This window comes from Melanostigma gelatinosum (genome assembly GCF_949748355.1).
Source record: "Melanostigma gelatinosum genome assembly, chromosome: 20".
Classification (NCBI taxonomy): Eukaryota; Metazoa; Chordata; class Actinopteri; order Perciformes; family Zoarcidae; genus Melanostigma; species Melanostigma gelatinosum.
The window spans coordinates 2416400-2553658 of NC_136653.1; the positions used below are offsets into that span (position 1 = coordinate 2416400).

Here is a 137259-nt window from a genome sequence, read left to right on the forward strand (position 1 = left end):
CTTAGTCCTTCCAGGGATGCATGGAGGAAACCATGCGAGGAGCGAGGAAACTACAATTAAGAGACTTGGGATGTACCCTTAGTCGGGTAGTCCAATCACATCACGTGATGCAGCGCAGCCAATCAAATATGGGCATTCTGACCCGAGTGAGATGTACCACACACCATGACACAGGGGACTGAGACGAGGAAAGACACTGCAGAGCAGTACGTTCAATGTTCGAGTTGTGAAAGTAAAATCCCAAGACAATCTCTGTGGGTCGCGGCTTGTCATTAAGGAATGATGGCGGATCCCACAGCCAGACGAGCTGAGAACTACTGTCCTACATGAGTGCAGAAAACATTATATTTTCCTGAATTTAAGCTTCTACATTATCCAAATGCTCCAGCATTATTCAAACGTATTGTAAGTCTCGTACCGAGCGGTTTAATACGAAGACGTACATAGTTACAGCCTTAAAAACGAATAATAGCTGTGGCGCCATCATGTGGTTATAAGGTGCTATTTCAGCTGCAGGACAACAGTGAAGGCCCAGGTATAAAATGCACGGCCCGCCACTGATCTATTGTATTTTTGGATTTCATCATAGCATTTTCTTGTATGAATATTGTGTGGCCTCACCAAAATGTTAGTACAGTTTAATTAACAAATACGAGGCCTCCTCAGCTGCGTCTATGTTGAACTCTCCGGGTCTCTATTCCCTCACAGGTCAGCATTGTCAAGACAGTTAGGTATTTGTCAACAGGGCAAATGGATAAAGTGAATCCTTTTACAATATACAATTGATATGGATGACGATCAGTCTGAAAGTTAAATAAATGTCCCCATATACAATCCCAAAGAAAAACAGTGTGAGGAGTCATAGTCTTACTAACCTGAGACCTATAGCTCTGACGTCGCACATAATGAAATGTTTTTGAAAGGGTTGTCCTGGGTCACCTGAGTACACAGGTCTCAGTCTTCCAAGATCCTTTGCAGTTTGCATACAGGAAGGGTGTAGGGGTAGATGATGCACTACTTTTTATGCTCCACACTATTTATAGTCATCTTGCAACAACTGCCAGCTCTGTTAGGATCATGTTCTTTGACTTTTCCAGTGTTTTTAATACAATCCAACCGCACCTTTTAGGTAAAAAAACGTATGACTTTTAAACTGCACAATACAACTGTTGCTTGGGTTTTGGATTACCTTCTGTCTCGACCACAGTTTGACAGGCTTGATAACAAACTGTCTGACACCATCTTAACTAAAACTGGAGCACCACAGGGAACAGTTTTATCCCCCTTTTTATTCTCACTCTATACAGCTGACTACAGGCAGAGCCATGTGTCCTGTAACATCCAGAAGTTTTCAGATGACACTGCTCTGGTCTACTTACCCGAGGCAATGACCTGGCCTACAAATGGGAGGTTGAATCATTTGCCAGCTGGTGTGATGAAAACTTTTTAAAACTAAATATTGGAAAGACCAAAGAGTTGGTCATTGATTTTATAAGGAAGAAGGAGGAGGTCTCCCCAGTGACTATTGCAGGTCAGCAGATAGAGATAGTCCAGTCGTATAAATATCTCGGGGTCTATCTGGACAGTAAATTAAACTGGAAGAAGAACACTGATGCTGTTCTTAAAAAGGCTCAGTCAAGACTCTTCTTCCTGAGGAAGCTTAGATCCTTTGACATCAGCAGGAAGCTTCTTCATGTTTTCTATCAGGGGATCATAGTGTTCTTTTTTATGCTGTGCTCTGCTGGGGGGGGGCGGCATCACTGTGGATAATAAAAACAGGATCAATAAGATGATCAAAAGGCTGGCTCAGTGATTGGTCTTACCCCAGACTCACTAGAAATCACTGTTGAAAAGCGAACAAGGGCCAAGTTAAAAACAATTGTCTTGTATGAAGGCCATCCACTACCACACGGTGTCTTCATGGGACTCCGAAGCTCATTTAGTGAGAGACTTAGGATGCCTCAGTGTTCTACTGAACGACTAAGAAGGTCTTTCGTTCCAGCAGCAGTCCGATTTTTTAATGAACACCTTTAGAGGTTTTTATCTTTCTGATGTCGATCATGTTTTATATGGCATTGTCTGGTGTTATTTATCCTTTGTAATATGTTTTTGTCTGCTGTGTACTGTGTTGTTGTGTACTGTGGACTGTGTCGTCTGTATGAGTTTTTGGGTGGCAAAAGAGTTTCCCCACTGGGGATTAATAAAGTTTTCTAATCTAATCTAATACTGATCTGTTCCATTTTTTGACAAGACAACTCCCATGTCTTGAACCTCTGGTCAGAATTGTATCTGCCATATATTGATTTAAGGATATGTGAAGCCGCTACATTTTAGTTGCTTATCAAGTTTCCTGAGGCGCAAGCCTTTTTCACCTAAATGGGCTTTAAGGCATTCCTGTGTGAGCTTTTTGGTGTGTTTCTGTTTGACAAGTTCCAGTGGAGGCTAAGACGCTGTGGCTGGCACAGATTAGAGGTCTTAACATGAGCAGGCAAAGCTTTAAGCCTGTGTTGTGTTATTTGTGAGCCTGTTAGTTTCTCATAAAGAAATTAAAAGAAACACTTAGTTCTAACACCCATGATACCCAATGATAAAAACAGCCGGACAGCCGACGTGATCTCAACTTGCCATATTTTGCTTCTTGGTCAGAAGCCCCTGGCATCACGATAATAACAACAACAAAAAAGGGTCACATCGGTACAGGAACAACTCCCCCAAAAAACCCTTTAACCTGCGGGAGCGAGACAGAGGAGGATCCCTCTATCAGGATGGACAGAAGTGTGATAGATGTCATCTGTACAGAATGAACATAATAGACTCACAACACATTCAATGCATATGACCTGACATTTTTATTAATTCAGCAGTTGTTTGATAAATCATTTTAATTTGATTTTTTGGTATAGCCTTTTTACAATTCATTTGTTTTGTCTAGGGATATTGTTTATCTTAAACCCCTTTGTTGACTGCAGTGGTGTATAAAGTACTCAAAAGCCATACTTGAGTAAAAGTAAAGATACCTTACTGGAAAACTACTCCATTAAAAGTAAAAAGTCACCTATTAGAATACTACTTGAGTAAGTCTTAAAGTATCTGATATTTATTGTACTTAAGTACAAAAGTACTTAAGTATCAAAAGTAATTTTCTGATATTAAATGTACATCACAACCTGAACATTAAATGAACATCATAACCTGTTCATTGAAAGTAAAAGTACAAGTAAATGCTGTTAATAAAAAATCTAATTGTCAGAATTTTGAGAATGATGAAGTTTATTCTTTTAAGTGCTGTGGCACCATGACCAAGGACATGGAGCTGTGTTGAACATAATTGGGTTGGCTGTGATCCATTCAGGAGCAACAATGTTCAACATAATATATTGTACATAAGTATACTTTTGCATCTACTATGAACTTATCATCATAATTCTCCGAAAAGCAATACGACACTATGAAGGAGTTGTAACAGTGCGTTTATAAGTCTGCTCATTAGACTAGAGGATGTAGAGGGCAAATGCATAATATTATGTTCAGCAAAACATATCCACTTGATGCATCAGGTCAGTGTTTAGAGAAAGGACGCCTGCCTTGTAAACTCCTATGGGCCTGATTTGAACACAATGGGCAAAGGTTTTGCTCAAGCTGAATCTGCAATTGGGCGACTGCTCCCATCATAACTCCATCTGATCATCCACAAAATGACTCAGATATCAAAACATGATCAATACTAAAGTAACAACCCAGTCATTACTTGAAACTGAAAAATGTCCTGTTCATCTTCAAAAAAAGTTGTTTTTCAAAATTGCGAGAATTCAGTCTCGCTCTTCTTGGGCTGAAGACTAGTCCTGCGATGCTAAATACCTTTCACAGGCCGCTGAGGCAGGTAGAAGTGTGTTCAGCGTCACAGACAGCTTGCACACAGCTGCGAAGGATTTCCCTAATGCTAACGCTAATGCTGCGCTCTCTCGGCTCCCGTCAATCCTATGCTGTGGTGGCTAGCTAACATTAAGTTAGCTAACGTTAGCCAACTAGTGCTGCACAACTGTCAACACTTCCTCAGCTCACTAACTCGCTAGCGATCCACTGGTGTTGGTCTTCGTCACCACCGTCGTTTGTTTCGGGAGTAGCTGTTATGTGGGAGTTCGCAGGTAGGACCCAAACGCAAGACCACAGGAGACAGAAGTTACTATGAACAGGTTTTATTTTGAAGGTGTGGAGCCCGTGGTCCGACACCAGAGTGGCAGAGCGACGGTGTGAGGCCCGTGGCTCGACACCGGAGGGCTGGCAGCTTGACGGCGAGAGTAGTCCGTGTCACACAAGGAGGGCAGAGCGGCGGAGTGTAATCCATACACACAAGGAGGGCAGAGGACGCCACAGGGTTGACGCGGGTGAAAAAGAGTACGACCTGACACCCCCAGACTGCCGGGCCAGAGCTTATGTAGTGCCAGCAGACTCATTAGTGGGCCCTGAGTCTGGTGTGTCAGGCAGCAGGAGGTGATCAGCTGGAGTGTCGTCAGCTGTGCATACTCAAGGGTGTGGCCATGGGAGGCATCAGATCAGACAGGGATCCTGGATCCTGACAGTAGCAGGTGCTTCCATTTCTGCTTCCATCATGAAATCAGTCATCGTAGAGTGGAATTCTACTCAGGTAGTCGCCCACTAGCTTATAGCATGTAGCAACCTGGGGATCACTGGGAATCAAAACACCGCGGCTTTGAGAGCCCTTGTTTGCAATTGTGCATTAATGTGATTAACCAATGATTTAACTTGCTGCTAGGACCACTGATTCACCAAACCTGCTTGCTTGCAGTCTGTGTTCCAGCACAGTCCCCGACGCTGCTCTCATGATTAATTTTGTTTCTAAAGATAGATTTGATTTTGTAGCGAGTAACGAAGGTTTCAGGGGAAATGTATCGGAGTAAAAGTATCAGTTTTCTTTGCAAAATGTAGTGAAGTAAAAGTAAAAGTCAACAGAAATATAAGTAGTAAAGTAAAGTACAGACACCCAAAACAACTACTTAAGTACAGTAACGAAGTATTTCTACTTTGTTACTATACACCACTGGTTGACTGTTACAGGCCCACTTTAACAATATATTTTTAGGTATTCAAATATTTAGCATATTCTCACTGAACTCGATACATTAAATCTACAAAATGTTTAAGTTGCTCATGTTTAAAAGTCAGGGAAGCTGCTGAGAAAGGAGAGTGAACCAGGTCACATCACACTGCTGTGGTGAGTTCACACACTTTGGAAATGTAGGTTCCATCTCTGCATCATCAGTCACTGGGTGTCTCGTTAATGCACTGGTTTTGGCAGTGAGAGTGGGGTCAGGAGGGCAGGGCACTCTCAGGCTGATGGACAGATCACTTGTTGAGAGTGATTTTCTTGCAGGATATGCTGCTCACACAGCATTATTAAAACTTCCCTTCAGTGTAAGTGTCAGGGAGTGTGTAATGAAACCATCAGCAGTCTGGAGATCACACCGTCCCCGTTGTTAACATGTCATGTTGGCATAGTGTATCATCTGAATACAATTCATATCGCACATTCACATTTTTGAGGCGAAAAACCAACTGTGTAGATTTTAAATATTGGCAGTTTTATGAAAATTGATGCCAAAACGAAAATGTTCCCCAATTTCTTTAGAGTTGAGAAACTCCAAAAACGGGTGTGACAGGAAGTGCCTGATCGCTGATCTTCTGATTGAAGAACGACCCGCTCTGACCCTCTGCTAGTGAACATATCGTAGTGTTAGCCATCCACTGTTGTTGCATCATTGCATTCCTATTTGCTTGTCCCTCCTCCCAATAAGAGATAAATCCCAATAACATGTCAGTCCTCCAGCACTCAGAGCAGGGTTTACATTGGTCCTAACTCTAGACAGCACATACTTCCATCAGATCAGATATATTGTTTAATTAGGAAGAATTTACAGAGTAATCCATGTAATTGTTTTTTAGTGTGATTAGGTTCATGATCTATTCAACATCCACTTCATACAGTAGCATTTAGCAGGAGTCTAACTTAACCATGAGTAGCTCTGCTTGGACACACATGCTCTGTGACCCCTGATCTATGACGCATGATGACGTAGAATTGTATTACTTAGATTACACCACGCAGAACACGGGTAGAAGATGAGAAGTGAGAAAGGAAGAGAAATATGAGTAGATTACAAAGACAAGATGGAGATTAGTTACAGGTATGCAAGGAAATCGTAAATTTAGGCTGGCGGCTTGAGAGTGAAGCCACAGAATAAGGGAGGGGGGTAGTGATGTGATGGGGGAAGCAGTAGTAGATTGAGGTGACTGAAGGTGAGAGGGGACGAGTAGTTCTCGGTCTACCAACACTAACGCTACACCCTCTGCTAGACACTGCTCTGCATGTGTGTGTGGCTGGCTTATAAGCATTGTAAAGTATCAGCATGAATAATTGATGCTGCCCAGATGTCAGGCACTTACTATTCTGTCTGTTACACAAAGAACATCAGATCAGTTTGAGATGTTATTTTGTGAACGGGTGGAGTCGAAGTCAGGTTCAGTACCGGGTGTGGTGAGAGAAAGACTTGGTCACAGCCGATGCAGCAGAACGAGGAACATTGTGTCTCTAAGAAGAAAAAGATTAGCCTTGTTGGTGTGCATGTGTGTGTGTGTTCATCCAAACTGTATGTATGTGTGAACTCAGTGGAGCCCTACTGGCACAATAGCCAGCTGTCCTCAGGGCCCCGACACATCAGTGTGCCTGCAGCACCCACGTCCACATTCCCTCCATGCTGGGTGTGGGTGGTGTCATCAGGAGGAAACACTGGCTCTGTGGAGCCACAGGACACCGGGGCTACAGTTGATAGACGGGAGAGAAATGAGAGAGACAAGGGAGAGAAAGATGAAAACCCAGACTCATCTAAAGACAGGTATCGTGTGTTTGTGTTATTTATAGAAAGTTTTGTTTCTGATAGGAGAAAACTCAATTTGCATTTGTTGTGCAAGTAAGGAAGTTCTCCCTGGATCTACTTTCTGATGTGAACAAACATTGTTTTATGTTTTTGGGTTGTCCGACCGTCTTCCAGATGTCTCAGGAGGGTATTGACGGAAATTCTTCAAATTTGGCACAAACATCCACCTGGACTCAAGGATAAACTGATGATAATTTGGTGATCATAGGTCACTGCATCCTCACCATGAACCAAGAATTGACATGCTCTTTTTAAGTCTTATCATCACAGTGACATAGTGAAGTTGCCAGATATGGTACAATTGCGCTATAATAACAACAGCACAGAAGTGCTGGGTGGATGGATTAACTCGTTTGTCAAGAAATAGTGAAGTCAAGAAATGCCTTTGTGGATGATCAGAGCGGCTGAACAGATCTGATAATGTGACATGTCTTACTATTTATTTAATGTGTTACACACACCTGGTTGTCCTGCCAACCAGGATACCATATCACAGTAGCTACGGAGTCTTCTTCTGATGACATCAAGAGTAATCAATAGTTTATGTTTGTTTGTCTACTGTTGCATTAGTTGTTAAAGAGAGAGCATATACAGCTCAGTATGTAAATGATACCTGTTGAGGTAGCACAGGTAACAAATCTTCTCTAATACTGTTGTCACTCACTATTCAGAAAGTATTAAGAGTTGCAAAAAAATCGGAATTTTAAAAGTAATACAATTGACCACAAACAAAACATTGTTTCTCAGAGTCATGATTTAGTCAAACTGAAACACACAGACATCATTTTGAACATGGAATCCTAGTGAGCGATTCTCAAAACCTTCATTATGGAGGCGGCTTCAGGGAGTTGTGTCCGGAAGGTTGTTGGAAGGTTGTTGGTGATGTGGGACGAAGTTCAGAGTCCTTCTCTGTATCCTCTGTATAAAAATGCATGAAGTTCAGCTAAAGCTGATATGAGGTTCCATTCTACTCATCTTCCTTGGCGACAATATGGTTGATGTTTTTTCAAATTTCCTTCTTTTGTTTCCGCAGACAATGCTTCCTTGCTGAACAGCAGTAGAGGAAAAGTAACACAAAGCAGGCTTTATATAAGCCATTACCGATCCATGAAAATATGCTGGGTTTGACCCCTATATGATCCTTAGAAATGACTCTCTAGTTTTCAGACACAAGAGACACAGAACAGAATTTCAAATCATTAAACAATATAAGAAAATGCAGTGACGAGTAAAAAATACCCCTTTTTTAGTTTTTATTTTACCTTTTTTTAAGGCAAGGCAAGGCAAGTTTATTTGTATAGCACATTTCAACAACAACGCAATTCAAAGTGCTTCACATAAAACCATTAAAAGCATCAAAACATAAGGCAAAAGAAAAGGAGATTTAAAAACAATTAAGAACATTCATTAAAACATTAAAAAAACAGTGCAAGAAATAAAATGCAGCAGTAAAATGCAGAAATGCAGGAAATTGATTAATATATGAATTGAATGTGGCTCAATTAAAGGCAGCAGCAAACAGAAAAGTCTTCAATCTTGATTTAAATGAGCTGAGGGTCTCAGCAGACCTGCAGCTTTCTGGGACTTTGTTCCAGATATGTGGAGCAGAACAACTGAACGCTGCTTCTCCATGTTTAGTTCTGACTCTGGGAACAGAAAGTAGACCGGTCCCAGACGACCTGAGGGGTCGGGATGGTTCATAAGGTAGCAGCAGATCAGAGATGTATTTTGGCCCTAAACCATTCAGTGCTTTGTAAACCAACAGCAGGATTTTAAAGTCAATTCTTTGTTGGACAGGAAGCCAGTGCAAAGACCTCAGAACTGGAGTGATGTGGTCCACCCTCCTGGTCTTAGTGAGGACTCGAGCTGCAGCGTTCTGATTGTGTCCTATCAGGACAGGAATTGAGAAGGCTGGCTGTATACAGGGCACCGACTTTTCCTGGAGAGAATCATAGGTGTCATTAGCCTTGTAGCCTGGACCCAGAAGATATCAATTGTTGCCTTTATCAGGTAGGGGAGACTTAGTGGAGGTGGGGGATGGGCAGGGCGTTTTAACTTTACCGATTTTGTCAAAACTGGCTGGTGGGGCTGTACGTCGAGGAGTGTGGCGAGGAGTGAGTTTGGTTCCAGCAGTGGCCAGCTCTTTCATGTAGTCAGTGAACTCCAGGTGGGGGGAGGATGGGGAGAGTGTGAGTAAAGAGGAGGGGGACCTGGATGGAGTCTGGGGGTTGGAGGTAGGTGCTGGTGAGGGAGGTAAAGACTCCTCATCTCGGAAGTGTGAAGAAAGTGGGAGATCAGAGGCGGCCCCTGATGATGAGGTTGGAGACTCCTCCTCTTGGCTCTCCTTAGGCGGGGGAATACTTCCCGTAAGGTCTCTATGACGATGCTGTGTGGTTATCTCTTGTTTAGACTCCTCTTGTCTCTTGTACTTGGCAGTAGGAACAGACGAATGACGCAGGAAGAAAAATATGTTAGAGGTAAACAGTTTTAAACTCCATGTGCCTTAAAAAGATGTCTGCGCTCCCAGAAAAGGTAGAAATTGTTGATAAAATGTACTGACTGGTCAGTACATGCAGTTGACAGCCATTTGTTCAGTGCAGCCTGCTGAATCCTTCATCTCCTCCTCTGACTGGTGGAAGAGGGCCACTGATAAACAACTCAGCCTAACCAGGCGAGTCATTAAGAACAAATTCTACAATGGCCCACTCTTCAGTTTACATGTCAGTTTATACAGGCAGTAAAATGAGAGCTTCTATTTTCCAGTTCAGTGAGTCCTATAGAGTTGTTGGTTCTATAGAGAGGGTCTCTCAGTTATTGTGCTCAGTCAGAAGTGCAGGCTCTGCCTGCTACAGGGATAATACCATGGACCACGTATGCTTGGATTACTGTGCTGAAGAGTCATAGGGTTGTGTCGTAATCAGCCACCCCACTATCTGCTAGAAAGGGAGCTCTGCTAAGCCTTGAAGCTTATTTAAGACACTCAACTCCAATTAATTAGCAGAAAACAGCAGCAGCCACTTTGTGAATGGAGCATATGATCCCTTCAGGCTGATGGGGGTCAGGGTTGGGTATGTTGATGTATCACTTTATAACTGCTGCATCTCTCATCAAAGTGGATCATTACTTATGTGTACACTATAATGAACAGTACATCACTGCCGCTAACTAAGACTAACATGTCTGCCAAGCAATATAGAGTCCTCTGCTATTGATTGTAAAATATTGGTTGAATGAACCAATAAGCATTGTGAACTATGACAAAATATTCTTCTTCAAGCAAACATAGATCATTTATAGGAAGAAATAGTCGTTGAATACCTCTGTCATCTTAACAAAAGGTCAGAGAGTGAATAAAATAGAATAGAACCTAGTCAGCATCGATGCATCAGTTTCAGTGGTTAGCCGGATACATTTTCAATCCTTATTTTCCGGTCGTTTATTTCCTAAAGCCAGCAGTGCTGCTTTTCTGTCAATCTGCCTGCGAGAAACATCTCAGATGGTCCCATAGTAAATATATGAGGACAAAAACCATCCAACTCATTCACATCTACAAGGTGAGGCAATAACCCCAAGCTGGTAAAAGAGAAAAACGTACAGTTTATTCTTGACCTTGACCAACAGCACTTGACAAAACATTCTTAACTCAAGGTCCAATGTGCTCCAACAAATAAGTAAGTAGAGATGAGTGGCGATTGTTTTTAACTAATTCTGCTATCATCAGTGGAAATGGATTTCTCCAGATGTTTAATATGTGGCCTACTGTTAGAAAGATAATGACACTACTTTTACTGGTTTACTTTGAGCTCTAGTAATGTCATTTTTTTTTAAATTACAAATACATTGTAGAATTATAGAACTGTTTATCTTAAGAACTATAAATGGAATCTTTACTGTAATGGGTTATTGCTCATATTCCATATATAGTTTACAGTTTAGACATAATGACAATTCATTTAGACCACAGGGAGAAAATACATAGGAGAGCTAGTGTATAGTGATTAAATGCTATTCGAAACACTATGATCAAGTGAGGCAGTTTTATCAAAAACTTAGTTTGATAAGGTCTTGTGCAGACCATGCTACTGTTTAAATATACAACCCATGGTGCTATTTTTTCCTAATGTGATTTGAGTTAGCTTGCATTAAGGTTAATTGTCCTTGAGTTAAGTTGTCATGCACCCTACACTGCCACAAGTTGCAGCTCTGTATTTATAGCAGGGCTTCTTAAAGTCTTTCCTCGTTATTGAGACACAGCGTTCACTGTGTACCTGCTGTCTTGAGGTTGGATTAATCCTGTCTACTGTAGAAGGACCATATGTTAGACATGCAGTGGAAAGGGAAGATCTGCTTCTGCCTGTGTGTACAGTTATCTGGCTCTAAGGCATTATGTTAAGGCCAGTCACTGCAGGTAGATAGAGAAAGGGGTGAATCTGTACTGGAAGATTGGGCTCAAGCACGATTGATGATCAAGGAAGATGAACACAAATACAAAAGAGGACGAGTGCAGAGGGAAGCTACAGGCATGTAGTATCAGAAAACAGGAGACCCTGCGACTGTGTGTATGACCTGTGTGGTCATGTGTGTGAGCGTATGTGTGTGGGACGCCCTGGGAGCAGTGCTGAGATGGTTTTCTGCTCGCCTATGTGCTCGGGTGCTGGATAGAGCTGATGCATTGAAGCACTGGAGAGTAAGTAAAACATTGACATTTATATAAATATATACATATATATTTACTGTATGTATGTATATATATATATATATAGAGAGAGAGAGAGAGAGAGAACAACTTGTATGGAGAACATTTGTGATTGTTTCAGAAACAGATTTGTTGCAATAATTTTGTGGTTCCAACTGACTCTATTTCTATAATTTGACCGGTGCAATATCTGTGTGGGTGGGCAGTATAATGGTTAATATTATGCTTAATTTCAACTAAACAAGCAGTTATTAAGCTAGGAGGCCAATGTTGCTCCCCTTCTGCTTTCTTAGAAGTGCCACCATAGGATAATGCATGGAGTCATGCTCCATGCATTATCCTATGGTTTTAGTGAAAGATAAACATACCGAGTTACGTACAGTACAAGTGTTGAAATAGCAAGCACAGAGTAAAGTCTAGCGGTTAAAGTCAATACTTTACATATTGCCTTCTAAATGATGGCTCATCAGTGGCTGTATGAGGATCAGCTTTGAGATTCTTACTAGCGTTGTGCTCGACCCACTTGATCTCAAACTCTTTTTCTTTACTGTGTCCACAGCCCCAGGAAGCTCTTGAACACTCCCCCCACCTCTCTGACGGATTAGGCTTAGAGGAAGGGGATTTGGGAGCTGACCCCCTGGAATGGCGTGAGAGAGGAAAAGGAAAGGGTAACACTTCTGCTAAGTATTTTGACTCCAACTCTTGGCACAGCGACACTCTGTCCGATTTTAGTCTGGACGGGGAAGACTCTCTGGATGCTTTGCTAGGTCTTGAGGGGACCTGCCTTGGTCGGCGAGCGACAGGCCGCACCTTCCACACAGGGCAGAGAAAAAACAGATGGAGAGAGTCAGCGACGGCCAAGGACGACCACAGAGATGCCACAGAGACATATATTGGACGATTTAGATGTAGCAGGAGGAAAAGCCCAGAGAGCTATGTGAACCCTAATATTCCCTCCAAGCTCAGCACTAGAGACCTGTGCTCAGTTCAACTTCGACCCTGTCCAAGAACAGAGGAACTAAAACAAGACTTGCATCATGAACAGCCCAGTTTAAAGGCTGTTTGCAAAGAAATTCAAGTCAAGGTTAGCACGGATTCATACAGTTTACATGTACAAAGCCAACATAACACAGACACCTTTGACAAGAAGGAAAATAATCCACTCGACACTCTGGAAGAGAAATTGCATTTACAACCTGAAAAAAGCAATCCCATCAGACTGAATGAATCTACAGACTCAGAAACATGCATAATACATCTAGATACCACACAGGACAAGATTGTGGAGACACAACAGCAAATCAGACACAAGCAGAGCACAAGCTTACAGACAGGAAACAAAGAAAGTAAAAACCTAGAGAAGACAGATGGAGAAAGATTAGAAATCTGTAAAGTTCAGAATGTAGACTTAGAGAATCTTGATTTCCTCAGAACATACTCTGTAAAGAAAAATACAAGCTTGAATAGATGCAATAGCGACAATAATGATAGACATTACAGACAGAGAGACCATTTAGAACACCGGCATATAATCAATGAAGACAAAGACATACAGGCTCTAAAAGTGGACAAGGACAAAAGGGACTTGTGTCCGAGTGTGGGGACATATTGTAATGGAAATCATCACAAAATAGTGAGCAACTGTAAAGACAACACATGCATAGCTGATACACATTTCACCGACCTATTAAATGCACAAATACCCGACAGATTTAGAGCGTGCTCTCGTACATATACTGAGACAAAATACACAGACCCTCAGTTAATGACAGATATTGTTGTAGCAAGTCCAAACATCACAGAAGCACAAAGTGCAAATACAAATAGTGTGTCACATAACACAAAGTCAGCAAAGCTCAGAGACACACTCAATACAGTCAGTATATTGGCAGACAAGTTGGATATTTGCCATTCACAAACTCTGTGTGAAGAGAGCGCCAACAGAGGACTGTCAGAGATCCACCCTCAGGTTTGTACTATAGCTACAAAGCCCCAGGATAAGGCAAGGTTGTTGGATGTCTGCTTCCAGGAGGAGCAGTTTGGGTGTGTTTGTACTACAACAGAGGGGACAAAGCCACCTGGGACAGTAAATGAAATATGTTCCTCCATTACATTTTCCACAGAGACCACAACCTCTTTTTCATTGGATACCTATTTTACTGAGCTGACTGTGGCTCCAAAGGTTTCTACACTATCCTCACCTGTCCTGATGGCAGACTCAGATAGGAAGGAGCTCACTGACAGGCAACCAGATCAAAAACAACCTCAGGGAGCAAGGTTACAACCATGGCAAGTCCCAGCTCCAACCCATGGTTTAATACCCAATCACTTTGATCAGGGGGGTGCTATGATGGCAATACCCACTCATATGCAACTCCATTCTGTGGACAAGCTTTTGGAGAGGGCACCAGTAACTGATTCAACTCAAATCCAATCTGACACTGGTAAGGATTCTGAGGAATTTCTGTCTCATCACCCATTCTCGAACCAAGAAGCAGAGCATACATCCATTCTATTATCAGAGAACTGTGGAGGAGAGAGGAGGAGGGAAGGATCACCCTGCTCTCTTATTTTGCAAAACAAGCAGCAGGAGGTGGAGAGTAGTCATGTTTATCATGACCAGGAGTCCATTCAGGACAGTAGTAGAGAACACCCAGACATAGCTCAAAAGGCCATTTCCAAGACAAACATACAAACTACTGTCAGCAAAATTTCTAGTCATTGTAAGCAAGTTCAGCTGGTAATAAAGATCCCTGAACCTCCCTGTGGCCTGAATGTCTCTTTGTCTCTGCTCTCAGACTCCAACAATAACACCAAGGCCAGTATAAATGGAGTGGGGAGAGGTGAGGGCCTCGGCTACGAAAGTAATGAGAGAATAATTTGTCCCGTGGTTGAACCACCAACAAATGTGACCACTGACTCCTTGGAAGATATAGATAAGTCCCAGGAAGATTTAGAGGTGTTCCTGTCTTCACTTGACCAAGGACCCAACTGGAGCAGTGAGGACACTGAATCTGTGCCAGGGAAAAACCTTGAAAGTCACATCCATTTAAGTCTCGCTCATGCAGATGAGCTCGAAAAACTAAAGAGAGAAAATGGTATTGAGGATAACACTGTCTTCAGTCTAAAGTGCAAGTGCTCTAACTCAGGAAGACCCTTAGTGTTATGTTTAGAGAGCAGAGGGCGATTAATGGAAAGTGAATTCAATGAGAGAGAGGGGCACTATTGTACCCAACCAAGGGGTCACAACTTACCTAACAGAAGAAGAGCCAGCCTATGCGAATCATTTGAAGAATATACAATGGCTGATGAGTGTAGAGACCACACACAGTTCAGATTGCCAGCTCCACAGCAAGAGGTGAGGGTAGTAAGGTACTCACACCCTGATGTCAGCATCAACCTGCTTGCTGTCAGTAGTTTAGAGCCAATTTTGGAGGCTGAGCGTTCACCAGAAAATTATGGTGTAACTGAGGATGATTTAAAAATAGAAACACAGAAAGAATATGCTGTCATAAGGCATGCTGAGGGAGTTGGCGATAATGCCAACCTTTCAGTGGACATATCCAGTCCCAAGAGTCTACACCACCTGCCTGAGCAGGAAGAGGTATCTTTCACTGCTGAGATAGAACCTGAGGTGAACCCAGCAACACCTGTTCTATGTGGTAGTGGCCAAGAGCACTGTAGACCTATGGCTGTTGCCTATGATGCTGTATCTTACACCTGCGATGAGTTGGAGGATCCTCACTTTGCTATTCCAGCCAGAAAGGCCAACCTTGACAAAATGACCAAGAGAAGCAAAACAAAAGACAACCAGACAGGAAATAAAGGCTCTAAGTTTTCTGTCTTTGCTAAAATGCCTTCTTTTAGGAAGGCAAATGGCTCAAAGGGTGCCAAAAGTGAGGAGGTACCCCAGGAGTCATCAGATGGGGGAGGTGAGTGCCTTCTGTCTGAGCAAGGGGCACAGAGGGACAACTCAGATGATGAGTTTTTTCACAAAGGTGACATCCTCAACCAAACAGTCCCCCAAACATTTTCCTCATTGCATTATGAGACAGAAGAAGAGGACTACAGCTTATCCCCCTCTACTCCCCACACTTGTCATGTCCGTCAGCTAGTCGGCCAAAGGAGTAGTGGTGAGGGTAATGAAGGACCAAGCCCAGACAACCCCTTCCTCCGGCAAGTCCAGTCACCTAATGGGCAGACCTACAAGAGGAGCAAGAGCAATGACAGTTTAAATATTCGCATGCACTTTGCACAAGCACACAAGTCCCTTTCCAGCCTGTTTGAGTCCCGTTCAATGGTTAAGGAGAATGAGGAGCAGGCTACTGTGGGCTTTGACATGGATTTTGGTATAGCCAAACAATCCTGGAGGAAGCCAAAGAAGACCAAGGAGGCTGAGCTGCTAAAAATAACTTGTTCAGTGCCAGATGGGGAATGTAGCAACACAGCTTCTAGGCGTGGCTATGGAGACATACCATCTTTTCCACTCCTGGACAGTCCAGGGTCACCGTCCTCCCCCAGAGCCCTTCCCCACACTGATCCCATCACCAAGTGGGGAGTTCCACAAGGGAGGGGAAAGGAAATCCCCCATGGGTGTAAATCTGAGGGCCAGAGAAGAAAATGTTCACCAAATGGTCTACCTACCCCACTGTGTATGTCTGGCCTATTAGATGACACTGCAGTCCCACAGCCAAATCACACCAGCCCTATTTCACCTTTAAGCTCCTACTCACTAGCCACCCATACTCATCCGTTTTCGCCATCCTGGGCCAGGTCGCACCCAGTGGCCAGCGAGGGCTTGTCTAAGAGCCCCCTTCGGCCAATGAGCCCTAAACCTAACAGTCCAAGGCCAGCGGCTCAGCGTAAACATTTTTGCTACCCCCTCTCGCCAAGGGCCAGTTCAGTCTGTCCTATCCCTCTGGGACAGTCGGTAAGCGTGGAGGGATTAACAGACCCCCCAGAGAGACCTAAGACCCTTAAACCATCAGCGAGCCCTCTGGGTCTTTGCCTCAGTCCTCTGGATACAGCTGAAGGCAGCCACTCACACATCAGCCTGTATGCCATTGGCTCTATCAACGAATTACAGGTAAGGAAAATTAATTTGTCATGCACAGAGCAGATTTTTGTAAAATTTAAATAGAAATGTGTAACATTTTGATACGTAAATTATAATCTTGATAATAAGTAAAAATGTTTTTTGTGTGTGTGTAAATGTTATAAATGCCCTTATTTTTTGTATGTTAGACATTAGGGGTGTCACGGATCACAAACCTCACGGTTCGGTTCGGATCACGGTTCAGGAGTCACGGTTCGGATAATTTTTCGGATCAACAAAGAAAAGGGGAGGAGACAAATATAACTTTGCTTTCCATTTATTAATTAAAGAACTTCAAGAACACTTAAAGCAAAGAACTTTGGGCGATAGTCTTACATGAAAAAAAAATATTGAAGATGTCCAATTTGAAACAAAATTAAATAAATAAATAAAAATAATACATTCAAGAATTCTGTTAAGTTTAAGTGCAACATGAGGTATGTTGATATCCTCGTCCTTTGATCAATACTGAAAGAAAGAAACAGCCAGTGAGCTAGCTTCCACCGTTTACACTGAACTGAACTGCTCAGCAACAACTTGGGTCTATGTTTACTTCCTGTCAGGTTATGCCATTCAAATACACAATAATGTTACATTACTGTGACATTATTTTCAAAAAGATGAGAATATCTCCATTCTCTGGGGAGAGGGTCGACCTTTCTGTGGTGACTGGAATATTATTGGGCCTGTCTAGCTTCACTCTGATACTTCTGTCAGCACCTGAACCAGGTGTGTGTCTGTGTGACTCTCACAGAGGGGGCGTGTCTACAGCACCTGCCCCAGGTGTGTGTGACTCTCACAGAGGGGGCGTGTCTACAGCACCTGCCCCAGGTGTGTGTCTGTGTGACTCTCACAGAGGGGGCGTGTCTACAGCACCGGACTAAGAATCACTCCGCGTGGTGAAAGCAGTCTCTATAGTCTTTTCCTTCTCATAGAGGTCTGGAACAGCTTCACACTGAAGTGGGTGCGTGAGTGGATTTTGTAGCGTGGCTCAAGCATTTTAACCAGATTTAGAAATCCTTTGTTTTCTACACCGGAGTGTTCCCCGTCGCTGACAGACCGGATGGTGGCTCTTCATATACATGCCCGATGTTTTGCCGTTGTCGCGTGTCTCTCTCTTTAAATAACGCCTACATACCGTAACGGTTTCGTCCGCCACCCTCATCCATCATTATACGTTACAGGGAAGACAAAATGTTCCCAAACTTGCGACTTAAATGACGCCGCGGCTTCTGACGTTCCTCCGCTCGCCATGACTTCACCATTAAATGCTTCTAAGCTGCTCCGTTCACGTGAACACACCACTGCTTTATATCTGTTCACTGACACTCTGCATTGATATTCGGGGACTTGCTACTTGAAAAAGAACAGCAGCAGTAGAACTTTACACACTATGATGATTACACTGTAAAAAAAAAAAAAAATACTCTATTGATCCGCGGTTCACGAGTGATCCGAACCGTGAGGGCTGATCCGTGACACCACTATTAGACATCCCTAAAAGGTTGTATAGATTAAACAGGCTTGTTCAGGCCTCGATTGAAATGTCAATGAGGTTCCAACTCCCTGGGAAAACTGTTTCTTCCCTGCCTACAACTCACACACACTAGCTCTGGCTTGGAATGAAAAGGCAAAAAAAGCCAACACCAGTTAATCTCTTGCTCTGCAGACGAGCGTGTTTGTGTGTGTAGGTGTCATGGTGGTTGCCAGTGTAGATCTGTCAGTATCTGAGTTGGGACAGAGAACAAGTCCCTCTTTCTTTTGGACCATCTGTAAACTAGATGAAGAGGAGGAGAAGAACAGGAGAGTCAACTCTTGCTCATTCTCAGACCCCAGCAGTTTGGTAGATTTCCATTCTCTGAGTGAGCTGGTTACCATAGTCCCACCTCCCTGGCAGTGCTGACAATGGTCTTGTGATACACAGCCAGAGCAGGCTCATTTGAGGATTAGCTCCCCCTTGTGGAATCCGGCCATTTGATGTTCAATCTGATAAAAAGATATTGCTTTGAAGTGTGATCTGGCAAAAAAATAACAATAATATGATTTTGACGTTAAGCAGTTCATTTTTTTTAGTTATCTTATCTAAATGATGTCTCATCAAAAAGGCAGGGATTGCTTTGTGTCCCTACATAAAGCTTAGATTCCCTCCAGCTAAAATAAACCACTACTTCTCCACTTAAAAAATACCTGTACAACTGTACAAACATACATTAAAAAATGCATGCATTTTCACTTTTGATTTATGCAGTGGCAAGATGAAATTGAAGTATAATTCAGGTAGTGGTTAAAAACACAAAATTGTTATATAGAGAGTTTAGCCCGCCTGATACTACTTCATCTCAGAATTTTGAACATAAACAGGCATTTAAAAAAGGAATTGTAGTTATTAAAGGAGTGTGATCACGACTTGTACTGAGCAGACATGTTACAGTGGAAAAATAGGCTTGTCAGTGATCTCTGGTGGAGAAACTTTTTTTATTTTTTTAAACCTTTATTTATACAGGGGGTAGCTTTGTGGAGAGCAATAATCACTCTTTCAGGAAGGCCAGGAAGGACCTCGATCAAGAATGTCCATAAAGGAGACTGTTTCTGAATGACGTCAACAGTATCTTTATTCTCTGCTGCCTTGTAATACACCATCACATCTGCAATATGCTTAGATCGGCCAATAATATCCGCCAGCGACTCTGTGTTAAAATTTTTTTAGCAGCACAGCTCCGGAAGTGCAGTGGCTGGCCAAATTATATTCACCAGGCTGACTAATATCACACATTTTGCTGGATAAAATTAGTTTTCCAGTAGGCTGTGAGGATTATACAGGAAGAAAACAGCCTTGGTTTTATTTGTTGATTCTGGTCTTCTTTCCAAACAATAAAATTGGAATGCTCATGACGCTTGGAATCTCCATCAATCTTTGCAGACGCCATTAATACTTTCAGAACACAGCAAGAGAAGTGCCGTCCAAGTATAAGATCCTGTAGTCATATAATGTCCATCCTCATGTCATATTATACAAATAAGTTCCTTTGATAATCTTGACTGTCCTTTATCCAAAGTTACAATCACAAACTAAAGTTAAAAGTATCCACAGTCCTGCACTGTACCTGGGGGACTAAACGGGATTGGAGTTGTTATAGAAAACGGTGACTGGGACTAACCAGTAAACTGTGCACTCAAAAGGGCACACAACGCGATGCCAGCCAGTCCAGATCAAGAAGGCTGTTGGAGCTGAAGGATGAAGGGAAGGCCTCTGTGGGTCTTGGTGGGATGAGGACTGGCTGCTGGATGGATGTGGGCTTTGACGGTGGCCAGCAGCAAAGACGAACATTTTCAGACGACATCTGGTTTGAAGAGCAAAAGAAAAACAAACGCAAACTGGCCAGAGCCATCAGGGGGAGCTTGGGACAACTCAACACACTGTTATCTGAGGACATGGACAAAGTAAGATGTGGCTCCAGCATCATGAGCTGCCAAAGCAAAGATCCAAACCTTAGAAGTCTTTGTAATACTCATCTTCTCCCTTCTCTGCCTTGCTTCTGAGTTTCCATTCCTCCTGCACAGTCTGTTTCTCTCTGGTGGTTTCTGACAGGTTATCTTTGATATGAAGCCTGTTATCACTAAACTTTCTGTTTCAGGCATGGCGTCCTAATTTCCACTCTTCTTTACATTCATTTCTTTATCACCATTCTTCTTCTATTCATTTATTTTTTACGATTGCATTTTACTCTGATGTATTGATTGAGTGATTGTTGTTCACAGGTTCATGTCGAGGTCATCATTAGCAGGCAGTCGGTGATAATATCCGTGACTTGAAGTAATCATCTTTCAATCCCACAGACTGATGCTGGAGTCATCTTGGGGCCCATTGAGGCCTTCCGGGGTATGCCCCTCAAAGCCCACTGCTTCTCTCAGAGCACCCCCATTGGTCTTGACTGCCTGGGCTGGAAAAGACACATCTCCTCCTCCTGTAAGTACCCACTCTGTTCAAATCTTTTTAGAATTTAAAAAAAGTTAAGATTAAACCAATTTGAACCTGTGACATTTTGGTAACTAGATCGTCAAAATCATGTTTTATGACTCCGCGTACACAATAGCCATTATGTTTTTGGGTTGTTCGTCTGTCCGTAGCATGTCTAATCCTAATGTCTAATAGGATAAAATTATGACAATTTGGTGAGACATGGATGCAAACCAGTGGCGGGCCGTGCATTTTATACCTGGGCCTTCACTGCTGTCCTGCATCTGAAACACAGCTACGGTTATTATTTGTTTCATGTAAAAATGAAGCCAACACCTGTAGATACACTATCTGCTGAGAGTGCACCCACTGTCATGTGGGTGTGAGTTATGTTCGTATGGTTTCTAATGTGTGTATTGCATGTACCAATGTGTCATGGTCAGATTTATCTTTCGAGTGGGAGTTGAAAGCCTTTTCCTGATGCCGCCCGGCATAACGTGAATCTTTTTTTATCACAGATCAGCTGTTCTTTCCCAGCCCAAATGGCCTTTGCTTGCCTTTTCCATGATCGTCTTACCACACACCTGCTATGCCTGTTTAGTAGTAAAGACAGCCTTACCACACACCTGCTATGCCTCTTTAGTAGTAAAGACAGCCTTACCACACACCTGCTATGCCTCTTTAGCAGTAAAGACAGCCTTACCACACACCTGCTAGGCCTCTTTAGTATTAAAGACAGGTGTGTGGTAAGACACCACACACCTGCTAGGCCTCTTTAGTAGTAAAGACAGTCTTACCACACACCTGCTATGCCTCTTTAGTAGTAAAGACAGCCTGACCACACACCTGCTATGAGTCTTTAGTATTAAAGACAGCCTTACCACACACCTGCTATGAGTCTTTAGTATTAAAGACAGCCTTACCACACACCTGCTATGCCTCTTTAGTATTAAAGACAGCCTTACCACACACCTGCTATGCCTCTTTAGCGGTAAAGACAGCCTTACCACACACCTGCTATGTCTCTTTAGTGGTAAAGACAGCCTTACCACGCGCCTGCTACGCCTCTTTAGGAGTAAAGACAGCCTTACCACACACCTGCTATGCCTCTTTAGCATTAAAGACAGCCTTACCACACACCTGCTATGCCTCTTTAGTGGTAAAGACAGCCTTATCACGCGCCTGCTACGCCTCTTTAGTAGTAAAGACAGCCTTACCACACACCTGCTATGCCTCTTTAGTAGTAAAGACAGCCTTACCACACACCTGCTATGACTCTTAAGTAGTAAAGACAGCCTTACCACACACCTGCTATGCCTCTTTAGTGGTAAAGACAGCCTTATCACGCGCCTGCTACGCCTCTTTAGTAGTAAAGACAGCCTTACCACACACCTGCTATGCCTCTTTAGTAGTAAAGACAGCCTTACCACACACCTGATATGACTCTTTAGTACTAAAGACAGCCTTACCACACACCTGCTATGACTCTTAAGTAGTAAAGACAGCCTTACCACACACCTGCTATGACTCTTTAGTGGTAAAGACAGCCTTACCACACACCTGCTATGCCTCTTTAGTAGTAAAGACAGCCTTACCACACACCTGCTATGACTCTTTAGTGGTAAAGACAGCCTTACCACACACCTGCTATGTCTCTTTAGTACTAAAGACAGCCTTACCACACACCTGCTATGACTCTTAAGTAGTAAAGACAGCCTTACCACACACCTGCTATGCCTCTTTAGTGGTAAAGACAGCCTTATCACGCGCCTGCTACGCCTCTTTAGTAGTAAAGACAGCCTTACCACACACCTGCTATGCCTCTTTAGTAGTAAAGACAGCCTTACCACACACCTGATATGACTCTTTAGTACTAAAGACAGCCTTACCACACACCTGCTATGACTCTTAAGTAGTAAAGACAGCCTTACCACACACCTGCTATGACTCTTTAGTGGTAAAGACAGCCTTACCACACACCTGCTATGCCTCTTTAGTAGTAAAGACAGCCTTACCACACACCTGCTATGTCTCTTTAGTAGTAAAGACAGCCTTACCACACACCTGCTATGTCTCTTTAGTAGTAAAGACAGCCTTACCACACACCTGCTATGTCTCTTTAGTAGTAAAGACAGCCTTACCACACACCTGCTATGCCTCTTTAGTAGTAAAGACAGCCTTACCACACACCTGCTATGTCTCTTTAGTAGTAAAGACAGCCTTATCACACACCTGCTATGCCTCTTTAGTAATAAAGACAGCCTTATCACATACCTGCTATGAGTCTTAAGTAGTAAAGACAGCCTTACCACACACCTGCTATCTCTCTTTAGTAGTAAAGACAGCCTTACCACACACCTGCTATGTCTCTTTAGTAGTAAAGACAGCCTTATCACACACCTGCTATGCCTCTTTAGTAATAAAGACAGCCTTATCACATACCTGCTATGAGTCTTAAGTAGTAAAGACAGCCTTACCACACACCTGCTATGTCTCTTTAGTAGTAAAGACAGCCTTACCACACACCTGCTATGCCTCTTTAGTAGTAAAGACAGCCTTATCACACACCTGCTATGACTCTTAAGTAGTAAAGACAGCCTTACCACACACCTGCTATGTCTCTTTAGTAGTAAAGACAGCCTTACCACACACCTGCTATGCCTCTTTAGTAGTAAAGACAGCCTTATCACACACCTGCTATGACTCTTAAGTAGTAAAGACAGCCTTACCACACACCTGCTATGTCTCTTTAGTAGTAAAGACAGCCTTACCACACACCTGCTATGTCTCTTTAGTAGTAAAGACAGCCTTACCACACACCTGCTATGCCTCTTTAGTAGTAAAGACAGCCTTACCACACACCTGCTATGTCTCTTTAGTAGTAAAGACAGCCTTATCACACACCTGCTATGCCTCTTTAGTAATAAAGACAGCCTTATCACATACCTGCTATGAGTCTTAAGTAGTAAAGACAGCCTTACCACACACCTGCTATGTCTCTTTAGTAGTAAAGACAGCCTTACCACACACCTGCTATGTCTCTTTAGTAGTAAAGACAGCCTTATCACACACCTGCTATGCCTCTTTAGTAATAAAGACAGCCTTATCACATACCTGCTATGAGTCTTAAGTAGTAAAGACAGCCTTACCACACACCTGCTATGTCTCTTTAGTAGTAAAGACAGCCTTACCACACACCTGCTATGCCTCTTTAGTAGTAAAGACAGCCTTATCACACACCTGCTATGACTCTTAAGTAGTAAAGACAGCCTTACCACACACCTGCTATGTCTCTTTAGTAGTAAAGACAGCCTTACCACACACCTGCTATGCCTCTTTAGTAGTAAAGACAGCCTTATCACACACCTGCTATGACTCTTAAGTAGTAAAGACAGCCTTACCACACACCTGCTATGTCTCTTTAGTAGTAAAGACAGCCTTACCACACACCTGCTATGCCTCTTTAGTAGTAAAGACAGCCTTATCACACACCTGCAATGACTCTTTAGCAGTAAAGACAGCCTTACCACACACCTGCTATGTCTCTTTAGTAGTAAAGACAGCCTTACCACACACCTGCTATGTCTCTTTAGTAGTAAAGACAGCCTTACCACACACCTGCTATGCGATTAAAAGCATCAAAACATAAGGCAAAAGATAGGGAGATTTAAAAATAGTTAAGAACATTGATTGAAACATTAAAAACAGTCAGTAAAACATTGAAAAGCTACAAATAGAATAAAAGTTGCAGTGCAGTTTAAGAAATAGAATACAGTAGTAAAATGCAGAAATGTATGAAATTGATTAATATCCTTGAATCTGGTTCAATTAAAGGCAGCAGGAAACAGAAAAGTCTTTAATCTTGATTTAAAGGAGCTGAGGGTCTCAGACTAATTAACAGACTAGCTATCATGTCTACATAGTATCATACTGCTGTAGTGACGTTAACCTCACCATCATTCTTTTTTTTTCTTCTTTTTTTAAAATAAAAAATAAAATAAAATACTGCTGTAGTGACGTTAACCTCACCATCATCATCATCATCATCATCATCATCATCATCATCATCATCATCATCATCATCCTCCTTTCAGTGACAGTACACACCTGGGTTGTGGTTCCTGAAAGCATCCCCTGTCTGGGACACATAGTTTTTTTTGCCATTTTTCTAAATATGCCTAACATTTGTCCTCGCTATGTGTCCATGCAGATGTGTTGTCTAGATTTGGAGATAATGCAGATCATGTTGTGAAGGATAGGTATTTCCAGAGAAAACAGCTGTTCTGTGGGTTATCCACACTAACAGGGGCACTGTCTGTACAAAGCTGAACCTCAATTGTATTGGGGTGGAGGCAGAAACAGCAACTTAACAGCAGCTGGAAATCAGTTTTTTGCTGACCTTAGGTGTCTTAACTTTGAAATGGCAGTGTTTAGGTGATTGATCAACACAAAATTATAAACTATTTTTACAGTTAATGGTTAGCATTAAATTACATGTCAATATTGCACTGGTTCCAGACTCTCAAATGTAAATGTTAGCTAATTGTCTGAGCCTTCTATCATAGTAAACATATATCTTCATGGGTTGCCACCAGTTTGGGGAAATGTGGTGTTTCACTATTTTCTTTGACATGCTTTGGAGCAATCTGTTAATCTGCTAATTAGTGAATAATTGGAAGACAATTAATAATGAAACACTCATCAGTTGCAGGTGTATATCTAACTTGGCCTGTCTCTCAGTACACAGTGACATCACTGTTCACTGTGGTCAGAAGTGCAAGACTCACTCAACCACAGAGGGCAGTAAACAGCCTATTGTAAAAAAATCTGATCTAGTTCAGCCACTATCATCCCCCTCCACTATGGCAATACAAGCTTTATTTATTTATTGTTTGATTTAATTATTCAATTATTGTTTTGATTGATTTGATTGATTTGAATTATTCAAATTCGGATTGTACTGGCTTAGTAGGCTACAATCCATTATATATAATCTATTATCTATTGGAACATAATGTATTACATAGATGTTGCATGTTGAACATTATCAACATAAAAACAGAGCCAGTACGTCAGAAGATTCTGGAGCCTGATCTAAATATCTGCTCTGTAATGGTGCGTTCACACCGGTCGCGTTGATTTTTTGACGCGCGTCGAGATTACATACAAAGTCTATGCACAGACGCGATGAGACTGGCGCGCCGCGATTTTGCGATGGCGCGGCGCGTTGGACGCGTTATTGCAGTGCGGTGGACGCGGTGGACGCGGTGGACGCCGCAAAATCGCCAACGCGCGAGTTGAAATTTTTCAACTTCAGCGACATAATCGCGTGACGCTGTGGCGCGATAGCCTATCAGCGTTGAGTTGCTCCCCCTGTCATCACTGGCTTCCTGCCGTTGTTGAATCAGGAAATAAATCCTGTAGCCGTCTGTGTTCACCCAGAGCTCTACGATACCTCATATCAACAGAGACCGGACCAAACTATGCGTATACATGTGTGTGTGTAAACCATACGATACAAACAATGAATAGACGCTGCCGTATTTACGTCTACGTGACGTTATTGAGTGCTGGTGGAGCTGCTACGATGTTAGCATAGCCTAGCACCGATCCATCAGAGCTCCATTGAGAAGACAAGTAACCTACAAATCGGCGGCATCATTACGTAGTTATTTCGGAGTCCCTTTTTGTCGGAGAAGACAAGTACAAATCGGCATCATTACGTAGTTATTTCGGAGTCCCTTTTTGTCGGTTTATTGCCGTAGAATCACAGCCAAATCAGTTTATTTTGTGTTCCTACAGCTGTAGTAAACAGCGACCGGTGGCTTGCTAGACACAGTGAATACAGCTCGATACAATCCACGGAGCTCCTCTGAACAATATTATGAACCAGACATGACGGCGTTTGGCATTCCGATGTTTGAGGGACTTCCACAACACGTACAAACACGTCCTTATTCCTTTCACGGTTGACAGCGGAAAGAAATGGCTGCCAGGTGAATGGCTTCCAGGACGATAAACCACGCCCCCTCTCCGGCGCTACGAGATTTTGCGGCGTTTGGTGTGAACACGACCGGCGGCGCGTTGGACGCGATTGTGCAGTGCGTTGGACGCTTTTTTGCAGTGCGTCAAAAAATCAACGCGACCGGTGTGAACGCAGCATAACTCGCTGTGGATTTGAAAACCAACAGAGAATGAGCACTGTGTGTGTTTGGGAGGCGGAAGAAGGTGGTGGGGGCTGTTTTCATCTCCTCTGCATGGATAGGCCACTGCAACATTCGTGAGCCGTCCATGCTGCAGAACCCCCTTGCAGGACCCCCACTGATGTCAGCTGAGAGAGCGAGAGCGAGAGAGAGAGAGACTGCTTCAAATCTGCTCTACTGTGAATGGAAGAAGGAAGCAGCAAGTTGACAGTTGGAGCTTACCTCAGCGAATTGGGCCGCAGATATCACCAAGGAGGCTTCCTCCTCCTCTTTTTACTCCTCCTCCTCCTCTGCGCTCTCGCCTTGGGAATAACCACCTGCTCAGCCGTCTCGCCTCCTCTTCATCTCCACTTATTTCCTCACTCCCCACCTCTATTTCCTCCCTTTTTGTGGTGCATTCAAATCGGGATGCGGACCCAGCAGGGCTTGGAGGGGGGCGTGTCCCTGCCTGGGGGCAGCTGTGGCAGCAGCGGCAGCTCGGGGCTGTCGCCTGGGTCCGACTCGGACGGAGGTAGCCCAACAGCCAGAAGGGTGGACAGCATGGTGGACGGAGGTCTCAGGGTGGGTGGATGTATGGGTGGAGGAGGCATAGGAGGAGGTAGCTTGGGCGGAACTCTGAGGGGGGTCTTGTCTCGCTATTGGAGCTTGGAGAGTCTGCATTCGACCACAGGTAAGTGCCTTCCACACATGATGCAGGTCTGTGCAGATCTCCCTCTAGATCACTGGATTGCTGAGGCCTATGTTATTAAAAAGTCACCTTTTCATGCACATGGGTAGGCCATGCTCTCTATGCTATATGTGACCACACCAGCAGACCGACACATTGCCATGACGTTTGTTTTTCAGGGTTGGATTGGATGTACAGTGTGTGTGCGTGCGTCACTCCAGCCAATGGGCTGACACTCGACAGGGTCTGTGCTGTGTTGATGTGTTTGGGTGGGCCGGCTGCCTCGCTTTCTAGTCACGCAGAAAGAGACAGAAAATACCAACAGCGTCGCCTTTTACAGTTTCTTTCAATCCCTATGTCTGCTACACACATGCTCGCATATGTGCTCTCTGTGTTTGTTGCACTCAAGGTCCTCAGGTAGCATGAAGAATCAGGAGTCAGAACTTGGGCTGGGTATCATTTGAAGTTATTCAAAGTCATTGCTGAGATGAAATGCATATTTTGGCACATTTGTCAGGTTATTTGAAAGTGACAGCACGTAGATGAAAGAGAGAGAGGAGAAAAGGAGGAATGACATGAGCAACAAAGTTTCCCAAGCGTAGTCAAACCAGCAACATCAAGCCGTGGCCACCAGGACGCCAATGTTAAAGGCTACTTTGCTCCATATCCTATTCTAAGAAATAAACATTTTTCAAAAAGGCTGTTTGAACAAATCTCTTTCGCAAACACAAAATATCTATAGTGTAAACTCAAATATAACATAAAATATTCTGAAACCAACAACATTTCCCAAAGGTTCCCAGACCCCACTCAATGACGACATCTTCATATTGATTGCTTTATTTGACTAACAGCCCAAAAGTCAAAGATATTACATTTTTATCAAATTAACAAAGACATCAAGCTTTCTGAGAAAATGGAAACACGTTTGACTTTTTCACTTGATACATAACTTCATGATTAATGAGGTTTGTAAACGAGCCCTCTTCACTCCTAGAGGCAAAAGGCAGAAAAAATAAACTGCTAAAGGTAAACGGACTGTAGTTGTTCAGTGATTTTCTAGTCTTCCGACCACTTAAAGCGCTTTCACACTTCATGTCATCATTCCCCCATTCACACCCATTCATACACTGATGGCAGGGGCTACCATGCCCAGCAGGACTAACATACATTCATACTCTTGGTGTCTTGCCCAAGGAGCCAGTAATCAAACCCTGAGCTTCTGTAGGGATGACCCGTTCTACCGTCGGCTCTACCTTCTGAGCCAACGTCGCCCTAAGCAGTACCTGCCTTCATGTGATTTGGTGCGGTTAAGCTACAGTACATGTAAATCACTTGAATTTATTAAGTTGCAAATGAATGTCTTATATTGATGTCAATATAGATAATAGAAGCCTACATATATAAACTCAAACACTTGATTCCCCCAATCTTCTTCTTCAACAAACCAGTTAGAATGGAGAAGATAGCTGAGAACACATTTTGTAGTTAAGCAGTTTCTCTGAGCATTGTATTAAGGTTAGGCAGAATGCAGTATCTATTATGTATTTTATTTCACTTTTATTCCAGGAAGTCCCTTGAAGTAGACCTGACCAGAAAGACAGCACAACAGTTACAGTTGAGATATAAATAAAACACAGACAGGAAATACAATCATCAGACACACAAGGAAGAGACTAATTCCAGCTCAAATAAAGCAGTTCAGTTTCTCAATTACATAGACTACTCTTAACATTTTATGTAGGGAGAATGCTGGAGGTCTGTGTCAGGAGATTACACATGAGGGGAGTTTCTCCAGCATGGCATAGTATACACAAATATACAAGTGAAGATGTCTCTGTAGACTTAGTGACAGCCAGTCTACCAAATTTAAAGTGCACAATGATGAGTAGAGGAACCAGTATTATGTATCATAAAGCACTGTGGTATGCACAATCTAAAAGGTATACAGGTTGTAACAGCCCCGGGGTGGTCAGGGGTGTTACTGGACAATATGCAATACTTATAAAGACACGGAGACGTAAAGACGTGGCAATGAAATACTTTACTGGGATATTGGGAACGACACAGCAGCCACACAGCCAATACAAGTCCGTTAAGCAAGAGAAGGGTCTAGGTGCAGTTCCGGGGTCTGATACACAAGGCGCAATTCTCGTACGGTCCAGGGATGGGGCAGGGGCGTCGTTCTCCTCCAAGCAGGGGTCAGTAGCCGGGGGCAATCCAGTGGGGGTAGTCTTCCGTTCCAGGGTCGTTGGCTAAGTAGTCTCACAATCTCTCACCGTCTTGAATGGTTTCACCTAAGTTACTTCCCCCGACTTCACATCTTCCTTCTCCTTTTATCTCCGCCCATGAAGCTCCCCTGGCCGGCTCTCTCAGGTGTGCCTGGTTGCGCTGATTGCCTGCTGGCACTAAGGGGGCGTGTGCAAAGTGCAATCCATTTCTCTCTGGTAGTCTGTAGTACCTTCCTGCCATCACTACTCCCTGGGCTCGCCCACCCCGGCTGCCACACACCCCCCCCCTTAAATCTGACCTGGGGGGAGGACTGCTCCAGGAACACCAGGCGTCCCTGCGGGACAAGGCATCGGCGTTTCCGTGAGCGGCACCGGATCTGTGGACGACAGAGAAGGCATAGGGCTGCAGAGACAGAAACCAGCGGGTGACCCGGGCGTTATTTTCTTTATTTCTTGACATCCATACCAATGGGGCATGGTCGGTGACCAGAGTGAACTTTCGTCCCAATAAGTAGTATTTGAGCTCGCCCAGGGCCCACTTGATGGCTAGGCATTCTTTTTCCACTGTGGAATATTTCTGTTCCCTGGGCAAGAGTTTTCTGCTGATGTATGTTATCGGGTGTTCCTCACCATTTTGTACTTGGGCCAGGACGGCGCCTACCCCGGTCTCTGATGCGTCGGTCTGGACCACCAACGGTTTCTCAAAGTCCGGGGTCACCAACACTGGTTCTGAACACAGCACCCTCTTGAGGTTCTCGAAGGCCTCCTCTGTCTCTGCTGTCCACTGGATCCGCTCTGGCAGCCGGTTTCCTGTTAGGTCCGTCAGGGGAGCTGCAAGGGAGGAAAAGTGGGGGACAAATCGCCTGTAATAGCTCGCCAGTCCAATAAATGCCCTTACTTGTTTCTTGGTGCGGGGGCGGGGCCATTCCCGGATCGCCTCGACCTTCCCCACCTGGGGCTTGACGCAACCTCGCCCAATGGTGTACCCCAGGTAATCCGCATCTCGGAGGCCGAGGCGACACTTTTTGGGGTTAGCTGTTAGCCCCGCTCCCCTCAGGGCTCGGAGCACGGCGTCGACCCGACGCAGGTGGGTCCCCCACTCCTCCCCATGTACGACGATGTCGTCTAGGTACGCCGCGGCATACTCTCGGTGGGGCCGAAGGACTTGGTCCATCAGCCTCTGGTAGGTAGGTGGGGCCCCGTGGAGACCGAAGGGGAGCCGTTTGTACTGGTACAGCCCCTCGGGGGTGGCGAAGGCTGTCTTCTCTCGGGCCTCGGGGGCCAAGGCCACTTGCCAGTAGCCCTTCGTGAGGTCCAGGGTGGTAATGAATCTGGCACTCCCTACCCGTTCGATCATCTCGTCCACTCGTGGCATCGGGTAGGCGTCGAATTTGGAGATCTGGTTGAGCTGGCGGAAGTCATTGCAGAACCTGACTGAGCCGTCAGGTTTGGGGACGAGGACGATGGGGCTACACCACTCGCTTCTGGAGGGCTCGATTATGTCCGCCTGCAACATTTTGCGTACCTCTGTCTCAATGGCGGTCCTCCTGGCTTCTGGCACCCGATACGGCCTGAGACGTACCTTCTTCCCAGGTTCGGTATGTATGTGATGGTGGATGAGGTCGGTGTACCCCGGCTCTGGGGAGAAGACGTCCCGGAATCGGTCCACTAGCTCGCGGAGGTCTTGCTTTTGGCTGGGGGTCAGCTGCTCTCCCATGGGGACCTCTACTGCCTCCGTCTTTCCTGTGGTGGGAGGGGAAGAGAGAGAGAGGGAAAATAGGGCCTCACGGGCCACCCATTTTTTTAGCAGGTTAATGTGATACACCTTTGTTGGATGTCGTCGCCCTGGTTGTCTTACCCTGTAGTTCACTTCTCCTATTTTTTCCATTATTTCATAGGGTCCATTCCACCGAGCCAGGAATTTGCACTCAGATGTGGGGACTAATACCAGGACTCGGTCCCCCGGGCTAAATTCTCTGGGCTGGGTTCCCCTATTGTAGACCCGGGCTTGGGCAGTCTGGGCCTCGGCCATGTGTTCTCGAACCATCGGCCAAATTGTTGCCATTCTCTCTCTTACCTCTTCCACGTGTTCCACCAGCGTACGGTGGGGTGATGGCTGGTGTTCCCAGGCCTCTTTGGCCAGGTCGAGGAGTCCCCGGGGCCGTCTTCCGTACAGCAGCTCGAAGGGGGAAAATCCCGTGGAGGCCTGGGGAACCTCACGAATGGAGAACATGAGGAAAGGGAGCAGCTGATCCCAATTACGTCCGTCTGCCTCCATGGCTTTCCGGAGCATCCGTTTCAGGGTCTGATTAAACCTCTCTACTAGGCCGTCTGTCTGCGGGTGGTATACCGACGTTCTTAACTGGTTTACCTTCATTAGCCCGCACAGGTCCCTCATGATTCTTGACATGAAGGGGGTCCCCTGATCAGTCAAGATCTCGTCCGGGATGCCTACACGAGAAAATAACATCATTAATTCCCTGGCAATACCTTTGGTGGCCATGGTCCGAAGGGGAATGGCCTCTGGGTAGCGAGTGGCGTAATCCAGCACCACCAAGATGTACTGGAATCCCTTACTGGACCTTGGGAGGGGTCCCACCAAATCCATCGCAATCCTACTGAAGGGGATTGAAATAATGGGTAAGGGGATCAGCGGATTGCGATGGTGCGGCTGGGGGGCGACCCGCTGGCAGTCCGGACAGCTCCGGCAGTAGTCCTCCACCGTTTTTTTCACCCCGGGCCAGTAAAACCGGGCCTTGATTCTGTCCAGGGTTTTCTCCACCCCCAGGTGGGCCCCCAACAGGTGGGTGTGGGCCATCTGGAGCACCACCGACACAAAAGGGCGGGGCACCAATAACAACTCAAGGGGTGCCCCGTCCTTCATTACCACTTGATACAACAGATTAGCTTTAATGGCAAAGTGAGGGTAAATTAGTTGTCTTACCCCATCCATGGGTTTGCCGTCCACCACGGACACCTGTCGCAGGGCATTTTGGAGGTTGGCGTCCTCCAGCTGGGCGGTCCCGAAGCGTCCCGCTAGAGGGGCAGGCAGGGGTTGGTCCTCGGGGTTTAGTGGGAACAAATCAGCCCAGGCGTCCTCACTGGCCTGGCTTGGATCCCTTTCTTCGGGGGCTGGAAGAGGGTCCTCCTCCCTGGCTGGACGGATGGCGGCTTCCGCGGCCCGGACGGCGGCGCTGGCGGCGCCTTCTGAGAGGGGGGACGTGGAGCTCAGGGGGTCGGCCCCCTGGAACCCACACAACTTTCCTGGTGTGCGGTGTGGTTTTCGTGGTGGGGCTTTCTTCCCGTTGGCCAGGCCTCTCCATAGCCCCGGGAAGACAGTGGAGTCCCTTCCGATCAGGAGGTCCACCGGTAGGTCGGGTACCACCCCTGCCGGTCCGGTGCTCTTCCCCTGGGTGGTGTGAAGCTCTAGGATCGCGGTGGGGTAGTCTCTGGTCTCCCCGTGAATACAGGTGACTGATACGGTACTTTTCAGATAGGGTAGCTCGACGAAGTCGGGGCGGACGAGGGTGACGGCGCTGCCGGAGTCGACCAGGGCGGTCGCGTCCTGCCCGTTCGCTCGTACTGGGGTGAGTGGGGCCAAATCGCCCTGTTGGGCCCAACAGGTGGTCAGTAGTCCACAGGGGTGACTAGTCTCGCTAGCTGTGGGCATGGGGGCGTCCCCCCGCTGTGGGCAGTTCCAGGCAATATGTCCCATCTCCCCACAGTCATAACACCTGCGGGTGTCGGGGTTTAACAGGGATCTGCGCTGGGGGGTTTCCACGGGAGGGGTCCTCATGGCCGGCTCTCGTGGGGAATCTCCATGTTTCAACAGTCGGGGCCGGGGGGATAGTCTTCCGTTCCAGGGTCGTTGGCTAAGTAGTCTCACAATCTCTCACCGTCTTGAATGGTTTCACCTAAGTTACTTCCCCCGACTTCACATCTTCCTTCTCCTTTTATCTCCGCCCATGAAGCTCCCCTGGCCGGCTCTCTCAGGTGTGCCTGGTTGCGCTGATTGCCTGCTGGCACTAAGGGGGCGTGTGCAAAGTGCAATCCATTTCTCTCTGGTAGTCTGTAGTACCTTCCTGCCATCACTACTCCCTGGGCTCGCCCACCCCGGCTGCCACAAGGTATAAAAGAGGCAGTATGTATTTAGACAACTTCCCCTGCAGTTCAAAACGCATCAAAATGCTGCAGCCTCCACCTTTTTTCTGGCTAACGTGGTAACTGCACTCTTTGCAGGGGAGGACTTTGGTCAGCCTTTAAATATTTCTGGACACATAATACACACAGAGAGAAGCCTTTAACTCCCAGCACTTTGTAAACTTATAGAACTTTAAACTACTCATGAGTTTAGCAACAATACATGGACCTAAAAATATCTCCAAATAAACAACATCATAAATTCCCACATCTTTTAATAACCAACCTCAGTTACCATGCCAATGGTGTCTGTGGTCTAAAGGCTAAAGTGTATACTAGTTCTTAATGGCCACCCTCTTTTCAAACACTGTTAGATGATCCAAAGAACACTTTATTTGATGACTCAGGCCCGTAGGTGTTATGATGTGGGGTGTTTCACGGACCCAAATGCAGACTCAGACAGCAAAGTTCTATTTCAAAACCAAGGTTCGTTCATTTCTCTCAGTCAAGGGAAAAAACAGGAAACGGACAAAGTCAATAGGAGGCATCTCCACGCCTCCGCCCGGTTCCAAGCCGGGAAGTGGCTAATCCTGCGGAGCGGCAGACGAAGCCGACAGGAAAACTGTCAAACGTCAATACGGAGGCTCGGATCTTAGCCGGGAAGTGGCCGGTACAAGTACAAACCCGAGGCTCGACACTGTACGGCAGGCAGGTCGGAAAAACGAGAGGCAACATTAGTAGCGGATCTTCAGAGAGTGAACAAATGGACTACTCACGGGTCGGAATACCAGGTAGGTAGGTGGACGGACTGACAACTGGGATGAGAGTGACAAGAGTATTTATGTCAGCTGGAGGCAATCACAGGAGATGAGGCACAGCTGTGCCTACGGAGAGAGGCGCGGCAGTGGGCGGGACTCTTAGGAGGACACTACTGAGGGAAATACAGCCGAGTTAGACATAAATCCTCACAGTAGGTGCCTGAACTCAACTAAAGCTTACTTATAGTGGTGGTGGAACAGAAAGCCCTCATATGAATCAATACTGCCAAATAATCCCGACGTGCTGATTGGAGCATTAGATAAGACTCGAAGACTTGTTGGTCGGAAAACATGTACAAGTATCTACCTAAGGCTCATTTTGTGTTGCGGAGGGAGTGAAGGGCAGTTTGGGGTGGATATTTCTATTGATGAGATCAGAAGAGAAGTTTAATGTGATTTATGTTGGAGGATGTTTTTTCTTCTTTTATTGGAAGCAGGGGGAACGTGAAATAGCCCTCCAGTTAGTGCTGGCAAAGTTACAGAAGGACTTCCTTCTCATGTACGGCTCACTCACATCAGAAAATGGCTTAGCAAAATTCATTTGCAACTCATGGAAGAGAGAAGCTCCACTGGTATCGCTGCTCTTTCAGCAGAGCAGGCTTGTATAGAATTGCAAAGTGCAAAACATCTTATATGTTGCTGTCAAAGGTACTGTAAACACTTTTGAAGGTTTGAATTCACTGTTCTAATTCTAGTCAAGCTCTTTGACAAAGTGCTCCGGAAATGCACCCTACCCCTGTGAGTGAATCCATCGATTTTATTCGTTGAAATGAATTCATTTTGACATGCAATGTTTCTGTTTTAGATTATGGTGCAGTGGGTCCCGAAAAGCAAGAATTAACCAAACTTATCCTGTTACTTAAGGGTCCCAAATTTGCAACACCTTATGAATGCAATTCTGCTCATCATCTGAATATGTTTCTCTCTCCGTAACCATATATAATGTTCACTGTGATGGGACATGTTATAAGGATTTTTAGAGTAGGAATGAAATGAATGGCTACTAGGAACAACTCAACAAAAGACTTTTCATCAGTTGTTGGAATCTGGCTGCAAAGATTTGTCCCCATTCAGAAACAAGAATATAACTGAGGTCCAACACTGATGTTGGTGATAAGGTCTGGCAGTCAAGTTCTTCCTCGCCAAACATTTCTTTGTGTAGCCTTTTTCAGCATGGCGCATAAGTCATGTGTTTCCTTTTTGGGGATTTATGGTGTATGCTTGTTTCTGCTTTCTGTCTTCGCACTGGAACTGAGCCAAGCTGTACCAAACAATTACCAACACCTTTGTAATAGTAATGGTTTTTGTATGTTGTAACAAAGGGACACACAAACTGTTGGCACAAAGTTGAAAGCACACAACTATCTTAAGTATCTTGGTTTATTTTCTCTTCATTGGAAGTGAAGGGCCTGTACCAAACCAGGAAAACACAAATCCAGAACAAATATATCTGGACAGGGGTTTCCATACATTTGACAAAATAGTTGTTGGGACTTCACCATGTGGCTGAAACTGAAAAGCCTGGACTGGTTTAACCACGCTATTCTTCATCAGGCGTTAAAATCTCACCAATGTGTGAGATTTCTTTCAAACCAGTTTACTGGTGCCTCATTGGACGAAGGCCACAGGAACCCTAAGGAGCTTCTGTGACATGGCCCTGACGTCACTGAGACTATAAACATCAGCGCATACCTTTTCTCTGCGCCATCCGACTCTGCTTGGCTGAAAGGAAGCAGAACCAACGTTGTTGCTTTTAAGAAAACCCAAAGAATAGTTCTCCATTGCTGGTCGAACAATAGACTGTTTTGGATCCCGAAGGAGGAGCGGATAACTTGCCCCATTCTCCTCAACTTTAACCTCAAGTTAGCTGTACTGTTATCGTGTTGTTGTGTATTTTTGCGGACTGCCGAGTTCGTTCAGTGCTGTGTAAAATTACTGTTTTTCAATACTGTTGTAAGAGTGCTGTTCCATGCAGCTGTAATAGTGTTGTGTTTAGATCAGTCACCACGAGTAAGGTTGGTAACTGTAACTTTATCAGTTGAAAAACCAGTGAGGCAGCGGCCGAATCTGAGTTCACCAGTCGGCTTTCTGTGTGATAGAGAAACAGTTGCTGTATTTTACTGCGGCGGTGAGGATCTGCCTTGCTTTGAGTGTTTCTTTCCTTTTCCTTGTTGTTTAAACTGACCCACTCACACATACACATACTCATACACAGATATAGTCTGTGCTGTTACAGACACACACACAGACACACACACACACACACACACACACACACACACACACACACACACACACACACACACACACACATAAACACACAGGTAGTATGCTTGTATTTTTATAGTAGTTGTTTGTTGGTTTATGATATTATTGACTTGATCAGTAATGTTAAGTAAATAAACTCTGGTAGTTTTCTGTGATTACTCTGTGCATGTGTGTTGTGACAATACCTGGTTGTTGTAGTCAGTGCTCGGATTCTAACCTCCACTGCTCACTCTGAATGTGGAATAGTACCTTAACTATTGATAATTTAAGTGAACACCAATTTTGAGGCTTAATTTATAGTTTGGTTATTGGTCCCTGATCCGTAGTGTAAGTATATTTTATTCCTGAACCCTGAGTCTATTCCCTCAACCCTTTTTAGAATGAATTCTCCTCCATTTACCATCATACACCATTGAGCTGCTGTCTCCCAGCAACGCTGCGTCCCATCCTCTACAGGGCTTTGTCAGGCTTGACCCCAAACCACCACTACCCATGTCTCTTCCTTGCACTCAGTGCTGTACGTCCCCATTGACAGTACAATTAGTCCTCATGATGTTGCAAGTGTGAGGTCATGTGTGTAAATATGGCTGTAACTGGCCCATTCTCGTTTTAACTCTTGCCTCTGTGTGGGCCTGTAAATCAAAGCAGGGCCAGCTGGCAACTGTACCACACACACACACACACGCACACACATACACAACTGCCAAATATCCTCATCTGTGGGGCAAGAAAGAGTGGGGGAGGAGGGTGGGATGTCTGAAAGCATCCATCACAAAAAATGGGAAGCACAGGGCTCTCTGGGAAATAAGTCGCTGTGGAACAGCCATTCAGCCTGAGGGGTCTTCGTGTTCTACCTCTGCTGAAGTTACTTCGTTGGGATGGGGGCAGGGGAAACAAAGAACAGTACTACTGCAATGACTTCCTAAGTTTTCTCTCATTGTGAACTCCTTGTCATTTAATCCATCACCTTAGCTGAACAGTCTGTGTTAATAGGGCATGACCAAAGAAAGGGATATTTCCTGGCCACAAGGCATTGTGTCAAGTTGAGGACATTAAAGTAAAATAGCCATCACAGCCACCTGCTGCCATCAAGTTTGCATTAGACACCAGGGGAAAGCGCTCGCAGTCTGAAAGCACTTTGTATGCTAGCATGCCAATGAAAGCCACATACGTGTAAACCAGACAAAACATTTGAGTTTTGCATGGCAGAGAGAATTATACCTTTTACCAAAACAAATCATTTGGCTTATACTTTCCACATATTTTGGGTTGTTTTTGTACGCAAATTACATGACAAGAATTAGAGATTGACTGATGAATCAGTTTGGATGATTGATTGGCGCATATAGGACGTTTTACAAACTATTGTTATAGGTGGAGCTGAGCTCCGATGGTTGGCGATGGCTGCACAGCCGGTACCACTCACTCCAGGACGTACAGTAGAGCTCTGTATGGAGGCTCCACACACAATGTAAACCATCACTTCAGGATGTTTTCTTCTGATTCAATTCTGAGTCACAAAAACCTGGTTAATTATAAACACTGTATGAAAAAGTGGCCAACTTGCTGCAGAGGTAAAGCTTGTCATAAACTCGGTGATGAAGAGGCAATTCATTTTCACTTTTCTCTTTCAAAAATGTAAAGTTCCTCCCACTTCGACTTTTTTATGGTTAGTTTGATGTTCAGTGATCCAGATGTATCTATTAATTTAGGTCAATATTACTTTGATGTTATATTCTTGGGGGGGGGATCAAGTAGATTGAGACAAACTGAAAAAATCAGAAGGATGTAGATGTTATTTCAGAATTATCTCGGAACAACTGTTCATACTGTTTGCCCATCTCATTTTCTGGTTTGAACTACAGGTTGTGAACATCAATCAGGCTGACACGCAACCTTTTCTGTCTTGTCAGCCAATAAAAGGTGATAACAGATTATTTAATTTTAAAAAAAGTCAGGTACTTGCAATTGTTGCAATTAACAAGATCAGATTTGATAAGGAATAAAAAAAAATCTGATTTGATACTGGATTTGAATGTGAAAACATGCTATTGAAACTCAACTCTTGAAGGGCATCACACAGAGAATCACCCTAAAGACCAATGATAATCCGTATTGCAAAACATTGTCCTTATCTCTGACAACGATCAATACAACGTTGTTGAACGTTTCCCTCCAGTGAACATGAGTGTCAAACCAGAAGCACCATCTGAAGTGCTGGGAGCAATTAACTCCGCTTAATGGCATTGTTGTCTCTAAACAGCCCATTACTTCATGGTGGTTCCATAAAGAGATGTCGTTTGGGGGGCACATGATGTCATGCAGCAGCTGAGAGGTTTTTCCTCAAATCAATAGTCTCCAGTGTTTTTCCTTCAATGATGATTGATCAAACAGTAAATTAGAACTGAAATATTGGTGTTTGTTTTTCCTCTCAGACTCATTCATAATCTTTTGAGAGCAGATCATAATGTCCTATTAATGATGTAATTCATGATGCCCATGATTTATGATAACTTATATTACCTCGTGTTCTGGTTCTGTGACCCTTCTCTATTTGTGTGGGGACAAATGTAAGTACATTCTGATGACACCTGTGCTTGGTAGTGGTTTATGTGATTGGCCTTGCTTTAGTACAAGTGGACCCAGTAGTCTAGTAGGGTCCAGCTGCTAGGGGGACACATGGAGGCCAACAATAATCATTTCCATCCTAAATATAATCCATCCAAACTTTTATTTTGAACCAGAATATTCACCGTTACTTATTAAACAAATAAACTTTGTATTTTTTCTGCTTTGTTGGAGCATTAAAATATGTAAAAGGTACGATGGTGACCATGGTAAACATTAAACATACCAAACATCAACATGTTAAAAGTTCTAAATTCAATATTCAGAACATTTATATCTCATCAAACAACTATCATCTATGTAAAGACATGGAGGAGTAAAGTCTACCTGAGCAGAGAAGGAAGTCTCTCTCTCCCTGTGTGTGCTGTTATCAGAGCTTCTCCTTGCTTTGTTGATACAGCCGGCCGGCTGCATGTGCATGTTAGTGTTGGTGCATGATGGTGCATGTGAGCGTGCACACCTTTGTACCAGATTAAACGTCAATTACTGAACAGCAGATGAAGTCTTTTGAATATTGTGTTTACACTTAATTGATTTTCTTTTCTCTCTTCATGTCCTTCGAGTCTCCTCCCTGTGAGGTGCATATAACAGACCTCTATAATGTGTGTTACGCACGGTGACCCCGCACAATTTAAAATTTTTTTATTTCATAATAAAAAAAATTTAAATGTATTTTAATTAAAAAATTTTATTCTTTTTATTTGATTTATTAAAATTGTATTCCCTGTCAAAATGTTTTAAATTTATCAGGAAATAATCAGTAATAAACAAATAGGAGGCCTTTTGTTTGAAACTAACAAAAGTGAAACAAGAGTAAATCCTCAGCTATTGATGCACGAACTGAAGGGAATCTTGCCGGCGACGGACAAACCTTTGCTGCCCGCCAGAGGGACCACGAATCCACGAGACTCTTGCCTCGAGGTTCGGTCACTCCCTGTAAGCACCCCTGATGCAATAAACGACTGCGAGAAGGGGGAGATAACTTTTTTCAGTTCGTTCTCTATATGATTTGCTCACCTGACCTTACTGGGAGAAGGGGGGAGGAAGGGTCCCCACATTCCTTTCCCTGCGTTGCCCCATGTACTTCCCTGCTTTAAGAGAGACTTCTACCGGTAGCTAAGTTTGCACTAAATAGTCTTAAATTGCCAACGCGAGCCAGGTCGATGGCTCGCTTGCTTTCCCCCCCGAATCGCCCCACAGTGACTCACATTGATAGTGTAATCGGTCGCTCGGAATAGCAGTCGTTATAAAAGTCCTGTATTAACTTTTGTTTCATTTAGGTTTTAATCTTTAAAATTGATTGGTCCCTGCTTTTAGAGCAGAAAAATGAAGAAACAGACTCGATCGAAGAAACTAATTCGTTACTTATTTATTTTTGTTCAAATCAAAGTATATTCTCTTGGTCCAAATACAGAGAAAAAATGGTTAACTGAAAAATATAAGAAAAATCAACAAGTGTTTAAAGCAGTTTACAGACAGAGTCCAATTGTGCGGAGAAAAAGTTTAAATATTAACCTAACGCAGCTTCACCTTGCGACCGTCTCTCCTCCACACAACTCTAAAACTCAACCAAGTATCTTTAAAAACTCTGACTCAGCCAGCAGACTGTCTCCCAATCTACGGAGGAAAAAGTTAAAGATTAAACGAGCGCAGGACTAGACCTGGTGGGCTTCTCTCCTGACTCAACTCAAAAAAATCAACAAAGTATTCTTAAAAACTCTGACTCTCAAAGTCCGGAGATCTGCAAGAAGTTAAAGCTTTACCCCCGCGCAGGCAGATACCCGCACGGGGGTCTCCCTCTCTAAGCTCTCTTCAACTCAGCTCTTCTTGACTCAGCTCCCCCGACTCAGCTCCTTTCTTCTCGAAAACCGAGAGTTTTCATACTCTTAACAACACCTGGGGCAAGTACCCCCTCCCTCCTTTCATGCTGACTCTGTGGTCATAAATGTCGTCATAACTCGTGAGTTCAGAGACATGGTGGCACCCGGCCGGGCCTGAGGCAGAACGCCATCAGAATGCAAACCTCAGCAAACCTCGGCCGATGTCCCCTGAGTGAACCTATGGGCAAAGCCCTGCTATCGTGTGTGTGTGTGTGTGACAACAGAAACATGTCTGTGCGACAGGTGAAATCTTATAAGAGACTCAGAGTCATATGCCTCTCTGTTTTAACTCCTGATAACCAGGACATTTACATGTAGAGGCATCACAATTTCGCAAACACCTCCAACATGTTTAACATGTGATGCAGCATTAAAAAACTTGATTTAGCATAACAATGTGTAATCAAGAGCCTCCCTGTGGCTAGCTGCACCTGAACCACACAGAAAGCTGAAATGATTTATCTTTGTTGGAGAAAGAGGAGAGGATGAAAACAAAGATTGCCTCCCTGTCTCTGCTCTCTCATTGGGAGGAGGATAGTGAGTACTCTTTCCCCTTAAAATAGATTTCATCTGATGGCAAAACATGACAACCCAGGCTGAGAAGAACTGAGGCCAAAACTCTTGTCCTTTGTCTTTCTGTGACTCTTCATCCCATCCATCGCTCTCTGGCTTTTCCTTGCTCTCACCTCGTTGCCTCTCTGTCCGTCACCTCTGGGAAGAGCAGAAAAGCGTGAGCAGGTTTTGCACGAGGTTTGATGGTACAGTGGCCTACATGCTGGCTGCTCACTTTAGTGTTGAATGACAGGTGTCTGTTAGAGAAAGTGCTCCGCTGTCCCTGCAGTAGGTGTTGGTGAGGGTGGTCCGGGTTATCCAATATGGATGATAGTTTCTTCAGTGTCCTCCTCTCCACCACCTTTTCCAGAGTGTCCAGTTTGCAGCCAATGATGGAGCCGGCCTTCTTAACCAGTTTGTTAAGTCTGTTGGTGCACCGGCTCCAATGCTGCTCCCCAAGCAGACTACGGAGAAGTACAGTGCACTGGCCACAACAGACCGGTAGAATATCTCCAACATCTTGCTGCACACGTTAAATGATCAACGTTTCCTCAAGAAAAAGAGTCGACTCATCTCCTTCTTGTACACAGCGTTGATGTTGGTTTTCAGTTGGTCTTCAGTCTTCAGTGTGTCAGAACCACAGTGGTTCAGAACAATCATAGTCCTATGAGGGGCTACATGCAGCGACAGGTGTGGTGTAGGTGTATGTGCCATGACGCGAAGTGGTGACTGTTCTTTCAATAGCATCAGTTATATCTGCGCTGGAGAGTATTTCTATATTGAAAGAAGTGCAAAGAACCGCACTCAAGGCTTTTCTCTTCTCCTGACTCACTTCTTCCTGCCACGTATTTTTTGAAAGTGCCTGCCCTTTTCCAAACAGTTTCCAATGACGGCTTCTCAGAGGGTTCTGTGTGACGAACCCTCAGGTGCGTCTGGTTAGAGATGTGTCATGACCATGTCAGGTTCTCTGTGATGCTAATTCCCAGGAACTTAAAACTAATGATAGCTGACAGCTGTTCTGACAGCGATTCAACACAATCATTACAATTTGCATTTCTTCTTCCACGAGCTTCTCATTGACAGCTCTATGAGTGCTGGTGCTGGCAAAAATATTGATATGCAAACAGATGTTAGAGGGCATATTCTATATGCCTTTGGGAGTGCCAATAAGGCTCCTGCACAGACGCCCAGTTCCACAGTGATTGAGATTTACCAAAAGCAGGCATACAGGTGTCTTTAAAAGTCTGAAGAAAATAACGCCGATGACTGTTCTTGTGCATACACTACATTTTTGTTGTGAATCTACACAGAGTTTTATGCAGAGTGCAGCGGTGAGAAAAAACAACAACGACTGGAAGTCTATTTTTCTGCATCACTGATGGATTTCAAACTTGTTTTGTTGTTGAAACCTTCATTAATGACTGTTGTTATTTTTTTAACTCTGTGGATCAGTGACAAGTCACATGGAATCCACTGATACATTTTCATATCAATTCATCATTTAACATTTTTGAAAAGTGAATTATGCTGCCCGTTTCATAAAGTAGAAGCAGGGCAAGTGTCAAAATGTCATTCATTAATCCATCATTGATGCAGCCTATGTGGGAACTGACAATACCGTCTTCATGACTTTCCAATTTGCCGCTTCATTTCCATATTGGTTTTGTGATGTGTTCGATCAATACAGAGCAGATACAGAGCGCTACAGTGTCAGTGGCATCACAGCAATGTCTACCTTTCCCTCCTCGTTTTGTCCTTCATCCGCCCATCCCCCCGTTCACTCCTCTTCTCCATCCTGGCCTTCCCCATTTCTCTAATAATGCAGGTGAAGCATAAATGATGGATTCCCCATTTGTAAATTAAGTATTATATATATATTAAAAACCAATTATTAAGGGGTTGTAGATGATTAATAAAATAATTTATAAAGTGTTAGTAAATGATTAAGAACTTATTTAGATGTACATTATTCATGCATTTATATATATATAATGATTTAGATATGCACTAATGGGTAGGGACTATGTTAATATATGCTTTATAAATGTGTAGTAATACTGCAATTCATGATTAATTCAGGTAGTTACTTAGTTAAGTATTTTGTGTTATTAATCATCTACAACTCCTTAATAATTATTTTTTAATATATACAATACTTCATTTACAAATGGGGAATCCATCATTTCTAAAGTATGAAAACACAATCAGGAAACACATAATAGACAAGCTAATAAGCTTGTCTATTATGTGTTTCCTGATTGTGTATTCTTGATTAATAAATCAAGAATAAAACATTTATAACTGTTGTTATACATTGTATACTAATGAACATTAATGTAGGAACAATACCTTACAAATGATGTATTAAGTGTTTCCTCATACTTTACTAATGCTTCATAGCGTGTAGTTGTTATATATAAGTGTTACCCAGACCTGTGTATGTGTGTGTGTGTGTGTGTGTGTCACATTCCATTCCTGTGGCAGTAGTGTGCGTGTGTCCTGGTACTGTTTACAGTCTTGGCTTTCATATACTGCCCATGTAAGGCAGAGAGCCAGAGGAAGAATTCAGCTCAGCCTGGCACTTCCTTGCACGCACTTTAAACACCCCCCCCCCCTTCCCCTCCTCCCTCCTCTCTCTATTATTCCCACACTTTCTCTCACTCTGTCATTTCTCTCCGCCTCACTTGGTCGGAGCCTGTGAGTCCTCATCCGAGAAGATCAGTTGTGAGTCCTCACTCCTCTGTCGCACAGTGATGCCGGGCTGTAAACGTTGCTGTCATTGTCTTTGTGACGATGTGTATATTAGACTGGTATATCAGAGGCCTTTTAACACTGACAAGATTTTATTTTATTTTTTAAAACTACTGCTCCCTCCGCATACTTGTCATCCATGCACTGTATTTATCTGGGATCCTGTGTGTATATTTTTTCCTTGTGTGGATAGAAATCAGATGTTTTTACTGAATGCGTGCTAAACTACTGCTGCACCTCAGCTCCAAACATCCTTCCGTTTGCAGTCACGTGTCAGATTTAAAACACAAATCTGCCAACTAGCTGGTTTTGAGGCTGAAGATTTTTTTACACAATACTAATTTACATTTGGACACCATATTGATTATATAACAAAGAAGAACATATTTTTTAGACTTGGACAATTGTGTTACAACTGAGATGTCATAACAGTAATGATGAGCTGTTTTCTACTGTTTATTTCCCTGAATAAATATATTTGTGTTCCAAGTGAGCCTGTAGTACAGACTCTACAAATATAGATATAATGTGAGTCACATGATTGATAAAAGAAGCGGAACACAGTAAAATAAAAGTGATATTTCTACAAGCTTAATCATGTCTGTCCTAATGGAGTGGCTGGTCACATAAAGAAGTGAGGGTTGGTAAGAGAAGACTGTGTATATCTGACCCAGCGTCTGTTTGGTACGCTGATCTGTGTCAGCCTGCAGTGTTTGAAGATAATGTCATTACTCCTCTCTGGCCTGTTAATCCCAGTGGATGTGACACTGTTAGACCGACAGACAGTTTGAGATGATCCACTGCACAACCTGCCACATGCTCCGCTCATCCACGTCATCATTCACTCTCATAATTACAGCACACATAATCCTCCCTCCAAAACACACAGCACTGTTTCACCTCTGGGATTCCACCCTAACCCATTTTCCTTTACAATACTCCGAGGCTCAGCTGTTTTGAAACCCACCTGGACGCCTTTGCACTGGATATTAGAGGACAAATCCAGTTTAGTAAACTGTACAGTACAGTTAACTACTAATGCATGGGGACAGTCTCAAACTGGGTTGGATGATTTGGGGCCCTCGGGGTAGGGGACAGTCGAAGGGTCATCACGAAGCCCAGTTTCCCACCAGTCTAGTGCCCCCGGCTGGATTTATTATGGCTGACAGATTGGGAGGGCCTCTTCCACTTATGCAAGACAACTTTTCCCACTGTAACTATCTATAAAAGCAGCAATAACACTGGACAACTGGGACCAGCACACATCTGTGTCCTGTGCTGAGCTGGGTGTGTTTCTATTGTGTGAATGTGTGTATTTATGAAGACCACAGTGGTGGGCCGTCAGGGCCAGCAAAGCCTTCTCTGCTGGCCTAGACAGAATCACAAAGTTATAGCTATTTTATAATTTAATTATTTTTCATAAATACACTACAAACCAAGCCAGAAATCTAGGTGTAGTTATGGATTCAGACCTCAACCTGAACAGCCATATCAAGACAATTACAAAATCAGCCTACTATCACCTGAAGAATATATCAAGGATTAGAGGACTTATGTCTCAACAGGATTTGGAAAAACTTGTCCATGCATTTATCTTCAGCAGACTGGACTACTCTCAGGGAGACATCGATTATTGTTTCAATGTATGTTTTAAATCTCCTTTACTTTTGCCTTTATGCTTTTAATGGTTTCATGTTGTTGAACACGGTGGATGTTTTGCGAAATCGTGATGTCTCTACCGGCAAAGCCTTGGTTAAATCAGGCATATGACTCTGAGGCTCTTATAAGATTGCACCTGTCACACAGACATGTTTCTGTTGTCAGACACACACACACACGAGAGCAGGATGGTCTCACAGACTCACACACACCCATGCTTGCTTCTCGGGTTCACGCCGAGGGCAAAAAAGGGCCAGACGTTCAAGCAGAGGGCGAAGGCGGGGGCGCCACCATGTCGGCCGGAGATAAAAGAGGCACTTGAACAGGTGTCGGATCATTAGGGTAGACAAAGACAAAGTCACTAGACCGAGTCGGCAGTCGTAGGAATGTAAGGTCATTAATCAAGTACAAGATCAAAGCATACCCAAGTTTAAGGTCACGTGGGAGAAAGGGGGAATTTATGTGTCATCAATCAAGTTATGTGTGAAGTGCTCGGGGCCCCCAGCCCCAGAAGAGTATAAATAGTGACAGTTTTAAACCAAGAGCAAGTTGTGCGGAGTCGTGTGAGCAAGTTGTGCGGAGTCGTGTGAGCAGTCGTGTGAGCAGTCGTGTGAGCGGTCGTGTGAGGAGTCTCAAACAAGAACCCCGTGCAGGCAGAAGCCTGCACGGGGGTAGAACTTTAAACTTCTTGCAGACCTCCGGACTTTGAGAGTCAGAGTTTTTAAGAATACTTGGAAGATTTTTTGAAGTTGAGTCAGGACAGAAGCTCACTCGGTCTATTCCTGCGCTGGGTTAATCATTAACTGTTTCCTCCGTAGACTACATAGCCAGCCAGTCTGCTGGCTGAGTCAGAGTTTTTAAAGATCATTTGTCTGTAAACTGCTCTGAAGGGGTTTAAACACTCTGGTGATGTTTTCTTATATTTTTCAGTGAACGATTTTTTCTCTGTATTTTGGACCAAGAGATTATACTTTGATTTAAATGCAAATAAATAAATAACGAATCGGTTTCTTCGACCAAATCCATTTCTTCATATTTTCGTGAGAAGCCAGCTCAGAGACGGGTTACGCCTCATCGGATCACCTTCGGCCCCTGAGGTAAGTTGTGTTTGATCCAGCTCGGTACACTACTGATTGCATTCTTGACATGCACGCTCTAGTGTAAGCAATGACACCCGGAAGAGGCCCGCTTGCGTATTAAAAGAGCTTTATAACGGTTTGGGCTCTAAAGCAGGGTCCTATCAAATTCGAAAGGGTTAAGGAACAATATACATTAAAAGAAAAAGTTAATACTTTTATCAGACCGACTGCTAGTCTGAGCGACCGAATTACACTATCAAAGTGAGTTACTGTGGGTCGATTCAGACGGGACAGCAAGCAAGCCATCGACCTGGTTTGCGTCGGCAATTGAAGAATAGTTTAGTGCAAACTTAGGTTCCGGTAAAAGTCACTCTTAAAGTAGAGCAGTGTGCGAGGCAAAAACAGGGACTGAGAAATTCGGGAACCCTTCCTCCCGAATATCTCCCGCAGGGCCAGGTGTGAAAATCATATAGGGACCGAATTAAAAAGCGTGTCCCCTCCTTCAAGCCAAATCTTAAGGCACCAGGGGTACACACAGGGAGGGGCCAACTCCTCCGGGCACGAGTCACGTGGAGTCGTGGTCCCTCTGGTGGATCGCAAGGGTTGATCTATCGCCGGCAGAAACTCCTGCCTTCTGCGCATCAGTGTCGGCACGGAGCTAAATCTGCTCAAACTTTTGTGCGTTTCACACGAAAGGCCTCCTATTTGCTTATTACTAATTATTTCCTGATAAATTGAAAACATTTACATAAGGAATCTAGTTTTAATAACTCAAATAGAAATAATAAAAAAATGTATTAATTCATTTTTAAATTTTTTTTTATTATCGAATAAAATGATTAAAAATCGTGAGGGGTCACCCCCCAGAATCACGTAACAATGTGAAGCACTTTGCATTACCTTGTTGTTGAAATGTGCTATACAAATAAACTTGCCTTGCCTTGCCTTACATGTATTATAATTTTTTTTATGTCTCTAGGTAAGAAGAGAGGCCCATGGCCCGCTAGGAAGCCTTTGCAGATTAAAGTAAATGGGGACGATATTGTTGATTGTCATAGTCTTCAACCAATCAGATCTTTAGTTTGACATGTTGGGCGTATTCTTTGACGACATCCTTCTAACTGGCCTACCATACGTGATTGGTCAGTGGGCTAGTGTGACATGTTGGGCAGTGACAATCCCAAAATCTGCTGCCTCTGTCGAGCAGACATTGTCAGCCCTCAAACGCATTCAAACGCATTCAGGAAATACAACCGGGGAGGCTTGACTGTCTACACTGGCGTCCATGAATCGATAAGGACTTCTTACTGGAACTAAAACGCACAGATGTACTCTCACAGTAGTATAGACTGATGATGTTTGTAGACAAAGAAGCGTCCCCCATTATGTGAATTTATCTGTGTTCATGTTGACAGTGTGGCAAATGAACGGCACATACTATTCTACAGTGCATGGAACTTTAAGGAGTGACAAGACATACTACTTCAGAATTCCTTCTCTTTTTTTAATTTTCAGGGTCTTACAAAGACTGGTAGCACAGCATTATTTTATTTTCATACCACTTCCCTTCAGTAGCACCTTCGCACCTGTCAACACTGCAGAGTATGTGTTTTCTGACACCTCATATTTCAATCAGAAGCGCAGGGATACAGTCTGGACCGTATGGTTACAGTGCCGCTGTCATTATTCCTTCAAAGGGACTGAACCCAAACATCAAAGTGTGTGTGTGTGTGTCCCAGTGTTGGCAGTGGTGTCAGTGCTGTGTATGTGGCTCCATTACCAAAAGTAATTTTGGTTAAGATCAATGCACACAAAGAAACTGGTGCGTGTCCTGGTGACCATATTGATCTCCCTCACTCTGATTCAGGATTGTTTCACTTTACCGAGGGAACGTTAGCTAACAGTGGTAAACACGTGTCAATCAGGACAGACAAGTCAGATGTAGAAAAGATAATTGTTTATTATTAACGGATGATATGTGATGATAAAGTCTTGACAGAGTCTTTGGTGCTTGGACTCTACAGGGAGATTTGTAATGGAGGGGCGTCTGCCCTGAGCAGCAGCAAGTTAAATTCCCCCGTGGAGTCCAGACACTGGTGGTGGTGGTGCTGATGAGGCTGATAGAATGATGAGTTGATGAAGATGATGGATCTGTGAAGACTGGATGGAGATGGGGAGGTGGAGGGGTGTGTAACAGCAGGTAGAGACAATCATATTTAAAAGAGACAGCAGCAAGATGATAGGCTAACCATGTCATTGTTTTGTTGCGCTATTGGATAGAAGTGACCAGCTGGTCAGAACAGTTGATATCATGACAAACAATAACAGCAAGGAAATAATGAGTGTGCATGCGTGAAGAGTGAATGGCAGATGTATGAGAAATAAACTATGGGCCGAAGCATGCAAGAGTATAGTCTTCCTGACTGAATTTACGCTAGAGCTTAATTTGTTTCTACCTGATGTGTCGTGATTGGTGTGATGATATTCAAATGTAACTGATCATTGAGATTATGCTTTGTTTGAGTTACTGTTTTTTATTAATTCTTGAGCACATTTAGATTTCTTATTTTATTCAACCATTTGGCAGGGTCAATGAGGAGGCATTAAGCTCACTGAATGTAATTCTTTGAATGCAAGTTACATAATTTACATCATAACAATGCATCCCTTCTTGGGCAATCCATACAACCAGCATTTATGGAAGGCTTCATAGACTAACACAACAGATAGGCTTCTAATAACATTTAGTATTAATACGTTTTAGTTTTAAAAGGCACTGACAAATAATCAGGGTCAAAGCAAACATCTTCCTGCCAAGTTGAGATTTTGACAATAAAAAACAATAGGGGTGACAATGAAAGGATCATTGTTGAGTGTCCCATCAACATGGTTCCTGTCTCCCTCGACTCTCTCCTCTATCTACCGTACTTCCCGGGCTATAGAGCGCACCTGCATATAGGCCGCGCCCGCTAATTCTTAAAAGAAAGGGAAAGTTGTATATAGATAAGCCGCACTGGACTATAAGCCGCATGTGTCCCCGTTGAACGGCAAGATGCTTTTAACAGTACTAAAGTTGTCTTCTTCTCTGAACATCATAACATGTCCGACTCGCTAGCTTCTAAGCTAATTTTAATATTACCGCCAATGGGGAAATGCTAACCGCGATTAGCATTAGCAAATATAATATATCTTCGTACATCTTTTCATGCTTCATACAGACATACTTACAGACTAAGGTCTCTCAAGGCTACCAAACGGAAGAAGTAAAACGAAGCAGTGTCTTCTCATTAGAATCTAAAAGCAACGAGGCAATAACTGTTGTTGCTCATTGCTCATAGCTCGTAGCTCATAGCTCATAGCTCTGAATAGCATTTACGGCTAACTGGCTTGGCTGCTTAATCGGGCTGATGACGCTCCAATAACAGCTGATTCCTCCGCAGACTTTTACAGTTCAGTAAAAGTCTGCATTTCTGTGGAGGAATCAGCTGTTATTGGAGTGATTAGCGAGCGCTGTGACCAGGTCTCTCAAGGCTAGATGATGTGGTGTGTTCAAGGACCCAAATGCAGACTCAGGACAGCAGAGTTCTATCCAGTTTTATCCATACATAAGCCGCACTGTTGTAAAAGCCGCAGCCTCAAAGCGTGTGAAAAAAAGTATCGGCTTATATGCCGGAAAGTACGGTATATATCTATGTTGCTTTAAAACCTGTGGAGGTGGACAATCCCAATAACTTCAAACTTGCACTCACATTACTATTACTGGCATCTCTGAGTGGGCTCATGTGTCCTGAAAGTTACACCATGTAACATGGCTTATCCATATAGTGAGTGAAAACTGATTATAAACAGCTCGGTCTTCACAGGGTTAACCTTCACTGCTGTTGACTGTAGCAACAATTTCCCAAAAGGTATTGCCTACTACTGTGTCCTCCTGGGCTAGCGATGTGTATTAGACCCTTGACCCCAGCCCCTGATGATGCTACAATCAGTCAGAAATCAATGGAAGGTCAGTCATCACTTTCAGAAAAAGGATGCAGTGTGTCTGGCTCAGTCACCAGCAGTTGAGTCATTTTGTGTTTATGGACATTGTGAGATCTCAGCCTCATTAATTTAACATTTCCTACAACTGGATTCAGGGTTGTGCATGAAATTTTGATTTTTTTCCCCAGCAGCATTGCATGAAGTCTGTTTCATTTAGAGCAGGGGTGTCAAACATACGGCCCGCGGGCCGGACCCGGCCCGCCACGTCATTTTATGTGGCCCGCGAATCCGCCAGCAAAAAAAAAAAAATAATAATTTTTTTTTTTTTTTTTTTTACAAAAATTTAAAGTTAGATGTGAAAATAAAAATATCCCCATGGTCGAAATTATGAGATAGAAAGTCGAAGTGATGAGATGGCATGTTGTCTGTGTGCCGACATTAAAACTATCACAACAGGTGGACAGGAGATGCAACAGCCCATAAAGAGGATTTCCAACAAGTTTCTCAACATGCGTACTTCTCTGTACTGAAACGTCATCAGTCTCAGCCCAAGTACTGTTCCAATTCAAAGTTCACATCGAGCCAAGCACGGCCCTAATGCCCGGATGTGGCTCGCTCTGCCCATTTTACCCGGGATGCATCGGAGGTGACTTGTCTGTACTTGGGACAGCCAAATATCCCAGAATGCATTTTGCACCAGCAACAGGAAACAATGGCGGAGGAGAAATCACACAACTGGAAGTACGTGTTGTGGAAGTCACAGATATCCCGGGAAACTAAACTAACTATGTTAGGAGTACCGTAGTTACATTTACACCGTCTTACATTTACAACTGGCCCTTTGAGGGCGACCGTGATGCTGATGTGGCCCCAGAGTGAAAATGAGTTTGACACCCCTGATTTAGAGGCTGCCTCTAGGGGGTGCGCGAGAGGAAAAGTGTAATGGCGTCTGATGGTGTAATAATATTAAATATTAAAAAAAAATGTAATTTTAGTTTAAAAAGTGGGATTTTTCACAAAATAAAAACATGAATCATAAAAATCCCCTTTGTAAGATTTTAAATTAAAAACGTACAATTTGATAAATGCACTTGAGCTCCTTCCGGCAGTCTTGCCGCCTGCCGCCAGTCGTACACACTAGCCAGCCTAGCTTGTGCAGCTAACGTCAGCTAAAAGCGAACTTCATGCATTCAGCAACATTAATTAAAATATGCTAAACTGGCTGAAATCGGGGAAACTGTCAGGTGGGAGATCTGAAGCTATCGGTGGTAAAAGAGGAGAGGGACAGAGAGAGAGAGGGACAGAGAGAGAGAGAGAGAGAGAGGAATCGGAGGCGAGGGGAACGGAGAGGTGCGTGGGGAGAGACCGGGAGAAGAAATCGAACGGGAGTCAGAGGAAGATGACGGAGGAGACCGAAAAGGAGGAAGGGATAGCACAGACAAATCGGGAGCACATCGGCCCATCGCGGAGTCAAGGTGAAAAAGAGGAAACGAGAGTGAGCATCAGACTGGGAAAAAAAAGAGGAAATATGATGAAAAGTATGTGTGTCTGGGCTTCACTTGGATTGGCAACGCAGATTCCCCAAAGCCACAGTGCGTGGTGTGCAGTGAGGTTCTGGCTAACAGTCTGAAGCTCTTATTTACGTCGCCACCTGAACACCAAGCATGCCAGTGCAAGTCAAAAGCCCCTTACATTGTTTATATCGAAATTGGAGGAGTTACAAAACAGCCCAAAACAACTGGAGTCTCATTCATGTGTTGGGTCTATAAATGACGCACTATGGGCTTCATATCTGGTTACAGAATAGCGAGAAAGGGGCTACCGCACACAATCACTGAAGACGTGAGCTTGCCAGCTGCCAGAGAGATGGTGGAATGTATGATTGGGGAGAAAGAAGCAAAAAAGTTGGACATGATCCCGGTGTCCAACAACACTGTGTCGCGCCGCATCGATGCTTTGTCCGAAGACATCCTGGCTAAATTAGTCGCTCATTAATTGTAAATTAAATGTGATAATCTGCCTCTGAGCCTGTGCGTGTGTCCTCGCATCCGTATTGCTCTTTAAAAGTGACGCCTTGTGTAACTGAAAGTTATTGAAACTTTGTTGCAGTGTTTCAGGGCGTTTTCACACCTTCAGTTTGTTTGCTTTGTTCTGATTCAGGGATTAATATGATACAATGTTGCAGTTGCCCCTTTGTTCGGTTTGTGTTCACACTGCAACATTTAACAGCGGACTAAATATTGTAAACAAACGCCACACGCGAGCAAACTCTCATTGGTCAGATTTCTATGCGGCTCTGTTGCTTTTTTTATTTATTTTTATTCGGGGGGGGGGGGTGCGCGAACCCGGTCGGGATGTAGAAGGGGGTGCGCGGCCTAAAAAGTTTGGGAACCGCTGGTCTAGTAAGTAGGTCCAAAAAGTTAATAATAGACCTGTTGAGAGACCACCATTCTGTAGCAAATGATTTGCATGTCTTGTATCCCATTGTCTTTCCAGATTTAGTTATTTTGCTGAGTAGGATTTGAGCTTGCTCCTTCTGAGTTGCTTTCAATGCTGAGTACCTCTAGTTTACAGAGAAGGTGATGGATTGCTACTTCCTTGTAGTAGGCTTGATGTGTCTAAAATGGAACATATTGCAAATATATTCATGTGACATTAAGCAAAGGTAATCTGATAGGTAACGTTTTTTGACAACCATCTAGCCCATATCCCATGCCTGTTTCAAACGAAAAGCAAAAGACAGGGAAATAAGTGCAGGTTGGAAGAAATGGAAAGCATTTGTGATGGACAGAGTGAAGCAGTAAGCAATGATAAGAGGATTGATACCGTTCATTTTTACATTATGTTTGTGTAAAAATTAGAAAGAAGTAATACAACATCCTGACTTCAGCTGACCTCCGCGGGCGGGCCGTCGGAGTGTTTACTGTACATCTGTGTCATGTACACAACTGCTATTTATAGGTAGATACTGGTGCGACATGTCTTTGGAAAGCTAAGATTCTTGTGATTCAATTTATGCAAACCATTTCAAGATGAAGCTTCCTAAAAATCCACCCCTCGGTAATATTCCAACAAAAACAGTCTTGTTACTTTGCCAAAGGTTCAGACGATCCAATCCAGTAAAATATTTTGTCCAAAACACAAAAATTTGCCGTCAGATATGTCTAACTATCTCTGTATTTTCAAACGTAACTCCAGTTCGCATGTAAACATTGACGCTCTCTGTATCTCAAAATGGCGGCTGCACTCTGACATTTGGATTGACACCACATTTGACTTTTTAGAAGCTTCCATGTCCTGTCTACAGCTTAGAATAGCCAACGAGAGTCCGCGTTGAAGGAAAGTGCCTGACCCTCTTCTTTCGTGTAAAGCTCGAGCCAATTGCAACCGATCGTTCTGATGACTGACGCTTCGTATAGCCAATGAAATTTCGAAAATAACGATATACAGCTTCAGGGGGTAGATTTAGAAGCAGAACACGGAAGTAACCGTGAGTCAGGTACCTACGTTTCTGCTTTAAATCCAAAGTGTGGTTTTCTGAGAGTTTTGGAGACTTTAGGAAAGTAAATATTGGCGAAATAATTTATAGATTACTGTATTTATACATAAAGAAGCTTTAGATTGAATTATGAATGGAAATTTTTACACAGCCTAGCTATGTTACCATGGTTACCATGGGTCTCCAAATGTCCATTTTTGGAAAGCGCCTAGACCACACGTGTCAAACTCAAGGCCCGCCACTTCATTTTATGTGGCCCGCGAATCCGCCAGCAAAACTTTAAAAAAACAATTTTTTTTTTGGAAGAATAATTAAAAGTTATACTTGAAAATAAAAGTATCCCCATGGTCGAAATTATGAGATAGCATGTTGTCTGACATTAAAACTATCACAACAGGTGGACAGGAGAGGCAACAGCCCGAAAAGCACTTTTCCAACGATTGAAAAAGAATCCCAAAATGTTCACGAAGAGAAAAATTGATGCAGAGGGAAGAAAATGTGATGAAAGATGGGAAAGCGAATACATGTTTGTGCTTCAAGGAGAACAACGGGTCTGTCTTCTGTGTTATGAGGCGTGTCGGTGATGAAGGATACAATTCACGTCGGCATTTTGACACCAAACACGGAGCTAAATTTAGCCTCCAAGAAAAACATCAAACTGTCCAAGAATTAAAAGGCAGACTGCAATCACAGCAGAATATATTTACACAGCTACAGCCCAGTGCATGCTGAAGGTATGTGAGCAGAGCTCCGACCAGATACAGACTTTTACAAATGTCAGTTTGTGAAGAAACACCATCGCAGACCGAGTTGATGAACTAGCAGCAATCTAACAACACAGCTAGCTAAGAGACGAGCAGGTACTTGTGTTTCTAATGAACTGTTGATGAAAGCACAGACAACACGGATACATCATCTATCCATGTTCATCAGACCTGACTCTCAGTGAGCAGCTCTTGGATGTAGCTGCCATGCACAGGACGACGACAGGGAGGAACATTAGTGATGCAGAGAGGTGACACAAACAGCTTTGAACAAAGTTAATGTCATAACTTGTGTTTGATATTTGTCTTTGTTATTTTCTTTAATAGTTTGATCTTTGATAGAGTGATGTGGGTTTCTTAACCCTCAATTAAAATGATTTATGTTACAATAACAGAAATGTCTTTAAATATCATTTCATTTATATAACTGCATGTACAATATGTTTACACTTAAATAAACAATAATCAAATGCAGAGAGAGTTATTTAACAATATGTTAGGAGAAGTTAGTTATACAGTCTTACAGTTACAACCGGCCCTTTGAGGGCGACTGTGATGCTGATGTGGCCCAGAGTGAAGATGAGTTTGACACCCCTGGCCTAGACATACTCTTAGTAAAAATGTGTAAAATATTCATTTTCTGTGGTATTGTTATCAAATTTTAACTTGGACTAGGTAAGGCTTCATTTTGTGGTCCCATTGTGATTTCCAGCTAATAAGTACCGGCTATAGTCATCTGCAGACATCTGTTTGCAAAACAATATTCAGGCGGAAATAAACACCTTCTACTCCAGTGTGTTCAAACTTCTATTACACAATGCCAGTATCACTTACAGTGATACTGTTGGGGAACAAACTTCAGAGTGTTACCTTTCAAAAGAGACCAAAACAATGCATGTACTCCAAATGGTTCAAGAACAGCTTTGGGTATGCCTTGGATAGGCGTTTTAGGCAAATTTTACTGGAGTGGTAACAGGTACACAGACATAATATTTGATATATTCTCTTCTCCTTTACATTTCCCTAAATCCCTAAAACTATTCACTTACCCTACCATGTGTGTGTTCATGTTCCCCAGCAGAGCAGTGTTGCTCACTGATGTGTTTTAAAAAGGTTTTGGCCAATAAGGGAGCTCTATGGCAGAGCATGACATGAGAAGATAAACTGTATCAGGGTTTGGAAACACACACACACACACACAATACTTTTCACAGAAACTATAACAAATTTCTTAAAGTACTTTAGCCTAATCTTTAGCCGTGCGATCTCTGTAACCCCCCCCCCCCCCCCCCCCATCCTAAATGGTTGAGGTTAGCCAGTCGACCAAGGCTGTCCAGTCATGCACTGCTTGCTAGTAGTGCCCTGCGGACAGCAACACACACATCTAATGAAAAAGTAACCATTACGCTTGGGTGACTGGCCTGACCACACACACTCATGGCAGTGAGTATTGAATGTTTTCTGGGCAGACAAATTTGATTGACTAATATGACTAACCCACACAGAGGACCCCAGGATGATTAAAAGCTACAGTCCTAACATACAATTCAATTAAATCTATTTTGTCGAGCCCAAAATCACAAATTTGTATTTGTATTTGTATAAGACATCCTCTGTCCCGGGACCCTCACATCGGTACAGGAACAAATATCCTAAAAAAAGAACCTTTTAACAGGGAGAAAAGAAAGGAAGAAACCTTATGGAGAGAGACAGAGGAGGATCCCTCTATCAGGATGGACAGAAGTGTGATAGATGTCATGCACAGAATGGGCACAATAGAGTTACAACACATTCAATGCATATGACAGAAATTATTCATCATGAGAGTAGTGAGCATAATAATGATGGAAACATTACGACTACTAATAATAACAGCAGCAGTGGATATAGTAAAATAAGAATGACAATAAAAGCAGCAATGGTATCGGTAATAATAACAGCAATGTGACTCATAATAATAATGATAGTAGCAGTTGGTTTCAGCAGGTCCACGGCAGGAGGCTGGACCAGGGTCCAGATATAACCACGATCCATGGAAACCTGTGAGGCGAGAAAGCACAAAGACTCTGGGAAAGAAGCGAAGTTATTAATGTGCATTAATGAGATATTAATTCATACAGAAGGAGTCCCCCGGCAGGCTAGGCCTAAAGCAGCTTATCGAGGGCCTGAACCAGCCCTAATTATAAACCTGAGCCAGCCCTAACTATAAACCTGAACCAGCCCTAACTATAAACCTGAGCCAGCTCTAACTATAAACCTGAGCCAGCCCTAACTATAAACCTGAGCCAGCTCTAACTATAAACCTGAACCAGCCCTAACTATAAACCTGAGCCAGCCCTAACTATAAACCTGAACCAGCCCTAACTATGAACCTGAGCTAGCCCTAACTATAAACCTGAACCAGCCCTAACTATGAACCTGAGCCAGCCCTAACTATGAACCTGAGCTAGCCCTAACTATAAACCTGAACCAGCCCTAACTATGAACCTGAGCCAGCCCTAACTATGAACCTGAGCTAGCCCTAACTGTAAATCTGAACCAGCCCTAACTATAAGCCTGAGCCAGCCCTAACTATAAACCTGAGCCAGCCCTAACTATGAACCTGAGCCAGCCCTAACTATAAACCTGAGCCAGCCCTAACTATAAACCTGAGCCAGCCCTAACTATAAACCTGAACCAGCCCTAACTATAAACCTGAACCAGCCCTAACTATAAACATGAACCAGCCCTAACTATGAACCTGAGCCAGCCCTAACTATAAACCTGAACTAGCCCTAACTATAAACCTGAGCCAGCTCTAACTATAAGCCTGAGCCAGCCCTAACTATAAACCTGAGCCAGCCCTAACTATAAACCTGAACCAGCCTTAACTATAAGCCTGAGCCAGCCCTAACTATAAACCTGAGCCAGCCCTAACTATAAACCTGAACTAGCCCTAACTATGAACCTGAGCCAGCTCTAACTATAAGCCTGAGCCAGCCCTAACTATAAACCTGAGCCAGCCCTAACTATAAACCTGAACCAGCCTTAACTATAAGCCTGAGCCAGCCCTAACTATAAACCTGAGCCAGCTCTAACTATAAACCTGAGCCAACTCTAACTATGAACCTGAGCCAGCCCTAACTATAAACCTGAGCCAGCTCTAACTATAAACCTGAGCCAACCCTAACTATAAACCTGAGCCAGCCCTAACTATAAACCTGAACCAGCCCTAACTATGAACCTGAGCTAGCCCTAACTATAAACCTGAACCAGCCTTAACTATAAACCTGAACCAGCCCTAACTATGAACCTGAGCCAGCCCCAACTATGAACCTGAGCTAGCCCTAACTATAAACCTGAACCAGCCCTAACTATGAACCTGAGCCAGCCCTAACTATGAACCTGAGCCAGCCCTAACTATAAACCTGAACCAGCCCTAACTATAAACCTGAACCAGCCCTAACTATAAGCCTGAGCCAGCCCTAACTATAAACCTGAGCCAGCCCTAACTATGAACCTGAGCCAGCCCTAACTATAAACCTGAGCCAGCCCTAACTATAAACCTGAACCAGCCCTAACTATAAACCTGAACCAGCCCTAACTATAAACCTGAACCAGCCCTAACTATAAACATGAACCAGCCCTAACTATGAACCTGAGCCAGCCCTAACTATAAACCTGAACTAGCCCTAACTATAAACCTGAGCCAGCTCTAACTATAAGCCTGAGCCAGCCCTAACTATAAACCTGAGCCAGCCCTAACTATAAACCTGAACCAGCCCTAACTATAAGCCTGAGCCAGCCCTAACTATAAACCTGAACCAGCCCTAACTATAAACCTGAACCAGCCCTAACTATAAACATGAACCAGCCCTAACTATGAACCTGAGCCAGCCCTAACTATAAACCTGAACTAGCCCTAACTATAAACCTGAGCCAGCTCTAACTATAAGCCTGAGCCAGCCCTAACTATAAACCTGAGCCAGCCCTAACTATAAACCTGAACCAGCCCTAACTATAAGCCTGAGCCAGCCCTAACTATAAACCTGAGCCAGCTCTAACTATAAACCTGAGCCAACTCTAACTATGAACCTGAGCCAGCCCTAACTATAAACCTGAGCCAGCTCTAACTATAAACCTGAGCCAACTCTAACTATAAGCATTATCAAAGAGGAAAGTCTTAAGCCTATTCTTAAATGTGGTGAGTGTGTCTGCCTCTAGATGGCATTGCGCTGCACCGTAAATAATAATAATAATGTATTTTATTTGTAACGCACTTTTCATTTTTTTTTTTTTTAAATCTCAGAGTGCCACAGAGCCAGTACATAGTAAAACATGGTAAAAAGCATAGTTAAAACATAAAAAAACTATAATAAAATAAAAACCAGTGAATGAACGGAAACACAAAAGAAATAACTGACAGTGACTTAGGTCAGAAAGGCTTTCCTGAATAAAAAGGTTTTTAGGCCAGCCGTAAAGAATCTCCATGTTATCTTTGATCAGGATATGTCATTTAACTCCCAGAAAAAACGAATTTCAAAATCCTCAAGTGAACTATTGTTACGGAGAAAGTCACACAACTGATGTAAATCAGTGTTCTGTTCTGTGATCCATCAGCCTCTCAGTCTGAACACACACACATACTGTATTTCTCAAGGACAAGCTGACTAGCCAAGCGAGAGGCAAACAGTAAACTGTGATGACCTGGTGGCCTGTATGAAGCTGCTGCTGTTCAACAGATGACGCTGATTGCTTTTGTTCTCTGAGAATGATAGCAGAGCAGAGGAGGAGCCTTCTATTATCACTGTTACATCCCATAGTATGTTGTTTAGTTGTCCCATCCTCATGGCAGGCCTTTACTGAATAAATCACATGAAAATTATATTTTAACCTATCTCTGTGTTGAGTGGCTAATCCAAGCAAACGTATTCCATTCAGACACTTGAGGTAAGGTGGGGAGTTGCCAACATACACCTTTCATAAAGCATGCACAGAAATATAGTCTGTTCAAAATAACTGAAAGGTAATTTATTAAGCCATAAACTCTGGTTGTTTTCCAGAAGATGTCAAACTTATCTTACAAAGGATTCTGAATACTTTTTGACATGCAATGCTCGGAAAACTGTTGCTCTCTCTCTTCATCAAAATCCCAAAAGCTCGTAATATGGCTCCAACATTATGGAAAGCAGCAGTTCATCTCAGTTTCTTCAAATATATATGACGATAGAACAAGTCATTGACTGTTGCTCAAAGTGTGTCAGGTAAAGACGTCCTCTGCTGCTAGACTGCAGCTCTCTGTGTGCTCTCCCAGCATCTTGTTCATGTTGCTCATGTGCTCACATTTAGGAGGTTTGTTTTTCAATCTAGGGACATTTTTAGTTCAAACTGGCTGAAGTTTGGTGCATTTTGTTAGGAGGTGCAGCTCTGTCTTCCTTGTACAGCTCTCTCTCTCTCTCTCGCTCTCTCTCTCTCTCTCCGTCTGTCTCTCTCTCTGTCCTTGTCTCTGTCTTTCCCTCTGTCTCTCTGTCTCAGTCTGTCTCTCTGTCTCTGTCTCTGGCTCTCTCTCTGTCCCCGTCTCTGTCTTTCCCTCTGTCTGTCTCTCTGTCTCTCTCTCTCTGTTTCTTTCTGTGTTGCCCACATTCTGTACAGCCTATTTCCAGTCAACCATTATAAATGATTCTGATTAATAATCAAGAAAACCGTTAAACTGTGTTATTTCCTCTGATAATAACTCTTCTATCAAAATATCAGATATTGTGTATCGTTTCATTCCTTATTGATTCAACACTGCAACTGCTTCAAGCCCCTGATCCATGAGGGCACTGCATGTCATTCGCTTATTTGACTTATTGCAATATTTTAGGTATTTTGCGTTACAAAAGTACAGTAAAGTACAATATGGACACTGGCAGGTTCTGCATCATCAGCTGTTCTAGTAATAATAATAATAATAACTTTAATTTATATAGCGCCTTTCAGGGGACCCAAGGCCGCTTTACAAGAGTAACAGTTTAGACACAAACTGTTTAGACAAACAGTCAGAAAAACAGAACAAGTAAACTAGGGGCCGAAAGCCTTGGCGAACAGATGGGACTTGAGGGCCCTTTTGAAGGCGTCCAGAGTGGAGATGTTGCGGATCACCGCAGGGAGAGAGTTCCAGAGGGTGGGGGCTGCCATGTGGAGCCGTGTATCCAAACCTAGCTATAAGACCTTCACTATCACCTACATCTGCTGAGGTGAAGCAGCATCAACATCAGTTCATCCAATTGATCAAATTGACGCAGAGGAAACCTGGAACCAACCAGTATATTCTGGTCTCTGGGCCTATGACGAAGCTGCCATGTCTGTCTGCTGTGTGCATTCTACTAGGAGGGAACGAGAAGGCATCAGTGTTCATAACAATGCATGTACACTGATGGAGGGGGGGCTGTAGTTGGTCAATAGGGGGAAAAAGCATGCCATGACTGTCTGTCATTGTTGTACTGTAGGGCAATGTTGCACGTTTATCGTTGTATTGGTAATGTAGAAAGAGTTATGCCATAATGCAATTGATGTTCGAGTTGGCAGGCAGAGCAGTGCCTTGTTGGAGAATTCATGTGGTGTCCCTCCGTTCACCCCTCCATGCTGCTATAGACTCTCTGCACATGAATAAAGGCCCGTCGATACCTGGAGCGCCTCCATCTCTCTACACAGCATCACGCACCACCAGTCAGGGTGTCCTACACTGCCCCCATGAGGGCACAACCCGAAGACAGTGATGATGATGTTACAGTACATTGGGTTATGTGATGTGTAAGATGCTGCTGTTCGAGGTCAATACCTTCTGTAGGAGCCAGGTATGGCCTGTGTCATTTTGTACACCCTTTTTTGTCACTTCCGGTAATTGAGTCACGTGGTGTTGGGGATAGCAATGGGGACACATGCTGTTCCGTAGTTTAGTTGGATGAATGGAAGGAGAGGGGGTGAGAGAGGGAGTCTAATTTTTTTCTGACCGCTATTCACACAACTATTATCACCATTATCATTGTTTGACGCTGTTGATCGCTGTTGAGAAGGAGGAGAAAGTATTTTGAACGTTTATGAATGTGTGTTATCCAACAATAATAATAATAATAATAACTTTAATTTATATAGTGCCTTTCAGGGGACCCAAGGCCGCTTTACAAGAGTAAAAAAAACAGTTTAGACAAACAGTCAGAAAAACAAAACAAGTAAACTAGGGGCCGAAAGCCTTGGCGAACAGATGGGACTTGAGGGCCCTTTTGAAGGCGTCCAGAGTGGAAATGTTGCGGATCACCGCAGGGAGAGAGTTCCAGAGGGTGGGGGCTGCCACACTGAAAGCTCTGTCCCCGAAGGTTCGCAGTTTGGTGCGGGTGGTGGTAAGCAGGCCAGATTCTGAAGACCGCAGGTTCCGGGGAGGGGCATGTGGGCGGAGGAGGTCCGATAGGTACTGGGGGGCATGGGCATGGAGGGAATTGTAGGTGAGGAGGAGGATCTTGTATGAGATGCGGGACTTGACCGGGAGCCAGTGGAGGTTGATGAGGGTGGGGGTGATGTGCTGCCAGGGCTTTGTGTGCGTGAGAACCCTGGCGGCAGAGTTTTGTACATATGTTGTGAAAAAAATGTTGTGTTGTAGCTGTTTTTCACACTTAGAGCAGGTTTAAGAATGAAACAGAAGCTCTCAGAGGCGTATAGTTAAATCAAAGCAATAGATTTATTTATCAACAGAGTCATTCAGCCCAGCTATCAAAAACAAGCTTGGGTGCTAATGGATGAACTTCGCAGAGATTCACCATGAGACACACTTCAACACATCAGCGTGAAACTTAATATAGGGGTTCCACCCCTTGTTACACATTGGCCAAAGTCAAAGATGCAGGCGTGGCACGTTTGTACGTTATGGCGCCTGGATGGAGGCCGTGAATGTCCATTCACCTTGGCCCCTCCCAATAGGCGTTGGTTTCCATCAGTGTGAGTGAGGAGTTCCATGCGAGAGGTCCTAAGAAGGAGTGTGTGAAGAAGCCGGGCTCAGCTGGGGCGTTGGCCCTCGCTTGAATCTCACTGTCTATTGTGTCTTCCTTATCTTCTCTAAAGATGGCTGCCTGTTCCTTGTGACGCAGTTAAATAAGTAACCTTTCACCTGCTTCTCTCTGGCCTTGCTGTGTTGTGAGCACTGTATAAGTGGTTAATAGAGCTGCATAAGCTAATGGTTATTTAAAACTACAAATATGCTAGTGATTAATTAAACTGTATATAAGCTAGTTGCTACTTAAAGCTGCATATAAGCTAGCTGTTAATTAAACTGTATATAAGCTAGTTGCTACTTAAAGCTGCATATAAACTAGCTGCTGATTAAGCTGTATATAAGCTAATTTTCTCAACAAATCCCTCTCTTGACGTCTGAAGGACGTCACTTTCTTTACCTTTCTGCCCTGTTCACACGCTGGTGTCTGCCTCTGCCTCTCCTGACCCTACCAGGCTGTTCTGCTCTTCCCATACTGGGTAAGCTCCATAAGGAGGGGGTGGTAATGGTTCCTTGGAGAGGGCAGTGGTGATAGGACGGCCAACCAAAGAACGAATACAGGGTATTATACAACATCCACATGAGACCAGTATTGCAATGAACACTCCCGCTGACACTGCTATTGACAAGATCAGGTGCTTCCGTTTTCCAAACATGTTTTCCATCCAATCTCCAAATGGATTATTCACACCTGATGCTTCCTGCATTTCTTTTTTGACAGTGCCTTCAGACTATTCAGTGCTTTTGTGACTGAACCGTCCGGCGCAGTATTGTTGGGGATGTTAGTGCAACACAGGTCTCCAAACATTAAGCAAGCTCCAAAGCCATTTTGTTTTGCATAGAAATCAAAGAAGTTGGGCCAGCTGCTCAGCCAGACCCTCTATTGCATCCCTAGTATGATTAGCCAAACGAAGAACATTGTAATGCACATAATTGATACGATCAACATTTTTATTCACAGTTATCCATGGAATAATACTTGCGATACTCTCAAAACCTACTGCAATTTGATATACCAATTTGTATTGATTAGGCACTCCTCTGGTTCACTCTGATTGTATCTATGTAGGTTGGACCTTTGTCCAGACTGAACTCAGCTGCTCTTTTTGCTAAGATATGTCTGCGTCTGCGTTGGGTCAGGTTTTGTACTTTAAATATGGATGCCAGAGTTGTGCAATTTGATGGAGTAGCCATTTTAGTCATATTTGTCATGCATGCGTATCCTGTTGGGTCAGATTCAGGATATAGTGGTGCTGGTTCGGTGAACCTAGCTGGTCTAGCTGCAGCACAAGCTATACAGCCACCCATTTTGTTTTTTATAGCATTATCAACAATTCAATTTAACCAAACATTGTCGTTTCCATGTCCTGTAGCTAATTGGATCACCTGTTGGTGGTTGCTGAAAAGTCAAATTACAAATTACAAAACAAATTATGCATTTTGCGTCAGATTACCTCGGACCTCTGCTAGAGGTCTGGACGGCTCAGATGCTGGGGCACAGTGTGACAGGTGGTGCCAAGGTGCTCCTGCTTTACCTATGACTTGGACCGAGTGTGAAGTAACCTCCTTCACTTCGTACGGCCCTGTCCACCTGGGGTCAGTCCACTTTTCTTATGAACTTTGACCCTGACCCAGTCACCCTCTCGGATGAGATTTTTACCTTTTCCTGGTCAGCTGCACTGGTTCGCTGGACCTGTTTGGAGAGAGCCTCCGTGAGAATGATTAATGCAGTCACATATGCCTTCATTTCAACTTGCTGCACATCTATGTATATGTACATCTATGTATATGACTACCGTCTCTTGGAGGACCAGGCATTTGCCTCCTTGTCATTAACTCATGTGGTGAAAGATGCGTCTTATTTCCTTGTGCGCTCCTCACTGCCATTAGAGCTAATGGTAAAATTTTAACCCATGTCAGCTTTGATGCTACACATGTCTTCGCTATTTTTCGATTTTAGCGTCTGATTTGCCCTCTCTACCAGTCCTTGTGACTGTGGATGATACACTGATCCAGATCTACTTCCTGCAAATGCTTATTACTGAAATGTGAACCATTATCGGAGTATCAGCTCTGTCTGCAGCCACTTCACTACTGTCTGTGCGTCTTCTCTTTTAGTTGGGATTGCCTCCACCCACTTTGAGAATCTGTCCACCATTACCAAGATGAGTAAAGTCCATGCTGATGTCTTGGAAGCAGGCTGATGGTACAGGATAAGAGCCCATAGGTGTTTTGTACGGTTTCTTCACATTGTGATCTCTGGTTCCTGTGTGGCTGTTTTCAGAACCATCTGTTTTGGTCTGTATCCTCTTCTTCTTTAGCCGCTTCATCTGCCATGTCGTTTCCCACACTTATTCTGGTTTTTGCTTTGCCATCTTGTCCTTTGCATTTCATGATTGCCACTCTTTTTGGTAGCTTCATAGCTTCCACCAGTGCCATGATTTCCTTCTTGTGTTTGATGGGTGCGTCCATTGATGTTGTGTATCCTCTTCTTCGCCACATGGGCCCATCAACGTGAGCTGCTCCATGTGCGTAAGCAGAATCTGTGAAGATGTTTACAGATTTTCCTTCTGCTATTTTCAAGGCTTGTATGAGCGCTTCGACTTCTGCCAGTTGTGCAGATGCTGGTTGAGGTAGGATACCTGATGCTACTATTGAGTGTTCCATATCTTCGAATTGTCTCACCACAGCATAGGATGCTGTGTTTCCTTCATCTCATTTGTAGCAACATTCTTCCTGTTTCGCATTCTTTTTGAATTTTCGATTTTCTTGCAGCTCCGAATGTGAATTTCTCTTAGGAGGATTCTTTGATGAGTCTCTTTCTCCCCCTTTTTTCTGATACAAAACTGCATTAACATCCCTCTTTTTGTTCAGAAACATCTAGGTGGAAAAGGGAATGAATAATCATTGATTGGTCGAAAATCTTGTACCATCCGCCAGCCTGTGTTGTTTCCGGCCTTCTGCACTGGCAATAAAAGTCTGAAATCAGTATTCCCAAATGTCCACACGATGGAGCCAAAGCTCCTGTCCACTGTTCTTGTTGCAGTTCCTGAAGTGGCCATAGAAAAGCCAAAACTCATGTCAAATGTTTTTCCTTTTTTTTCAGTTCGTGAAGTGCCAGCAGAGGGAGCCAATACTCCTTGTATGCCTTCAATTGACATGTTTGCTCTCTGAATTCACACTGGCCCTCGTTCACAACCTTGCTTTCTCTGGAATGTGTGTGTGTGAAATGATGATCTATTTTATTATTAACACTTAGGGTGAAGAAGACGAAAACAGTAATGTTCTAAACATATTTCGAAGTCTCTGTGTGGATAGATAAGCAGAACACTCTGTTCCTGCGTTAAGATGGCAGTTTTCTGCCCTAATCTGATGGGTTTTTTTAGCGAGCAGATACTTTCAGGGTCACTGATCTTTATTCTGTTGTACGAAAGGATGACGGAGTGCTCCTCTCGGCGTTTTAAACCTTCATACAGTGACCTCACAACTCCGCAATATAGCTTTACAAGTATAACGCATATTATTTAACAGTGTATGAATATATTTTATTTATAACTCCCCCTTTTTACCCCTGCTAGGTGTGAACGTCTATGTTTTAATTACACATGCAATGGCTGTAACTCTATATATTAGATCATCTATCATCTGAATCAGAAGTTGGTGGGGGTGCTTTGTCTAGTACGGGTGTGTGTGTCTGATTCGGAGAGGGAAGAGGGGCAGTTGAATTAGATAGGTGCTGGTGTGTGTGTTACGTGGTTTCGAATTTCTCAGATTAGTAAGGCAACAAATATGCCCATAACCCCCCCCATTGTAATTTTCTTCAGCTCTGTCCTTGCAGTGGACACAATCTAAGGCCGCACTGTTCTTTCTTATCAGGAATGCTCTTTCCTCCCTTATTTTCTCAGCGCTTGTCTGACTGAATGAATCGAAGCTGTGTATCAGCTTTAAAACTTTTTTTTTTCTGGTTGCATGAGTGACTGCTGTGTTTCCGCATTACACTTTGCTAACGATCCCTAGGGAACACAATTTTCCAATAAATCAGTAGTTTTTTAACTACGCCAGTAAAACTGACACTTATATTAACCCTCAGCTGTCTCTCAGCCTATTCTAGTGATTTATGTGTGTGTGTGAATGCAACACCCGTGTATAATGTGTGTTTTTCCTGCTCTAGACACCAAACTTTGAAACAACGCACGAACATGTTGCCACACATCTCAAAACCTCAGCATATGATGTGATAAGCACACGGACATCTGAAACAACTTGACTGTAGCTTTCAGCTCTCTCTCTCTCATATGTACGCTTCAAACATTCGCTTTCATTCAAACAAAATTGCAACACACTGCCATTTTTAAATGCGCACAGATCACAAATACGGTAAAGGAATTGAATATCTCTACAAATACAGTCAAATAATAAACAAAAGTTAAAACGTACGCCTCAGCATTAGCTCTCTGTAGGCAACTAATAAACACAGTTAAAACATGCTCTTGTGTCTCTGAAGGCAAAGCATAAACACAAGCTCAAAACGTACACTGCCATTCTCTGAAGTAAAATCATAAACACAAATTAAAACAGGCACTGCCATTTTCTGAAGTTAAATAAGTCACAAGCGCGCTGTCTTCAAAGGAGATGGACAGTTCTTTTTTTCAAACTAAGCAAACTGCTTCTCAGCAAACAAACACAGTCAAATGATAAACACAAATTAAAATCAAATCTGAAATGCGCACACTTCACAAATACGGTCTAGAAGGAAATTAATATCTTTACAAATGCAGTGAAACAATGACCACAAATTAGAACATACACTGCTGTCTTTGAAGTGCGCACAAATTACAAATACAGTATACAGTCAAACAAATAAACACAAGTTAAAACGTATATTTCAGCAGCAGCTGTCAGCTCTTCTCATGTCTCTCCCTTTTTACATGTACGCTCCAAACATACACTCTCATTCAAACAAAATTGAATCCATACACAGCCGTGGTTCCACAAGTAATCCTTGTGCGAACACGGTCTCTAAGGAAATGGATATCATACTCAAACACTCAATCGACCATACACAGCCGTGATTCTACATATAATATGCGTTGTGCAAACACGGTCCCTAAGGAAATGGCGATATCTTGTGCTACAATTGAGTCGATGTCTTCACAGAGGACATTTATGCTGCATGCAAACCCATACACAGCCACTTCTGCAATATGCACGTTCGTGGTCCCTAAGGAAATGGCGTTTTTTGCAGTCTCCAGACACACTACGTTCACATTCAGCGTATTTCAACAGCACAGTCAAATAATAACCAATTTCACACATATCAAAGAGCTCTGCTCTTTAATACATCACACGGCCGCTGCTTATTGTCAAAAACAATGTTACAGCCGGGATCCGATCCCGGACCTACCGCGTCGAAGACCGTTATTTTAACCACTACTCCATCAGGGTAGCACGTCTACAATACAATTTAACTGCTTTTTATCCTAGGTCATCTCTGGACCTGTACACGTTCTGGCCATTTTCATTAATCTCGTCCGTCATTAACAACACACCGATATAATCAACTTCTGTGCTCTCGTCCAGAAACTCCGTCGAGGAAACTCTAAGCAGAGTAACATTATTTTTCACTGGATCGCTACTCACGAGTTAATGTCCGAAGACTCGATGCTCTTAATACGGGAATTCCGCAGTCACTTTTTCTCAATACAGTTTATCAATGACATCAATAACATATACATATATCCCCGTCATGTTATGCAATTTCTTCGTAGTCCAAGACGTCTTATAATTACGTTAAAGATTACGCTTTATTTGTGGCAGGAATTTGAGCGTTTCAAGCGAGGCGCGTGACCGCGACAGAAGAGGCGCGCGACCGCGTCTCACACTACTTCACTCTACGCTGCCACAAAAAAAACACATCATTTTTCGCCTTTTATCTAACGTCTTCTGCTGGACTCATTCACGCATATGTACAAACACGCATATGTACAAAAAACCCCAAATGCTGGGCTGAACAACCCTGCTGCTGTGTTTTTAATCTTTACAATACTTTTAATGACTATGTAATACTTACAGTTCGGACAGTCGGATAAAATTTGGAGTATGTCTATAATACAATATGCAGAATTCAGTCAAATAGGCTTCTGCTCACCTTGTTAGTTGTGTCGACACTATCAGACTGTTCCCGAACTGCAGGCACGACCTGGTGGCAAATACGAGGGCTCCCAGCCTCCAGGGAGACTCGCAGTTTGTTTTCTGAAACACAGATAGAGAGGTCTGTTAACATTCCAACCCGAAGCTCCGTATCATATCTATCACGTCGGGGTCACCAAATTGTTGTGAAAAAAATGTTGTGTTGTAGCTGTTTTTCACACTTAGAGCAGGTTTAAGAATGAAACAGAAGCTCTCAGAGGCGTATAGTTAAATCAAAGCAATAGATTTATTTATCAACAGAGTCATTCAGCCCAGCTATCAAAAACAAGCTTGGGTGCTAATGGATGAACTTCGCAGAGATTCACCATGAGACACACTTCAACACATCAGCGTGAAACTTAATATAGGGGTTCCACCCCTTGTTACACATTGGCCAAAGTCAAAGATGCAGGCGTGGCACGTTTGTACGTTATGGCGCCTGGATGGAGGCCGTGAATGTCCATTCACCTTGGCCCCTCCCAATAGGCGTTGGTTTCCATCAGTGTGAGTGAGGAGTTCCATGCGAGAGGTCCTAAGAAGGAGTGTGTGAAGAAGCCGGGCTCAGCTGGGGCGTTGGCCCTCGCTTGAATCTCACTGTCTATTGTGTCTTCCTTATCTTCTCTAAAGATGGCTGCCTGTTCCTTGTGACGCAGTTAAATAAGTAACCTTTCACCTGCTTCTCTCTGGCCTTGCTGTGTTGTGAGCACTGTATAAGTGGTTAATAGAGCTGCATAAGCTAATGGTTATTTAAAACTACAAATATGCTAGTGATTAATTAAACTGTATATAAGCTAGTTGCTACTTAAAGCTGCATATAAGCTAGCTGTTAATTAAACTGTATATAAGCTAGTTGCTACTTAAAGCTGCATATAAACTAGCTGCTGATTAAGCTGTATATAAGCTAATTTTCTCAACACATACTGGAGCCTGTCCAGGGTTTTGTTGGGTACCCCGAACAGGACACCATTGCAGTAGTCCAAGCGGGAGGTGACAAACGCATGGACCAGGGTTTCAGCAACAGACTCCGAGAGTGACGGTCGGAGTCTGGCAATGTTCCTGAGATGGAAAAAGGCAGTTTTGGTGACGGACTTGATGTGGGACTCGAAGGAAAGGGTGGAGTCCAGGATGACACCCAGGTTGCGGACTTCAGGAGATGGGGAGATGGAGCAGCCGTCAACCTCGAGGATGAAGTCACCAACCTTCCGGAGCAGCGCCTTGGGTGCCACAACCATGAGCTCTGTCTTCTTGGTGTTGAGTTTGAGGAGATTTGATGACATCCAGGTTTTTATTTCATACAGGCAGTTGACAAGGGACACAAAAGTTTTTTGTTGTCTACAAATAAAACTACAAAACTCAGCCACTGGATCTGTGAATAATTGACTGCTGTCCTACACTGCTGGTTAGTCTCCCCTACTCAGCCTCTCTGTGACTCATTTTAAGTTGCCGATTGTCACCTACACCTTCAGTAAAATATCCTTACTGCTGCCCAACTGCATCTTATTGTGCGTTCTTTCATAGCTCTATGTTCTCTTCCATTCCTATCTCCGTCTCCACGGTGATTTGTTACAACAGATACATCCTCCATGGCAACAGCTGTTGGCGAGGCAGCCAATGGTGACGCTTATGATGAGGTGTGACAGCAAGTGTATTTTTAGCTCATCAGCCAGGTAGCCACAAACACTTGAGAGGATGTTTCTGTGATGGGAGGAAACACAAAGCCTCCTTTGTTCAAACCTCACAGAATGGAATAATTTACTCAAGATATTGTTACACTAAATGTAACAAGTCTTCATTTATATGAACATATGAAAGCTTGAGCTATAACATTGTAACTGTGGTTTGTAATCATTTGAATAGGAAAAACAGCTTCAGATTGGTTGTAAGGAATTCAAATGACATCTGTTGGTTATCTGTTGTCATTCTTTGCATGAGCCAACCTGACTCAGTCTTCATCATACCCATTCTTATTTGGTGTACCAAATGGCCGAAAGCCATGCAAAGCAATGGCTACCATCCTGTCTGACACTCTTGGCATTTTAATGGAGGGAGGTTGCTGATCCAGTGAGTTTTTTTTCTGATTAATGATGTCTGTTCAATAGAAAGACAATATTTCAGAAAAAAAGCTGTTTGCCCACTTTTTAAACTATTTAGGAATAGTTCCTATTAAGAATCTTAAGAAGCACTGTCCTGCTGCAGAGGGGTTGTCAGACGATGGGATGATGTCACAGCCTGAGTTCTAGGTTTCTTCGCTCTGGTTATTTCACAGCACAGTAACATGCAGTGACTGAGTGTCTACCCCTACCCAGTGCTCAGCTGCACTGTCACTGTGTCTGTCTCCCAGCTGATTGTCCCGACAGCCAATGAGAGTAAGGAGGACACAGCCTGCCGAGCTATAGATCAGAGTCTGCCTGTCTCTGTTTGATAATGATAATGTCATAATGATAATGCTATTTATGATTCCATTTAAAAGCCCCCTCTACAGCAACCAATCATTTAAATACTGATATATCTATTCAATTTGTTACATCTTATTTAATTGTTTATTATTTATTGTTTATTATTTTAAATATCAAAAGTAATTCTGACCAGCTCAAACTCTCAGGGATTCAGGTCACATCATAAAGAATAGGGAAGAGCACAAACTCCACACTTTGATACATGGCTTAAAATGGTGTTGTTTTTTGTCATCTTGTATGCTAAGGACTCTGCAGCTATGGATAAAGTTTATGATGATGAAATTGATTTTTTGTTGCCTTCAGTCTTATTTTTTTCAACCCAGAGAATTTTGTCCCACCGACAGATATTCATTATTGCCTCTGTCAGTTACTGTCCCATGTTATTGGGACTCTTATTGGGACAGGCTGTCCCAATATATTTATATTTGTGAATATACTTTATGTATGTGTGTGTATGGCATTGAACCCCAACCTGCTTATGAAGAATATAAATTGGTTAAACACCCACAGTTTCAGGCTGGGTCAAAAACTCAACACGTGTGTAAATCAGTTAACCACACTGTCTGATGTTTTTGTCCCTGTCTCAGCGGTGGTTGTCCCTGACGGGGCATCAGAGAAGGGGGGCTTTGGGGACGAGCTCGGCAGCGAAGAGGATTTGCTGTATGAAGAGTTTCGCAGCTCTGGACATCGTTTTGGACACCCGGGAGGAGGCGGAGGAGAGCAGCTGGCCATCAATGAGGTAGGCAGCATGGAGGTGTGGTCTAAATTTCACCAGGGTTATGGTTAGAAGCACCGTGGCCCAGAAGAAGTTGGTTTAGATCGAAGATTTCGAAAGCAACTTCATGCATAATTATTATGTGAATGTATCATATTTCAAATGATTCTATATTTGCGCATGCCGTAGTGGCTTTTTGGTTTCTGCTGCCATGTTTAATGTTGTTAAGAGCAGCTCGAAATGTGTTGTTGTTTAGGTTTGAGCTGTGATATGGTTTAGATAAAAAACTGGTTTGGTGCAGATTCACATAAACGAGGTCTGGGATCTTCCCCCAGGACATTTTGACTGTCACTGTACACACTCATTTCCTGCATTATGGTACAATTGACAATTGAATATTTTCAAATATAATGAAACATAATGCAGCAAGGCTCGCAGGCAGTCCGTAATGCTTTCATATGCTTTCTCCTCAACTCTATCAACTCTTCTCAATTAATGTTATCTCAATTTTCTCAATTAATATGATCTCTCTGAGTCAACTGACATGTTGTCATGATTTACGCTTCCCTCCTCTTTTGTGTCTCTAACCTCTTTAAATGTGCATGTGGAACCTTTTTACTTCAATGATGATTCATTTGAATTGATTTTGAAATTGTGTTTCAACAATATTTCTGCCCTTTAAAAAATTCTCTGCTCATTCAAAACATTCCCAAATATCTGTGTTCGCTGAGATGTCAAGAATGAAAAAAATAATATTTTGAAAAAACAGTAAGAACGTCATAATATTTCAAGAGAAAATCGACCCTATAAAACAAAATCACTTCTGATCAGGTATAATTCTCACCATTGTGTGGGGGGGCGCAGTGGAACTACACAGCTTCATCAGCACACACCGTTAACAAATACAATATAAAATTATAACAAATACAATTGCAAACAAGTTATAAAGATAGGGCACTATATCATATGGTTGCACCTAAGAAATTAAAATAAAATAATAGAAATCGACGTGACTGTGAATGTGCTGTGTTCCAACCGCGCCCCCCATAGCGGCTCATGTTACAGACCGACTGGCAGCAAAACCAGAGCGAGAGGGACAGTATGAAGGTATATTTGTGTCTTTATACAGCCAAGTCAAACCGACCAATAGAAACTCCTGGCACATTCAGAAGCGTATGCCCCGCCCACTACACCCAACTCAGCTTTTGGCTTCAAAACGTTTTTTGTTTGTTTGCGTAATAAAGACACAAATATACCTTCATAGGAGCGAGACATACACAGCGACACAAAGAGAGCGAGAAAGACAGAGCGACACAGAAAGAAAGACAAAAAGATAAGAGATAGGAAGGAAGCGATGAACCAAGATGGACAGATTTGTGATTGATATAAAGCGTAAATCAGATGGCAAGTCTGTTACAGCTGTAACAGGGGAGGCGACCACCACAACAACGGCACAAAAAAGGTAAAAGTAAGAAAATATAACGAGGCATATCTGTCCCTGGGCTTTACAAGCACTATGGTCGGCCAAGAAGAGAGACCCCAGTGTGTTGTGTGTCTTAAAATACTGGCGGCAGACAGTATGAAACCCACATTGAAAAGACACTTGGAAACCCACCCAACTCATGTACCAACTCAAGCACCTTGGAAAACTATACAGAAATTACAGAAATTAAGTTAATTTTATTTACAAATTAATATGTCAGAAAGCAATTTAGATGTAGGAATTGGGTATTTACCTATGGATAGGAATGTGATCTATGCAGAGAAAGCACTGAGTAACTTGCACATCTTGTCTTTGAGCAGTCATTATTCTATATGTAGGATTTTTTATTTTCTTGCACACTAATTCAGTTTGAAAAACCTACTGTTAAATGGGGAAATGTAAGTTGTTGCACTGATTCTAACTTAAATTTTAACATTTGAAGTTAATTTAAAATATATTCAAGAATGTAATGCAATTACCGTACTTTTCGGACGATAAGCCGCTACTTTTTACCCCACACTTTGAGGCGTCGGCTTATAGTCCGGTGCGCTTTATATACGGATTTTTCCGTAGCTTTTCTCCGCCACAACAACTGCAACTTCCAGTTCCGGTCTAACACAACATTTACTAGCTCCCGACACAGAACAGTTGCTACCAGCAACCCCTCTGCTACCAGCTGTTACTGACAGGGTCGCTACAATATGGATGAAGTACCTTTGACCTACCTCTCAATAGGACTGTTAACAGAAAAGGTTGAACGGCAAGATGCTTTTAACAGTACATGTCCGACTCGATAGCTTCCAAGCTAATTTTAACATTACGGCCATTAGCGAATATATAATATATCTTTGTACATCTTTTCATGCAGACATACTTGCATTACAGACTAAGGTCTCTCACGGCTACCAAACGAAAAACAATGAGGCAATAACTGTTGTTGCTCATAGCTCTGAATAGCTGTTGTGCTAGCAGCAACTGGCCAAGCCAGTTAGCCGTAAATGCTATTCAGAGCTATGAGCAGAGAAGATCAGCTTTTTCTCAAGTCTGCCAGTGGATCCTAACAGCGCGGAGCAGTATGAAAGAATCCACCTTCACCAACGGGTTCTGAAAGGCTGGGATACTATGAGATTAAGGGGACAGCGCAATGAGGAGGACAACGCAAGCTCAAGGGCGGATTTGCCCCGGTTCATGATGTGGTGTGTTCAAGGACCCAAATGCAGACTAGTTTTTTCCAGTTTTTTTTGTTTTTCCAGTTTTTTTTCCCAGTTCTACAAAACTTGTTCTACAAAATTGTTCAAGAGTTTTTTTGTGTGCGTGTTTTTGAGTGAGAGAAATAAATGTTTTGTAGAACAAGTTTTATAGAACTGTAAAAAAAAAAAAAAAAAAAAATGCATTAGCATTCGCTAATGCTAATCGCGGTTAGCATTTCCCCATTGGCCGTAATGTTAAAATTAGCTTAGAAGCTAGCGACATGTTATGACGTTCATGGAAGACAACTTTAGTACTGTTGAAAGTATCTTGCTGTTCAACAGGGACACCTGCGGCTTATAGTCCAGTGCGGCTTATCTATGTACAGCTTCTTTTTTCTTTTAAAAATCAGCTGGTGCGGCCTATATGCCGGTGCGCTCTATAGTTCCGGGAAGTACGGTAATATGTCTGAAAGCACTAATTGAAAGCAATCTAAAGTCCAATCTTTTTGGAACTTGATTTTACTATTGCTGTTATTATTTTTCAGCAAAACAAAAGTGAAGTGATATGTAGTTATTTTAGAAAGAAAAACAAATATTTTATAGAGTTTATATATTATAATGCATTTAATTAAAAACAAAGAAGGTATGCATTTGGGGTGGGTGGGGTCGGGTGCGGTGGGGGGGGGGGCTTACAATGTTCCTATATCATCAAAGGGGGGCTTGACAGAAAAAGTTTGGGAACCACTGAAATAGAGAATGACACAACAGAGCGTCAATAGTTTTCGTTGGTCTTCTAATACTGTGCATATATATATATATATGGCCTCAGTAAATGACTAGTAAATGCTCCCTTTGCCTTAATAGCAGTAACAATGCCACTACTACTAATAATGATAGTAGCAGTGTGTGTCAGTGAAAGATTGCCCCTTACGAATCCATAATTTGCTCTTATTTTGTTAGTGCCCATTGATTTCCGGGATCGCCAGTGTTTTCTTATTTTTATTTTTCTCTTATGTAAGAACAAAAATGTTACGAGTGGTCAAGAGCACTCTCACCAAGATAAGACCAAAACATCTTGTTTTCACAGTCCACAAATTGTTTTTCCAACAAATTTAAGGGTTAATACCATCAAATAGATGAGATTCCTGTAACGCCAGGACTGATGCTGGAGAAAACCATGTTTTCTTTGTTCAAGTTCATTTAACAGAACTTCCATTTCACGACTGCTGAAGTTCTTCTTCGTCTTCTAGCACCTTATTCTGGTGGCATCTCACCAATTGTTGGGCATGTGCCAGGGTTTTTGCACACTACACTACAGCTGCTAGAATGTTTAGGCCAAGGCTAATAATAGACAACCAGTCACACCCCTCCAATTTATGATCAAGTAGCATCCATCATTCAGCACACCCGGTAATAGCAGATCTGGATGGTTAAGAACGTTTGGTGCATCTGGAGTTGACTCTGGAGTTTTTCTCTTTTACCAGAAAATATATGACGAATTTATGAGAATATCACTGCATTAGGGCCCATTGTTGGATAGAAGAAAACTGTTGAACATGGAAAAGGCCAAACCGTCCCCATTAAAACTGAATAAATGCAACAATTAAATTGAGTCGAGTAAGCAAATCCTTTTATGTTTTTACATCATCAATCACTGCAGGTCGTTTGGAAAGAGTTGCTTGTAGTGACCAGTAACAGCAGGCACCTGTTTGTAATGTAATAATAATGTTGTTCCCACTGATACATTTTGACATTCTTTTCAGTCTTCACATTAGACAGAAATGAAAATAACCAGTCCGGTCTTGATTTGGTGATTTTAAAACCATTTATTATGTCTGCCTTGTGGCGTAGTAGTCTGTCACTGGATCCAGATATGAAATCAGTTATTCTTCTCCCTCTTTCAGCTGCATTTGGTCGATTCTGTTGGGTTGGTTGATAGTGACAGATCGACAGCCAATCAAAATGGGTATCCAGGCAACTGCTGCAAATCAGCCAGTTTTCAAACAGACCGGCGCTTTGCTGCCATCCTGTGGGTCAGCATGTCTGTTATCTAGAACCATAAGCAGTTCAAATATGTGTGTGTGTGTGTGTGTGTGACACAAACTGGTGCTGTGTGGTTTCTGACTGTCTTTGCTGCTCAGAAGAGTGAGTGAGTAAAAATAAGTTTAACAGTTTTTGTACAATTTGATCTTGGAACGATTGTTCCAAATGTCCGCACTGCAAATAGATAACTTACTAACGCAATCTTTCCTACAAAGGGAAAGTTTTCGAACGTTTGTGTCGATGTCCAATCAGTTCACCCCAACTATTTCCCCAACTAAGATGTGAAAATATGGTCGCTCTACACCCCGGCATATTTTCACGTTTTACACCATTTTTTTCTGTTTGATACGTTACTAGTTTGTAAAAACACGTGAAAAAATAAGGACATTTTTCAATGGCATTGCGCTCCACAGCTACTGCACTTGTACTCTGTAGTTCTTCAGTGCCTCCAACGACGTCACTGTCACATCACTGGATGAAGGAAGACCAGATTTTGCAGCTGCACCCCGGAGACATAGAGAACATCTGCAAGAACTACAGGCATTTTTCACACTGTGTATTAAAAAGAAAATAGTACCCAACTACTTCCTCCTGTTTGAGTAGCATTTGATAAAAACTACAGTGGCCAGGTGTTGGATGACTGAATCTTTTTTTCCAAATGGAACAATATATTTGTGTTTTTACATTTTTCATCCTCAGTAGGAACAAACTATCCTGGGATATCAGGGTAGCAAAGGGCATTTATGCACGGAAAATCAACTCACGGACGCAAACAACATGCGTCCATTACTAACTACAAGGCCGCCCCACACAGCTGTGACAGCAATGCCTTCCTACCGGAGGCACTAAATGATTACTATGCACGCATCAAAGCCATGAATGACACGCCCACCAGAAAGACTGCACACACCCCCATGACCAATGACTGCTCCGCCAAATATGACTCCAGTCATCATATTATTCATTATTCATAGATAAAACAACACGAGTGGACCTCAGCAACTATCAGACAGAGGCGAGGTGGAATGGCTGGCTCTCTGGTGTCAAGATAACAACCTCTCTCTCAACCTTCAATGACAAGACAGAGATGGCCTCAGGAAGGCCCACGCTGCCCACCTCCCTCTTCTCATGAACAGATGGAGCAAGTCAGGAGTAGCAAGTTTTTTGGTGTGCAGATTGCTGATGACCTCAACTGGTCATGCAACTGCACCCCCCTCACCAAGAAGGCACAACAGTGTCTTCAATGCCTCCATCGTATGAGTCCATCATTGGGACCTCTCCGCTCCACTGACCATGGTACGGAGTGTGGCTGCAGAGGTGCTGGTTCACCTCCGCACTGAACAACTACCTTCTGCTGCAGCACATTGTTTGTATGTACTGTACTGCACTGTACACAGATGGATGTAAATAAAGCCTCTCTTATGTATACCTGTTTCTGTAATTCATATTTATTTGTTTCTTTCTTTTGTGTCTGCGATCAAATTTGATATCAATCTTTTATTTGCTAGATCAGTTCAAATGTGCGGTATATGTGAATGCAGCAAATAGCACTCAACCTTAAACCACTGCATATGTTCAAACACACATATACATACTATTTCCCTTGAGATCCATCCATTATTCTGCATGGCCTCCACCCTACCCCTCCCTCTGTCCCTCGCATCCTCACCCCCCTCCCCACCCACACAGGGGTTGCTAGGGCCCTGCCTCAACTACTCTGGTATCCAGGATACGTTGAACACACTCTGCATCCTGATTGGCTGCCAGCTAGGCAAGGGTGGGCACACAGAAAGGAAAGGAAGGGGAAAAAAAGAAAAGAGGGTGCTCCTGGTTGTTAGATGGATGGCTGAGGCCACACAGCTCCAGGCAGAGCACCGAGCTCCATTTTAGCAGGAATTCTTAACGGAGAGAAAACGTGGGCTGAGACGGAGGATAGAAGAGGACAAAATAACCGGAGAAAGAGCAAATGGCCAATTGGATTAAGAGGTAAAAACATCTGAGTAAATGTAAGCTAGAGAGAGAGAAGAACGAGGAGGAAGAACAAAGGGACGGACGGATAAAAAGAAGAGGGAGGGAAAGACGAGGAGGCATGAGCACGAGCCAGAGAGATGCAGCATCCTGTCCTCCGTCTTTTATCCTGACAGCAGACCGAAAGATAGAGAAGAGGAGGCAATAGAAGGTAGAAAGAGAGGGGAGGTGCCTGTTCCTAAAAGAGGAGAAAGGGAGTAAAGGAGGACAGGGGTGTTGGGGAGGGGGGCTGGGGTGCTCAGCACGTAGGCTAACACACAAGTAGCTTCACTGCGTGCAGATTCATACACACGCTGACCCAGCCTCCACTGGCAGGCCGGGGCGACGCTGGGCATCGGCAAGGTGGCAGGAGAAGCAGAGGAGGCGACCGCCGGAGCAGAGCGGAGGAGGAGAGCGGCACCAGAGGACGACGACGGAGATAGTCGAGGAAGAGGACAAGGTGACGCGGTGTGGTGTGGAGGCTCGGCGCTGAGGGAGAGACGACGGGGGAGGGGCAGCAGTGCTGAGGAGGAGGAAGAGGAGGAAGCCACGGGACTGATGGCTCGCGGCAGCGGATCAGGGAGGTGGAGCAGGCAGAGGTTGGGATTCTTTAGCACCATGCTGCGCTGCAACCTCCCCCCAGAGACACAGAAAGTGGTGGTATTCCTCATCATGATGCTGCTCATCATCATCAATGTGGTGCTGATGTTCCTGCTGGCCTTCCAGTAGAACACACACAGACCAACACCCTTTTACACAAACACACACATACACACACACATCCATTCTGCATGGAGGAAAAGACCAGATAAACTGATACAGAGAGGGACCGAGGAGCAGAGGAGGACAGAGCGGGGCTGCTGGGATTGATGGGTGTCCAACATGGCAGAAGCAGAACACAGGTACAACCCGGAGGAGAGGGAAGATCATTTTGTGTGAGAATGGATGAATTTTGTGTCATCAGAAACATGAACATGTAAACGAGAGGGTTTGCTGTATATGAGAGATGGACCCTATACAGCAGGGGTCTCAAACTCATCTTCACTCTGGGCCACATCAGCGTCACGGTCGCCCTCAAAGGGCCGGTTGTAAATGTAACTACTCCTAACATATTGGTAAATAACTGTCTCTGCATTTGATTATTGTTTATTCAAGTGTACAAATATTGTACATGCAGTTATATAAAGGTAAAAATATATTTAAGCACATTTCTGTTATTATAACTTAAATCCTTTTAATTTAGGGTGAATAAACCCACATGACTCTATCAAAGATCAAACTATTCAAGAAAATATCAAAGACAAATATCAAACAAGTTATTACAATAACTTTGTTCAAAGCTTAAAATCCTTTCAAGGGTGCCGTTTGCACAATCCCACATGAAGTATTTCATCTGTTGTAAAGCCACGTTTAAAGTCTTCAATGTACTCTCAATACATTTATATGTCAAATGTGCAGTAACCAGCCAAGGAGCTGCTTCTATGACTGTGTTTAAGTATCTCATAATTTAGACTTTCTATCTCATAATGTGGATATTTTTGTTATCAAGTCTAACTCTAAATTTTTTATTTTTTTTTACTTACTGCGCTCATCACTTTTTTTTCTTCATACCTCTACTAATAAGTATTAATGCAGATGGTTTGATTTGTACGGTCTCTGTGTTCAGTCTCTAGTCTATCTTTTACTATTTCTCAACAAATTCCATGAATCAACAATACTGTCTGACTTCCCCTACCCTGTCTGTGGCTCCTATGCCCAAACCCATTGGTTCCTACTAGTTAAAGTAACATCACTCAAACTGCAGGAAATAGTACATTTGTTGGACTATTTTCAGCAGCAGGAAGAATGTTGAACTTTGATACACACACAATACTTGTAGTCATACATTGTTGTAGGTTCTGCACATGGAATTTGTTGACTGACAGTAATAGACAGAAATACAGAATATTGCCAACCTTACCATAACCATAAACATACGACTTGGCAGTTTCAACAAAACTGAAGAGACAGGGTTGGTTTGAACTGGTCACTAATTGAATGCCATGTATTATAATATGATATTAATATAATATATTCAAAATATCAACCTGTTATGAAAAGACTGCATTTACCATTTTAGTCAACCCCCCCATATTTTATTATCAACTGGCATTCATGTGTACTATCTTTCCTCTTGAGGTTTTAAAGTATTGCAGTACTACTTATTATACTTGCTGTTGTACTTGCTACTTTACACTAGCCACTGAGAATTCTTGATCTAGTGTCCCAGTGTTCTTTATTTTCTTGTAACATTCACGCAAACCTCACACCTCTGACACAGGTATTTGTTGTTGTCAATGAATTTTCCAAGATTACATGTAGTTAATGTAGCAACAGGTCTGACAGTTTAGCTAAATGAGGGCTCTAACATTTTTGTGGGGCTAGTCTCCAGGTGTTCTCACAGTGGGCTGCTTTAACACTTGGTAGATAAAACATTGATTTCTACTACGTGACTCATCTTTCCCTCTCTTCTCTCTCACACCTGTCGTAATGCTCCACATATTCAGTATACAGTAGTAATGTCACTGGAGATGGTATTACTGGAGAACAAGAAGCAGTCACGTTAAAATCCAAAACAATATCAATGACCCACCTCTCTTAAAATTGTCTGTGCTCCAGGTCAACCCTTTTTATAGGATGACAAGACGCAGCTTATTAAATGTGAAATAAAGAGGCAATTTGTATGTTCTGTAGCCTGAGTACAAAAGTACGTGATTATTAAACAACAAATGTTGGGGGGCCTTCAGCCAAAACTGAAGCCTAAGCTGGTAGAGAAAAGTGAATATTGAATTGAGATTCAATAGATGGCCTGAAATATGTTCATGTTACTCTGTGCAACTGTAACATTCAGCAGATAAGCTAATGCTATCTCACAACTGTGTTTCTGTGTCTTTGCTTTGGACTCTCTTAATGTTAAGAAATCACTTAGTGCAGTTTTAAAAAACTGATGAAAATGTATAAATTGACTTTCTTTCCTTTGGTAATTGACTTCAGGGGAAACACCACTGTGCTATGTATTGTTTCGCTCTTCACCCCTACCCTGTCAACACATTGTCACCCCAACATGTTATAATAATATTACCGCGCCTTAGTCAATGCTCCTGTACTTTAAGCTATGACGCTCTACATTAAAAAAAAATTCTGTCTTCTAGGGAGGTTAGGTTTAGGCAACAACTAGGTTTACGAGTGTGGCCTGACTAAAGCTTTGTTGATACTCGTGCATGGCGCCATAGCACGAGCCTCCGCAACCAGCGTGCAAGCTCCGAGCATGAACGGAGGCGTTTATACTCTATGGGTTGTGTGCTGCAATATTCTCTGAAACGTCAGAGGGCGTACAAACAAATAAACTGTGAGGAATAAAAAAGACGAGTGTAAAAAAGCCATAAACCAACCTCTACAATGACGAAGAGGGATTATAATTATCTATAGACTCATATCTCATATTCATGGACTACTTTATTATGAAGAAAACAAAGGTTGAATATCCTGTAAACGATTTGATTTGACTACAAAATATTTATTCAAATTAAGATTTTTAAGACTAAACCACCTCAAAAAGAATTAGCCTTCTTTGTATAATCCCTAGACATCTAAATCGTGTTTTTATTCGCAAACTATTTGGGACAGTCACATGATCGTGTGCGCCGTCATTACTACTCAATTAATCATCAATTACTTGTTGTGACAACAGTGCTAACCACTACACCACATGACTAGTGAGTGTGACACACAAGTTAACGTTTACTTCTAGTTTGGTACAGGACACAAGCAGTGTTTGGCCCATCTACCACTTTCCCACCCCTGTGGGAACAATCTTTATACGACATCAATTGCTTTGAGCGTGTAATAAGGACGCATGTCTTTGTACTGTAGTTGGTGGCAAGCCCGGTGCGTCGCATACACACACTAAAGAGTGCCTCTGTTGCAGTATTTGACGCATTGAGAATGACAACAGGTTGACCCAGAGCTTTTTGAGGGCATCACTTGAATTTACATGACTCAGATATGAACTAAACCCAAACTCTTTGGTTTGACCCTGAAAAAGAACCAATATCCAGTTGGGACCCCTCATCATAAGATGTAAGTCTGTGAGCTGTGAGAAGTTCAACCGGAGTGTCTTTTCCCTCTCAGATTGTTTCACTTTAATACAATGACTGACAATGCCTGACAAGGTGAAATTACTTAAACGACTCAATAAAAGCTAGCTATTTGTATTGTTGTGGCATAGAGTACATGAAATAAAATATTTTATTTTCACAGGTAACATCCAGGACTGATGTGTTTATGTAGATGTGCCCAGAAACAGCTACCCTTGAGACCATCGGCCAGAAGAGACCTGACCCACGCTCAGCTGCACACATTAGGATCAGGGGGCACATCTGCTTGTGTGTGTGTGTGTCTGTGTGTGTATTAGCCATTGCTGTTTACGATAGTGACACTTGTGCTCTATGAGCACTGTCATGATGCTTGACCCGTTTACAACAAACTGTAAGCAGCTGTCTACTATCACAACATTTAATGAGAAGATTGTGTTCTGTCGTGTAGTCAAAGAGGATTCTAGAGAGAAGGGCAGCAGAGAGGCAAGATGATGTGGGTGTGTTGCCTAGCAACAGCCATATCGTCTGTTTCCTCATCGTCATGATGGATCAGTGGAGCTACAGTAAAAGCCAGATAGCAGACAGGAAAGTGAAATGTCTTTAACAACACTAGTGAGGGTGTGTGAAAAACGGCCTGCTGAGAGGACGGTTGGTGGGCTGATGTGGTTCAGCAGGATATCTGTTGTCTCTGCAGGAATGAGAGGCTGAGCACCATAACGGATGGTGTCTGTAGAGTATGGGCCATGTTGATGCAGTGAACCTGGCAGTGTGTACGAGGCGGTGTGAAATATGACCACTGCAGTGTCTTCATCAGTAACACTGGCTCTGTCTCCTTCTGGTCGTTCTCTTTGTTTGCGTCCTCGTCCTCTGTCTTTTACACTTCCTTTTCTGTATCTCTGTCTCAGTCTACTTTCACGTTAGCTTCTCATTGATTTTTTTCATTCTACACCATGAGAGCCTTGATCATAGCTTAAAGATGACGCTTAAAGGGGCCTGCCCTTAAACCATTCTTTACTGGGTCCCACACCCATATTTGATACTAATTCCATGGAGTGCACACTATGCACCAATGTTGAAAGTGCTTATTTTGGCAGTTAATGGGCTATGTTTTTTTACTTAAAACTATGCCATTTCCCATATTTTTGGACCATTATTTTTGATACACAGCTTAAATACAAAACTTACTGTAATTAAATAATTGTTTTGATTATTACACATTTCCTTACTTATGAACATTGAATTCTTCTGGCAATGTGTGCCCTGTAAAATCATATTCTGTAAATCAAAAGAGCAAATTATTTTTCATTAATTGTATTTATTATATTATATATTAAGGGGCGACTGTGGCTAAGTGGAGAGCAGGGTCGTCCTTCAATCAGAGGATCGGCGGTTTGATCCCTGGCTCCGCTAGTCAAATGTCGAAGTGTCCTTGAGCCCCAAAATTGCTCCCGTAGCTGTGCCTATGGTGTATGAATGCGATAGAATCTGATAGGCAGGTGTCACTTAGCCCCTACTATCTGTGTGTGAATGGGTGAATGATGACAAGTAGTGTGAAAGCGCTTTAACAATTCAACTAATTATATTAACGTAAAAAGGGAAAAGTACATACGCTAAAATGAAAGGGCACGGGCAGATTTGAATATAGTCGGGTATACAGACGTCTGACTGCATAACAGTTGAAGGTACAAAAAACACACTGAAAGGTCAACTCTATTATTCACCATAAGGACAGACCACATCAGACACAAATTAAACCACACAGCCAGTTCAATACAACACAATATATTAATATAAATCTAATTCATTCAACATACGGGATGCAGCCAAACAAAATTACGTGAGGCTCCCACTCTACTCCGGCACAATAAACCAAACATTTACAAATTATAGCTCAAACCCCGAGTCCCATCAGTTCCAAAGTTTCTTGACGTAACGCAAAACAGTCCAAAATCAATCCCCAACGCAAAGTCAGGCTGAAGCGTGGCGAGACGCCGTGGCTCTTTAATCCGCTGAACACACGCTACCTCACCCCCCATCACAATTTATACAAACCAGGACAACTAAAATAATAATAACAATAACAGACCCTATTCTTATCCTGTGTTAATCATTAGGCAACTAATAACATTCATAATACAGCACTTTTAAATATGTGAAGGAAAATATCCCATAGCTTCACCATTCACAATTTCCGTACTCAAAGGCAGACTTTTGCGATCATTACAAGTGGTCGGAAAGACTAGGAAAGCGCTATACAAGTACAGTCCATTTTCAATTTATTACACACAAAGTATGTGAACATTGTATCGATACACGACAGCACCCTCGTTCTAACTGTAATGCAGAGTTAATTTCTCCGAGCCGACAAAACTCTTCTACAATCACAGAGGCCATACGACGGAGTGGAACTGACCTTGATGATACAACTGACCTGGGTGTAAGATTGGTGGAGTGCCCTTTTAATAGTGTCCATTAAGGTTCCTATGGGTGCTTCAAAAGCAATTTTGCAAGTCGTGTTTAGGTTCACTACATGCATCCAGACTGAAACATCTGGACATCCATCTTCCCAAGTATGAATGATGACTGTGGAGGTCCTTTGGCTTTTCATCCAGCACCCCATGAGGTCTACATTGTGGCTAATTAGTGATATGTCTCACAGACTATTGGATAGATTGTCCTGAGATTTGGTTAAGACAGGATGAATGGTAATAACTTGGTGATTCCCTGGACTTTTCATCAGATCAAAATTTTTGCTTGTCAAATACTTTACTTAGAAAACATTCCCATCAGTCTCAGCCAGCGGTGGCTGGTGGAACATGTTCTAGGTAGGGCCATCCTATCAATTTCAGCAAACATCCCAGTATGATTTAATGCAAAAAAAAAAAGTATCAAACACGCATTATTACTTGGCAGTTAAATATTTAACATGTATTCCAACACGAAAAACAATCAGTAAATAACACTTATATAATATAATATAACATGTTCATTTATTGAGATGCCCCTATGGACCTTGTTATAGGAGGTAAAGATCAGGAGAAGTAAACATGAAGTGTAATTATGAATACTGATGTTAAATTAAGCTATGATGAGTTTTCACTGTTAATTTAACATCTCTATTACATGTTGATGCCTCCATGACCAAGTTAAGCAGATGAGACTGAGGACAGCTATGTAGAAGAAAAGATGTTCACTTTGCATAATATGTCGCTTGACAGAGTTCTATGTGTGTCCGGGTGTTCTCATGTTTCCTTACCTCCTCATCCCTCACTCCCTACCCTGGTGTTCTCATGTTTCCTTACCTCCTCATCCCTCACTCCCTACCCTGGTGTTCTCATGTTTCCTTACCTCCTCATCCCTCACTCCCTACCCTGGTGTTCTCATGTTTCCTTACCTCCTCATCCCTCACTCCTGTAACTGTCCGTGCTGGATCCGTCCCCGTTGTTTTAAAAAGCTAAATAAATGATTAGCATGACGTCATCCAGCTAGCCAAACCTGTCTGGTGTTCAGCTAGTACAGAAGCTTCGCATGTACTGCTTGCCTTTCCCGCGAGTCTGCTGTCTGATTGTGAGGTCAGGCTGATCTGATATCAGCTCTTTGGCTGCAGAACCTCCGCCAAAGTTCTCCTCTCAAACGGGTCTTGGAGGAGTAGTGCTCGCGCTGGCGCGGGCGCCTGTAGAGACTTCTCCTGACGAGAACGCGCAGCGAGGGGGGCCTGATCGTTCTGGCCCCAAGCTGAATCTATTTGAGGGCGCTGATTGGCTAAATTGTATGTCACGCATTTATATCTTGAATCAGCAATTGGCTAAACTGCTTCATAGACCCGCCTCTTTTGGGCCAAAACGATCAGGCCCCCCAAGCTACGCGTTCTCAGAGTGTCGTGCACACAGACAGAGAGCACGAGCAGAGAGCACACAGGCGCAGAGCACGAGCAGGAAAAGCATATATTTTGCGCAGATATCATATTTTACACACATTACTGGATACATTCCATAGTTCAAAAACACAAATATTGACAATTTGTATATTTTATGATTATTATAATTTTATTTATTTTTTTGTTTTTTTTGTTGTGTGGCTCATGGTGGGGCCATGCCCCATGGCCCTCTATTGACCAGCCGCCACTGGTCTCATGCTATTTCATTGAATCAAGATGGCGCATTGCCAGTGGTAGCCTGTTGCACCAGCTCCCTATGTGTGTTTTCATTTTTAGTCTTTAGTTCACTTTTTTCCTTTCTTCTGTTTTGTTTTTTCTTTAACGTTTTGTTTAAGTGACGGTCAGGCAATGGGCCGTAACTTTTTTCAACTTTTCTACTGGCTTTTCTGTTACTTTTTTCCCTTCTTGTAACGGACAGCCACGCACAATGGACTGGGGGCATTGCTTACTCTCGTGATCAGCTCGTGATCAGCTGATTGCACTGAGTGAACTGCTGCTGCTGGCCTTTGCGAGGCCTGAAATCCTGGAGGAACTGCGGAGAAGACGTCGGGGTTTCAGAGCTGGCACTAAGCTGAAGGCGAAGAGGAGGAAGTATAATCCTTCGGTACCAGCGATTCCAATGGGGAACGTGAGGTCCTTGGCCAATAAGACGGATGAACTTGGTGCACTTGTAAAGTCCCAGAGGGAGTACGAATGCAGCATCATGTGTTTCACCGAGACATGGCTGCACTCGCATTTCCCGGACCACAGTGTGACTGTACCCGGCTTCAGGACTGTTCGGGTGGACAGTGACGTTGTACAGAGCGGTAAGAAGAAAAGGGGGTGGGATTGCAATGTATGTGAACGAGAGGTGGTGCAATCCCAACCATGTGTGTGAAGGAACGTTTCTGCAGCCCGGACAATGAACTTCTAGCCATGGGGATGCGTCCTTATTATTTGCCGAGGGAATTCTCATCTGCCATTGTTGTTGTGTACGTTCCTTCATCAGCTGACGCGGAGGCAGCAGTGAGGCAGCAGTGGACACCATCCACTCTACTGTGTCAACATCCTGGTGCATTTTTGGCAATTACTGGAGACTTTAACCACTCCACACTGGATAAAGCTCTGCCAACCTTTCACCAGTATGTTAACTGCCCCACACGGAACAATTAAACGCTGGACCTACTGTATGCCAATGACATGGATGCATACAGTGCTACTGCCCTTCCCCCCCTTGGTAGATCCGACCTCAACCTGTCAACCTGTTAACCCCAAAGTATGTTCCTCTGGTGCAGAGGCAGCCTGTGACCACCAGGACTGTGAGGAGGTGGACACAGGAAGCTAAAGATGCCCTGCAGGACTGCTTTGAGTCCACGGACTGGGATGTGCTGTGTGGACGACATGGGGAGGACATCAACAGCATGACGGACTGCATCACAGAATACAATACATTCTGTGAACACACCACCATACCATCCCGGACAGTACACTGCTTCCCCAACAACAAGCCATGGATCACCAGTGACCTGAAAGCTCTTCTTAACAAGAAGAAAGCTCAGGGAGTGCAAGGACTCCTACAGGAGGAAGCTGGAGGCCAGCAGAACAATGTGACGGAGGTGTGGACCGGGATGAAGCAGATAACTGGCTTCAAGGTTGGAGGGAGACAACCAGTGGGCTCCACTGGCCAGGTTAGGAGACAGCTGGAGAGACTCCACCAATGCAAGGCTGCAGGACGTGACGGCATCAGCCCCAGGGTCCTGAAGACCTGCGCCTTCCAGCTGTCTGATGTCCTGCAACACCTCTTCAACCTGAGCCTGAAGCAGGAGGAAGTCCCAGTGCTGTGGAAGACATTGTGCCCGATTCCTGATCCAAAGAAGACGACTCCATCTGGCCTCAATGACTACTGACTGGTTGCCCTCACATCTCATGTGATGAAGGTGCTGGAGAGGTTCGTCTTGGCCCACCTCCGACCGCAGGTGAAATCCTCACCGGACCCTCTACAATTTGCATACCAGCCTGATGTGGGAGCATCACCTGCTGCAACAAGCTCAGTCGCACCTGGACAAAATCGATGGCTCTGTGAGAATCAATTCCTTTGATTTCTCCAGTGCATTCAACACCATCCAACCAGTGCTGCTGAGCGAGAAGCTGCGGGTGGTGGGGTTAGACACGTCCACCGTCTCCTGGATCACTGACTACCTCACAGGCAGACCACAGTTTGTCCGACTGGGCAGTGTGCTGTCTGATAATAATAATAATAATAATAACTTTATTAATATAACACCTTTAAAAACAGAATTTACAAAGTGCTTTGACAGACAAAGCAGCAAAAGCAAGGCAATAATAACAATAACAGAAAGCTCAGTGAGACAGTCGATACGATAAAAGGAATGTACTTCTCCGTAGTCTGCTGGGGGAGCAGCATTGGAGCCGGTGCACCAACAGACTTAACAAACTGGTTAAGAAGGCCGGCTCCATCATTGGCTGCAAACTGGACACTCTGGAAAAGGTGGTGGAGAGGAGGACACTGAAGAAACTATCATCCATATTGGATAACCCGGACCACCCTCACCAACACCTACTGCAGGGACAGCGGAGCACTTTCTCTAACAGACATATTTTTATATTTTATATTTTTACTCTGTTATTTGTATTGCTTTGCTTTAAATTTCTCCTGTACCTATAAATGCTGCTGTAGCAAAGAAATGTCCCCTTGCGGGATTAATAAAGTACCTATCTGTCTATATATATATATATATATATATATATATATATATATATATATATATATATATATATATATATATATATATATATACTTTGTGTTTAGTGCTAATTAGGAAACGTTAGCATCCAAACACAATAAACTAGGTTGGTGAACGTGGTAAATATTATGGCTTCACCATAACATCAGCACGTAAGTCTTCTGACTTAAGTATTATTTGGCGTATGTTCCCTGATTGAAAATCATGCCAATGTGGTCCTAGAGTTCAGAGCAGCACAATGAACAATCCTTCAGTCTCACCTCCCTTCACATACTTTGTCAACCTGTGGGAAACAATGGCAAAAGAAGATAACTGGTTAAACTGAGAAGGTTTGAACCCTGTGTTACACTGAAATTGTTTAATGTTACCTCATCATTTTCGTGGCTGGTTGTTGACCCTTGATATTCATGGTTTGACTTAAAGTGCCCCTGTTGCAGCCATGACCCTTCTGGTGCTTCCTCTGCAGTTGATCAGTGATGGCAGCGTGGTGTATGCTGAGGCCCTCTGGGACCATGTCACCATGGACGACCAGGAGCTGGGCTTCAAGGCCGGTGATGTCATCGAAGTAGTGGACGCCACTAACAAGGAGTGGTGGTGGGGTCGCATTATGGACAGCGAGGGCTGGTTCCCTGCCAGCTTTGTACGGGTGAGACAAACTGAGTTGCACTGTTTGATTAATGACTGCAGCTGCTGCAATGCTGACAGTATTTTCAATGGATCCTCAGTAAGACTTAGCCCATGAAAAGCATGTTATGTTATCACAATGGGTACACAAGTCATTAATACCAACTTTAAAGATGATAGGCTAATCAAAATGGTTATAATAATAATAATCAAACCCTTATTAGTCCCGCAGTGGACAAATGTATTCTCTGCATTTAACCCATCCCTAGTATATAGGGAGCAGTGGGCTGCTGAGAAGCGCCTGGGGAGCAGTCAGGGGTTTAACGTCTTGCTCAAGGACACTTCGGCACAGCACACGTTACTACGTGTGCTGTGCCAAAGGATCCTACCGCCTACCCTCTCTACCCCATGAGCCACAGTCGCCCCCTATTAGATCACTAGCACAACAGTAAACCAGAAGCTATCACAAAATTGGAATTGCAGTTCACATTCATGTGATTTTTATGAAGAGATAATTGAAAATAAAAGAAATGCACAGGTAATTGCTGGGGGAAACCAAAAGTCTTCCTGGGGGTTTAATAGTTACTTGTGTCCTCCTCAGTTGCGTGTGAACCAGGATGAGCCCATGGAGGAGTATCTGGCCCACCTGGAGGAGGCTCAGGCTAGAGAGGAGAACCGGGCAGGTCTGGGCTTGTTGCTGGGACCTGGTTTACCCTGCAAAGAACAGATGAGGACCAACGTCATCAATGAGATCATGAGCACAGAGAGAGTCTACATCAAGCACCTGAAGGACATCTGTGAGGTCTGGATTAGATCATGTTGAAACATGATGTAAAACAAGTAATTTATTGATACACATATACACACATTTATACACTGTTATACATCAGCTTTAATTTACCCAACCGTTTACCATCACCATGGAAAAATTATCTTTTCTGATTGGCTGTCAGGTCTCAGGTCTTGGTATGGGCTTACTAGCAGTGGAGCAAGCAGCTAATGCCGATATGGGTTATTGTGTGTGATTTCATGATGTATTTATTCATGTTGTGTTCCATGTCTGTTCAGCATGATCTGATCCTTTTTCTGTTTCCTTCAGGGTTACATCAAACAGTGCCGCAAGAGGACAGATATGTTCACTGAAGAGCAGCTTCGTACCATCTTTGGCAATATTGAAGAGATCTACCGATTCCAGAAGAAGTTCCTGAAAGGCCTGGAGAAGAAATTCAACAAAGAACAGCCACACCTCAGTGAGATCGGTTGCTGCTTCCTCGAACACGTAAGCTGAGTCAGCTGAGCATAGGTATAGGCCAGGGGTCGGCAACCTTTACTGTCCAAAGAGCCATTTTGCCCTATTTTCCACCAAATAAAATTTGTCTGGAGCTGCAAAAGCTATTTCATACCACAGCTTATACAGTTTTATATATACGGTAGTTATATTATATAGACAGAAACTATAGTTTGTTGTATTTATGAAATTATAGAACAAGAATAAAGACAATTCTTGACATTTTATTTTTATTTTACCTGTTATAACAATATCAAACTCTTATGAAGAGGAGAAAAAAAATACACCGGCATGTGTAGGCCTACATTGAGGTCAATTAAACACAGAACTATGCCTTGAGTCCTCCCCATATTTGTGGAAAACATTGGTCCTGGGCAACGATTACAATTTTGAATCGCGATTAATCGCATGCTTTTTCTGCGATTGTAAAAAGTCTGAATTCATGTTTTGTTAGTTCTCTCCACAAGACGACAAGCAAATAACTTTTAAAATACTTTAGAATGGAGTCTGGATCGATCGGTGCTAGGCTATGCTTACATTATAGCAGCTCCATCAACACACAACATAACGTCATCTAGGCATAAAATGTCTATTCATTGTTTGTACCATGTGGTCTACACACACACATTTATACACATAGTTTGGTCCGGTCGCCACTAATATGAGGTATCGTACAGCTCTGGGTGAACACAGACGGATACAGTATTTGTTTCAGGGCGTCAGTGATGACAGGGGGAGCATCTCAACGCTGATAGGGTATCGCACCGCAGCGCCCACCCCAAATGCTCTCATTGGTTGAGACGCGTGATGACGCCCATCCCAAGCCAATACTGATCAACATCCCGCCCCTCCTGTGACCCATTGTCTGTATGTGTATTCAGAGCCAGTGAGCAACGGACTTTCAAAATAATATTAATCTTTTTGTTAAATGCGTTAACGCGCGATAAAATAATTGTCGGCATTAATTAATTAATGGGTTAAGGAGATAATAACGCGTTAACTTACCCAGCACTAAAATAAATATATCATATAGCTGCAGAAGCAAATTAAACACAGAACAATGCAGGTCTATTTGGGTCCTCCCCATGTTTGTGGAAAATATATTAAATAAAAAGTAGCCTACTTTGAAATAAATATAACATATAGCTGCAGCCTAATATCTTAAAAAGAGTAAACATAAAAAATAGGCCAGTTTGTATTTAAGTAAGACTAAAGTGCTTTTCAGTGCGCTGTCATCCGCTTCTTCTTTTTTTTTCCTCAGCCACTTACAGCCATCAACAGTCATGCCTGTACATAAAAACACAACTGCATCAGTTCAGGATCTAAAATTTATATTTTTTTCCAAAATAGCCTATTAAATTATAGTGTTCTCATCTGTTTAATGCGATTTTTGTTTCTGGACATCGCTGTATCGCTACATCAGGGCTGTAAGATGTGACTTTGAGCTTCACACAGGACTGCAGCCTGTCATCTGTGAGGCTGGAGCAATATTTCGATTTAATGTAGTTCATGCTTGAGAAAACCTGCTCGCATAAGTACGTGAATCTAAGGATGGACAGGACTCCAAATGCATACTTCTAAATGTTCATGTAAGTGTTGGGAATGGCATTCCATGTTTCAAACACAAGTTTGTCAGGTTTGAGGAGGTTTTCAATATTGCTCCATTTGTGCTCTCTAGCGAGGACGGCCTTCTGATGGGTGACATCTTCGAGATCAGCTGTCAGGCTTTTGTACTTGGACACCCATAAGTCTTTATCAGCTATGTCCGCCAGTTCAATTTCTAGATCAGGTTGACTTACTCCCGGGAATGCGAACATGTTCAGCTGGGACGGGTCGATGTCCAGGGGTGTGACGGGGAAGGATAATGTGCTTTTTTCCTCTCTGAACTTGCTGAATCTTTTCCCAAATGCAGTTCGTATTCCGATAATTGCATGCTGTAAATATTCATTGATGCGATTATTTTTTTCTCAGAACTCTCTCAGGGAGGGAAAGTGAGAGAGCGTGCCTCTCTGTGCCTCTCTGACAAACACTGTCATCTTGCGCTCAAACGCCAAAACATCCTCCAGCATCTGCAGAGCCGTGCCTCCCTTTCCTTGGACACTTTTGTTCAGCATGTTTAAGTGACTTGTCACATCTACCATGAACTGCAACTTTTCCAGCCAATCTGGATCTCCCAGCTCAGGATAGGTGAGGACTTTGCTTTCCAGGAAGACAAGCAGTAAACCATTTCAGCACCTCTCCCCTGGACAGCCACCGGACTTTGTTATGCAGCAGGAGATCTGAATACGCGCTGTCCACTTCTTCCAACAACGAACAGAACTGTCGTGGTTTAACCCCTTCGCCATTATTTTGGTCACTATCTGACAACAAGGTGCATCACCTCCATACATTCCGGGGGAAATGTTTGAGCGCACAGTGCTTCCTGGTGTAAGACGCAGTGAAACGACAGCAGCTTTCGATCCAGTGACTTCTGAATTAAAGTTACAAATCCCTTCTGTGCTCCTCTCATACTGGGTGCCCCATCAGTAGCCACTGACACCAAGTGGGTCGTGTTTATTTCTTTAGCTTTTAAACAATCCACAACAGCCTCACAAATATCCTCCCCTGTGTTTGGCCTTTTAGCTCTATTAATTCAATGATTTCTTCCTGCGGCCCATCAGAGTTCATATATCTGCATAACAGTGCTGTCTGCTCAATGTCGTTTGCATCTCTTGATGCAGGAGCTGAATTGATATCCTCAATTTGCTGACTGGTGAGGTTTGTTGCCATTTTAATGGACCTGTCCTTAACGGTCTTTGCAGGTCTTTGAACAATTTCACCTTTTTGAAGTCCGAGAACAGATGCTCAGATACTTTAATGAACGATTATTTTATGTATTCTCCATCTGTGAACGGCTTTCCACGCCTCACTATCTCATGAGCTGCCACAAAACTAGCAGCAGTAGTTGAGTTTGGAGATCTGATCCACTTTGTGAAAGTATATTTACTTTGCTCAATTTGCTGCAGCGGTTGAGAAATCGCTCTTTTTCGCTCATCTCCAGCTTGATACTTTTCAGAAAATGCTGTGTGCTTATTCTGGAAGTGTCTTTCAACATTATATTTTTTAGTTGTTTGCTAATTTCTCGCCACACATCAAGCATTCAGGTAAGTCAGCATCGTTGGCAGTGAAAGCAAATGAATACGCCCACGCAGAATTTTTCTCTATTTTCCTCCGTGACTTTTCATTTTTTGGATTTATCCATTGATAGTTTACCGAGGGCGGGGGTCTGCAAACATGATTAGCCACCTGCAGGGAAAGGCGCCCGACAGCGACGTAATAGGATGTGACGCAAATTTTAGTTGAAAAAATATTCAGACATTTTTTTATTTTCAGTGACACAGTATCACCTCAAACCTCAAAAAGAGGTGTTCCCTTTGAAAGATTGTCCATTGTGCAAAAAAAATAACCTTTATTTATTTCCATGTTATTTTTTGTCAAAGCCTCAGGGAGTCGCAACAGAGGGGCTGAAGATCCGCCGCGGGTTGACGACCCCTGGTACAGGCGAATGCTAGGGCCCCATCCATACATGAAATCAGGGAAGAAAAAAATCTGAATTTATAACTTTTATAAACTACCTTTTAATATTAATAGATGAATACTTTATATATTATTTTGAAATATTTCAAAAAAGCCCACAATAACATAACTACGCAGCCCATTAAATGATAGGCTCTCTGGAGTCCAGGAAAGAAAAAGAAAAGGAGGAAAAAGAGAATGTGATGATTGAATAGTTTTATCTATTACATAGTAGTTACCATTGAAGCAGAGTGCTACTAGCATACTTCGGAAGAAAGTCTGATCTCCATAGCTTGATCTCAAAGACATGAAGCTAAGCAGTTTCTGTGTAAGTGTATGAACACTATGATTGGTGGTGTAATTGGCTGCAATGCAAGCATCACCAGCTAAAATCTTGCCCAGGTCACCAAATTGGTTAGGGCCGGCTCTGAACTGAGTCCCTAACTCAGTCAGAACATTTTGATTAAAGGTTTCTGCGTAATTCCACTTCACATTGCTACATTATCACACCTTGTTCGCTTTGTTTTCCAAAACCATCAAACTAATATTTCAATAGTTTATGAACAATGTTCTTACAGTAATGGGAGTGCATACCTTTTTACTCTGTCAACCCAATTATTTTAACATGGGTTGACAATGTAATTAATAATAATATATAACCCTTTATCTTTCTGTTCTTTATGTGTAGCAAACAGATTTCCAGATCTATTCAGAGTATTGCAACAACCACCCCAACGCTTGCATCCAGCTCTCTAAGTTAGTGAAGGTCAACAAGTACGTGTTCTTCTTCGAAGCGTGCCGACTCCTCCAGAAGATGATCGACATTTCCTTGGATGGCTTCCTACTCACTCCAGTTCAGAAGATCTGCAAGTACCCGCTGCAGCTGGCTGAGCTGCTCAAATACACCAACCCACAGCACAGGTAACTGCAAACTCGTATTAATGTGTTCCTGCAGGGAAGGTTTTCAGGAGATCCATTAGTGCACTTGTGAATCACTGTTATTCTTTCCTCGAGATCAGCGGTTCCCAAACTTTTTAGGCCACGCACCCCCTTCTACATCCAGACCGGGTTCACGCACCCCCAATCCCCCCCCCCCCACACACACCTTTAAAAAAAAAAAGCAACAGAGCCGCATAAAAATCGGACTAATGAGAGAACAGTTTGCTCGTGGCGTTTGTTTACAAGATAAAAAACACAAAAAACTCTTCCTGCACCGTGCCTTCGAAAAGGTAACGGACGTTCACCAGACGATTGGCCAGATTGGCCACATCTGTAGGCTCGTCTACTTGCAGAGAGTAAAACTCACTCTTCTTCACGCGACCGATTAATGTAGCCAGGATGTCTTCGGACAAAGCATCGATGCGCGCGACACAGTGTTGTTGGACGCGGGATCACGTCCAACTTGTTCGCTTCTCTCTCTCCAATCATACATTCCACCATCTCTTTAACATTTTTTTCCCTCTCCACCACCACCTCGCCTTCTCCCTATTACGCAGTCAGAATACTACCACAACACGCCGCCTGTCTCCGGCAGAAATGCGCTCATACACACACGCACCTCCCCAGCAACGAGGCACATCACCCGGTCACAATACCTCCAGAATGTCCCCGGGTGAAATCCGGGACTTGGTTTTATGGTTCCGAGTGGCCGGCGCTCACCCGTTGGCGCCGGGACGCGAGGTCTCCAGCCGCCCCCGCCGCGAGGCACCCGATCGTCAGGTCTGTCAATAACTCGTGGGTGGCGGGGCAGAGGCGAGGCAGATCACAGAAACATAAAGACTAGAGTACAGCAAAGATATGTTGATGAGAAACGTATTTGTAATATGTCAAACACAAACGTAATCAGGGAGAAAATACGTTTGTGGTCAAACGTAATTGAGAATGCATTTTAGTTTTGGGGGAACGTAATTTTTAGGAGCCAGGACTGCACCATTAGACCACCATTACATTTTTCCTCTCGCGCACCCCCTAGAGGCAGCTCGCGCACCCCCAGGGGTGCGCGCACCCCACTTTGGGAATCCCTGCTCTAGATAATTGCCAGCTCTCATTGATCAAAATGGACAGATGCATATCATGAGATGCATATACAGAGGAATGCATATCATTGATTAATAACCATCTTTTTTGACATTGGAAACAATAGTTTAACCCCAAAATCTTAAATCAAGTTCCGTTAACGAGCTATATTTGACTTTTTAACAAAGTATCTCGTGGCATCCCAGTACATGTTTGTGTTGCTTAAGATTCTGTTTCCACAAATTACGGCACCCTCATTAAAGCATGGAGCTGCTGGTATCTTATGTTTTCTTCCTGTCAACAAATTACATGAAAACACCAAAAGCCTCTTCATACTTTTAGACTTCCCTACTCTGCCTGTGACTTTCTTCCTCCTGAGGACGTTAAAAATATATAGTTTAATTTGTTTTAAAGGATCAGTAATTTACTAAGACAGCTGCACACTGTAGTCTTCAGACTCTTACTTTTGGTATCGAGAGACCCCCACCGGGGTCTTTTTTAGAAAAGTGTAGCATTCAGCGTGTCGTAGAAAGCATTTTTCATAAACAAATATGATTAATGCTCCTGACATATTAAATATCGAATTAACGGGAAAAGTCCGAGCAACATCATCATACCAGCCATTGTAAACACTGCAAACACAATTATTCATGAACTAATATCATATCTGGAAGATATCTAGAAGATTTGCCACAATTTTGGCCAAAAATCTACGAACTATGCTTTCTGTATGGATCTCTCATCACGAAGCAGGGATCGCACATGGCGGATGAGCACATGTAGCAGGCTCGTGATTCGACCCGGCGACGAACAGCGTCGTCGAAATTACACTCTTTCAAACCATTCAAAAGTTATGGGTATATATGCCAACATCAGCCACAGGTCACGGGAAAACAAGTTGGGTAAAAAAAACTTACGTTTTGATGGTTTTTGTGATGAGAAATGGATTTAATCCAGCGAATTTTGGCGTAGCTTCTTCCTGTAAGGTCCTGCCGCATGTCCGTGACTGATATCAATGCACCGGCAGAATGAATGACGTGGACCAATGCATGTAGAGAGGGGGGTTCGCCCAGCATTTTGCGATTTTTAGTCAGTAAACAGACACGGAGATTCTCAAACACCTCCGCATGGATCCCGTTGGACTATCCCGCATCTAAAAAGGTGTCACATGAGTAAATCTGTGTTAGAAAACTTCACTCGAGACTGGTGTGAAAAATCATTAATCAATGGACATTTATTCTTTGCAAAGAAGGAGACAGGGTTGATTCACATACAGAATGTACATCAAGACCGCTCGAAGATCTGTCTCCGAGTCTCTGGTATTTATACTCAGTAAACAACATGCAGTGGGCTGCACAGGGTAACACACACACACACACACACACACACACACACACACACACACAGGCGTCTACGTATCTGGACACTAACTATTCGTTCTACAAAGGTCACTTTCTCGTAAGTCATGATCGCAAATGAGCCCTGCGTAAGTATTGACGCTTTCTACACGTTTGTTATCATTCTTATTCAGGACAAACAGCTGACGTGTTCTTTCGGCAATCAACTGCTTCTTAACAGACTAAACATCTGCTGAAGACCGAGTGTCAGTGAAGGTTCGCACAAGGACACAGGCCTGAAATACTACAGAGGAGATGAGCTTCTGTTAAATGTATAACATTCTTTAATTATTAAACGCATACTAATTAGTCATTTAGATTTTTCCCAACATTCCCACCTGTTTATACTATTCGTATAGATTCTAATAAAAATCAATGAATAAATCAATCAGTCAATAAATGAATAAATGAAGAAATGAAGAAATGAAAAAAATGAATAAATGTAGAAATGAATAAATGTCCAATCTAACAACTTAATAAGTGAAAGCATAAAAACAAAAAGAAACATCAAAATCAATAAGAATTGAATATAATCAAAAACACACGTATTTTAATGTTATACGGATTAACATATTTAATAAAAAGAATGTTTTAACAAACATTCTGTGTCCTGTCTTTATTAGCTACATGTAATACTGCAATCATCATTTCGTCTCTTCTCTCAATTTTCGACATATGAATCATTATTACTTCACAGTTCAGTGTAATCGTCACTTCCCAGCACCTCACCATTCTGCTGGAAATCTGTAAGTACACTGGAGTTTGTTTAGTCATATCAACATCAATTCATCACTGCAGCAATCTCCTCAAACATGGTATGAAAGTACATTCAAGATGAACCAAACACTTTGTAGACCCCTCCTCTCTCCGCCAGCAGCACATCTTGACCCCTCTACGTATTGTTGCCCACCAAAATAGTACTGTTTCAAACCCCGCAGCAATTTGATTTCCCCTCGGGACCCCAATGTCATCTATGTACACAGACTGACTGCAACTGCCAGATGGGCTGACCTTTGTGGTCGTGGTCTGTCTCTAGGAGGTTACGCAGGGAGGCGTCATCCATAGCAATGCATCGAATGACCTCACCAACTGTGCCAACGCACGAGTTCCGCTCCACTGCTTCGCTTACCCCCACTGAACCACCAGGTGCCAGCCCTGGGCATCGTTCATATTCATCAGCTGTCTGTGTGATGTTCTACATAGTTTTCTGCATCGGGTGAGAAACAGGGTGTCATTTTGTTTAACAGGTGGCAACATGTAGTGTAGAGTGATGCAATCGTCGCTACTAGACAGTTTGAGGAGGAGAAAACAATCTGTAAGGCACATTTGAAACCTGTATGGTCAATTTCTGGTGTCATGCGGAACAGAATTGTTCCCAGCGTGTAATGTTCATTTGGTTGTATTTTGTATTTATTGATTGTCAATTTTATCTTCTCAATTTCCCGCTATAATATTGGACTAATTATTATTAAAGCAAAGCAAAAGCAAAACATAATTCCCCTTATCCCACATAGCCCTGGCTGTCTAAAGTTATCAATTTCCGCGATGATAGTTGTACCACTGAGCCCTTTTGTTTCTTACAGACACCACTAACCCCTCTGAGCGTGTTAGTGTCTTCACTGGTCAGACAAATGGCCACAGAGGCTTCAAATCCCTGTTCTTCCAGACTCACCCAGAGGGAACAGGTGCCCCAAGATTAAGAGTTATCAGTGCCACTATTTTGTTGCGGACAATTGGTTCACCTTTTTACAATGCGTATTTATATTCTATTGTATTTATTCTGCTGTATTTTCTTAGTTTTGATTTAATTGTACCATTTGTTCTTTCAATTAACCCTGCTGACTGTGGGTAATAAGAGCAATGATATTCATGTTTATTCCAAATACCACAGGCAAATGTTTTATGACTTTGTTTACAAAATGTATATCATTGTCACAAGAATTTATTACTGGTATTTCAAAATGTTTTTTGTCTTTAGTCAAAGCTTTTGCTTCCGTAATAGCATCTCGATCAATTTAGAGTATCTGTCAATTATTGTCAAACAATATTTCTTCTCTGCATATTAGTTTAGTTCAATGAAATCCATGCAAATATGTTGAACTGGATTATATTTTGCACATACAGTGCATGCTAGACCCAAAACAAATTTTTTTTAGTCGTTTTTGAAACCATATGCTGCAAAGACCCTCTTTATCATAGATACCTTCCCACCTGTTGAGACATGGTCCAACCCATGGCTCAAAAGAGCCGTATATCTATATAAGGTCTTAAGTAATATTAGTTTGCCCTCAGGTCATTCCCAGAAATTTTGTTTATTTTGCAGTTTTGTTTTATCCAATAGGTTTTTTTATTCTTGCTGTGCAGCATTTGTTTGCATGTCTTTTAAGATCTCGTGATCTAAATGTTGCACTTCAAAAGAAAATTTGGTATCAATTCTCTCTGTATAATAGGTTTGTTAGTTGATGTCACCATCTCTCTATTTTTACACTGCTGAGCAAACACATGTAAGCATGAGTATGCATAGTCACTATCTGTATCGATAGTGATGACCTTGTCTTTTCTCAGTTCGCCTCTGTGAGAGTAATTAGTTCTGCAGCTTTGTGCTGAAAAAAATGTTTGAGACTCAAATTGTAACACTTTATTATTTGTCACGACTGCATATCCCGTTGCATTTTTACCATCTAATTTCTTCTTACACGAGTCATCAACAAACATAGTCAGATCTGCATCTTCAAATGGAATGTAAACCCCCTCTGCAGTCGACTGTTTGTGTCAATGACTTGTCATAATTTGGCAATCCCAACACTGATGGACTTGTTAACATCTTATTTAATACCATTCAAGCTTCGGCTGCTTCAAGAGTCCAGCACAATTTGTCGTGTGCTGCCCTAGGTTTATCATGAATCAATTTTGATAAAGGTTTAGCTAATTCAGCATAATTAGGAACCCAACATTTACAAAAATGAGTCATTCCTAAGAATGACATCATTTGTCTTTTTGTTTGCTTTGAGAATGGCTTCTTTTCTTTTGTATCGGCCATTCTTAGACAAATCATAACCCAAATATTTTACTTTTTCTTTCCAAAGCTTGAGTTTGTTCTTGCTTACTTTATGACCATGTTCATCCATATAAAGTAAGATTCTTCCCCTGGTGGGTCGAATTTAGCTATTTTAGTTTAGACCTAGTTTACTTATTAAACACATACTAATTAGTCATTTAGATTTTTCCCAACAATCGGCCATTCACAGGCCTTACCAGGGTCACACACACACACACACATTATGAGGCATATATTTTTATGATTGACAGATATGACACCTCATAACTGCTGAAAATTATTCCAAATGGTGTCAAACTGCTTTATTAGGATTATTGAACACTCTTAGTGATAAGAAAAGTCAATATATAGTTAATATTGAATTATATAGTATATACAATTCCTTGCTGGTTCCCGAAAATCTAAATTTTGCTTGAATCAGACCATTTATGCTGGCCTGCTTCACTCAATCTGTGAAAATATGTTGTGGGGACATGTAAAACGTGTTGTTCTATGTCTGTGGCGTATTTTTAGGCCTAGGCAGGCATTATTAAAAAAAAAAAAGTTCAATACAAGCGCTTCTTTCAGGCGAACCTGAAACCTTTTCAATTTGAGCTGTGCCATAAGTGTATCAGTTATTAACCAGTAACATATACACAATATTTACACAATTCAACACATCTCACAAGTGTTACCTGTATTAAACCATCAAAATTGTTAAAGTAGACCTTGTAGTTAGAGCTGTGGACTCTCTTGAGTATGGGTATGCAATTATCGAGCAGAGGCCTAAAAATAGGGCTAGGGTCCAAAGTTAAACAGGAGGAAATGGTGCATTTGTTGGGGACTATTTTCTGTGGTATTTGTTATAAATACTTGTTGTCACATAGATGTTATGCGAAGCTGTACTGGGGGGACTTAGGACCCAGGGGAATGGGGGCGAAGCAGGGGAACCTGGGAAGGGGTCTGGACTGTGGGGTAATGTACCGGAGCAGGTTGGAATAAAGAGTTGAGTTTAGAGTAGTCTGTTCTCACTTTTATTTCTAAACACGACATGGTGTCAGAAGTGCTGTTAAACTAACTCAGAAATGAAAGACGGTTCGAAGGGAAGGGCAACGATCGGTGAACAGGTTCAATGAGTGACACCGACATGGAGCAGAGCGGGGAAGGAGCTAACGTTAGCACTAGCAGAATGGCTAGCACATGAGGCGCTACGTTTAGCATACAGCCGCCAGAGCCCTTTGACTTTTCCAAGCCGCATGAGTGGGCAAAATGGATCCGTAGATTCGAAATGTTCCGCCAAGCAAGCAACCTAACAGCAAGCTGAAGAGAACCAGGTGAATACTTTGATATATTGTATGGGAGAAGAAGCTGACGATGTCATAAGAGGCTTGAAGCTCAGTGATGCAGACCAGCGCCATTATGCTAACATAAGGGATGGTTTTCAGTCGTTCTTTGTGGTGAAAAAGAATATCGTTTACGAACGTACACGTTTTAATATGCGCAAACAAGAAGCACACGAGACTGTTGATGCATTTGTCACTGTCCTGTATGCATTAGCCGAGCACTGCAACCGAGCACTGCAATTATGGGATGTTGCATGACGAGCTTATCAGAGACCGGATTGTGGTAGGGCTGGGGGACACGCGGCTCTCAGAACGCATGCAAATGAGTAAAGATCTAGACCTGTAAAAAGCCATTAACATGGCAAGACAATCAGAAGAAATAAAAAAGCAGCAAAACACACTGAGGGGTGATGCCAGTGGTGTAAAACAGATTGACTGAGTGTTTAAAGGCAGACAGCTAAAGGAAAAGCCTAAATTCTTCAAATTCTAAAGTAATGTCACAAAGTCACACAGCTCTCAGAGTGAAAGTCCAAAGAGCTCCCAGTGTTACAGATGTGGTGGTGTGCCCCACCCTAAACACGAGTGCCCTGCTAAGGATGCAGAGTGCCATTCCTGTGGAAAGAAAGGTCACTACCAGCATGTGTGCCTTGCTGGTAAAGCCATGCTTGGTATTGAGGAAGAGGAGGAGAGTTTCTTTCTTGGCTCTGTGACATCTGATGATGATCCATGGACAGTTGATAAAGACGTTATGGACACAATTTTCACTTTCAAACTTGACACCGGAGCGGATGTCACTGTTGTGTCACAGTCTGTTTTTAACAGCATTTTTCCAATGCACAGCAGCCTGTCCTCCAGAAGGCAGAGAAGCCTTTGCTTGGTCCAGGACGGATTCCTCTAGATGTGTTGGGGTTCATCAGACTGCTGCTGAGGGTAGGAGCCAAGCAAACCATCGCAAAGGTCTATGTGGTCAAAAACCTGAGCATGCCGTTGCTCGGGTTGCCAGCCATTATGGCCCTCATGCGTGTCGATAGCATAGACATGGCGACCCTCAAGTCAAGCTACCCCAAGCTGTGCAGTTGCCTAGGTGAGATATAACAACCATATGCCATCAAGCTTAAACGGGGGGCCGTGCCATTTTCTTTGAAAACCCCCAGGAGAATTCCACTGCCGTTGGTGAGGAAAGTCAAAGAGGAGCTCCAGCGCATGGAAAGTCTTGGCGTCATCAGCCGTGTGGAAGGGCCTACTGATTGGTGCGCTGGCATAGTGGTCATGCCCAAGAAAGATAGTGAAAAGGTGCGTTTGTGTGTAGACCTGACCGGTTTGAATGAGTATGTGTGTCGGGAAAAGTACATTCTGCCGTCAGTGGAACAGAGCCTTGGTACGCTTTCCGGAGCGAAAATATTCAGCAAACTGGATGCCAACATGGGGTTTTGGCAGGTTCCACTTGCTGAGGAATCAGCCAAGTACACAACATTTATTACACCCTGTGGGCGGTTTCACTTTAACCGTCTTCCATTTGGCATTGCCTCAGCACCTGAGCATTTCCAGTGTATGATGGCTGAGGTCACAGAGGGGCTAGAAGGCTTGGTCTGCCACATCGATGATATATTGGTGTGGGGGTGGGATCAAGAAGAGCATGACGCTCGGCTCCATGCTGTGCTACAAAGACTGGAAAAGGCAGGCATCACCCTGAATGTGGACAAGTGCGAACTCTCGAAGAGCAAGTTGGTCTTCTTGGGTCACATTATCACAGCCACAGGCATCCGCCCTGATCCAAGGAAAACAGAGGCCATCATGGAGATGAAGGCGCCCACAAATGTCAGTGAGTTGAGGAGTTTTCTTGGGATGGTCAATCAGCTGGGAAAGTTCATTCCTCACTTGGCCGATGAAGACAAAGCACTTCGCGACCTTCTTTCGAAGTAAAATTGCTGGGTCTGGGATGTGGACCAGGCCACGGCGTTTGAAACGTTGAAAAAAGCACTTTCTTCTGCTCCTGTGCTGGGCATGTATGACCCGAACAGAGACACTAAAGTATCAGCGGATGCATCATCGTATGGCTTGGAGGTGTTCTTCTCCAGAGGTGGGAGGAGGAATGGAAGCCTATTCCATATGCATCGCGGTCGCTTACTCCAACAGAACAGCGATACGCACGGGTGGAAAAGGAGGCTCTGGGTCTCACATGGGCCTGTGAACGGTTCCGTGATTTCCTGATAGGCAAACGTTTCTGCCTGGAGACTGACCATAAACCTCTCATCAACCTGCTGGGATCACAAGCACTGGATCTTCTTCCGCCGAGAATCCAGCGCTTCAGGAAGAGGCTGATGCGCTTCACATACTCCATCGAGCATGTGCCTGGAAAGTCACTTTGGACAGCAGACACACTGTCATGCTCACGTGTGAAATCATGTATGTCCACGGAAGAACAGGAGCTAATGGAGAGCACCAACATTTACGTGGACTGTGTCATGCAAAGTCTACCTGTCAGTTCCACATACATGGAAGATCTGAGAGAGCAGATAAAAGCTGACAGTGTCTGCTCACGTGTCATGTCGCTGTGCACAGAAGGATGGCCCGTACACGCAAGACAGGAACCTGTGCTAAAAAGCTACTGGCAAGAGCGAGCTACATTCACAGTGAAAGATGACTTACTGCTGAAGGACACACGGCTTGTAATACCTTCAGTGATGCGGAATGATGTGCTAGCCAAAATACACGAAGGACACCAAGGAGTGGTGAAGTGCAAGGAGCGTGCTCGCCAGTCTGTGTGGTGGCCTGGACTCAGCCAGCAAGTGAATGAAATGGTGCTCAACTGCAGGACATGCATAAAGGAGCGACAAAATCACAAGGAGCCACTCATGTCATCAGAACGCTCTGAAAGACCATGGCAAAAGTTGGGGGCGGACCCGTTTGTTCTGGGAGGCAAATCTTATCTCCTTGTCGTTGATTATTTCTCAAGGTATGTAGAGATTTCACCATTGTCTCACACCAGGGCCACCGACGCCATTGACCCTTTGAAATCAATCTTTGCCCGCCATGGCATTCCAGAGGTCCTGATGTCAGATAACGGACCACAGTTTTCTGGGCAGGCCGTCACTTCCTTTGCAGCTTCGTATGGGTTTAGGCATGTTACCAGCAGCCCAAGGTTTCCGCAGAGTAATGTGGAGGCTGAACGAGCAGTTCAGACCGTAAAGAATCTACTGAAAAAGGCAGGAGACCCCTACCTGGCTCTGCTGGCCTATAGAGACACACCACTTCAGAGTGGTTATAGCCCAGCTCAGCTACTCATGGGGAGACGTCTTCACACCACAGTGCCAACTCTTCCTTCTCAGCTGGGCCCTGCACTGCCTGACAGCATCACGTTTGCTTCGAAGGAGAAGGGGATATCAGATGCTGAGAACTACAATAGGCACCACCGTGTCAAAACTCTTAGTGTTTTGTCACCAGGAGAACAGGTTTGGGTAACTGATGCAAAGTTATCTGGAACTGTGCTTCGGCACCACTCCACTCCAAGGTCCTACTTAGTGGATCTACCCCAGGGGGTGGTGAGACGCAACAGACAGCACCTGATACCTCTACACACATCTGCACGAGACAGAGGTTCTACATGACAGCAACAAACTCTAGAGACTAGTCCTGAGCAGACTCCTGTGTCACCTGCTGTGATACCCCAAGTCACACCTGCAGAGACTCCTACACTCAGATCTATGTCTGGGAGAGCCATTGTTAAACCTAGTAGGCTTAACCTGTGAACTTGTAAATAAAAGAAGAAACGTTATGTGGTTGTTACGGGTTACTGGATAGAAAAGAAATCCAGCCTATGTTCATTTTCTAAAAGTGTAGTTTGAGCATATGTGAAATATAAAGAATTGTAAATGCCTAAGTATGTTTGGTTGAATAATCACGGCTATGTTAACAACGTTCTTTCAGGATTTAGATAGGAACAGACCTTCCAACAAAAGAGGCAGAATAATCCTCTAAGGTCTGAGGAGACAAAGGCAGTCTACCCTTTGCTCTCTAGAAAGAGGAGATGTGGTATTTGTTATGAATACTTGTTGTCACATAGATGTTATGCGAAGCTGTACATGGGGGGACTTAGGACCCAGGGGAATGGGGGCGAAGCAGGGCAACCTGGGAAGGGGTCTGGACTGTGGGGTAATGTACCGGAGCAGGTTGGAATAAAGAGTTGAGTTAAGAGCAGTCTGTTCTCACGTTTATTTCTAAACACGACATTTTCCATGGTGGATTGATCCACATTTGGTGCTCTAGTGAGTTTTAGTGGTAGCAGGACAGTGTGTGGGATTGACCAAAATAAATTACAGTGTGTGTGTGTGTGTTCATGGTGATGAAGGAACAACATTGCGACTCATCAATGTGTTTTTAATGGAGCTCTATGGCACAGAGGAAAGAAGAGATATTAGGCTGTGATACACACACATAATACATATTAGTAGGATACATTCGTGGTTGGTTTGGTCTTTTCATGGATTGTCGATGCGAAAATAGTGAATATCACCACACTTATCCTTGAGCTTCACACACCGACTGCATGTCACTCTCTGTACATTAGGGACTACAAAGATGTGGAGGCAGCCTTAAATGCCATGAAGAACGTGGCCAGGCTGATCAATGAGAGGAAACGGCGTCTTGAGAACATTGACAAGATCGCCCAGTGGCAGAGCTCCATAGAGGACTGGGAGGTCTGGCAAGAAGCACATTTGTTCTGAAATATTCGCTCACTTCATTCTAATACACCGGCAACAGGGATGGGTAGCAAGTAATAGCTTTTTTTGTGTGTGTGTGTGTGTGTGTGTGTTTCGACCCATGCAGGGAGAAGACGTCCTCAGCAGGAGCTCTGATCTCATCTTTTCTGGAGAGTTGAGCAAGCTGTCCCAGCCTCAGGCTAAGAGTCAACAGAGAATGCTTTTCCTCTTTGATCATCAGATGGTCTACTGCAAAAAGGTGCCTCAGCATTTTGCACTACTTTATGCTGATGACAGTATGAGTAAAGAATCATCCTAAAGGGGAGGGAAAAGTGAACTTGTCGTATCTCTGACTGTGGATGATAATCATACTTAAATTACACACTGACCTTCTCAGCTTTTGGTTGGGGCACTCCAAGGAGTCACAAGATTTATATGATAGGGAGAAAAAACATTTGAAATTCTTAATACTTTTCAGTCTGTTGGCCACCTTCCATTTGTTTTATTTGTGCACCATTTTCCATTAGCACAGCTGTGTTGGTGTCATAAATGGGCATAGCTTCCTTGAAGTTAAATTCACTAAAATGTTGGATAGAAATAGGTTGAAATAAAAATAACCATAATGATATTAACTCTACGCATTGTAGTACACTTACAATCCCTGTTGAATTCACAATATATGAATCTGTAGGCCACAGATTAAAAGCCTAAATCATTTTTGGATTACTAGATTTGCTTTTATTGAATACTTAGATCCTACATTATAAGTCTTCCACAGAATGTTTCCAAATGGTTGATATATTTTTGTATATTAGAAATACACAAAGTATCTCTTAAATATTAAGTCACTAGGCCACTATTGTCTACATTCACAAAACGTGTAGTCCTTTATCACATTTGTTTCATAGTAGCAGATTTCAAATGCAGGAGAGGAAATTATCCAAAAATTAAAGTTGACTAAGTGCTCGTATCTGTGATGACATCAGTATTTGCCTATAAATGACATTCATTCACATGACAACATTAAAAAAGAACCAAATAATAATTGTTTACAAGGCCCGAAGTGGTGTGCTAAAATATCTTCATTTAAGTAGCAGTACTCAAATGGCATGTGCAGTTCTATAGGAACTGGAGAATATTTCTTCATTGAAAGAAGAGCAAAGAACCCATTGAAGGCTTCATCCATTCAGCTGTATTTTTGAAAGGGCCTATTATTTTCCAAACAGTTTCCTACAGCTTCTCAGATGGTTCTGTGTAACAATCCATCTGCGTTTGCTTAAAATGAACCCACTAAGTTGCAAAAGTTAGCCTGCACCCCTCCCTCTCCGATTTCTGCCACTTTCTGTGGACTGTATATGTATTCGGTAGTAATTAGTAATAGTTAGAACTATCGATTAGTTCTAACTATTAGTTAGTGTATAATTAATTATTAAGGAAATATACACTAAAGTGAAGTGAAATTTTAAAGACCTAGAATTGGATTTGACTCAAGACTGTGTAAGCTGGGAACTTCTAGCCCCTAAGGGTCTTGTGGCCCAAGGATAGTTGACCATGACCGTTACTCCAAACAATACATGTATTACTCAATTATTTCATCAAAATGAAAATATGTTGCCCAAATATTCTTCAGTACACCGTGGTTTATTTACCAAAGATTTTATGCTATATTGACTTAAAATGATCCCTCTCTTTGTCCAGACATGCGGCATGAGACACCATTTATCAATCAGTCAGCCATGTTGGCTCTTGTTGGTTCCGTGGTAAATGTGGCATCTTTATCATTGCAGGACCTCCTGCGGCGGGATATGCTGTACTACAAGGGTCGGATGGACATGGACTACATGGAGGTGATAGACCTGGAGGATGGCAAGGAGAAGGACTTCAACATCAGCGTGAAAAACGCCTTAAAGCTGCGGGTGCTGGCTGGTGAAGAAATCCACCTCCTGTGTGCCAAGAAGCCAGAGCAGAAACAGCGCTGGCTGAGAGCCTTCGCTGACGAGAGGATCCAGGTCCAGCATGACCGTGAGACAGGTCAGATATTTGCACAGTAAACACAAATAATAAATAATACACAAACCTGTGATATACAGGTTAACCTTTCAGCCATGCTTCCTTTTCTGCCATGGACATGTGATCTATGTACTTTACCTTACCCTCCTCACTTTGTGGTGCCACAGGAAGGGTTGGGCTGCCAGCAGTAAATGGATTTCATATGATGCTAACCAAAAGAAAAGACAAGCAAAATGTCAGCCAGGCTTGTGTCTTGAGTTGTGCGGCTGCTTCACTGTGACACTATGAATTATGAGGAATGAATGTGTTGGACTTATGTTGAGTCCAGCACATTTCCATCCATGACGTCCTTGTTGGCTTGTATTGAGAATGTGGACAGTCTGTTTGGTTCACCTTTGGTGAACAAACAAAATAAAAGAATAACTTATTGAGAAAGCTTCATAGTGATACTAAGTTAAATCTACAAAGGGTGTTGTATGCTCTATACTTTACTTTATTTCCTTTATTTCCTCCGGGACCGAGTTCGTGCAAGGCGTACATTATAAAACGCAGATTGGCAGAGATCTTTTCCAGACGTGGTTTGTGTGCGAGTAATTGCAGAATTGCGGCAGTGTATGGTTGATTGCGTGCAGCGTAATGTCTCAGGGAGACATCAATTATTGTTTCAATGTATGTTTTAAATCTCCTTTACTTTTTACTACTGAATTTTATTTCTTACACTGTTTCTTTAATTGTTTTTAAATCTCCTTTTCTTTTGCCTTATGTTTTGATGCTTTTAATGGTTTTATGTGAAGCACTTTGAATTACCTTGTTGTTGAAATGTGCTATACAAATAAACTTGCCTTGCCTTGCCTATAGATACAGTTGATACTGGGCTAAATAAATAAACCTGACTTTATAGTGATACTCTTTATTTTTCTCTTTTCAGGATTTTCTCTTACAGAGGTCCAGAAAAAACAGGCTATGCTTAATGCCTGTAAAAGCCATCCAGCTGGGAAACCCAAAGGTATGCACCAAGCGTTCAAGGAATATAAAACCCCTTAGGTCACCTTAAGTCTCTGTGTAATATCAGTCTTAAGATGTTCTTCCTCTCACTCATGGCGTGGACATGGGTCACCTCACTATGAATAATATATCAGCACTGATCTATAACGCCACACTTTTTACCTGTATTCTTCAAGCATTTCAAAATCACTTCTAGGAATCACAGTAAAGGTTTGAGTAGGACTAAAAATAATCTTCCTTCTACAGAACAGGACAGCAGAGTTATTTATCAACAGTCCTACAAACACTCTCTCAACAAGACAACAAATGATAACAAATGTCAGCGCTCCAATCGCTTCTATTTTGCTATTCTCAAAAAAAGAATCATCACCTTTCTTGATAGGCTTTCAATAATGCAACTAGACAGGTGTTGGGTTTTATTGAAATGAAGACAAAGTAAAGGCAATTGGCAATAATTAGTGAATTAAAACACTATTTGTGTTAAAAAGAGAAACTCAGAGCAGTTATGTGTGGATTTCATATCATTCTGTTGGTATGACATTCCATCAACCCTAACATGAATGATGATGTAATTTCTCTCAGTGGCTACACTGAACATTGTGTGGATACATCATCTTCTGTTTATTTGATTGGCAGTCAGATGTTTCTAGCAGTTTCTGAAAAGAAGATAGACAGGACGGATACAGGACCAAACTTTCTGCTTCTATGTTAATGATCAGTTGATGCTTTTGCTTTTTATGCAAACTCAACTTACAATATCCAAAGCAACTTACAATAAGTGTATTCAACATAAGTGGAAGGCTCAGGGTAGTACTTCTTTAAGAGGTGAGTTTTCAGCCTGCGCCGAAAGATGGGCTGTCCTGACGTCAGTGGGGAGTTCATTCCACCACTTTGGGGCCAAGGCAGAAAGAAGCCGTGACCGGGTCGATAGGCCGCAGGGACCTTTGAGCGACGGGGCAACCAATAGAGTGGTCTCGTGTGACGTCACAGTTTAGCTGTCGGCCATGTTGGAGTACACACAAAGCCACTGGCATGCACGGCTGAGTCGCATAACCTATCGATCATGGTGAACTTTTGTGCTGTCTTTGGTTGTGGCAGCAGAGCTGATAGAGACAAGAAATCATTCTTTCGTTTGCCAGCGGTCATTACACATCACGGAAATGACACGAAGGAGCTATCCAAGCGACGTCGCGAGAAATGGCTGTCACGCATCTCTCGAGATATAAAGGAATGGAATTTGGCGCACACTAGAGTATGTGCGGATCACTTTATAAGTGGTCAGTGATTTTATTTACAAATTCGTTTGTGAACAGTATTTAATAAAGGAAATATAAATTAAACTTGGACATGAGAAGGTTACTGAAGCGTCATCGGCCCGTGACAGCAGTCGGTACCAGAGACGTGTCGAGCGTGTACAACAGGCGAAACACAGAGATGCAGCCTCAGCATTGCTTGATATGAGTTTAACGTCAGATCATATATATATATATATATATATATATATGTGTGTGTGTGTGGGGGGGATGAAGTTAGGGGTTAGTTGAAAGTGAATTCCTACACACACGCACACAATGACATGCATGTACAATGTAAACAAACACACGTGTCTGTTTGCACTGAGTAAACATTGAATATTGCTAAATATCTGACCAGATCTGTATATATTTACCCTCCCAATGACGAGATGAGAATTCTCGACGACCGTTGCTTTGACGTCTCGGACCCATCCACTGACAAACTGATTATAAGCGTCGAGCCCTTTGTAGCACTCCAACTCGTCTTTTGTGTAAGGACTGGGGGTGTTCACGAGATACGTGTAGATGTTGGCGTAGTTTGCCGATGGAAGATAAGTAGGATCGGCACTGAAACGATCTGCACTCATCGTATAGGAATCCAAGTTACCAATAACCTTCAATTTGGCCAGGTAGCGAACCTTTGATGCACTATCCAGTGATTCAAAGTATGGTATTTTCGCCGCACTTCCTTGTTTACTCGCCGCCATGTAGGATCTGTATGTACTCCAACATGGCGGACAGACCTCGTAACTAAGGAGATCGTGACGTAGTTGAGACCACTCTATTGTGTATCGTGTAACCGATGCAATGTTTGCTGAGAACTACAGTTGGTCATCCAGGGTCACACCCAGATTCCTCCCAGTCCGAGTTGGCGTCTCCACGGTATCATCAATGGTGATGGACAGATCTCGGTGCGGGCAACCCTTCCCCGGAAGGAACAGTAGCTTGGTTTTGTCCAGGTTGAGCTTCAGGTGGTGTGTCGCCATCCACTTCGAGATGTCAGCCAAGCACGCAGCAATGCGTGCCTCCACTTGAGTGTCACAGAGGGGAAATGACAAGACCAGCTGGGTATCATCGGCATAACAATGGTAAGAGAAGTCATGCGAGCGAATAACAGAAACCAGAGTTGTTGTGTAGAGAGTTTGCTCTCGCGGCGTGAAGCGACTGTCACCGCAAGGAGGGCTGTCTCTGTCGAGTGACCCACCTTGAACCCGGACTGGTGGGGGTCCAAGAGGCTGTTCTGGTGGAGATAGGAAGACAGTTGGTTAAAGACAGCAGTTCAAGTGTTTTGGACAGAAAGGGAGAAGAGAAACCGGTCTGAAGTTCTTGACATCAGAGGGGTCAAGTGATGCTTTCTTCAGAAGGGGGGTGACTCTGGCAGTCTTGAAAGACGCTTCCAACCACCAGCAGTGGTTAAGGACAGCTACCTCCTGATTGCTCATTGTCTGCTAGGAGTGCAAGCCACTCCCCTGGCACTTAACAGGGCAATTGACCTAGTGAAACTAAATCACACCTACCTTACACAAAGAGAAACTGCAAAAGCATTAACACTGAAGCAGCCTAGGTACAGCTAATAGCAACTTGTAAAAGCAAGAACAATATACTTAGTCTATTCTAGCTGAGTCAAGTATTTCAGTATCCCTCCAGAAGCCAAATACACTCAGCTAAATAGAGAAGTAAAAAAATACATGAGAATGTATACAATTAGTAGCCAATAGCCCTAGCTCTAAAGGTTTCTAAATCTAGTGAGAAAGTCTCCAACACTGACCGCTGTCCCTTTAGGTCTCCCTCCAAAGCCACTCCCCCACAATTATCATGAATGTAAACAACCAACATGACCATTGTTTAACAGGCAGGTATGTAGACAGTCCGGTAGGTGACAGGTAGGTAAGTAGACAGACTATTTTGGTGTTTAACTTATGGAATTAGTACTGTGTAAATGTATGCCAGTAAGTACAAGTAATTTCTCCCCTGCACAATATCAACTGACAGCAATACGTTCATTGTTGGAATACCTACTTTTATTTTAGAATTGACTATATGCTTCACTCTGAGACACAGATTATATCTGGACTATTTCAGAATGTATGCTTCCTAATGCTTTTCTTCAAGAGAATGCTACATGTAATGCTATTGTCTCTTTATCTCCTCCTCAGCAGTGACCAGACCCTACTACGACTTCCTTCTGCGACAGAAACACCCCTCTCTTCCCACTGCTTTGCTCCAGCAGCAAGTCTTCATGCTGGCTGAGCCCAAGCGCAAAACCTCCACCTTCTGGCACAACATTGGCAGATTGACACCATTCAAGAAGTAAAGAAAATTGATCACAAAGGAAAAGCAAAGCTGTGGACAGAAGGAACAGAGGAAGAGGAAGAGATGAGCTCTGCTCGTGCCTGATAGATCCTTTTTAATAATCTCTTTTCTTTCCTACTCATAACATTGCCCTAATTGACATATTGATTTAGTATTGTACAGATGAGGATGATTATTATGAGGAGAAGATCATTTTGTGAAAACACTTTATAGGTTAGTTAACAATCAGACTTAAGAATGGTCTCCTGGAGACACTGAGTCAAACAGGGAGAGTGGACTCTTGCTTAACTTCCTACTACTACTACTACTACTACAACACCCTCAATCAAGCGCAGATTGGTATTAATACTACTACTGTACTGCCGTGAGTGACTCCTGATTGTGCTGCCTCTGTGAAGACGTTGGCTGTCTACAAAATTGTGTCATTTATTTCCACTTTGAATTGTTTTATGATTTCAGATGCCAAGTGATCACAGTGCCATCCGATATTGTGTTATTTCTTTGTTTTGTTTCCGTTCATGAAAAAAGGGAAAATTGAGGGGGAGTAATTTCCTGTTATTTTCTCTGTGCAAATATATAATCATGATCGTTTTGTGAAGTCCATCCGTCAGGATTTGGTTCTGTATGTCTCTGTTGCATTTATGATATTGTGCAAGTGCTTGATACATCAAATGCAAGAAGAAGATTCAACTTATCTCAGATTGGGAGCTTTCTATTTAAACAAACAGCAGCAAGCCACACTGGCAACACATTCCTCGAGTCTGATCCTCGACGACTCCTACCATGTCAATGAAAGTACCGTACCTTTCGGACTATAGAGTGCACCGGTATATAGACCGCACCAGCTGATGGAAAAAGGAGAAGTTGTACACAGATAAGCCGCACCGGTCTATAAGCCGCAGGTGTCCCCGTTGAACAGCAAGATGCTTTTAACAGTACTAAAGTTGTCTTCTTCTCTGAACATCATAACATGTCGCGAGCTTCTAAGCTAATTTTAACATTACGGCCAATGGGGAAATGCTAACCGTGATTAGCATTAGCGAATATAATATATATTCTTACATCTTTTCATGCAGACATACTTACAGACTAAGGTCTCTCAAGGCTACCAAACGGAAGAAGTGAAACGAAGCAGCGTGTCTTCTCATTAGAATCTAAAAGCAACGTAGCCGTAAATGCTACTCAGAGCTACGAGCTACGTGGACACGCTGCTTCGTTTTACTTCTTCCGTATGGTAGCCTTGAGAGACCTTAGTCTGTAATGTAAGTGTGTCTGTATTATGGATTTTACGGATTCTGTACCCTCGTGGGGTGGGGGTCTGTTTAGCTTTTGTTTTAATCAAATCAAAGAGGCTACAGATCTGAGTAGAACACCACTAAGCACCTGCCAAAAGGTTGTCCAAACACCACCTGAACAAACAACGAATGGCTGAGATAAAGCAGACTATGAAAACACAGATATTACTCGCATGCTGTGGGGTGGGGGGGTACAGTTAGGACAATGTTTAGAAAAGCGTAGCATTCAGCGTGTTGTTGAAAGCATTTGTCACGGAGAAAAATACCGGAAATAGTCCAGACATATTAAAATAAAAGTCTGAAAAAAAAGGCCGCGCAACATCATCATACCAGCCATTGTAAACAAAATTATACATGAACTAAGATCATATCTGGAAGATATCTAGAAGATTCGACGAACAATCGACGAACTATGATCGCTGTATGGCGCTCTCTCCGCTGTCTCACCACGGAGCATATGGCAGATGAATAGCAAAGTGACACTGACGAAAGATTGACTGAAAGCACAAACGAAGCAATTCTGAGGCTGTTCAATTCTGACACTGAAGAAGAGGACTTTAATGGTTTTAGTGCACAGGAGGACGAAGGCGACAGCGATCAATAGCGATCCTTTCCGGCTCGGATCAGAGGGATTACCAGTACCGTAAGCCACTTCCCGGCTTGGACCTGTGCGGAGCGCGTGGAGACGCCTCCTAGGTGACGTATTACCGGTTTTTTTTCCAGTTCTACAAAAATTGTTCTACAAAACTTGTTCCCGAGTTTTTTTGTGTGCGTGTTTTTGAGTGAGAGAAATAAATAATCTTGGTTTGCAATATAACTCTGCTGTCCTGAGTCTGCATTTGGGTCCTTGAACACACCACATCATGAACCGGTAGGTAGATGTCCGACTCGCTAAAACAGACTAAGGTCTCTCATCTTGCAAACCAAGATGATTTATTTCTCTCACTCAAAAACATGCACACAAAAACACGCAGGATCGCTATTGATCGCTATCGCCTTCGTCCTCCTGTGCACTAAAACCATTGAAGTCCTCTTCTTCAGTGTCGGAATTAAACAGCCTCAGAATTGCTTCGTTCGTGCTTGCAGTCCATGTTTCGTCTGCACCCTGTGTCACTTTGCTCCCGAGGCAAATCCGTCCCTGAGCTTGCCTGTCCTCATTACGCTGTCCTCCTCATCTCACAGTAGTCCAGCCTTTCGGAACCCGTTGGTGATGGTGGATTCTTTCACACTGCTCCGCGCTGTTAGGATCCACTGGCAGACTTGATAAAAAGCTGATCTTCTCTGCTCATAGCTCTGAATAGCATTTACGGCTAACTGGCTTGGCCAGTTGCTGCTAGCACAACAGCTATTCAGAGCTATGAGCAACAACAGTTATTGCCTCATTGCTTTTCATTTGGTAGCCTTGAGAGACCTTAGTCTGTAATGCAAGTATGTCTGCATGAAAAGATGTACAAAGATATATTATATATTCGCTAATGCTAATCGCGGTTAGCATTTCCCCATTGCCGGTAATGTTAAAATTAGCTTAGACGCTAGCGAGTCGGACATGTACTGTTAAAAGCATCTTGCCGTTCAACCTTTTCTGTTAACAGTCCTAGTGAGAGGTAGGTCAAAGGTACTTCATCCATATTGTAGCGACCCTGTCAGTAACAGCTGGTAGCAGAGGTGTTGCTGGTAGCAACTGTTCTGTGTCGGGAGCTAGTAAATGTTGTGTTAGACCGGAACCGGAAGTTGCGGTTATTGTTGTGGCGGAGAAAAGCTACGGAAAAATCCGTATTTAAATCGCACCGGACTATAACCCGACGCCTCAACGCGTGGGGTAAAAAGTAGCGGCTTATAGTCCGAAAAGTACGGTAAACCTGTTCTTTCTTTTAAGTGCCATTTAAAGTGTGCCATGGATGACTTACATGCATGGATGTGATGAAAAAATACTGTGAAGAATATTTTTTTATCTCTGAAGAACCCTGCTATATTTAACCAGATTCAGGAACTGAGGTTTCATGTGCTACTAGGCTGACAGCATCACAAACTGACTGTCTTTTATCTGTGATAGCCAGTATTTCTGCTCTGTGTTCCTGGTCTCCAGTATTATCTCATTTCAGATCAGTGCAGCTTAGTGATATGACTCTGTAAGTGCATTCAGTGAAATGTGCTCCTTTTACCTTTATGTTCAAATGTTTTAGCTTCTGACGATATGGAATATTAAACATTCCTAAGCTTACAAATGTGACCGTCAGTGTTGTTCTGGTCAGCCAACATTAAGTGGAAGTATGGGCACATTGTGATGGCGCCCTGTCTTTAGCCTGGCAGCAGGTTTAACTTTCAGGTTAAACCTGCTTCTTATGATATTCAAGTGAGGTCTAAAGTTTAAGCCCCTAAACTTCAAAACTTGTAGTATTAACATTTTTTTACAACAATTTTCAAAAGAAAGTAGAATTTTGGATTGTTTTAGTATTTTTCCTTTACAGGCAGCCATATCCTCTATTCTTTTTTGTGTATGATCAATTGGTGGACTCTTGAAATTTGCTTAAATTGTTTCATTCATCACACAAGACTGCTTCTATTGACAGTGCAGATCATACAGACACTTTAACATCTATGGCTCTTTTTTACGGCCGCGACCAATGTTTTTTAAAATAATACATTTTTTACAATATCTGCACATGGTAAAGGGGTGGGGAAACACTGTGCTTGCTGTTGATGATTGCTACTGATTTCAGGTCTGTGATGAGATGCAAACTCGAGTTTCTAGCAGGGAGAGTTTGAGAGATCTAGGGAGAGTCTCAGAGTCATACAACGGAGTATGAGGTACTTATCCATTATCAGTGTATTACCTACAGTAGATGGAGTTTGAAGAAATTGATTAATACTTTTCACTTTCAGATCAGTTCCCCGTCAGAAAGAGCTGAGTGACAGAAAGATAAAGCGGTGAAAATATTCTAAATATAATGTTTTCTTAAACTGAAACAATTTTTGACTTGACCTTATTTGAATTGGACTCTAGCTCAAAGACGACTTAGATTCTTAGAATCTCTGGACTGTAGTTGTTGTAGAGTGACATGACATGTGTGGTGGAAAAAAATCTTTTTAACCTCCCGGTGAGAAATAAGCGAGACGAGAAGACTCTTAAACAATTAAAAACATATTCATTGAAAAGATACTAACAATAATTCAGCTGAATAGATAGAGCTCTTTCCCCACAGATGGTTCGGAGGTCTAACAACAATGAATAGTTAAAACAGAGTATATATGCACATTATCTCGTCTTTCTCCCCCCCCCCCCCCCCTTCGCAGATGTCCTCCTTCTCCTCTGTCTGCCGATGCATCCACCAAGACCAGGTTCCCAGCCTTGGTATTGTTTTCGTGCGCAGAGAATTAAGTGGTGAAATTAAGATGACGTCATAGCAAGCCAGACATGATATGCCTTAGATATGATAACATTTATTATTATTTGGGTTTAAATTAGTCTCGTTGGCGTCGTCTGCATATTTGCAGGTTTAAGCGATACAAGTTATAACTAAAAGAACGATATGATACATTTCCACAACAATTCCCCCTTTGGCCATTCATATGGCCATTAAAGTATTTACAATTCATCGAAACAGCAACACATATTACCAAAAATGGTTGATCATTAATCGATAAGGTTAAAGCACTCTGTTTTGTGGGATCATATTTCTCAGATAGCTGTAATAATGAACCTAAGTATTACACAGAAATGTCACTTTCATAGTCCTATGGGAGGAAAACAGTCGGGCAATGGAAACAATTGTTGCAGGATTGGCCTTTTTACACTAAAAAGTGGAATGCCTAAAATATTTTGGATCTTTGGCACACTCTTCTGATGTGTGTTCTATCGGTACAAGCATAGGATGTGGTCATGTTTTAAACACGTCACAGTTGGTGTGCTGCTGAACTGTGAACTTAGCATATTCATACCACATGTTATTCAATGTTTGGCTAAATGGTTTTACAAATCGTTTCTTCAATCTAGTGGTTGCTGGTTTTGGTTCTTCTCACTATAATTGTTTGCATTTGGTTGTACATTCTTTGGTTGCTATGGTTTCTCATGCATCAATTATTAAGAAACACAATTATTATTGCACAGAAGAGCAGAAAACACATTGAACCTCTTAGGCCACACCATCCCGGAATGGGTGCCACGGTGCTGGAGATCTGCCTTCCATTGCGGCGTCATCTTTGTACATATGATTTTACCTCCTACCACACTGATTTCTGTATGACAGCTTTGCAGTTTGAGAAACTCGGGTTGCTACCCTCTTCTCCCTCCCCAGCCACACAAAATGAGTGAGGTGATCGGCTACATGTTTGATGCGTTGTTAGCAAACAATACATTTTCTACAAAATACTGAAAAACAGTGAACCCTCTTGTGTACCATGCTAAATTAATAAAATGTGATATGTTATAATTTCTTTACTTTGTTTCCAGTAACTGTTTATTTGAGTCCAGTTTTAAAACCTGAGGTCTACAGATAAATGATGCTCCTTAGTTATTCTCTGACAAATCACTACTGTAATTAAATACCCCTGCAGTATAGTATAGCAAAGTTCAACTAGGTCCAGTTAGAGAGAATTTCCTCATCAAAGGGTTACAATACACAATAACTTGCGCTATAGTCCTATGTATATTGAAGTAGCCAACAGTTGTATTAACGTCTGTACGTAGCAACTGACTGTCAAATCAAATGAAGAACGTTAAATTGAATAATATTTCAGCAATGTTTATTGTCCAATTTCAAATTTAACTGAATTATAAATAATACATACTCTGACAATAAATAAATGTTCTCTCATTTCAAGTAAAATAAGAGCTGGATAAAAAAAAAACATGACATAACAGAAAGCTTTTGAAAAATGTGGCCCTTAAAATAAAGTACTTCATTTTAGAAAAAATTACTAAACTGACTTGTCCTGCAGCTTTAAATCCAGTTCATTCAGGTGTGAAGTGATATCAACCAAGAAAACCACGATACTATATTTTCATCATCTTCTAATAAGAGAAATGTGTGCGCAAGGACTTTATCTGTGGTTATTATCCCACTTTTTTCAGCTCTATTCCTCTCTGTTAACATCAGTTGGTCAGTGAATTACCGTGTTAGGATTCTGATCATATTGAGCTCTTAGATTGTTTATTTTCTGTGCCACATTAGTACGTCCATAAACACCCACGGAGGGCCGTTGCATCATTTCAAATTTTCCGGCAGATATGATAACAAGCGATTTATTTTCGATCATAACTTCAGTTTCCATGCGGTATAAAGTGTTCTTTTTTCATCTCAAAATGGCAGCTGCATTCTGCCGGTTAGATTGACACCTCATTTGACCCAATGGGAGCTTCTAAAGTCCGGTCACATTCTGGAACAGCCACCGAGAGTCCTCTTTGAAAGACAATACCCGCCTCTCTTGCTTTGGGAAATGCTTGAGCCAATTGCAACCAGTGGTGTATAAAGTACTCAAAAGCCATACTTGAGTAAAAGTAAAGATACCTTACTGGAAAACTACTCAAGTAAAAGTAAAAAGTCACCTCTTAGAATACTACTTGAGTAAAAGTCTTAAAGTATCTGATATTTATTGTACTTAAGTATCAAAAGTAATTTTCTGATATTAAATGTACATCACAACCTGAACATTAAATGAACATCATAACCTGTTCATTGAAAGTAAAAGTACAAGTAAATGCTGTTAATAAAAAAGCAAAGGGTCAGAATTTTGAGAATTATGAAGTTTATTCTTTTAAGTGCTGTGGCACCATGACCAAGGACATGGAGCTGTGTTGACAATAATTGGGTTGGCTGTGATCCATTCAGGAGCAACAATGTTCAACATAACATATTGTACATAAGTATACTTTTGCATCTACAATGAACTTATCATCATAATTCTCCGAAAAGCAATATGACACTATGAAGGAGTTGTAACAGTGCGTTTATAAGTCTGCTCATTAGACTGGAGGATGTAGAGGGAAAATGCATAATATTATGTTCAGCAAAAAATATCCACTTGATGCATCAGGTCAGTGTTTAGAGAAAGGAAACCTGCCTTGTAAACTCCTATGGGCCTGATTTGAACACAATAGACAAAGGTTTTGCTCAAGCTGAATCTGTAATTGGGCGACTGCTACCATCATAACTCCATCTGATCATCCACAACATGACTCAAATATCAAAACATGATCAATACTAAAGCAGCAACACAGTCATTACTTGAAACTGAAAAATGTCCTGTTCATCTTCAAAAGAAGTTTGTTTTCAAAATTGGGAGAATTCAGTCTCGCTCTTCTTGGGCTGAAGACTCGTCCCGCGATGCTAAATAGCCTTTCACAGGCCGCTGAGGCAGGTAGAGGTGTGTTCAGCGTCACAGACAGCTTGCACACTGCTGCGAAGAATTCCCCGAATGCTGCGCTCTCGCGGCTCCTGTCAATCCGTGTATATAGCTACAGCTAACGTTAGCCAACTACTGCTGCACAACTGTCAACACTTCCTCAGCTCACTAACTTGCTAGCGATCCACTGGTGTTGGTCTTCGTCACCACCGTCGTTTGTTGCGGGAGTAGCAGGTGCTTCCATTTCTGCTTCCATCATGAAATAAGTCATCGTAGAGTGGAATTCTACTCATGTAGTCGCCCGCTAGCTTATAGCATGTAGCATCCTGGGCATCACTGGGAATCAAAACACCGCAGCTTTGAGAGCACTTGTTTTCAATTGTGCATTAACGTGATTAACCAATGATTTAACTTGCTGCTAGGACCACTGATTCACCAAACCTGCTTGCGTGCAGTCTGTCTTCCACCACAGTCCCCGACGCTGGTCTCATGATTCATTTTGTTTCTGAAGATAGATTTGATTTTGTAGCGAGTAACGAAGGTTTCAGGGGAAATGTATCGGAGTAAAAGTATCAGTTTTCTTTGCAAAATGTAGTGAAGTAAAAGTCAACAGAAATATAAGTAGTAAAGTAAAGTACAGATACCCAAAAAAACTACTTAAGTACAGTAACGAAGTATTTCTACTTCGTTACTATACACCACTGATTGCAACCCATCTTACTGAAACTCACTCTTCGTATAGCCAATGAAATTACGACGAGAAGGATATGCAGATTCACCAGAGTGCATGCTGGGAAAGTATTTTCGAACTCAAATCTAGTACCGTGAGTCAAGTACCTGAGACCGATTATGAAAAGCAAAGTCTGGTTAATTAGAATTTTTGAGAGTCTGTGAAAGTTGACAATGGTTAAATATGTTATAGTTAACCATACATTGATGTAAATAAGCTATAGTTTGTATTTTGGACACGTAGCTTATCGTAGCCTATGTATTTTGACGTGGTGACTACGAGCCTCCAAATGTGCTTTTACGTGGACATACTCTTAGTAAACCATGTGTGAGATATTCATTTTCTGTAGTATTGTTATCGAATTTGAACGTGTACTATGACTTCATGCTATGGTACCATCCATTGTGTTTTCCAGCTAATAAGTCCCAGCCATAGTTAACTGCAGGCACCTGTTTGCCAAAAAACATCCAGACAGAAATAAAAACCTTCTGTTTCAGTGTGTTGTAGCTTCATTAGCTCAATGCTAGTAGCACTTACAGTGATTCTTTAGTGATTGTTTAGAAACTTCAGTGTTACCTTTCAATAGAGACTAAAACCATACATGAACTCCCAATGGTTCAATAAGAGCTGTCAGTTTACTTTGGGTACGCCTTGGATAGGCATTTCAGGCAAATTTTACAGGAGTGATAAGAGGATAAAAGAGGTAAAATGTTCTTAAACATTTATACTAACTGTATCTAAGTGGTGCTCTTATTTGCTTTGATGAGACAGTTGTAGAAAATGATTACAACCTGCATGGGACAGTTACCTAAGTAAAAGTTTGTAGATTTAATGTAAATAAATAATACAATGACAGTATTCCCCCTTTTTGCCAAGTTCTCTGCTGTGAGCTAATTTAGTGTAGCAATAAAAGAGATCACGTGGCAATTTTGTAAACTGGATTAGATGAGGCCAAACACTTTTGCTATTTAGGGATAGCCTAAATAGCAATTCTTGAACATTATACATCAAAATAATCGGAACAATCAGAAGCGTGAGCATCACATTTCATAACACAATACAGACAGTTTTAGGGAGCAGTATAGCTTCTAGCAAGTCGGCCATGAGACGGTGGTGGGAAATGGGCTTGTCAGAAAGCCTCTGTGTAAATGTTAACTATTTTGTTGGCAGCGAGCTTACAGACTTCTATAAGAGCCGCAGGATCTGCAGCTTGAGCAGAAAAGTGTGATGCCAAGTTATCGCTGCATGTGATGAGACTACAGCAAACCCAACCAACCCTTCTCCCGTGTCCAGCGAGCAGGATGCCAAACCGTGCACTAACAGTTGTAAATCAGCATTTGGTGGGTGTGTCTGTGAGGTCTCGGTGTGTCAGCTCATTGATTGGCTGAAGTCCAATAAGCCCCTCCTTGGCCCATTGTCCTAAATGAAATCGGAAATTAAAACTTTCCTTGACTTTAATGACAATCGGGAAGTGAACCCAAATATATTATGGGACACCTTAAAAGCAGTGATCAGGGACAAATTAATATCTCTCAGCTCAGCTCTCAAAAAAGGAAAATAAAATAAACTTAAACAGCTGGAAAAAATCAAAAAGAACTGAAAGAACATGCTGAGACCCAAGACACCCAAATGTTGACCAAAGTCAAAGAAATAAAAAAAATCTGATCTTGGATATTTATAAAGAAGAAACAGAAAAAATATAAATTTAAGACTAAATAGAGTCTTAAAAGAGAGGAGGGAGAGAGTTCAGCTTCCTAACAGCCTGGTGGACGAAGCTGTTTGAGAGTCTGGTGGTGCGAGCACGGAGGCTCCGGTATCTTCTCCCAGAGGGCAGGAGGCTGAAGAGACTGTGCGAGGGGTGGCTGGAGTCGCGCACAATCATGGTGACTCTGCGGGTGAACACAGCGATACAGTTTGTCAGGATGCTCTCAATGGTGCCTCGGTAAAAAGTGCACATTGTCACAAACTGGGCCGAACGGCCATGACAAAAAAGGGAGACGCATTCAATGAAACAGTTAATCAATTATTGATTAAGTTTAAAGTAATATAAAAGACAAACATAAACTAACAGTGCCATGTGAAGTCAGTAATTTCAGCAGTGTGAGTGGGTGCGTGTAAAGTGTATATGCAGCATTGTATAGTGTAGAAACCAACCATAACCGAAACCAAAATAGGTGTCTCAGGAAGGAGCCAGGGAAACTGAGGATCCAGAGGGTTCTTATAAAGGGTGCACTGGCACACAGGGCCAGGGTTGTTAATTGCCTCAGGTGTTTCCACTCTGCCTGACGATCCTCTGCCACACCTGCAAGGAAAGCAGCCACACAGGCAGACAGGGTCGTCACAACATGATGGGTGGTGGTGTTCTTGCCTTCTTTAGTTTGCGGAGAAAGTAGAGGCGCCTCTGGGCTTTCTTTGCCAGTGATGTTGTGTTGGCTGTCCACGAGAGGTCCTCACTGATGTCCACCGGCAGGAATTTGGTGCTGCTCACTCTCTCTGTATCAGCACCATTGATGGTCAGTGGTGGGTGTTTAGTGTGGCCTCTCCGCAAGGGCGTAGGTTTGCATAGGGTCCATATGGACTAGTCACGACCAACGTTTGGGAAATGTCCAAACTAATCCAAACTAATGTTTGGGTTTGTTCTAATAGCCTCGGCCAGAGGTTCAATGGCAGTGGAAAACAGAAGTGGGGACAGTGGACAACCTTGACGAGGTTTTAATCAAAAACGCTTGCATTAGTGTAGATTTTAAAATGAGTATTTCTTGTCATAAGAGAGTCGGGTACCCGGAGGTGCACAGTGGACAGCCAGAACGAGGCCGCCACACCGCACTAGGTTTTCAGGTTCCGAATGGCGGGCGGTTCCCGTTTGCGCCGTGAGCGCACCCCGTCGTCAGGTCCGTAAATCCTCGGAACAGGCCGCGGGGCAACAACTCAGGGGTGGCGGGGGTAGAGGCGAGGCAACGCAATCCGACCGAAAAGGCCCAGACTAGAGGTTTGAACGCGGGCGCCCGAAGACGCTCGCGCGCCTCGGAGGGTTGGATCGGCTATAGACGAGACTTTTTACGAGTTTCTGCGTGGAGAAAAAGGTACCATTGGAAAAGCTGGTGTCAGTGACAACAGACGGGGCTCCCGTGATGACGGGCCGCCATGCAGGCTTCATTGCACAATGCAAAGGTGACCCAGACTTCGCAAAATTTCTACATTACTGGATCATTCAACAGCAGGCGCTATGTGGAAAAGTAACCGGCTTTAATCATGTGATGATACAAAAATATCAGAGATGTGATACTGCTGACTTTCAAATGTTGAAACAGATTAACAGAAATAAAAGTTGGATGTTTAAATATGTATGTGTAGCTATACCATCATTGTTGTGGAAATCATTCTGAACAATTATTGTGATGAATAATTAACTGACATGTGATCAAACAGTCTCTTCACATATATTATTATTATTAAGGTGATCTGTGCAACTTTGTTATTCAAGAAGTTTGTATCAAATAAGTAGCCCTTCGTACTACTCGGTACCCTTGAAGTAGCTCTCAGTTTAAAAAAGGTTGGTGACCCCTGGTCTAAGGAAACCACCATAGAGTCTAGAGCAGAGGGAGCCAACACGGTGCCCGCGGGCTCCTGGTCGCCCGCAAGGCATGTTCTAAAAATAGCACCAGTCACCATGGAGCTCCATCTAAAAAAATGTAGTCGCTGTTCTTTTTTTAATCAAAAATGCTTGCATTAATGTAATTCATGTAATATGACAATATTTAATATAACATTTTAAAAACTAAAATGTTTTATGTATATATGAACTCTGACCTTGTCTGAAGTCAAAGTTCAATATTGTGCGCATGTCAAATCGCCATCTCACTCTTTGCTGAGACAAGGAAGTGGGCGCAGCTACGATGGGAAGCTACGAAGCTAGATGTGGTTCTTACCCCCCAAACTAAAGAAAACATGCAGAAAAGCGAAAGAAAACATACTACTTCCACAATGACTGGGAGGAAGAGTTCTTTTTTACGACAGTGAAAGACAACTGTGTGTCTCATTTGCGGGGCAACTGTGACGGTAAAGCGGCACAATGTGGAGAGACACTTCAGTACGTGTCACAATAGCTTCCATGCTAACTACCCACCTGGCAGCGCACTACGGAAAGAAAAAGTGCGTGACTTAAAGGCAGCTTTGGGCAAACAACAGTCTTCTTTGTGTTTGTGAAGAGTTTCTTTGTGGAGAAAAAGGTCCCGTTAGAAAAGCTGGTGCCTGACAACAGACGGGGCTCCCGCCATGACGGGCCAGCATGTAGGCTTCATTGCACAATGTAAAGGTGACCAAGACTTCCCAAAATGTATCCATTACCACTGCATCATTCACCAGCAGGCGCTATGTGCAAAAGTGACCGGCTTTGATCATGTGATGACTCCTGTCGTGAAGATCATAAATGGCATCCGTTCCAAAGCCAAACAACACAGGACATTCAAGGTGCTATTGGAGGAGCGGTCAGCTGAATATGGTGATCTGTTGCTCCACACAGACATCCGATGGCTCAGCAGGGGATGAATTTTGCAGCGTTTTTTGGCACTTTTGGGGCGAAATCAAAGAGTTCATGCAATCCAAAGTGGAAGACGCCTCGCTGCTCGAGGACCCTGAGTGGATCCTTGACCTTTCCTTTTTAACGGACATCACTGGGAAACTGAACCATCTGAACTGTGAGCTGCAAGGCAACGGTAAAGCTGTTGCTGACATGATAAGTGCTGGAAACGCATTTAAAGCTAAGTTGAACATTTTCTCTGTGCATTTACAGAGAACAAAAGTGCTGCACTTTCCCTCTGTACAGTCAGTGTTGAATGACGATGCTTCAGCAAAGTACTGTCAAGTCATAAACAGACTAGGGAAGAGTTTGAGAACAGGTTTTGTGACTTTGATCAACTTGAGCCATGTGTGTCATTTGTTTCATATCCTTTTATGCAAGTGGACATGACATGCATTGCTGAGCAACTAAGTGCTACTTTCAACTTGGATGCTGGACAGGTGGAGATTGAAATTGTAACGTTGCAAAATGACCTCCACCTCAAAGCCCATCAGTCTGCACCAAACTTTTGGTGCCTTGTGGACAGACAAATACAAAGGTGTATGCACAGCAGCTATGAAAGTTGCTGCCTTGTTGGTTCAACCTATCTCTGTGAATCAGCCTTTTCTGACATGAACTTCATCAAGAACAAACACAGAACACGCCTTACTGATGCACATCTACAAGACTCACTCAGAGTTGCAGTGTCAAATTATACACCAGATTACAGTGCGTTGGTAAACGGTATGCAATGCCAGGCTTCCCACTAACATTTACAGACAAAGAAAGAGATAACATAATGTTTTCATTGAAAGCACCATGACAACATTAAACTCAACATGACATTAAACTCAAATATTGTCCAAAAGTGTGAACAATAATATGTTCAAAAAGAATGTTCAAAGATTTTGATTTGTTACAAATGCTACAGCATCAACCTTGATGAGAGAGTGCAGTCGCTTTGCTGCTTGCTCTTGCCTCTGCTTGCCTCTGCTTGCATTTTCTTGCATTTTCTTGCTTCAATTTGCCAGATATATCACATATATCTTGCCAGATATATCACATATATCACTCTTCAACATTTGAGTGAAGACAAATCCAGAAAGTCATCGAGCTATTTGGATTGTTGGCTACTGCTAACTAGCAGCTAAGCTAAAGCTAAGTAGCAGCAAAATGCCTCCCTTCTCCACGGATGACTACTACAAACTCCTACAGAAGATTGCAGTCTTGGAAACAAAAATCTACCGACTAGAAGTAAACGCGGTAGTAAATGGACTGTGTGGGAATGATACCACTCTACCATGGACTCAAAACACTGGAAAAATGCAAGCTAAGACACAGCTAACTAGCATAACCAGGCCTACCAAGAAACAGGAGGAGAGAGCAGATAATGAATCTTATGCGACTGACTGGCCTGCACTAGCACACGGGCAGAACTCCTCCTCAACCCCTGCACCCAGACGGACAAAGCCAAGGACGGCTAAGGAAAGTAAAACCTGCAAAATACCTCCACAACAACCAAGCCTACAACTTCAAAACAGATTTGCTCCATTGTCGCAGGATCATAAATCTCCATCTGATGACCTGGATAAGCAGCTATCTCCTCAAAGCAGGGTAAGAACTGAGAGTAAATGTGAGAAAAGGCCGCAGGCAAAGCTAGTGACTGGGCCTGAGACTGATTGTTGGTGACTATGCTGTAAAAGATGTCAGAAAACTGTGCAGCAAGAACACCAAAATACTCTGCTTTCCGAAAGATATGGTCTCTGACATGAGAGACAAATTCCTGGACATCGTGGCTGACTATCCCACAGCGAAAAACATCTTCGTGCATACAGGAAGCTGTGATATTGTGAAACAACAGTCTGAAGTTCTAAAGCGAGACTTTATTGATCTGTTAAACACGGTCAGCTCTGTCAAGGCTGAGGTGTTTATCAGTGGCCCTCTTCCACCAGTCAGAGGAGGAGATGAAGGATTCAGCAGGCTGTTTGCACTGAACAGATGGCTGTCAACTGCATGTGCTGACCATTCAGTACATTTTATCAACAATTTCTACCTTTTCTGGGAGCGCAGACATCTTTTTGCAGCGCATGGAATTTGCCTGAACACGTCAGGGGTAAAACTGTTTACCTCAAACCTGTTTTTCTCCCTGCGTCACCCACCCGTCTTCTTTGATGAGTTTACTGAACTGCTGTCTGTAATCTGTATTGATTTTGACTGTGTTGTTATTGTTGGTGATTTTAATATCCATGTTGATAATCCCCAGGACAGAGAGTTTATAGAACTATGTGGTGTCCTTGATAACTATGATCTGACTCAGCATGTGACAGGACCCACCCACAACAGGGGGCAAACTCTGGACCTAATCATCACCAAAGGTGTAAACATTTCCAAGGTTGCTGTGACTGATGTTGCACTCTCTGATCATTTCTGTTTTCTTTGAGAGTGCAATCTCCTTGCACACAAATGTCCAAACCAAGGTTGTGACAAAGCGTTACATCTCTGAAAACACCAGTGAACTATTTATTCAGAAGTTCTCCTCCACACCAGCCCTCTCTTGCCTCTCAGTCAATGAGCTTGTAGATGGCTTCAATTTTAAAGTTAAAAATATTATTGATGCCATTGCACCCACTAAAGTGAAGGTTGTCTCGGGTAAGCAAAGATCTCCTTGGAGAAATGCTACGCTGGTCAAAATAGAGAAACGAGAGTGTCGGAAAGCTGAGCGCAGGTGGCGAAAAACTAATCTCCAGGTTCACTGTGACATCTATAAAGAGAGACTTCGCAATTATAATTTGGAACTTAGAAATGCAAGGCAGTTATTCTTCTCTGACATCATAACCAAAAACAAGAACAATACACGCGCCTTATTTGCTACCGTCGACAGGCTAACAAACCCTCCAGTGTCGGTAGCTGCTGAGCTCCAATCCACCTGGGCATGCAATCAATTTGCCTCCTTTTTTACTGACAAAATTCAGAAAATTAGACAAGCAGTCAGTGCCTCCACATCAACCACAGGATATGTGTTGTCCCGATCTCTGAATAACATCCATTCAAATATCATGACACAATTTCATTCAATCGACTGTAGAAGCCTAGAAGACATTATACAACATCTGAAGTCATCCTCCTGCTGCTTGGATATTCTACCAACACACTTTTTCAAAAATATTTCAAACTGCATGACCACTGATCTCTTACATATTGTAAACACATCCCTTCTCTCAGGTGTCTTCCCACAAGCCCTAAAAACTGCAGTTATTAAACCGCTCCTAAAGAAGGCTAGTTTAGACTCCGCAACGATGAAAAATTATAGGCCAATATCAAACCTCCCATTTTTAAGTAAAATAATTGAAAAAGCGGTTTTCCAACAGCTGACCAACTTCTTGGCCGTAAATAACTGCTTTGATGTTTTCCAGTCAGGCTTTCGACAGCACCACAGTACTGAAACTGCTCTTGTTAAGGTTTTCAACGACATCCACTTAAACATAGACAATGGCAGAAGTTCAGTCTTAGTGTTACTGGATCTCAGTGCTGCATTCGACACGGTCGACCATGCCATACTCCTAGAAAGACTAAACATCTGGGTGGGACTCTCTGGCACAGCACTTAACTGGTTTGAATCCTACTTGAAGGACCGAGAATACTTTGTGTCTGTAGCTGATTACACATCAGAGCTGACTAAAATGACATGTGGTGTTCCCCAAGGTTCAATACTGGGGCCTCTTCTGTTCAACATCTACATGCTTCCACTAGCTCAGATTATGGAAAGCAACAAAGTGTTTTCATAATTATGCAGACGACACACAAATCTACATAACTATGTCACCAGGGGACTATAATCCCATACAAGGGCTGGGTAACTGCATTGAACAAATCAACAACTGGATGTGCCAGAATTTTCTTCAATTAAACAAAGATAAAACAGAAGTAATTGTTTTTGGTACCAAGGATGAACAATTGAAAATCACCGCTCAGCTTCAGTCACTGATGTTAAAACCCACAAACCAAGCCAGAAATCTAGGTGTAGTTATGGATTCAGACCTCAACCTGAACAGCCATATCAAGACAATTACAAAATCAGCCTGAAGAATATATCAAGGATTAGAGGACTTATGTCTCAACAGGATTTGGAAAAACTTGTCCACGCATTTATCTTCAGCAGACTGGACTACTGTAATGGTGTGTTTACAGGTCTCTGTAAAAAGTCCGTCAGAAAGCTGCAGCTGATTCAGAACGCTGCAGCTCGAGTCCTCACTAAGACCAGGAGGGTGGATCATATCACCCCAGTTCTGATGTCTTTGCACTGGCTTCCTGTCCAACAAAGAATTGACTTTAAAATCCTACTGTTGGTTTACAAAGCACTGAATGGTTTAGGGCCAAAATACATCTCTGATCTGCTGCTACCTTATGAACCATCCCGACCCCTCAGGTCGTCTGGGACCGGTCTACTATCTGTTCCCAGAGTCAGAACTAAACATGGAGAAGCAGCGTTCAGTTTTTCTGCTCCACATATCTGGAACAAAGTCCCAGAAAGCTGCAGGTCTGCTGAGCCCCTCAGCTCATTTAAATCAAGATTGAAGACTTTTCTGTTTGCTGCTGCCTTTAATTGAACCACATTCAATTAATATATTAATCAATTTTCCTGCATTTCTGCATTTTACTACTGTATTTTATTTCTTACACTGTTCTTAATTGCTGTTAAATCTCCTTTTCTTTTGCCTATGTTTTGATGCTTTTAATGGTTTTAAAAGGACTGCACAATATATCGCCATTTCCTCCGGGACCGAGTTCGTGCAAGGTGTACACTATAAAACGCAGATCGGCAGAGATCTTTTCCAGACGTGGTTTGTGTGCGAGTAATTGCAGAATTGCGGCAGTGTATGGTTGATTGCGTGCAGCGCAATGTCTCAGGGAGACATCGATTCAAATTTAGAAAGTGCACAATATGTCGCCATTTCCTCCGGGACCGAGTTCGTGCAAGGCATACACTATAAAACGCAGATCGGCAGAGATCTTTTCCAGACGTGGTTTGTGTGCGAGTAATTGCAGAATTGCGGCAGTGTATGGTTGATTGCGTGCAGCGCAATGTCTCAGGGAGACATCGATTCAAATTTAGAAAGTGCACAATATGTCGCCATTTCCTCCGGGACCGAGTTCGTGCAAGGCGTACATTATAAAACGCAGATCGGCAGATATCTTTTCCAGACGTGGTTTGTGTGCGAGTAATTGCAGAATTGCGGCAGTGTATGGTTGATTGCGTGCAGCGTAATGTCTCAGGGAGACATCAATTATTGTTTCAATGTATGTTTTAAATCTCCTTTACTTTTTACTACTGCATTTTATTTCTTATACTATTTCTTGAATTGTTGGAATGCTGTTAAGCATTCCAACTATTGTTATCCTGTTTCTTTATTCCTCTATTTCTTCCGTCCCCCGTTTCGTCGCAACGCTTCTTCTTCTTCATTTTTTAAGCTACAGAAACCGTTCAACTATCAAAATGTTCAGCTCCTTCAGCTCATGTCTGCTATGACTTTTTCTATTTCTAACCTTTAAACTTTTTGAATTATTAAGCTTTTAGCAACTTTTTTTTGAATGGGATCTCTATGGAGAATATTTACAAATCCTCTTAAACTTCTTCAACTTTCAAATCCTTCAACTTCCTCATACTTTCAGCTACAGACACCATTTCAACTTTCAAATGTTGAGAAAACCCTCAACTATTGCCAACATGATTCAGCTTTTTGATATATTTTAAACTTTTTGAACTGCAGCAATTTAACTTTTATGATTTTTCAGCCCTTTTCTGACTTTATAATGGGTGTGTATTGCGCAGCTTAGAATGCGTGATGTCACCGCTAGAGTGAAGAGCAGCTTGAGATTCTTGTGAAAAAAACATTTGTGTTTTGCCACTGTGTCCACAATCTTCACTCTTCATGCATAATTTCTGGATGTAGAAGTAGCTAATATTGTCCTTGTCGTAGAAAAATGACTGTAGAATCCCACAGATTTCCACATTTGACACAGAAGCCGTTAATTGAGAGGAAAACCAACTTTCTGCTCCAATGTTAAATTTTGCTTCAAAAACATCTTCCACAGAACACGGTACCCCATTTCTAGATCGCCAGTTAAGCCACATTTTTTACACTACAGACACAATTTTTACAGGATCTGTTCTTCAACTCATTCTTCCCCTCAATTATTAATATTGGAGCAATAGGAGCTACGGTTATGGGAGTTTTGATGATTTGTTTGAGAGGTGTTTCCCTGTTTTATCTCCGTGAAATGGCTTCAGGCACACAGGTGTTCGCGATTGAGCCAATTAGTGATGTTGATAAACACACAGACTCACAGACACACGCGCACATACACTCCTCTCCCTCTCTCGCTCTGTGTCTCATACAGTCATTCAGGTCTTAGGGATCTTTAGAGGTATTTCCTCCCCTCCTCCCCCCCACCCCACACACACACACACACACACGCCATTTTAAAATAAAAGCCGCACACATGATTTGTTGCAGCTGTTACGTGTTGCATCTCGGCCAATCAGATATGAGGATTCTGATAAGTTTCCTGATTCGAGTGACATTTACACACACCGCGACACAAGAGGGAGAGACGAGGAAAGACATGGCAGAGCAGGACAACAGTCATGTAAGCTGTAAAAGATAAAACATTGGATAATCTCCAAATGAGAAAGTTTGCCAGAGATATCATAGCCTCTCTCTCTCTCTCACACAAATTCTTTCTTCTCTCTCTCTCCCTGTCTATGTCTCTCTCTCATACAGTCATTCAGGTCTTAGAGACTTTTAGAGGACCCCCCCCCACACACACACACCCCCCATTTCAAAATAAATGCCCCAAAGAGTGAATTCTAATTGAAATGCTTGTGATGAAGCCAGGCATTTAATAACCTCTGTTTATGTGTGTCAAACATGATGATTATGTCTCCTCTCCCCCTCTCCCCCCCACCCAGCACCACCCTTTCAAAATAAAAGCCCCATGGATTAACTGTATTTAAACAAGCTCAAAATTTGGCTTTTTTGTTAAAATAATTAATGCTCTTACTAATACTGCGACAACTACTACTGCTGCTGCTAATATAGTATTACTACTACTGCTACTACTACTTCTACTATAATGTTTGCTGTTGCTACTATTACTACTACTGCTCCTGCTATTACTGCTACCATCAATATTATTACAACCACGACTGCTATTACTACCACTACTACTATTACATCTACTACTACTGCTATTCATGCTACTAAAAGTAGTAATACTACTACAGCTATTGGTACAACGCCTACTAGTACTACTACTGCTACTTCTTCTACTGCCATTACTATTACTACTACTACTTCTACTACTGCTACTGTTATATTAAATACTACGACCAATACTACAGCTATTACTATGACTGCTGATACTACGTCTTCTACAACTTCTTCTAATTACTAATACTTCTACAACTAATAATACTTCTACAACTACAAATATCACTACTGCTACTACTAGTACTTATTCTAATGCTACTAATACTTCTACAAATAATACTTCTACTACAACTTCTACTTCTACAAATATCACCACTGATGAAATATTTAAGCCACAGAAACCATTAGAACATCAAAATGTTCAGCTCTTTCAGGAGAGGGGTGATATGACTTTTCATAGTTGGAATCTTTAAACTTTTTGAATTATTAAGCTTTTTGCAATTTTTAAAAAATTGGATATCTATTTTCAGCAATGTTTTTGCAATTAATTTCAAATTTCAGCATTCCAACGCATTTTCAGCAGGAAATGCATTTTCTAGTTGTTTTTAAATCTCCTTTTCTTTTGCCTTATGTTTTGATGCTTTTAATGGTTTTATGTGAAGCACTTTGAATTACCTTGTTGTTGAAATGTGCTATACAAATAAACTTGCCTTGCCTTGCCTTACAGATTTGGTGATTAGTACTAATGTGATAGGATTCATTTAAAAAAGTGAAAGAGTTGACTTACATAACTGATAATTTGTATAAACATGGGACAGAGTTCACAATTTGTTCAAAAATGTTACAGTCCTCTGACTTTCAAATGTTGAAAGAGATTAACAAATAAATTTTGCACGTTTAAATATATCTGTTTCCTTCCATCATTGTTGTGGAAATAATTGTTAATTATTGTGAATAATAATTAACATAAACGTGATCAGACAGTCTCTTCACATATATTATTATTATTAAAAGGTGATCTGTGCAATTTTGTTATTCAGGAAGTTTGTATCAAACAAGTAGCCCTTCGTACTGCTCAGTACCCTTAAAGTAGCTCTCGGCTTCAAAAAGGTTGGTGACCCCTGGTCTAGAGGTTTGTTTTTGGCATATTGGATGACCCCCAATCGACGGCTCACATTAGTGTAGGAGTGGCGACCTTGCACAAATCCTGTTTGGTCAGGCCCGATAATGGCGGGTAGGATGGGGTCGAATCTTTTAGCGATGAGCTTGGCCAATATTTTGTTTTCCACAGATTGCAAACTAATTGGTCTCTATGAGGAAGGTTTCTCTGGGTTTTTACCTGGGTTTGGTATTAAGGCAATTGACCCCGTCTGTGTTGATTCAGGAAGGAATATTCGTACATTTTACTTAAGAGTGGAATAAAAATGTCTTTGAATGCTTTATATATTTCTGGGGGAAAGCCGTTTGGGCCAGCTGCTTTCCCAGAAGGGAGGTCATTAATAGCTTCTTCTATCTCTGTAAATGTAATTGGCTTATTTTAAAGCCAGTTGTTGTTGATCATTAATTTGTGGAAGGTTTAAATGTTCTAAAAAGATTTTTATTTGAGAGTCGCTTTTATTTATTTCTGATGTATAAAGTGATTTGTAATAATTGGTAAATATGGCATTGATCTCTTCAGATTTAAAACAACGTTCTCCACTCAAGGTGTTCAGGCATGAGACAGAGTTATGACTATTATGGTTGCTTAAAAGTTTAGAGAGTAAGTTTCCTGGTTTGTTCCCATATTCATACAACCTTTTTTTTTTAGAAAATA

General features: G+C 42.7%; 1 protein-coding gene across 2 annotated transcripts; it reads left to right on the top strand.

Moving 5' to 3' along the window:
- Positions 1–20056: 20056 nt before the first annotated feature.
- Positions 20057–115785, top strand: arhgef4 (Rho guanine nucleotide exchange factor (GEF) 4; the record flags this gene model as incomplete). Of its 2 annotated transcripts, XM_079291698.1 has the most annotated exons (12): positions 20057–20185; positions 20582–20711; positions 73060–73211; positions 91194–91373; positions 91953–92153; positions 92451–92630; positions 96883–97115; positions 108555–108684; positions 108815–108946; positions 110475–110718; positions 111626–111703; positions 115154–115785. In XM_079291698.1, the coding sequence occupies 12 exons, from the start codon at positions 20177–20179 to the stop codon at positions 115309–115311; spliced, it is 1827 nt and encodes a 608-aa protein (XP_079147824.1). In that variant the 3' UTR covers positions 115312–115785. The 2 variants fall into 2 exon arrangements, with proteins under 2 accessions (XP_079147824.1, XP_079147823.1); XM_079291697.1 differs by lacking the exons at positions 20057–20185; positions 20582–20711 and adding an exon at positions 27314–27575.
- Positions 115786–137259: the final 21474 nt, after the last annotated feature.